The sequence below is a fragment of the Triturus cristatus genome, chromosome 10 (genome assembly GCF_964204655.1).
Source record: "Triturus cristatus chromosome 10, aTriCri1.1, whole genome shotgun sequence".
In the NCBI taxonomy this organism is placed as follows: domain Eukaryota; kingdom Metazoa; phylum Chordata; class Amphibia; order Caudata; family Salamandridae; genus Triturus; species Triturus cristatus.
In genome coordinates this window covers 1043919491-1044063669 of record NC_140593.1, presented here as the reverse complement: position 1 = coordinate 1044063669, position 144179 = coordinate 1043919491, and positions in this window count along the sequence as shown.

Here is a 144179-nt window from a genome sequence, read left to right as displayed (position 1 = left end):
GACCATTCAGGATTTTAGGGTTATGGAACGGTCAGATAGCGACCATAATGCGCTCGAGCTCGACCTGGTCACCCCTGGCCCTCAAGCTCCTGTGACCAATGTAGAAGGGAACAAACCTGCGCTTCTCCTGGAAAATAGTAGGAGAAGAATCAGGTGGGAGCACTTGGTTACAAGTAAGAACAAACTCCCCATGCTCTATGACGGGATAACTCCCATCTTGGAAACTGTGGGGAGTTTGGACAACGAGGCAAGCAATAATGATTCCCGGGCTAAATTGTACAAGGCTCATGAGGACCTTATAAAGGCTGCGGCCCCTCATCTCTCTAGTAGCTCACGAAAACCTAGACAGGGGCGACAAGGCAAAACAACATGGTATAGTCCGGCATGCAGAAGGGCAAAAGCAGAACTCCTCAGACATATTAAGGAGGGACTAGGGGGGATAGCCTAAGACAAAGCAGGCGGGCTTACAAGAAATTAGTTACCCACGCTAAGGCCGAGTGGGAGGAAAATCAGTGGGAAGAACTTAGCAAGGCCCTAGCGACCCAAAACCAACGTCTGTTCTGGAGGATAGTGAATGGGGGGTCAGGGCATCTTCAATCGGCAATAGAGCCCAATATTGCCCCAGGGGTGTGGCAGGCTCACTTTCAGTCTCTTTACAGTTCTGAGCCGGGAGAATCTCCTACTGTCACCGAGGTTGGTTGGCCAGGCTATGAAGGAGAGCTGATAACGCTGGGTGAGGTCACCGCTGCCATCTCAGGTCTTGCTTCTGGAAAGGCGCCAGGACTGGATGGCTTACCTGGGATATGTTCAAACAGGAGCCCATTGTATGGGCCCCCTACCTTACTGCCCTTTTCAATGGAGTTCTAAGCGGCATGGAAATCCCTGGTACTTGGCTGGGGGCAGAGGTGGTCCCTATCTTTAAAAAGGGCTCGCCTCTCCTCCCGGCCAACTACAGACCCATCAGCTTAATCGACGTAGCACAGAAGCTGTTTGGCAGGGTTTTGCTGAATCGCCTCCAGGATTGGATGGAAGAGGTGGGTGCCCTTAGTCCCTATCAGGCGGGATTTAGGAAGGGGGTATCCACAGTGGACCAGGCTTTTAGGTTGAATCTCATCTATTGGAGGGCAGCAATATTCGAGGGCGGCAGTCTGTACACAATTTTTGTGGACTTACGGGCCGCCTTCGATCTGGTGCCCAGGGGAAAACTCTGGAGCGTCTTGGCAGAGATGGGCGTCCCCCCGGACATCCTAGTAATCTTACAGAGGCTTCACCATAATAATTATGCCCGAGTGAGGTGTGGGAGGTCGGGGGAATTGACCGATAGATTCCCCGTTGACCGAGGGGTAAGGCAGGGTTGTGTGTTGGCACCGACCCTGTTTTGCCTCTTCATCAACGGGGTAATCGCCCACCTAAATGCCACCGATTATACTGACGCCCCCAAACTTAATGGCAGCAGGGTGCCCGCAATCATGTTTGCGGACGACACCCTGCTGCTATCTAAAACCCCCATGGGGATACAGAGGATCCTTGATTCATTTGTAGCCTTCTGTACGGACAGAGGGCTAGAAATCAATGCGGCCAAAACTAAATTCATGGTTTTAAATCCGAGAGAAAAATTGCGGCCGAATCCGCAATTGGGAGTAGCACGGCTCGAGAGGGTTGTCACCTTTGAATATCTAGGTGTGACTCTCAATGAAACCATGACTTGGGGATCCCACCAGATTAGGGCGAACCTCAAACTTACACAAATTACTGGGGGTATCGCCCGGATGATGACCGGCTCCTCATACCGCCCGCTGGGGGCCCTAATTCAGATATACAAGGCCCAGGCCAGGGGAGCGATCATGTATGGGGCGGTACTGTGGGGACACACACCATGCCATAGCCTGTCATTAATAGAAAACAAGTTTATAAGACAGATAACCGCGCTTCCCCCCAGTACCCCGCTCCTCCCCTTGAGGCTTGACCTTGGTCTACGACCATTATCTGATGAAATAAGCCTGAGACCAATAGCCTTCTGGCGTAGGTTGTGGAGCAGTAATGATCTTGCAGCATACAGGGCGGAACTGGCAGAATTATTGAACCACCCAAAAGCGCTCCGTATCCCTTGGGTCAAAAACATCCAATCCACCTGCATGGAACTAGGGCTCCCCGACTTATGGACTGACCCTGCGAATGCCGCACTGAATATCTCTAAAAGGTCCCTGACTAACGTATACCACGAACGCAAATTAGCTAGGGCCCGAGTTACCCAGGCAGAAGGGTCTCTATCCTCTGTGTTTTTGCAAAGCAAGGACCTTTATAGGTTTGAGAGGGTATTGGATCCTATCTTTCCGGTACTTGCTAGGAAGCTGTTTCTCCAATGGAGATATGGCTCATTGCCCTTTCGGTCCTTTACAAGTACTTGGTCATCGCCCCCCACTACGACGCAGTGCCCGGCTTGTGATGCCTTGGAGGAACCCGATTTACACGTGGCCTTCTTCTGCCCAGCCTACAGGGCAGCGCGGAAATACTGGCTTCTTCCCTTGATTAGGAATATGGGCGGCAGGGAATATGCTCCAATGTATAGGATTTTAAAATCTGATCTCTCTGGTCCAACTGCCCTCGCATTATCTAAATTTCTTACTAATGTTTGGCATACTCGCAACCGCATTTTAAAGGTGTTGGGTCCCCCTTAAAATTTTAGATGCACAGTTTTTATTGTATTTTTAACATATGTACTTCCAATGTTTTAATGTATGGATTTATTGTGATTGTATATGTGTATTGTTTTTCTTTTATGGCCAAACGGCCGAAATAAAGATTGGAAAGTTAAATATAAAGTATTGTGGAAACATCAAAATGATCTATCACAAAACAACCTGGTTTTGCAAGGGGGGACCACCTACCTTTTTGGTCCTGGACTCGGCAGTCATCTAGGGAAACCTACTAAACTCAGATGTAAACAAGACACCTGGGGATCCAGGGAGGTGTGGCTTGCATGGATCCCCCAACACTTTCTTACCCAGTATTCACTGCAAACCTCAAAATTAGCTAGAAAGTCACATTATCCTCACATTTCTGTGTGAGAAAGTTGTGGGATCACCGAACTGGCACAAATTTCTTACCACCCAGCGTTCCCCTCAGTCTCTCAATAAAAATTATACCTCACATGCTGTTTACGTGAAGACTGTTGATCTCCTTGCAGCGACAGTACAGAGCTGTTTTTGCATCAGCAAGAGGAGTCTGTCTTCTCATCATTTTTAAGTTATCCTGCAACACAGGGCACCATTGGGGGGGGGGGGGGGGGGGGCAAAGGAAGAAGGTCTATCAAAAACTTCACCCACCCCACCCCTGGACAAGTGCAGTTTATTAAAATCTCTTCAAAAATAAAATGTGCATTAAAATAGTTGTATTAGTTGCTAAAACTATGACACTTTCATAAAAACTATAGTTCAACAATATTTGTCAATCTCTCCTAGTGTTCATAAAAACAGGGAGAGATGTAAAAAAAAAATGTATTTTGTAACCCAACAATGTGCTGTCCAAGTCCCACCGATTGTTTTATGTCCCATCATAGCTTAAAGGCGGTGATGTATTTTGTTGCCCTCTTGTAGCCAAAGGGCATGGGAATTTAGTCCTCTCATCCTTGCTAAAGGCAGAGAGGTAGTTGGTAACATGCATCTCGCCATGCTTAAAGGCGGTGATGTATCCAAAGGGCATGGGAACTTAGTCCTCTCATCCTTGCTAAAGGCAGAGAGATATTTGGTAACATGCATCTCGCCGCGCTTAAAGGCGGTGATGTAGCCAAAGGGCATGGGAATTTAGTCCTCTCATCCTTGCTAAAGGTGGAGAGGTATTTGGTAACAGGCATCTCGCCACGCTTAAGAGTGGAGGCATTTTTTTGCCCTTTCAGATTTTCCAAGGAATTCAGGATACAGTAGCATCTCCACCTTACCAAAGGACTTGGGGATTCTAAAAGAAAAAGAATGTGGGTAGATGGTTTCCAAAGCACCCAACCACACCCTAAGGAAAATGCACCATTGTTTTATCTCACTAACACTAGGGAGAGATTTAAAGAATGCTTTTATTTTATAGACTGACATGTCCTTGCCCATGAGACAAGGGGGTTTGTTTTAATGTCTGCTTCTCGACCAAACATAAGGTGTATTGTAAGGCAAGTGAGTAAAGCAGTAAACATTCCCACCCTTGCTCAAGTAAGGGGGGAAGAAGCAACTATCCTCCTCCTCTTCGGAAAGGTAGAGGTTGAGACAATACATTATACCTGCCCTGGGGCGAATAAGGGGCTCCAGGAAATATCCCCCCACACTTTGTCCAGGAGTGAGTGTGTGTGGCTTAAACCCTCCCCCATGTGCTTTTGGGCAAGTTCAGTGGTGAGAAAATTCCCCAGTAATTACCTTAGCTTGGGAAATTCCATTATTTGTTAGCTTTTGTGTTTGTTAGGGTTATAAAGAGGTATCACCATTTTCATCGATATACCTGTATAGGTATAAGAAAAGAATATAAAGACTGTAGAGACCCATAGCGCAACTTAAGGAGTGCCGGCAATGTTAGCATCCTTCTGATTCCATCAGGGTACATGTTTTGGTCAGAAAGTACAAAGACTTCCCCTCTAAGATGGCGGAGATGCACTGACAGGCCAGGTTGGGGTGGAGACAGCATTTAACCCAACTGAAAACACCTTGCCTTCCAACTGTGCATTTTGTTGAGTTTATTTACTCTTGTACCAGTTTGCATGCTACCTTCCATATGTATGCACCTTTCTTGTTTTGGCCACTCCCTTCAGTTTCCTTCTCATGATATCCTGCTTACTCTGAACTTCATCTTTCTAGTTTACCACCACTCTGAGCCACTTTCTGGGGTGACACTGCTGCCATCTCCACCTCTACTCAAAGTCCACTTTTGGAGTGTTTACTCACACTGTGGGTGGTGCCTGGCCCTTATCCCACAGGGGTGAGTACTATAAGTTAACTTGGCAGAATCCAAGAGTATTGCTTTTCCATTTGATATCCACATAATAATATCCTGTGTCTTGCCATAGGCGGTGGGCAACTACACAGGGAGCAGCAGTCCTAAGAAGTGTGTGGGGCCCTTCTAATGTTTCTCTCTTGATCATCCTTCTTCCCTTTTTCCCTCAGAGTTTAATAGCTAGTGCTTGTTTTGTTGAGGACTAGTAGTCAGAGGAAAGGATTTGCATCTGCATCCATACCATACAATTCTGATAGTGTTGAAACCACTTTTAACAGATAAATGCCCACCTATTTTGTTTGTAGTGGATATTTTTCTTTTTATAGTGGGAAGTTAAAAAAGGTATCTTACTGTGCATGTGTTTGCCCTGTAGAATCAGCTGAACTGAGGCGTACTTACCCGTCGCAACACAGTGAGCATCGTATGAATAAGACGAGAGCCACGCTGAATCCAGAGCAGATGCTCTTCCAGACAATTGTCATGGAGCCAAAAACACCCAAGGCAATGTGAAATGATGAGGACTCCAGATGATAGAATAGGCAGTTTAAGCAGATTTTGGGACCAAAAGTACCACAGTGCATAGGGTCCAACTGGCAACAAATAGAAACCTCAATGGAAAAAACATTCTAATAGAATTTCCACTGGATGCTTTCTCCACTCAGCTTGTCTAGCAACTATACGAAAGAAAAACAATACCATATTATAATACAACCTCTGTCACAAACCCAAAAACCCATACACCAACCAGGGTCCAGTGGTCACAGAACGTACACTTTTTTCTAATACCTACTTAGGTTAGTTCAGAAAGAATTATGATATTCTTTCCATTTCATTTGTAATAACTCACAGGCCCTTTTATGTCTAAAGCCCACTTAACCCACGGTCAGTCATGGTACCTTGTCTGTGGATAAAGGCAATTTTCTGACTGCCCTATCTTTATGACTTGCTGCATAACTGAAACCACAACCCTTTAATAAAAAGAGAACTGGTTGCAGAGCGTTCTCAGGGATTGCTCCAAAGATCAGGAACTCCTTACCTCCAGGGGTACGTCGAATCTCGTCATTTACCGCCTTCAAAAAAGAAGTAAAAATACTCCTAATGAACAAATTCACATCCTAAGACTTGATTCTAGGCAGACATCGAGCCACCTATACGAACCGCTTATCACTGCCTACCTCTTGTGGTTGGAAGGAGAATATTATATGTATGTTTATCACCACAACCACCTAATGTTCAATAACTGTATATAGTGGAATGTTCTGTTGCCCTCTGGGATCATCATGTGTCGTCTACAGGTCACCCATGTTACCCATTTATTATATACCTGTTTTTGTACGTAATGTCGAAATACCAAATGCCTTATACTACCTCATATCTTTATGTTTTACAACTGTATACTGTAAAGCACTCTGATACCCTCGTGGGTCACGTTCGCGCTATATAAAGACCTTATAAATAAAAATAACTAAACCAGATCTTTTTTATATAAAACACTTTATTGGCATTTTGAGAAGAGTAAACAACAATAGTATCTTTCATTAAGATAGTATAGTCTTAAATAATAAAACAAAGCATAGTAAGTATCTGAACTTTACACATAGATAAGATATTTTCACATGTCTTGCTTTCAGTACGCTCACATGGTATTTGAAAAGGGGCCTCAGTCAATAATATTATGGTGTTCCATCCATTGGCCCCAGATACAATCATGTTTTTTCAGGCAGCCACATGCCTCAACAGTCGGCTTTTCCAGGATTCTACAGCGGTCAAGCCCCAACCTTAAAGATATATGGAGCTTTAGCCGCTTTCCAATTTTGTGTGGTATCCAGACACAGTCTTACAAATGTTTTGGCTTATCTATTCAAATCCAGCTCCCCTATCACATTCATTCTTGTCTGAGTGGGGGAGTGTAAAGAAACTAATATGGTTCTTAATGTTCTATTCTACTTGTAAGTCAAAGCACAGACACCAGTTTGACTCCCTTACCCTACTTTATTTTTACTTGGTTGTACAGGTTACATCCACTATACATTAGGCACCCAGCCAAGCCCCACCTGTTCCTTACTTCCCAAACCATACTTGACTCCAAAGAGTTATCAACTTCCTTGGGCCACCTAAACACTCCTCGGTCCTTCAGAAAGCATGATGCTTGATCTTACACTCCACAATCCTCCAGATCTTCCTGACTCAATCCTACAGACTCTATCATCAAAACTGCTTCCTTAAATTCCTTGCCTCTAGCATCAATTAAGGGGATTCTCAAAGAAGTGTTTCTCACCTCTTGCAGGTAAATGCACAAACACTAAGCCTGGGTGGAGTTCCACTACGTGGAACTCCGTGAAGTGACAAAAAAACTCCACGGAGCTATGCGGAGGGACGCAAGCAGCAGAGAACGTCAGGGTCATGCCGTTTGGGTGATTTTCAGCGCCAGGTGTTTGTCCAGCGCTGGAAAATCATCGCAAACTGCACCATGCGCAGTGCAAGAGGGTGCCGCTTTCTTTCTGCTGCTAGGGTAGATTTTCTACCCGAGGGGCAGCTTTCTCGACATGAACAGAAGGTTTCTCAATGCGAGCGGTCGCAAGCATACACGATCACTCGCAATGAGAAATCCCACTGCCCGCATTGAGAAATCTTGCCGGGAGGTTGATTTTCGTCGCTCGCCAACTAGACATTGACGAGCGCGAGCAAGGAAAAATCTAATGGGAGGTGTATTTTCCTCACACGCACTCGCCAACTTGCCATTGACAAGCGCAAGAGAGGAAAAAACTCAGCTCTCCTTCCCGGAGCGGAGTTTTTCAGAACTCCACGACCTACACAGAACACGGAGTGCAGAAAATTCCACAAACTCCGTGAGCAGAAAGGAGTTCACGGCTCAGGCTTAACAAAGACTACAAAAGGCTGCTCCCTTTAGGAAATATGTGGTTATCGATTTACAATATGAAAACTATTGACATTTCATCTACTAAAAAGATGATGGTGATAGCAGGGGCGGCTCCTTCGATAAGGCGGAGGAGCGTCGCCCCACTATTTTAAAGGAGTGCAAATGAAAAATAAAATGATAAAAACATTGTCATCATTTTATTTTTAGTATTTCAGTTGCACTTCAGCCAACCAGGTTGTTGGGGCGGGGCGGGGCCGGGCTCCTCTGACGTCGAGGAAGGATGAGTTGTGGCTGCACCTTAAGTGCGCATAACAGTTTGGCTGGCCGTCTCAGGCCGGTTAAACCGGCATGCCCACTGTGCATGTTCTCCCCAGGCTGTATTATACAGCCGGGTGGAGAACATGCCCAGCCTCCAAGCCCCTACCTGGGCGCTCATCCACGGCGCTCAGACCAATCAGAACGCTGCTGTAAGGCAGTGTTGTGATTGGTCAGGGGATTCTTGGAAGGTGTGTTCTTGCTGGTTCCTGAGTTGAAGGAGAGACAGCGGCTGGTGACGGGGATCTCAGGAAAGTTTCTTTTCTTTTCTAACACCAGCCCCTTCACCATTTCCTACGAACCTCCACTGAGTGATAGCATGACTTGAAACGTAAAACATTGGCTTTAAAATCAGAAGCTTAGGCCATAATTGCCACCGTGTTGTCTGGAGTGAAAACATATCGATGATATGTGATTTGAAAATAGAATTATATGATGCTTTATAAGTGACTGCAAGATAAAAATGACAACATTAAGGGGCAGATGTATGACTGTTTTTTGTGGTCGCATAGGGAAATTCTGCCCGTTTGCGACTGCAAAAAAAGTCCTGCCCAATGTACTGACCCTATTTTGCAAGTCGCTAACCTATTAGCGACTCGCAAAATATAGTTAGCGACTCGCTATTAGGAAGGTGAGTGCCAAGGGCGTCCCTTCCTAATAACGAGTCCATAACCTATGTATGAATGTTTTGCGGTCATTTGTGGCCGCAAAACACTTGCAGTCTACCACCCTTCTCAAAAGGGTGGTAAGCCACTCGCAATCAGGAAGGGGTGCACAAATAATGTTTTAAGAGCAGGCAGTGGTCCCAGTGACCACTGCCTGTCCTTAAACAATGAAACTGAAAAGTTTCATTTTTCTTTTTTAAATGCATCCTGTTTTCCTTTAAGAAAAACGAGCTGCATTAAAAAAAAAACTGCTTTATTTAAAAAGCATTCACAGATATGGTCGTCTGCTGACCCCAGCAGGCCACCATCCCTGTGAGTGCGAGCCATTCCCAATGGGCTCACAAATTGCGACAGCTTCATGAATATTAATGAGGCATGCAATCTGCGACCCTATTAGGAATTGCAAACAGTGTTTGAGACACTGTTGTACATTCATTTTTGCTATCCGCAATTTGCGACTCGCAAAGATGAATGGTTGTACATCTGGCCCTTAGAGAATAGGAGCTGAACAGGTGAGTGAGTGGTGTAAAGAGAGAGAGAGAGATTTTATTATTTAAGGCATAATATATTTTAAGTTAATATTTCCTAAACGAATGAATTACCAAAATATTTGCTTATCAATAAAAATATATATATTTATATATTCCTAGTCTTCTCCCCTTAACAAAAAGTGAAGACATATTGTGGCATAATGAAAACTATTATCATTACACCTATTTGAGAGATCATGGAAATACCGTCTGAATGGACATACCTTCAAGAAGACATAGAATCCTGGTTACAACATGTCTTCGGCTGTAAATCTACATACAATCAAAAAGCGGAATTGAATGAGATTCCATAGGCGACTATAAGGTCACTATTCTCCCTGTTAATAAAAAATCTGGGTATATTTTTGTATTATGTAAGCTACTGACATGTCACTCAATAAAGAGATGCTAGATCCAAACTATCATTGATTTGAACTGAAAATGGAGCTTGAGCCCTTAAACTGAGAACCTTGGACCTTAAGCACTGCACCACAAGTGACATAGAGCTGGGATGCCTTAAAATCCGTGGTTAATTTGTAAAAAACAAATAAGTGCCGGGCTCTTGTCAGGAGTCAGCTTCCACCAGCCCATTTCTCCTGTTGGCGCCGCCTAAAACAGAACCAACTACTAACCATGAAAGTAGGGAGAGGATGTGGCATAATGGCCAGAGCCGCCGACTTCGGAGCTGGGGAACCAGGTTTGAGTCTCAGCATCGGCTCAACATCCTGTGATTTTGGACAAATCACTTAATCTCCCCATAAATGAATGTGTCCTTAACTTGTGCTCATTAAAAGACTGGGTGTTGATGATGAAGTGCCGGTGCTGAGCCCTGGAAACCACCGGCTCAAACATTGCTTAAATTATAATTTGACAAAGGATCCAAAAATGGATTTCAATGAGGCATGATAGATGAATGCAAGCTAACTCTTTTCACTTTGACAAAAATGTAACCCTTGCACTTGTTTGGGAGATCCTTCAAACAACATATGATTGACCAGGTCTTCAAACTGGCCCATACCCGTGTGGAATTAACAATTGTGCCTGAGCGTTAAGTTAAGTTAAAAACTTACTACCTTTTTCACGTATAACTCCACTTTAAACCTTGGTTTTTTCAGTGAATTTGTTTTCTTACATAAAGTAATCTCTCATTACAAAAGGTTTGTGCCAAACACACCCATTGGTGGCCAAACCCCCACAGCGCACGGCCTTTGATGGTGAATAGCGCAGAGTTTGCTGCAGGGCCTGGTGTGCCGCCATAACCCCACCACCCTCTGAAAGTTGCCACAAGGCCTGAGACACCCACCTCTCCCTTTATATGCATAAATGTGTGTATATATATATATATGTATATATATATATATATATATATATTATCTACTGGCGGTCGCCAGTAGATAGTTATAGTTAGGACCGTGTTTCCATAGGAAATCTCAAAATTCTATTTTGAATAACTTTGGCGCCGGGTGACGAATCATCGCGAAATTTTCAAAACTAATGGGGCGCTCTGCTCAGCTCCTACCCTGAAAGTGTCGGGGTGATTCGTCAAGCGGGGGCCGAGAAAAAAGGGGGGTCCCAAAACACGTTTTCCCCATCCATTTTTCCATAGGACCTTTAGTCGAAGGTACAGCCCGAACGGCTGAACAGAATTACGTGAAATGTGGCAGAGAGGTAGTCCTCAGGTCAAGGAAGTGCCTTTTGCAGGTCTGGTGTCAATCTGTTCAGTATTTCCTGAGAAAATAGCATTTAAAAGCATATAAATATCTATACGCACGGTGCGCGCACGGTGAAAAACCTTACAAAAAAAAAAAAAGATATATTAATAAATACATAACTTAGCATTTAAAAAACCGTACAAATTCACTTAAAAAACCATAGGTTTCACACACGTTATAGTTAGGAATTAGCATTTAAAAAACCTTGCAAATTCACTTAAAAAACCATAGGTTTCACACAGGTTATAGTTAGGTGGACATTTCACTCGTAAAAAACCAATGAAATTCCCCCGTTATAGTTAGTTCAGATAACTATAACTCGCGCAACCGCCAGTAGATAATATATATATATATGAATTTTTTAGTGGAAGAACGGAGAGCCACCTTGCGCCCCAGGACTCAAGAGAATGCCAGAGGAAGAGGCGGAACCACAAACGCAGACAGAGGAGAAAGGCCAACAGAGCGACCAACAAACAGCAAGCAAATGAGAGGGAGAGGGAGAGGGAGAGGCTGGTGGAAACGCAACTAGATGATAACTCAGTCAAAACCATCATAAACCTCACAGATATCTCCCTTTCCAGAGCAGAAGAGCAAATCCTATCATTGGGTCTCTCCTTCTGTCCTGAATCTAATTTTAATTATGCCAATACCAGAATGGATGTATACAAATTCATAAGAAAATTAAAATTAAAAAAATACCATGAATTAAAAGCTAAAGCATCAAATGAAGACGAAGAACGTCAAAACAAACAAAAAAATCAAACAAACAAAGAAAATACACAAAAGAAAACGAAAGCGGCAGAAGCATCCATAGTAGAAATTTCTCAAACATCTGAGGATCTTCTTCTTGAAACTTTATTAGATTTACAGAATGACAATCAAGCGATGAGGACAGCAACAAATACTAGCCAAGTTTCAAATTCGGATGAATCAAATGAAATTATGGGTTCCCCGGAAATTGTGGTATTATCAGGGGACAGAAAAGAAACAACTTTCAAACGAAAATCTACGTTTAATCCCATAATGCCAAGAGACAGCATTGACATTTTTAATGACCAAGTTGTTAATGAAATTAAAAAACTTAATTACAAGGTGATGCAAAGAAAATCCAAATGGCACCCTAAAGACAGACAGCTCAAAACATTATTGTCAAAAATACAAAGTAACAAAAATGTGATCGTCAGAAGTGCAGACAAAGGAGGCAACATTGTTTTATGGGACAGAACACAATATATGAAAGAGGCATCATCCCATTTAAATGACAGAACCTGCTACAAAATCAGCAATTGGGTCACAGTCAAGGCAATCCAAAATGATTTTTATGGCAAACTATTGGCTTGGAAGTGTGCAGGAACTTTAACTATGGATGAATACAAATTCATCCACAAAGATAATCCTATGCTGCCCAATATCTACTTTATCCCTAAAGTACACAAAGATGTCAAGAATCCCCCGGGTCGACCTATCATCTCGGCCCAAAATAGCTTATTAGAAAATGCCAGCCAATATATTGACTTTTTTCTACAGGAACTAGTACAAGCATTACCTACGTACATAAGGGATACCAGTGATTTCCTGCAGAAAATTAACAACTTTGAATGGCAGAACAGCTATCTACTAATGACTTTGGACATAGTGTCCCTATACACAAGTATAAGACACAGAGACGGCATAAGAGCTTTGGAACATTTTCTTGGGAAAGGGAAACCGAGACTTTCTGCACATAATATGATGATAAGTGATCTGACCCAATTCTGTCTGCACAATAATATCTTTTTATTTGATAAAACTGTTTACCAGCAGACGCGCGGCGTGGCGATGGGGGCCAGCTTCTCCCCCAGCTATGCATGTCTCCACATGGGCTGGTGGGAGGAGCTGGTCCTTGGTACTGAGCACCGTACTGTAGTAGAAAACCATGTCAAACTATTATACAGATATATAGATGATATTTTTCTGGTTTGGGATGGACCGATACAAGAGGCTCACAATTTTGTTAATAGCCTAAACACGAATGAAATTAATCTAAGTTTTACGGCTACAATTGACAATCACAACATTAATTTTCTAGATGTGGAGGTTTATGTGAACAATGGCAAACTGGAAACTAAGCTCTTCAGAAAACTAACGGCAGGAAATTCATTATTACATTCGTCTAGTTTCCATCCACGACACCTGATTAATAGTATCCCCTATGGGGAAATGTTAAGAATAAAACGCATCTGTAGTTGTATGTCCGATCTACAAAAAGCACAAGATGAATGCAAAAAAAGATTTTTAGACCGAGGTTATAACATAAAAACCCTAAATCTGGCCATTGCTAAAACGAGAAAATTAGAAAGGGAGGAACTGTTGGTCCCCAAACCTAAAAAGGATTCCAATAATGAATTACGACTGATCACTACTTACAACTTACAACATAAAACCATCAGAAACATTATGCAGCGTAACTGGCCAATAGTGCTAGATGATCCAATAATAGGATCACTGGTACCAAAAAGTTTAGGTTTAACATTCAGAAAAGCACCTTCGGTGAGTAATAGCTTAGTTACAAACTGCCCTGAGGTAACAGAACCTACTAATTGGCTCGCTCAGAGAAAGGGTTTTATGCCATGCAAAAATTGCAAAGCTTGTACTTATGGCACCAGCAGAAAAACTTTCAAAACTCCCTTCAGTGACAGAGAAATAGAAATAAAACAACCCCTGCATTGTAAATCGGACTACGCCGTTTATGTTTTAGAGTGCACCTGCAATTTGAAATATGTAGGCAGCACAAAGCTTCCGGCTAACAAAAGAATACTACAGCATATAAGAGCGATTAACAATAAAGACCCCTCTTACCCTGTCGCTAGACATTTTCAAGACAAACATAATAGTGACCCCAAATACCTGTCATATTATCTGATTGACGCAGTACCTAAGAATAGAAGAGGAGGAGACAGGGAGAATACATTGCGGAAACTAGAGACCCGGTACATTCTAAATCTCGATAGCAAGATACCGGGAGGGCTCAATGCCACTGAGGACCTTTACACCTGTATTTAGTTTGGTCAAAGAAACATATAATATGTATATGAATATTTTTAATTATTTAATTATTTATATATTTATGTATATTTATATAGTTTTAAATTTTGCATATATTTTTATACATATATATCTAGTTTCTAGTTTCCAATTGAATTCTAATTGAATTGTGTCTGTAATATAACCCAGAAAATTACTGCCATTTGATGTCTCTTGATGGCCCGCCTATGTTCTGATCAATTTTTAATTTATTGAATATTTTTTACTATCTTTACACGTTTAATATGCACGAAAAGTCACTTCAGGTTTTATTAACAGCAACGGAGGATTAAGCGACAGTTTAGTAACTTTTCGATTTTATGTGTCATTTTTACCTATTAGGAAGTTACGGTGCATTTATGCTGTTACGTTTTTAAAAAATGACAAGTCTTAACATCTTATGGAAATTCGTAGATGAATATGGTTATATGTTTGTTTTTAGGAAATTTTAGAGCTATATTGAGAATTTTAGGAATTAACTCCGTTTACACTACGATGCGATTAGTCATCAATATGGGTTTCACAGTCCTTCTTAAATGCTAGAATTACGAGCATTTAAGCATCTAATAGCAATTTCTAAACTGGTACCAGATTGATTTGATTTTTGTCTATGTCCAGTGTATAACATTACATAATAGCTATATTCCCACGTATCCCGTATTCCAAATGTGAATGAATCGAAAGTATTTTGTCGCTTTCCATGCTGTACTTTGCACTTTGCACTTTGCACTCTTTGTAACTACAAAATGGCGGTTGAAGCCTAGTAGCGTTGTCATGTGATCAAGGTCCAGGAGGGACCGAAACGCGTCATGGCCGACTGAGCAATAAACTAATTTGCACTAAATCGTGGTCCGTGCCTGCTTTGGTATCCCGAGGACTTGGGAGGAGAGTAAGCAGCAGAATCGCATACATATATATATATATATATATATTCAGCTCTTATAGTTGGACTCATTTCAAGTAACTGTAACCCGTGCCCTAAGGTAACCATAACTCGCACCCCCGCGATGCACAGTTTTCGCATCAATAATTTCACTGTAAATGTTGTAGTGATAATATCAATGAGGCTATAGAATATGTCATCAATGGTGTAATATGTAGGGTAATTAGCAGTGCATGGCGGGGGTGTTAAATATAGTTACCTTAGGGCACACGTTATAGTTACTTGAAATAACTCTAAGTATAATAGCTGAATTTCTATGGTTTTGTATGTGCAAATTCAGAACCTAACTATAACGGCCCTGTAATCTTTGTTTTTTTCAGTGAATTCCTATGCTTTTGTTTAATGCAGCAGGTTACCTGTGGCCAGGCTCTGCAGCCAACCTCCCACATGCTGCCAATGCCATCCTACACACAGCCTCCGGCCATGCTCAGCTGGGGGTTAGCCACAGGGCTCAGGGCTTAGCTTGCAGCTAGGCCCTTCAGCCAAACCCAGCATGCATCCAGCCCCACACCGCACATGGCCTTTGTGTCTGAGTGGGTCTGTGTGTGGGTGCCTGAGTGGGTGAGTGAGTGGGTGCATGAGTCCCTGAGTGGGTCTGTGAGTGGGTGGGTGAGTGTTTGAGTGGGTCTGTGAGTGGGTGTGTGAGTAAGTGTGTGAAAGCTGTGTGGGTCTGTGAGTGGGTGTGTGAGTTGGTGTGTGAAAGCTGTGGGGGTCTGTGAGTGGGTGTGTGCATGGTTTTGAGTGTCTATGAATGGGTTTTAAGGACATCCTCGGGGGCCAACTGCCCCTCTTGTCACCCCCAGCAAGTTTCAAACAGTAGGATTGCGGAGAGGTTGTCAGAAGCCACGCTCCCTTTCTCCACCACCGTGGATTGCCGCGCTTCGTTTAATTAAGCTCCTGGGTGAGCCAGGTCCTGGGGGCAATACATGATAATGATGGTGGGGCCCTGGGTTGGCCCCCTGCAGCCACCACTTTCCTGGGGCTGAATCACTGAAATGTGGGAGGTCTCTAGCCACCCATGCAGCCCCGGGGACCGCCACCTCCCAGGGCTAATATCTTGGAGTGTGGTGGGGCCACACAACCCCCCACATTCCCAGGGACCGCTACCTCCCCGGGGCTATATTTCAATAAGATACGTGGGGGACACCAGCCCCCCATGCAGCTCCGGGGACCACCACCTCCACGGGGCTACAATACTTAAATGCGGGGGGACAACTTGCCCCCCTGTGGCCAGGGGACCATCACCTCCCCAGGGCTATTGTTAAGATGATGGATGGAGCCATAAATGGCCATGGAGACCGCCAACCCCCAGGGCCAGCTCCAGCAATGTCCCGGGGGGCCCATCCCCGGGACATTGCAGTTTGCTATGAGATCCCGCCATCACATAGCAGAAAAGTGTGCTCCGCTTTGAACAATCAAGAGCATTTTGCTCTTGCTTTTTCAAATAGGAGCACACTTTGCTTTTTACACCCAGGGAGCTGCATGTCAGCAGATCCCTGAGTGTAAAAAGTAATGCCGGCTCCCACAGGAGGCTGGAGCTGGCCAGAACCGCGGGGGCCTTTAGCTGTTATAGTTAGCTGAGTTAACTATAACTTGCGCCCCCGCAATGCACTCCTTATGACCTCACATATTACATACCTCATGAAATGGTCAGTGACATCACTCATGACATCACTGATGATATCTCAATTGACATCACTGATGTCTTTGAGGTAGGCATGTCCCCCAGTGAGTCTGGTCACCAAGAGACATCTCAAATGAAGTGGGCCCCACAGAATAGAAAGATCTCAGTTTCGTCTGCTTTTAGTTTCAGACAATGACTGGTCATCCATCCTGCCACTTCGGAAAAGCACTCCTGTATATTTCCTCGGATTTCATCTTGGTTCTCAGTCAGAGCAATAATCAACTGTGTATCATCAGCGTAAGAGCAGATCTCAAAGCCCCATTTCCTCACAACTTTAGCTAGTGGAGCCACATAAACATTAAAAACAGTAGGGCTCAAAGATGAGCACTGTAGAGCTCCACATTCGGATTTGTGAGAACAGGATCTAAGAGTGCCCAGCTGAAATGTGAATGGTCTATTCTTTAAAAAGAACCAAACCATTGAAGGGCTTTAGAATGTATTCCAATATCAAAAACACAGTATCAAATGCTGCTGAAAAGACTTGCCCTGATCAACCACTAATCTAATGTCATCCAGCTAACAGTGTAAACTCTGTACTATTTCTATATTGGAAAGTGGTCTGTGAAGGATCCACTATGTTGTTATATAAAAAAAATGTTAATTGCCTATTTACCAATTTTTTCCAGAACTTTTTGCATATATGGAAGATGCGATATCGGCCTGTAATTGGAAAAGATGGGGGAATCAATTCCAGGTTTTTTGGCTAGCGGTAAGAGTGTTGCTTCTTTTCAAACCTCTTCATAAGTTGCCTCTGCAAGGGATTGGTTAACCATTTTCATAAAACGGGGGCATAGTTTAGAGGCTATGTGAGTGTAAATAAAATGCGGACATGGATCCAGAGGGGAGCCGAATTTGACCTCAATCATCATCTTTAAGACTTGTTCTTCCATGACTTGTTCAAAGACTCTCAGATAGGTGATGGCATCTGGGTCGGGACTCATAGAAAACCAAGGAGATTCCTCAAGAGATGGTTGGGCCTCGAAATATAAATATATCTTTTCAATTTTATCAGTGAAATAATTTCCGATTGCTTCACAGTGAGCTTCAGTAGGGAGAATCAATTGAGATAAACAAGTCGGATGAGCACGTTTTTTTCCAATTAAAAAAAATTATTTGCATGATATGATATTGATCCAGATCTACCTTATATTTGAGATGATCTGCTTTATTTCTCGAAAACCTCCACTTCTGTTCAAGGCTTTTACATTTCCATTTAGTTAATCTGAGTTCCGTAGAGTATCATTTTTCAGAAGGCTGGCTTCTTAAGCATTTATTAACTTTCAAAGGAGTGCATTTATCTAATGAACTGAAAATCACCACAATTAAAGATTCAATCTGTTTGCGGAGAGGTTTCTCCTTCTCATTCAGGGGAATAATGAAATTATTGGAGAACGTTTCCTCAGTTATGCGTCTCCAGAGTCTCTCCAGGATTGAAGAGTGGTCTACCGAATGATTCTTATCATTAGAAAGTGTGACTGAGAATGTAATTAGAAAATGGTCCGTCCAAGTTAATGGAATGGTAGCCCAAACTTTTTTTAATATTGGAGAATAGGAGCTCTAATGCATGACCTGCTCTGTGCATAGGGCCAATAATCCCTTGCTTGAGTTTGAGTATACTCATGTCATTCTCCAATTGCTTACATACCTCATCATCGTCTTTCTTTTTGAAGTGTAAGTTAAAATCTTTAATAAATAAATAATGAACATGCTTTACACTGAATGAGGGTAATTGTGCGAGAAGGTTGTTGGTCAGACGGAGGTCATAACCGTGAGGTCTGTAAAGAACAGTGCCTCCAAACAACTGTCGTTCTTTGTGGGCAAGCTGGAAGGCTCAGATTTCCCAGCCCTTAGACATGGAGTTAAGTTCTACTGAGTTTGTAAGGGATTCTTTAAAGAAAATGGGCATATCCCCTCCTGGGCTGTCATTCCTATCAGAGCTCAAAATCTTATATCCTACAGGTATGACCGCTGACATTTCCGGTTCTGTGGAAACCTTAAGCCAGATTTCAGTAATAAATATCAGATCTGATTTAGAGTCTGAGATCAAGTCCCAGATCTCAATGCAATGTTTCGGCAAGGATCTGGCATTAAAATACAAGCAACTTAAAGTAGTCTTTGTATCAGGCTTTGGTCCATACACAAGAGGCTCCTTAACTGGCCAACCATCCCATTTGCATTTGAGACATGAAAATAGCCTTCTCTCATTCCCGGGGATCCTTTCCAACACAGAGACATATTATGGATAAGGGGTTTATTACATTCCAAAAGTGTCTCTCGTGAGTAGGTGATTACCTGTATATCTGTACTGGAACCGGCAGGGTTCCTGGCCCCTGGTTCCATTCAGGCGTGGACGGGCACAGACGAACTTGCCTTAGGTGCACATTTGGCATGCCAGCAGCAGCCGCTGTGTGCATCTGCTTCATGGCCGCACAGCATACTCGTTTTTATAGCCCATCCTTATGAGGACGGTGACCAAACTCTTACTTATCTGTCGAATGAGGACCATTAATTGACAGCCAACTCACAGATTATAAATCAAATTAAGGTACACCACTCTTAAGACCATGCTGTAGAAAGCAAGGATAGCAACTGGGAGACCCAACCTACTGAAGAAGTTAAGTTGAGTTAGGAGTATGCAGACCAAGAGCTCTGCAATAGCAACACAGAATTAAAGAAGCAAAACCTGATGTTCTGATACGCTCGCATTTAAATCATCAGTACAGTAGCACTGTTTAATTGGGAGAGCCAACAGTACTCAATAATAGACTCAGACAGATTTAGATTAATTTTATTATTGTATTAAATAATCAAAATTCATTAAGATTAGCAATTTCTAAAGGTGTTCTGTCAACAATATCACTGCTTGCATGAAAGCACCCAACATTTAGGCAAATCTTTATCGAGTGGCTATAAAATCTCATTGCGGAGTTACAGAGTCCCACTGCCATTTAAGGCAGAAGGACGATTCAAATTTCTAACAGCTCAGGTCCTACAAAAAGGGGGAAAGTTCAGGCTTAAAGTCTATTAGGGGCGAGTCAATTAGCTTAGATCTAAAGATATGGTGGAAAATTGAAAAATAGAAATGGTTCAGTAAGGAAGGTCTCAGTCCATCAGCTACTGACTGTAGCATCGACGAACAGTCTAAACGCAAAGATCAATCACCATAGCATCCTCTTTCACAGGGGGAGAAAAAAGTATGATGTTACCCCTTGTTTGGGGTTTCTTTGTTTATAGAGTTTTTAGCAATATCCAGTGGCATGGCATCACACCACCATCGAAAGATCATCACATGTCCATGTTCATATCATGTTACCTACGATGGTTGAAACATCAAGCTGGTTTCCCATGCTCATAATGAGAAATGAGAAATTGTGAGTTCACACAAGCCTATTATTAAATAAAAAGACACGAAGTAGTCTGTCCATAGGCATAGCTGAAATGTTATTCCCACAGAAATATTTCACTGTGAATGTTGAAGAAACATTGAGGAATGTCAGGGAAAAACATATATACGGACAAAATAAGTAATAGTTCACTTGTAAAGAAAGATCTGTTGTATTAATTCAGGGGAAATGTCAGCACTAGAGAAAAAAAGTATTTTGAAAAGGACTTTAAGTCAGCATCGCACGTTTGAAATTAAATGAGCTCTAAACTAACATCAAATATAATGACATTAAATCAATTCAAATAAAGAGTATGAATATTTTCAAAAATTATTATCACATCGAAATGGCTAACGTTAGAAATGCCGTACTACTACCATTTTTCACGATATTCATATAAATTCATGTTTTCCTAATTTCATCCTACAAAATTCGTTTTTAATATTGCATAAACTATAAAGTCTCTAATATCATATTACAAAATAGCAAGCTTGTACTTCATTGCTACACATTCGTGCACCGACTTTTCTAACTGGTACATTCTCAGCAAAGAGCATTAAAAAACACTAGGCAACTTCAAGTAGCATCACAATTTACATCAATATACGTTAATGAGCAATAAATGCATTAAAAAGCAATTTTCGCAACTCGTTTATATGTATTAGCGTTGTCTTAGAAATTTGTTTTCTTCATCTCACGTTTCAAAGCATGCTTCTACTATGCTTGTCTCTTTCTCATGTCTCACTGTGTCTTCTGTGTATAAATATATCCTGATAATTTTTAAAGTCATGCCACATCCCTGCTAAGGGTACATTGAGAAAGCTCTAATAATTATATAATTATATACTCTGAAGGGAGGTGGCTAAAACTGTGTATGAATTGTGAGATATGTGGGTATCTGTGATGGGAAGAATAAGACATGAGCGCGCAGTAGAAATGTGCTCGTAAAATAGAGGAGTATAGTTTATTACCCTGCCTAACATTGGGATTTTTAGGGAGAGGCAGCTTTGTAATATATCAGAGTAAATTGTCAATAGTACACAGTCATTTAAGGGTGAGATAGAGATGCAATCTGGAACTGCTTTCAGGAAGAAGTGAGTAGATATTTCTACCTGGACTTGGTGAATGCCATCTGGGTGGTGGTCTCTGCTCAGGTATAGTTGGAAATCTACGTGAGTGGAGATCTCCTCATGTTAATTTCCCTTTGTGGATCTGGCTCATAGTTATAACATAGCATCTAACAGTGAAATTCTATGAGGCTCTATTTGAGTCTGTAAGATAACTGTTCACCCATTAACAAAAAATGTGGTGACATTTTTATAATATATTTTACATTATAAAATAATTATAATATAATTGACTTTTACATAATTAGAGATATTCTTGTAACACTCAAGATAGAATGTATCATCAAAAATACACAGAACAATGGCAACAGAAGGAATTAAATCATTAACCTTTGAATTGCGGCATAGACCCCACTCTACTGGATCTAGACAGATGCTCTTTTGATATGGGTGAAAACATAGATATAGAATACAATACAAAGAATAGAATTCTATGAAATGCCATAGGTGACTGTAAGTGAACTCTTCCCCTCTCTCACAAAAATCTTGTAAAATTTTTGTGACTTGAAAACTATATACTTTTCACTTATGGGAAACTTTTCAAGTAGCCTTTAAGAAAGGCACTAGGCTGTGGGATTTAAACACTTGACCCTCACAAAGCAAGTCTGTGAACCATAGCCTATAGGTCACAGGTTACTCTACGTTGGCATGGGGAAAACATCACTTTGGCATACAATTCAAAAATAGTATGGTATGAGGGTCCATGGCTGAATGCAACAACATTCTTCTCCCATCTACATACAAAGTTTGCAATATCAAGATTCTGTGATTCAATCTGCTTTCCAGCACAAGGACATGGCAATATTATGATTTTAACCCATAATCATCAGAATGACAGTCAGAGGTGTCAGAGCGAAAATACTGATTTTTCTGATTGAGAGAAAACTTCTGAAACCGACAACAAAATTTAAATGTGCACCTTAGACATGTGTAAAAAACACAACACTCGGAATGAGGTAAGTTGAACGATCCAGCAAGGTAAAAGTGGGCTTGGTTAGTTAGAGAATGCTAGAGTCAATAAACATAGTGATTTTGAGATTAATTTTTATAACTAATTACTTATATTTCAATCAATGATGGCGTGAAGATGAAACATGCAAACTTAGCATTTCTTGCAGAATGATTTGACAACATATATCGGTGCAAAACTTTTATGTTACATGTTGGAACTTTGAAATTTTTAGTATAGATGCCTAATATTATGTGGATTTTAGGTTTATGAAAATGATTTTGGTCAAATGCTTTTAAAAAGTATTTTAAATGTTACTACTTGCACTAGTGGGCCATAATCACATCTGCATATCTGTGTATTAATCACTGACAAACATTACAGAATGCTTATATGTGATATATTTGAGTGATTGTATAATGCTTGTCAACATAAACTAAAGGTTTAACACTAAATGAAATATGAGTTTAAAAGATGTTTGAATTAACTTTTCTCTTTAGGCAGTGTCTTTTCCATGGCCTGATGCAATTAACTTTGACACATTTCTAAATGTTGCTTATTTGTTCTGATCATGCAACATTTCTTAAAGGCAAAACCGGGCACTTTTTCTTAATTCTCTTTTGTGTGGATTCCATGAGAATCTAAACTTTTGACCGTGTCCATGGACAAAGCAATAAAGTTAAAGCTTTTTGTGAACAAACCTGTGAGTATGCAATGTAATATTCTTCTCACGATTCATATGAAAAAGTATCTTGGAGTATTAATTTGTTCCTGCTAAACAGAAGAGTGATCACATGGGATCACTCCATAGTGGACTGACAGCCACGTCATGATGACAAATATGCACTATAAAGACTATTGGATTTAGGAGGAGTGAGTTCCCTGCTACTACTTTGGTTTTGGCTGCCCGAGGACTCTTTGGCGATGCTCTTGAGAACTGTGGCCATTTCCATCGCTCCATCACTTCCTTGACTCTATTCTGCCTGCAGAACTATCTTGTTTCCCTCTTGCCTTATGCTAATGAAGTTATCGGCTGGACTATTTGGTGCTGTCTGGTGAGAATCCAGACCTGAACCTTTCATTAATGCTCCATTCCCTTTTGCCTATACTTATGGACTTTCCCCTAGCGGGCTTTGACTTGAATCCTGTGTCCCTTGGAGAGATTTCTTATTAAACTATCCGTTATCGTGGAAACCATCCTTTGTATTCTTTGATTTGATTGACTCAATGTTTAGATTTTTGCCGCTTGCATTAGTATGCATGACAGAATTGCTAAAGATGTTACTTATTTGTACTAATTTTGAAGCTCTAATACAATAATTCATTTATTTTTAAGATCTGCTGTAAATCATTTATTTGAGATTTCATGTTCTTTCTTTAAAACTTTGGTTGGTAGTTGGCTACCAATTAATGGTCCTCATCGGGTAGACCACCAGTGGGTTATCCTAGATTCAATCCCTTACTATGACGAAAAAAGGTCCATCGGAGGACCAATGCCTCTGTGGTAAAGCATAGAAAGAAGATTGTGAAACTTCAACACTCCTATGGGCCCAGTGCTAGACAACCAATTTTCTTTAAAAAGTGTTTCTGCTGCCACGGAGGCATTAACCGCTTGGCCAGGAGTCACCCTGTATTGACGCTGGTGAAAACAGTTATGACATATGGTACACAAATGAAATTTTATTAGGCTCCATAGGTGGCTGCATCATATCTGGTAGAATAGATAAGCAGTTTAAAGAGAGGAGGAGATAGAGAGTGACAGAAGGATTATGTTGTTATTTGCACATAGTATATTAAAAATTAATATTTCCTGAGAGATTCCCATCAATTTAAAAAACAGTCTATATATTTTTTCATAAATATTGTCTGTTGTCTACCTTTATCAAATAATTTGGAAATACTGTGAAAATATGAAACTTGTTAAGTGTTCACATGTTTGCAAATAGATAATGGAGTATTTCAACAACAGCACTTGAAGCTTTACCATTCAGAAGGAGGGTCATGTAATTTAGCACTAGACTAGAAGTGAGGCTGTACTGAGGTTGATTGAAAACGTTTGAGTCACATATGATCCAAAATGGAATTTAATGATGCAATATGGTCACACACATGAAAGCTGATGACTTTGCATGTAGAAGGTGGATGATAGAGCCACAGTTTGATTGAAAGACCTTTAAGAGGAAACAAGACAATGCTAGCAGAGTAACTTAAATCATGAATCTTCACAGTGGGAGTCAGATACCTTAACTACTAGGCCAGTGGTTTCTAACCTGGACTCCAAGGACCCCTGAGGGTCCATGATGCCTACTCAGGGGTCCACAGGTGTGTTTCAAAATTAAATAATACAATGACTACATTAAAATAATAAAGTATATCCAAATAAAGAAGTCAAATTGAAAATGTGAATACTTTTTCTATATTTGATTGTGAATTAATTTAATATTTAAATATTTGAGCATGTGTTTGCTGTATACTTGTTCTTGCATTTTGGGGTATTGCTTTGATGGTTAAATCGTGGAAATTGCCTAAGCCCGGGATCCCCACCTTTCAATAATGACTCAGTGAGTGTCCCCGAATTCTAGTAATGATTCAGTGGGGGTCCACAGAATTCAAAAGGTTAAGAACGGCTGCATTAGGCCACAAGCTGCACTGAGCTGGTTAACAACATATTTATGATGCATATTCAAGAAATAAAACTGTAGGAGGCTCCATAGGTCACTGTCAGGTCTCCTTTCTCCCATTTAGGAAACAATTTGTTTGTAAAATAAAAACTGATGAACTCTCAGCTGTTAGAGGGATCATGAAAACACCTTTTTTTGGCTAGATAGCCTGCAAATCAGAAACTTTAAGCACTAAGACACAACTGAAGCTCTAACTGCTGTAGTCAACACGTGGTGACGGCACGGGGTCCTAAAATGCAATTCACTGAATCTGCATAGGTGGATGCAAACAAATTCATCTTCCATTATTGAAATAAATGGATATACTTTTAAAATATGAAAATATTAACATTTCCCTAATTTGGGTGATGCCTGAAATAAATTGTGACAGAACAAGGGGTGGGAGAAAGAGAGAGGAGGGGAATGGGGAGAGGGAGCGGGGGAGGAAGAGGTAGTGGTGGAGGAGGAGGAAGGAAAAAATGGGTAATATGGAGAGTGATAACTTATCACCTATTTAAGATATTCTTGAAATAGCATGTAATCGAGCATGCCCTCAAGCAGATACTGGACTATATCAAGTTTGGAACTTCAACCTTTCGGAAAGTAACATACCTAAACCACTAGGCCATCAGGAAGGCTGTGTGAACTTCATCAAGACATATATATGACATATCAACCAAAAATGGAATTTGACAAGGCTCCATCGGTGACTATAAGCTATCTACAGTCTTCTTCCATTAATTCCAAAATTGGTTCCATGGGCGTGCAAGAGAAAAACTTGTGACATTGCACTTTTTAGAGAAATCATTGTACTACGTTTGTAGCTGAGGACACAAGGGCACAAGTAATGCTTTAATAAGCAGGATCAACACATAGTTATAACATAAGATCCAAAATGGAATTAAATCATACTCAATAGGTGACTGAAAGCTAACTCCCTATGCAATAAGAACGCTATCAACTTTTCACGTATGTGAGAGATTATTTTCACTTACTTGAGAGATTCTTAAAAAATCTTAACATTAAACATACCGTCAACCAGGCTCTAGTCCATTGCAGCAGCAACACATGATCCCTCAACTTTCAGAATGAGAGAGCGAGAGAGACTTTATCCACTAGGCCACACGTGACCATCTACCGGGCTTGATAAAGATACAGTTAAGACATTAGAAAATGAAATTCAGTGAGGTTCAGTAGATTACTTTACTTTAAGCTGTCACTCCTCCCATTAACAACGAATAATAAATTGAGATTGACCAGGCATTTTACATAAGACCAGAGACTTGAACCCATAACCTTCAGAGTGTGTGGCCGGGTCCCTAACCTCAGATGAAAAGCCACCCTAGGTTGGATTGTCTTAAACCATAACTATGACAGAAAATCCAAATAATGGAATTCAATGAGGCTCCAAGGTGACTGCAAGTTAATGTCTTGCAATAATAATAGATATTTGACATATAGTTGTAATATGAAAACCATCACCCTTCATTGGGAGATCCCTGAAACACCTTCTGATTTAGTATGCCTTAAAGTAGACATAGGACTATGGAAACAGGAAGTCATAAGCCCTCCTCTTGCAGAATGAGAGTCAGCATCCTTAACCACTTGACCGCAAGTGATGCTCTGTAAAGCTGGGTGAATCTATAGTCACAAAATACAATCTAAAAATGGAATTCAGAGGATCTATAAAAGTCTGCAAATTGACAACTATATCATTTAGAAATCAGGAGCTCACCAGGGGGGAGAGAACGAGATTTGGGATATATATTCCATGGCAGAGAACATAAATGTGACCCAATAGCATTTGGTATGAGAGTACCTGAACTAATAAACACAAATGCATTCATTTCTAAAGTGCAAAGAACAACTTTGAATTTATTACCAAAGTATAGCAAAATTGACATTAGAAAAACACCGATCACTGCTCCACAGACTCACAGACAGCATGAAACAATGGACACAGGAAAACAACCATCCCAATAATCATGGGGCCTCTGTAATGTGATTTCACCTGGCTGCCCAAATGTAACTTATTGAATAAATGTTCTGGCTTAATACCTTTTGTTGAAAAAATATACATGAAAACATGCTGTGATATAAACCGTATACAGAGCTGCTTAGAGTATAATATGCTATTTATTCCCATTGTTGGAAGAGAGGAGGAACATTATGACTCAATGGAGGCTTATCTTCAGAAAATGATATTTAGTGAGGCTTCCAGGCGGCTACATGCTAACTCTCCTCACTCACATACAAATGTAGACTTGTTGTTACACTACAGAGACTAATAACTTTTCACTCTATTGCGGGATCCTTGAAATACCTTATTGTGATTGAGCAGACCCTTAAAATAAACACAAGACTATGTCAAGAGTACTTAACTTTCAGACAGAGAGTCAGAGATCCAAACCACTGAGCCAAGAGTGATGCTCCTTTGATGTTTGATTATCTGAAATATCTATAGATAGATAGATAGATAGATAGATAGATAGATAGATAGATAGATAGATAGATAGATATAATTGTTATTGTTTCAAGTTATTAAAAACCATCACAATTTAATTTAATGTGAAACATGCTATCCTTCACACGATGAAATGCATGAATGCTTGTATCTAACCCGCACCGACGTTGCATGTCATGATAACAGGACATTTCCCGTGTGCACTCACAAAACCATAACTTGACATTCTATATTTTTTCACCAGTGTCACAAATTTAGCAGATGCAGAATAAGTTTCATGTCAGACAAAATAGTTTCCTTGAGAAGCATAGGGGGCTCTTCCGAGTTATGCTGGGCTATCTCGCTTAAAAAAATACAACACAATAATATTTGCTTGTCAGTGGTGAATACATCTTTTCAAATGGTTCTGTGTGCAGAGATTTTTAATGGATTTAATTAAAACCACGAGACATTTTGCGAGTTATGTATTTGAATTCTCTTTTCAAAGCCTGAAGCAATTTTCCATGATTAATTGCTTCCTTTTAAGCCTCTAGCATTTTTATATTTAATTTACACAATGCCATTCGAAATGGAAAAGAAAATGAATGTGAAAAATCAGTCAATTAGGAACCAGGAAATGAAGTGCTTTTGCTGGATACTAGGCGCACTGTTACCTTGATGGTGTTAAATTGCTTGAAAGAAGATGGAATGGGGGTTGTTAATATTCTCAGAATATATGGTTTGTTAGCTATTACAACACGCACAGATAAATAATGATGGGAAGTGCTCTTAAATTCCACCAGGCTGAAGATTGATGCCTTGCATTACCATGTATGTGCAAGTATCATTTAGTAGTAAACATCTGCTCATCACTGTGGTCCACAGATGTGAAAAATCAAGATATGTTAACTATGACAGAACAGTCATCCAAGACTCTATCATGGGGCACTTCCGGAAGAGGAAGAAGTTGACCAGCTTCATGATTTTGTTGGTGATGAATTTGTAAAAGGTGTAATTCATGGCTCCAGGCAACATTGCATAGGTTGTGTCTGTTAAGTGTAATTGTGTACACTAATATTTTGTTGTATACTAGGATAATATACTATTATTTTGGAAGATTTGCCACTGCTCCTAAAGCATCAGCGCTGTCAATCAGTGGCTGGTTGAATGTGGCGCCAACACTCCAAGGAGCAAGAAAGGATTCCTGTGCTGTCCATTTGGCCAGTCCACCATGGCCGGGAGGATTGGCCCACCTAGTAGTAAGACGCGTCCACACTGTCTGCACTCTGACTTAATCAGTGCTGCCTGAAATTCCAAGGCGGCTGCCATGCTGCTTCGACTTCTGGAACAGAATACTGGGTGCAAAATAAAACCATGCAACCTGTCGCAAAGGGACTGCGCTGCAGCCTCCAGACTTGTGCTATATTCGCTTCCTTCCTCCCACTCCCGCCCCAAACGTAGTCTTAAATAATTAATATGGGCCTAACTTAGGCCTCCTAGAATTTTACAACAAGCTTTTTAACTATTGTTGGATTAGCCCTGGCATGATATTCAGGGGTGGGTTCCCCACAAAATCCAGACAGACCTAGTTTCAAATTGGCTGCTGTGTTAAGGGAGGTGATGCATTGTTATGCTCTGGTTGATGTGTGGTAAACAAAATGTGGTGGATGAACATCCACTCTCCTTCCAAGCATCAATGCAAGCTTCATCCTCAAGAGTTGGATAGACTGTCTTGGGGAAGGTGTAATGCATCCTCAAAATCTCTACGATCATAGTCTTGTTTAAGCTGGCTTTAAAACACCTTGCTCATTTAATCCCTTTAACGTGAGATTTAAGGTGACGTTCTCCCAGATCTTGAGTTCTAGACGTATTAACCGATTAAAGCTCTAAGTTCATTATGCAAACAGGACTTCTGAAATGCCACCCGTCGCAATTTGGGTACATTTAAAGTTTACACAAGACGTATTTGTTGTTGGAAGGTGAGATTCTGAAGTCCATTCAAAGTGACTTGGAGAAGGTTGAAAATTGCAGTTTGAGGATTCCAAAGGTTAAGAAACTTTAGGACACACATTGGAATGGGAGAACAAATGTGATGAGATTAAGTCTCTGAAGTGTATACACCAAGAATATCTGTCTCTTCAATAGTCCAAAATGAGTGTGCTCAATGGATGATTGAGCTTACCTAAGTGGGGGCAGGAGTAGAAATCAGTGAGAATTGGAGATTATGGCACCAATGCCGGCAATTCTTTCACGAGTTATAAAGTCAAGATCTAGGTATCTATTATGACCACCTCGAGACATATTAGAACTCGACAGAATTGGTTAAAGTGAATGAATGGCGAATGCTAGCACTCATCAGTGGCTCAGTTTGTGGATCCATAAGAGACATAAACATGGAGGAAGGTCATGGGTCTGGAATGGCTTCTCCACAAATATTTTACACCATTTAAACCCTTGCTCTGAAGGTACAAGTGGCATTTGAGAAGGTTCTCAAATCCGAACACTTGCTTCTGTCGATGAGGCAGACAATAGCGCAACCAAAACCCAAAAAAGACATCAAAGAGTATGGGTCTTTTCAACATTTTTAACTAAGAAACAAGGATGCCAAGGTATTAGCAAATGTGGTCCACTAACTGTAAGATACAATGGTTATATAATGTTTTTAATGGACGGCACCGAGAGGTGAGGCCATGGTTGTGAAACTGGATGCTGAGAAGGCATATGAAGCAGTGACACAGGGTTGCTTATTCTAGTGCTGGCACATTTTGGGGTCTGGCAATATTTGGCCGGTTTAAGAGTTTTACTCTAGCCTGAACCAAAGGCTGTGGTACTGGTGAATAGTGCCTCATCTCTGGCAATGGATTGGCAGAGAGGTATGAGGGAAGGTTGCCCTAAATTCCCCCCTGTTTTTTGCTTTGGCTATTGAGAAGGTAACCAATGCATGCAGGAAGGAACTGCCCAATAGAGACATCTGGGTGGAAAGTTGAGACTTATTCACTTTTATGGAGATTTCTTTCTCTACTTTATGTTATGGAGCTGAGAGTTAATCTGTCCCTTTGCACTCAACACTGTGGAACAGTTTGGGTTTGTTCCTGGGTTCTAGATCAACTAGTGTAAAACTGCAGAGTTTCTTTTAAGTACTCTGAATGCTGAGATGATGGCGGGGTTATCCTACCAATGCACCCGTCTGCATGTGTAAATATATTGTATTAACCTCTTTAGTGCAGAGGATGTGACCTCAGTGTTCTACGTACTACCGCTAGAGTGTGACGGATGTGGAGGTGAAGTCCTTGCACAACTCCTTAGTGGACTTACTGCTGCTCCCAGTGGCCGTTTAGTCCCTCTGTGGAGAGCTGATCAGGCGATTGACCCCGGTATGAATACCCAGGGGTGCTGGGAGTCCACTAGACGACTGGGTCATTCTTTTGATTTGAAAAATAGTCATATGGAGTGTGGGGCTGCAATCCTTCAGCCCTCATACCAGCAGCCCTTAGGTCAGATTGGAGGGTTGTACTCCAATTTGCCATCTAGTCAACTTAAATGCCCACCGACACCAATGAATTGTATTTGTAAATGATCAAATAAAGGTATGGTGTTGGGGTCCAGCTTCTCCTGGTGTGTGGCCAAAGCCCTCATCTCCTCAGGCTAGCAGCCCTTTCACTTGCCTGGGGGTGGGGGGTAGATTTGGGAGTTTTTCTGACTCTGCGTCTTCGGGGACTGAAAGCTCCTCTATACAGCAGTACATTTTATTTTTGAATGTACAAAAAATGTAAGGCGTGAGGGCTGGCCTCTACTGGCATAGAACTGCACCACAATCTCTCAGCCCAGCACTCCTTTGACCCCCTGTGGTGGCTGAAGTGGGAGTTTTATCACAGTCTGCCATTCACTGGAACTGAAAGGCCCACTAGGCACTAGGTAATTGTATTGCTGAATGCCAAGATTAATGCATGGAGTGGGGGCTAGTCCCTCCACCACGGACAGCACCCTCTAGCGCCTCAGGCCAGACATTCATTCAGCCACCCGTGGACAGGCTGAGACGTTTCATGCCAATCAGCCCTTTAAGGGGGACCACAATGTCCTCTAAACACTGGGAAATTTGATTTTAGAGTAACCAGAATAATGTATTAAATAGGGATCTGGCCAATACTTGCAGACTGTTCCTCAATCAGCAGCACTTTCAGCCTAGCTGGAGGCGACTGGGGTGTTTTCCCCATTCTGCCACCCCAGGGAGGGTGAAAGGCCCACTAAGCACTAGGGACTTTTATTTTTGACTAGCCAACAAAAATGTATGGAGTGGGGCAGACATGGAGCTGCATGCGGCTGCACCTTCATTTTCTCAGGCTAGCAACCCTTTCTGCCCCGACTGAGATTGTGAGTGGGGGTGTTATTAGGGATTCTGACCATTTCTTCTCTCATGGTCTGGTGTGGAGTCTGAAGAAGGCAGCAGCAGCTGTTTCTACTGCACTTCAACAACACAAACCTGTGATTCTGAAAGTGATGAGAGGCGGGAGGCAGCACTTATCAGAGTAGACCACATGTTTAGGCCACTAACTTCCTTCTTGTGCTGGTATTGGTGATAGGAGAGCAAGAGAAGGGGAGGTTACAGTTTGTTTATCGGCATTCGCATTTTGTGTGCGCGCTCCTGGTTGCTCTCCCTTGGCGTCTGGTGGTCTCCATCCCTATCAATCACTTGCCGCCCTCCCATCAGTCTGCTCTGGCATATGGTGTTCCTTCTTTGCTTAGTGGGAGTATTCTGTGATTAGGTACTTTGGTACCAAAAAAATGTCAGAGGCTATGCCTCTCATGAGTCACGGGCCCCCCTGACACCCAAAAATGGTAATAAAATACACTCTGCACAGCTGCAAATTATGTGTAAGTTTGTGTGTGTCTTAAATTCTGTCACCAACCTTAACAAGGAAACGTATTTGAGATCAATATCGCCTTAGCCACCAGGCACACTAGGCAAGTGAGAGGAAAGCAGAATTATGGTGAGGATGTGTTTGACTCAGTATAATGATGATTACCAGGAAGTAAGGGGGCGTTGCCACTTTATCCTGCTCCCTCACCACCGTCTTGATCTATATGGGCATAACAAACAGTCAACTGGGCTTTGAACCACATGACTCAGCAAAATAACTGATGGTTACTACAACAAAACATTAATGTGCATGGACATACTTGATCTCCAGCAGCTATTTAACTTTGAAATGTTATTTCAAACATGGCTCCTGACTTCCAACAAAGTGGTAATAAGTGACCGACTTGTTGGGCGACACTGAGGTCGCTCATGCTCACCAGAGATATTTGCATCGCCTGGTCCAGGGCCGTGGCCACGGCAGAATGAGATACCATGGTGACATGAAGGGGCACCTGATCCTTTTAATTGTTTAGTCTGGTGGCTATGCAAATCCATCTATTTTGGCTGTTGATGGATAGCTTCCTAACATGTTGACCAAGCACAAAGAAATTTAGATAAAGGAGATGACATTCATGAAAGGAGGAAATGTGATATAAGTAGAGCCTCAATTTTTGACCAACCTCCAATATTGATCTGTGGTCCCTTGCGCATTTGAATCGTGAGATTTGATTTCTAGATAAACTCAAACCCTTAACCGAGAGACAGATAGGTCATCTGATCAAAATATCTATGACATAAACAATTATAACTGGGATACAATTGTATTGAGCTTTTCAACATGTTGCATCAACTGTGTTGTTTCCGTTGTATTTTGATTATGATCATGATTGGTTAGTGGCCCCAAAACAAGACAGTGGGGCACAGCACTTTTAGTGTCTTGAGGGGATCCGCTTCTGTGGGATAATACTCTTCTGCTGTTTCCTGTGAGTTGTTATGCTGATTGTTGCTGTAAACGGTGTTTTATTATCCGTGAAGTGATCACAGATACACTGGGAGTCACAATTATTGGCTGGAGGGTCAGTTTGCAGGTGCCCTTCCAAATGATAACATTGGCATTTTTTGTTCATCAGATTATGGAGGTGACAATGACTCCAAGCACTGTAATGATCATAACCTGTAACCTGTGAGCATAAGGGCCTTGTTCGGAATCCCTGATGATGTGGCTGGTAATTCTTGTGCCAAGTTACTGATACCACAGTTACCTGTAACTCAATGAGGGATTATTGGCTGGTTTCAAATGGAGCCCTACAGGTTCTCCGAGAAATACTGAATCTAAAGATAGTTGATCCTTCCCTCTCGGTATTACACCGGCAGACGCAATTTACTTCTAGCAGGTGGAATCTCCAGGTGAAACACACAAACCCATTGTGTTCACGTGGGACCCATTATTCCTATGGGCTGTTAGCTCCTGTTAATGCCCCCATCAGAATGATTGAAGACCTTGTAATGATGCTTTGGCTAGGGCTTCCATGATACTTTGTGTTTTATGTACTATTTATTTCTTACAGTTCAGTTTGGTTATGACTGATATTATTATATGGTTTTTTGAAAGTGATGTTTCTCTAGCTAAGTAACAAGTCTGGATGGGCATTTATTCTTTATTTAGATTGGAATGGCTGTGGTATAGTTTATATAGTTTAAGCCTTCACAGTACCTCTCAGGATCAAGGGTCCCATACAGCCAAGAAGTCTTTGGAAGCCCTCTTCTCCATCACAGAACAAGCACTTCGCATCTTGCTGGTCGGTAGGAAACACAAGTATTCACTCTTATGATAATGCAAATTTGTTTTCTCAACTTCAAGGAAATGGGAAATATACTGTCAATACAGATCATGCAGATAAAAGTGGCTATCAGTTAATTGGATTATTTCAACCTGTCCTCCTTGGAAACCTAGTTGAGAAGGTCATCCAATCTGCTTGCAGTATAAGCCAATGTACCTGTCAAATATATATATTTCCAAAAAGGTTGTGTTTGGCTGGCCTGCAGCCAGACAGTCAGGAGTGCCAGTAAGATGCCCATGCCTGTTTCAAATATCTCAACTTTTGCTGTGTATGCTTCAACGAAACGGCACCTCGGGCACTGTCTCAAGGAGAACATTCAGCAAGGCACAGATATATATATATATATATATATCCACCAAGAATCCTTCCAGCACGGGAAGGAAGAAGCAGGCCGCACACTCACGTCTGGAATGTTTTCCAAATTGCAGATTTTATTTTCAATTATAAATGCATAATCTAGGCAGAAGATCTACGCGTTTCAGTCTTAGCATAAGACCTTGGTCACGATCAAGATGGTACTTAGACACTAACAGTATTAGTACTTTTTTAAATTTTACTGATGTCACTTCCTGTCTGGTTTTTTTGGGTGTCAACCTACAAGCATTATGGGATATGTAGTCCTCATAATTTCATTTTTTTGTATATGTCTGTTCACAGTGTGAGAAACAAAATATTTTTTTCATTGTGAATAATGTGTAAAAATACATACATATGAAACCTTGGAATAGTTAACCCCTTAATTTGCAAAACATTATTAACAACTCAAAGTAGTTCTTCTTTACGAAGTCTGCAAACCACCAATTACTGAATCAATTCATCTTTGTTCTTATTTACAATTTATCAATAAAGTTTATTTATTTTCCATTTATTTTATTTTTAATCTTTATTTCCATATATTCCCTCCAGTGGGTGTTTGTTGGCGGATTATTGCCGTTCTTTCGGTTTCATAAGTTAAAAAAAAAAAAAAAAAAGGTGATATCTTTTCTCTAAGTCTCAAAAAATGTTTTTATACAAGGAGTATTCTTTAGAACTAATGGGTCAGGTTTTATTTATAAAGTTACAGATGGATGTACATCTCTTCACTTTGGTTCATTCCATACGGTACGAGAGTTCTCAAATTCAAAATATGGCGAGATTCTTTCTGGCGTTATATTTTTTCTCTATTTCCACCACGAATGGTTTGTGGCACTGTCTCAATTCCGTAGAATTTCAAGGTTTTCCGGTCACTTGAATGGTGTGGCTCCATATGTTTTGCCACTACATTCATTTTATCTTCATTGATTGTGGCCCTTACATATTCCAGAATTCTTTTTTTAAGTTCGCATATGGTACTCCCCACGTATTTTAAGGGACCCAGGCATTCGATTACATATACCGTGAATGTGCTTTTACAAGTTATTAGATTTTTGATTTTCCAAATTTTATTGTTGGCCAATTTGATTTGGGTAGTTGGTTTTCCAATTTGGCAAGCCTTACAGTTATGGCACTTTACAAACCCCTGAGTTTTTAACTATTGATTTTTTTGGGGTATTTCCTTTATAATGGCTGTGAACCAATCGATCTTTTAAATTGCTTGCTCTCCGGTATGTGATCTTCGGATGTTTTCCCACCAATTAACTCACAGTGTTGTCCATTTGTAGTCCTTTCCAATTTTTTCCTAGGATGGACATTATGTCTTTTGATTCCTTTGAGAAATCCATTATTAACCTTATTGGCTCCAGGTCTTCTGATGTTTTACGTTGTTTCGGGATTAGGCATTCTTCTCTTGATTGTTCATTAGATTTTTTTAAACATTTTTTTTATAATGCTTTTGCTGTACTGTCGTTCCTCAAATCTCTTTGCTGTTATTGTGCTGTGTTTTAGCAATTCCTCTGGTTCTGTACAGATTCTTCAAATCCTCAAGAATTCACCATAAGGTATGTTAGCAATTACTGTTGGTTGGTGGAAGCTGTTTGCTTGTAGTGTGGCATTGGTTGCGGTCAATTTTCGGTGTAAAGTAGTGTGGATTTGATTGTTTTTTATATAGATCTCAATATCCAGGAAAGTTATCTTCTCACCACTGATGTTGTATGTGAATTTTAAGTTTCCAACACTGTTGTTCAAGATCTCAAAATAATCATGGAAGTCAGCCTCTGTCCCGTCCCAGATAATTAGAAGATCATCTATGAAACGATTCCACAGTATTATTTTTCCCACAAATCTGTCATTCTTTGTATGCCAGGCTACCTCTCTTTCCCACCAACCCATCACTAAGCAGGCGTAGCTAGGGCTAAAAGAAAAACCCATCGCAGTTCCTTTGTTTTGGCGATAAATTTCTTCACCAAAAACAAAAATATTCTGCGTAAGGCACAGTGAGATAATTTCTAGCAACATGTTGTTATGATTGCTATAGTGGATGTTTCTTTCTTGAAGGAAGAACTTGCATGCCCCGATTCCGATTTCATTTTCTATGTTTGTGTATAAAGATACAACGTCCAACGAAATTAATTTGTATGTCTCTTGCCAAGATGTATTTTGCAAAAACAAAAAAATATATAAAGACAAAGGAAAAACAAAGGCAGTCAGAATGGATAAAAGGGAAGCAAAGTGGAATGAACTAATGGAGACAGTTTTTGAAATAGGGAATACTTTGGAAACAGAGACGGAAAACAGAAATACATTGGTTAAAACAGATGCAAGGAGCAAATTAAGAATGTGGGAGAAGGAGGAGCCAAGATGGCGACCGGGACGGCAGCGTAGACTCCCGGCTCCGTGAACCTCCGCATCCCGCACGGATATCCTGCACGAGATCCTTAACCTGTGCTACGCGGTCGTGTTTCTGAAGGAGAGAGGCACCCGACTGTGTGACTCCGAGGTTTCTGGCTGCGGTATCGCTGGAGAAATGTGCATTTGAACTTTGCGGCCTGTGCGGCCCTGGAGCCGGGACCTCGAGTGGACGCCGTGGCCGGGTGGCAGTTCAACAACAGCGGCCTGTTGTGACTGGGTGGAGTCGGTCCACCGGAGCGGTGCCAAACTCGGCCTACATTTCGTCGTGGTCGTCTCTACTGTCAAGCGTAGCGGACCGAGTGCATGCCCGGGGGTGCAATTTTCAGACCCTCCGGTGGCTGCCCCTGCCTTTGATGGTGAGCTGCCCGGCCGCCGCCCGTATCCTGCCCTGATCATTGCGGGCCGCCCCGAATTTTTACGGGAGCTGGTCCGTAGTGGGGACGACTGTTGCCCGTGACCACGCAACGGATAACTTTTCGCCTGCCCCCGGAACCCGGTCACCAGCGACGTGGACATCGAGACGCTTGTCCCGGGGTCCCGGCCCCGGTGAGGGTCGGGCATACTTGGCGGCCATCTTGTTGCGATGAAGCCTACTATCCTGTCCGCTGGGCCGCAGCGGGATTGTGAGAGTGCGACTTTCGGGAGTGTGGCGGCGCGATCGCAGAGAGCTGTGCTGGGGTACGGCGACCTCCTCGAGGCCCTTGGTGCTCTTCACTCCTCCTTGATTCATGGTGTCGGGGTCTTGGGGAGTAAGCTTGACGGTGTGGCGTCGGCGTTGGGGCAGTGGCGGCCCGCCTGTCCGCACGTACACAGGGACTACCCACACTGCGCACAGGAGGACACTTTGGCGGCCACCCCTGAGGTTAGTGCACGGCTGGACACTCCGGCCAGTATGCTACAGTGTGTTCGTCCAGCTGAGGACCTGATCTGCCCCGGAGGCATTAGACCTGAGTGGGATGTGGTAGCCTCGTCCCGTACGTGCCCTCCTGCGACCCAGAGACAACTCCAGCAACTATTGTCTGCTTTGGCTGCTTCTGCCTTCCTGGACCTGGAGTGCAGTGCATATCCTTGTGCAGCACTGGGAAGCCTGTTTCTCCACGCTGCGGACTGTGTTGATGCTCAGAGACTTCCACCCCACCTGTGTGCATCGCTTCTCGGACGTTTTTGGACAATCCTCTACCTTGGAACATCGGATATGGTGCTGGGTCGAGGGGTAGGCATGGGCAGACTCCCAAAGAGTGGTCAGGGATGAGGCTGATCCTTCAGGGGTGGTCATCTAGTGGACGGGCGGGCTCAGGGGTTGCGTGCTCTCCTGGCATAGCTAACAGCATAATAGGTGCATAATGCTCCCCATTTTTCTTTGAGAAGATAGATTTTGTGCCGTTTATTGTTCACTTTGGGGGAAACTTACCGTGCGGGAGGGAGAAGCCGGGGGTATGTTTTGAAGGCCCTCCTCCAGTTTATTAATACTTTCTCTACCCCCCCCCGTCTGGTGGGGTTCTTTTCCTACTTTTTTTTCCCTATTCTCCTATATTTCGGGTCTGGTTCCAGGGCGACAGGCACACTGCTGGGGGGGGGGCCGTACTCATCTGCAGAGGTGCAGGGTGGGGGGTTGGGGGAGGGGATTCTTTAGTCTTTTATCTCTTTTTCCATGGCCTCCTTTTTCTTCTCTGATTCTTTTTGTTTTTCTTTTCTGGGATCAGCGTGATACACCTCCTTTGCTATGACTCGTTGCCGCTCCGTGTGTACCACAATTTCCGGGGTGCTCTCCGGGAGTTCTGGCGTGGGACTGGCGCAACTGCTTATGACATTTTTCCCCATCCTGATGTTCTTGTGTTTGCGCCATTGACCTAATTGATTGCTTTAAATCGCTTACGTTTATTACTCTGCATACCTGTAATTGCTGTTTGAAAATTGTCTGGCACCTGATCCTTCTGCCTTGTTTCATTATAAAATGAAAACCTTTTTCTCCTGGTGCCCTACCTACTTTGTTCACAGTATTAGCATTACGATTCTGCTCCCAGAAGTGCTGCCTGTGTTTACACTTGCCTGTTTTTGCTCTGATTGCTTAGCGGCCGGCCCCGGGGGGTTGTAGGCCCATACTTGTTCTTGATTGAACTGTCAATAAAGGTTTTCAAAAAAAAAAAAAAAAAAAAGAAAGAATGTGGGAGAAATTAAGTAAAAAAGAAATCAACAAATCTTGGGAACTAATCACACTTAGGAAATATATTGAAGTACAACGTGTACCACGGGGTTTACAGATAATGTTGATGCCGAGCCAACAGGACACCACAAATGAACTTCTACAAGAGTGGGGTGAATATATACTACATTCTTCTCCGGGTCTGATGAAAATTTTGATCAAACACATTGAAATAAGTTTGAATAAAGTGAAAGAACAACTTCAGGAAATAGAAAAAGATTTGACTACATTAAAATTAACTCCTGAAATGACCAAATTTAAAGAAGAATTAGAAGGTCAAGTGGATAAACATGAGGACACGGTGAGACAAAGAAAGCAAACCAAGTTTATACGTGACCAAACGGATTATGCAGAAGGACGTATTTTCACATTTGCGAGGAAATTTGATTCTCTTAGACGAGAAGACAATTACCAGACCAGTGCCTCTAGTGCTTTTCATCCCTGGCATCCACGGATGTGAGTGAGGGGGAGAATGAAACCACAATGGAAGCTTCAAAACCTACTTTTTTAGGGGATATGCGCCTGGTATTGCAGCAGCGACAGTGGGAGCAAAGTCGAGTGTATCAACAACAACCAAGAGGCAGAGGACGTCAATGGACCACAAGAAACGCACAAGAAGAGGAAAAAGGGGCAAGTGGAGCGACGGAGAAAGTCGGAACCACAACGAGGAGCATGCGACAAAAGAAAACTTATCAGAAATAAATGATGAACTTCAAGTGATAAATCTTTCTAAAAGAAATATGTCAGAAGCAGAAATAGCATTACTCAAAAAAGGTATCAACTTTTGTCCCACTAAACCCATGGACCTGGCCAAACAAGAATTGATATATATAAGTACATCAGAAAAATTAAACTTGCAAAGGTTTTTGCAGAAAATCAAGAAATGCGCACTTTCAAAGACAACACAACCAGTATCAAATCTACCAGCAAAAGATTCAGAAACTTTCCTCATGTTGGTAAATCTTGATGTAGAAAACACTCAAGAAAATATCAATTTACAATCAGCAGTGTCACAAATGGGTGGAGGCTTAAGTGGCATGAAATCAAAATCAAAATTTTATCCTCAACTAATACCGGGTAACAAAATTGATTTATTTCAAGAGGCAGTGATACAAGACATATATAAGATGAAGAAAAACAAATACATGGACAATTTAACTAAATCAGAGAGAGAAGCCCTGGATATTCTAACACAGGACAAAGACATAGAAATAAAAATCGCAGACAAAGGGGGGTAATGTGGTGATTTGGGACCGCACTGCTTACGTAATGAAAGCCCATTGTCAATTGAGAGATTGTGAATATTATGAGAGATTGAAAACAAATCTGACTATGGATATCAAGAGAGCATTGGACAAGAAGCTTCAGGGATGGTTATCTGATAATCTCATAGACGAAGATGAAAGAAAATATCTAACTGTGGATCACCCAAAGACAGCGACTATTTACTTTCTACCGAAACTACACAAGGATTAGAAAAAAACTCCCGGCCGCCCAATATTGTCAGCAAAAGAATCCCTTTTTGAACCAATGGCGAACTATCTTGACTATTTCCTAATGCCCTTCGTTGCCAGATTAGACTCGTATATCAACTGATGTGCTAAGAAAATTGCAAAATACACCTTGGCAAGAGACATACAAGTTAATTTCGTTGGACGTTGTATCTTTATACACGAACATAGAAAATGAAATCCGAATCGGGGCATGCAAGTTCTTCCTTCAAGAAAGAAACATCCACTATAGCAATCATAACAACATGTTGCTAGAAATGATCTCACTGTGCCTTACGCAGAATATTTTTGTTTTGGGGAAGAAATTTATCGCCAAAACAAAGGAACTGCGATGGCTTTTAGCCCTAGCTATGCCTGCTTAGTGATGGGTTGGTGGGAAAGAGAGGTAGCGTGGCATACAAAGAATGACAGATTTGTGGAAAAAAATAATTATGTGGAATCATTTCATAGATGATCTTCTAATTATCTGGGACGGGACAGAGGCTGACTTCCATGATTATTTTGAGATCTTGAACAATAGTGTTGGAAACTTAAAGTTCACATACAACATCAGTGGTCAGAAGATAACTTTCCTGGATCTTGAGATCTATATAAAAAACAATCAAATCCACACTACTTTACACCGAAAATTGACCGCAACCAATGCCACACTACAAGCAAACAGCTTCCACCAACCATCAGTAATTGCTAACATACCTTATGGCGAATTCTTGAGGATTCAAAGAATCTGTACAGAACCAGAGGAATGGCTAAAACACAGCACAATAACAGCAAAGAGATTTGAGGAACGACAGTACAGCAAAAGCATTATAAAAAAATGTTTAACAAAATCTAATGAAAAATCAAGAGAAGAATGCCTAATCCCGAAACAACGAATAACATCAGAAGACCTGGAGCCCATAAGGTTAATAATGGATTTCTCAAAGGAATCAAAAGACATAACGTCCATCCTACGAAAACATTGGAAAATACTACAAATGGACAACACTGTGAGTAAATTGGTGGGAAAACATCCGAATATCACATACCGGAGAGCAAGCAATTTAAAAGATCGATTGGTTCACAGCCATTATAAAGGAAATACCCCAAAAAATCAATGGTTAAAAACTCAGGAGTTTGTAAAGTGCCATAACTGTAAGGCTTGCCAAATTGGAAAACCAACTACCCAAATCAAATTGGCCAACAATAACATTTGGAAAATCAAAAATCTAATAACTTGTAAAAGCACATTCACGGTATATGTAATCGAATGCCCGTGTCCCTTAAAATACGTGGGGAGTACCATATGCAAACTTAAAAAAAGAATTCTGGAACATGTAAGGGCCACAATCAATAAAGATAAAATGGATGCAGTGGCAAAACATATGGAGCAACACCATTCAAGTGACTGGAAAACCTTGAAATTCTACGGAATTGAGACAGTGCCACAAACCATTCGTGGTGGAAATAGAGAAAAAATATTACGCCAGAAAGAATCTCGCCATATTTTGAATTTGAGGACTCTCGTACCGTATGGAATGAACCAAAGTGAAGAGATGTACATCCATCTGTAACTTTGTAAATAAAACCTGACCCATTAGTTCTAAAGAATACTCCTTGTATAAAAACATTTTTTGAGACTTAGAGAAAAGATATCACCTTTAAAAAAAAAAAAAAAAATTATGAAACCGAAAGAACGGCAATAATCTGCCAACAAACACCCACTGGAGGGAATATATGGAAATAAAGATTAAAAAGAAAATACATGGAAAATAAATACACTTTATTGATGAATTGTAAATAAGAACAATGATGAATTGATTCAGTAATTGGCGGTTTGCAGACTTTGTAAAGAAGAACTACTTTAAGTTGTTAATAATGTTTTGCAAATTAAGGGGTTAACTATTCCAAGGTTTCATATGTATGTATTTTTACACATTATTCACAATGAAAAAAATATTTTGTTTCTCACACTGTGCACAGACATATACAAAAAAATGAAATTATGAGGACTACATATTCCATAATGCTAGTAGGTTGACACCCAAAAAAACCAGACAGGAAGTGACATCAGCAAAATTTAAAAAGTACTAATACTGTTGGTGTCTAAGTACCATCTTGATCGTGACCAAGGTCTTATGCTAAGACCGAAACGCGTAGATCTTCTGCCTAGATTATGCATTTATAATTGAAAATAAAATCTGCAATTTGGAAAACATTCCAGACGTGAGTGCGACCTGCTTCTTCCTTCTCGTGCTGGAAGGATTCATGGTGAATTTATAACGGCTTGGCTGTGCCATTGGGCACCGCACCGTGAGAAGAGCGCTGGCTTACCCCGACGAGAGGAGCTTATTTTTTGGATATATATATATATATATATATATATATATATATATGTGTCTCGCTGACTTTTTTACTTTGGTCAGTGTTGGATTGTAGTTATGAAAGCCACTGCCCAATGACTAGCACTATTTCGTTACAATGAGTAGTAACTGTTTGGTTTAATTTGCAGTTGTATTGAATGCACATCTTTGTGCATACGGCGCTATAAAAGCTGAGTGCTATCGCATGATACATGGTCAGCTGAGGCAGGTAACCCTTCAGATGCCAGAGGAATGTGTATTGCATGAGTAGGAGGGGCATTCTCTCAGGGAAGAGCTGGCCAGAGGTAGTTGCTCTGAGCGGGGCTGGCATGGAAAACTTCAAGGGAGATGGCTCTTTGAGCAGACACTGAGGGCCTTGTGTTGTAAAGAGCTGTAATGTCCTGCCCAAAATATAATTTTTAGCAGTTTGCGGTGGTTCGGAGAAGCACAGGGAAAGCAGCCAGGATCAAGCAATAGCGGGAGTAGGGTGATTGGGGACGGGAGAAGAACCAAGATAAGCACGATATACAGACTTCGGCTGAGAGTGTTGGGAACGCCCAAAAAATAACAATCCTGAAACATGAGCCGAGGCAAAAGAAAAAAGCAGTTTGACAAACATATGATATAATCGCAACTAGTGGAGTGATAGTGCACTTGGTCACTGCTCTCGGGAAGGGATAAACACTAAAGGATGATTGACAAATGCATGCCGTAAACAAATAGAAAGGAAGAATAGCGGAGTGTCAATGGAGACAGCAAATAGCAAGCCTATGGGAGGGTGGTAGGCCCACAGAGTGAATACAGCATGTCTCGAAGAGACACCACATGAGCTGCCTAGGCTCAACCTAAAAATGAAAAACAAACACATCTAGGTGTGGGCTCTCTGTGAAAGTCTGCCTGGAGTTTAGTTCTACACTTCAGTTGTACCATGTGAAGCCTGTAACTCTGTTGGGCTCTCCCAGACCTTTGTTTAGTTAACATCATTGATTGCCATCACTGAAGTTGTTCACCTTTTCTGGAAAATTCATATCGCCTCTTTGTTGTATCAGGAAAGCAGGTGTTGTCAACATTAAAATACAGTACCCTGCTTTCTCTTGACTCTAATTTGTATTTTTTTTCTAGAAAGACTTCTTGTTTCAACTGTGAGTTAATATGTTATAGGTGTAGTCTTTTAAGATGGGCTAGTGACTTAGCTCCTCAAAGATTTAGAAACAAAACATTACCTTTGATGTAAAAGGGGAGCAAGAAATAGACAGCCTTCTAGGAGTTCAATTGCACAACATTAAACCAGGAAACCTGAGATCAATCACTGCTTTGACGCTTCTCTAAATTATCAATCACAGCTTTCACAGCTTGCACGCTTGGCTAAAGTGTGTAATACTAGGCAATTTTCTTATTTCACTGTGCAAAGTTACATCTTAAGGATTTGTGGGGCCCTGATCAATACTTATTTTGGGGTCTCCTGTTTGGAGCAATTTTTAATGTATTACTCCTTTTCAGCTAATTTAAGGCTTGTGATGCCACACAATAGTGAATTATATGTTAAACCTTCATCAAGAGGGGCATGGAAAAGCAGTCAAAAGCTCAATCAACCTGCTGTCCATCAGCCCAATAGTACCAATACAAAGTTTGAACAAAGCCATTTTTTAAAAAAGTTTGGATCTAGTTATTTTTTACTTGTAACCTTTTATCTCAAACTGAGTGTCTAACCAGCTTTTTACGCCTATTGTGGGAAACCTATACTAAGGGTGACTTGTTAGACATTTAGCAGACTAGTGCTTAATACTAAAGTAAGACATATACACATCATGCTTGAAATTGCAGATTTAGGGGGTCATTACAATGGCGGTGAACCCGCCACCAACAGGCCATTTTCCGCCCACCATATTATGATGACGGGCGGTACCGTGGCAGTCAAAAACATCGACCGCCACATATCCGACGGGCTCCTTGAGCCTGCTGGTGCTGCAGATGCCCTCAGCATGTAATGCATGCCGGCGGTACCTAGCAGGCACTGCCGGTCATAATACGATGCTGGCTCCCCACCAACCTTTCCATGGCAGTTCACCCGCCATCAAAAGGCTGGTGGGAATGGCCTGTGGGGATCCGCTACGGGCACCCCTTGTTCAAGGGCAGTTGGTTATTGACTTGAGGGGACAACAAGGGCGCCCCCCTAGATTCCACTGCACCATGTGGCAGGCACCACGAAGGGGTAGAGATACACATCATGTAGAAAGATATGTGAGGTAAGGAGAAGTGGGCAAATAAAAGATAAGGAGAGGTATAAAGATGAGGCGGAAGAGAAAGAGAGACAGAGAAATTGGTACAGTGTTAGAGTGAGGGAGAGAGATGGAGATAGGGAGGAGAAGATGTAGAGTGGGGCTTAAGAGTACACATCTCCAAGGGGTGAGGTAAAGAGAGCATTAATGTGGAAAAACAGGTGATTTCAAGAGACAGCAAGAGGTGATATTTACATATAGGTAGAGAGTTGTGGGATAGAAAAAGAGAAGAGGTGGTGAGGTAGTGAGAATTATAAAGAAAGAGGTTGAGAGAGATAGTTGGAGTGGAGTTGAATATAGAAAGAGGATGAGATATGTGTGTGTGTGCGTAAGTGAGAGCGAGAGAGCAGAGAGAGAGAGTGGCAGATGAATTGATGATAGGCATGCAAATAACATGGACAAAATATTGAGTCTAAAATATCAAAAGGTAAGTAAGTATAGAGTTTCTATACCTAAATCCATATATATTTTTATATATACCAGGAAGTATTGGCAGCCATCTTGGGACTGGGCTTGAAGCCAAGTCCCACATAAACAGTAAAAAATAATAAAAAGGGGGCAGGGTAGGAATACCCTGACCCCGCAGACATGGTGGGGGAAGTCCCACAGGGATCCCGCAGGAGCTAAAAAGCATTATTTTTTTTTATTTTGCCGCACATTTGTGGGTGGACCTGCATATCCATGGCAATTTTTTTTTAAAAAGACGCCATGTCTGCCACGCATCTTTTGAAAGAAGCTCCTGGGTGGGCCAAATCCCGAGGGCATGCGGCTTATTGTAATAAAGAGGGGGGCTCATGGGGCCCTCCTACTAGGCTTTTGCGAAGCCCTGGGGGTCGCCACCTCCCTGGGGCACTAAACAATTGAAATACAGGAGGGGGCCACTCGGCCCCTCTGCAGCCCCAGGGACTGCCACCTCCCCTGGACATTATAGTATAAAAATGTGGGGGTGGTGCTCTGCCCCCCGCAGCTCCAAGGACTGCCACCTCTTTGGGGGCAGTAAATGTAAATTTCCCGTGGGGAGCCGCTCCGCTTCCATGCCATCTCCCAAGGGCATTATGGTATAGAATTGCAGGGGGCACGATCTACCCCCTCGCTACCCCAGGGACCGCCACCTCCCCTACCTCCTCGGGGCACAAACTGACCCACGGCCCAGGGGACCACTACCTTCCCGGGGCGCAATACTTTAAAATTGGGGGTCCACGTGGCCCCCCTCCAGGAGCCCTACAACGACCTATTTACAAAATGTGGAATTGAATAACATACCAACAGTTATTCTACAAATGAGTATCATCCATTACTAAGAGTTGCGGCCTGTTTCGCTATCTCCTCTTATTCATGCAGACCCCTAACCGTCGTGTCAAAGATATGGATCTATTTACACTCGCGAAAATTCAGAATATTGGAATAATTTCCTATACATTGGCCAGACCACACAAAAGGCTCATGCTTGCATCCTACAGCACTGTAACTGTAGTCGAATACGCTGTTCCGCACAGGGGGGCCCCCCTAGTGGAACATTTCACCACTTTTGGTCACTTGGCTGAGAGCCTTAAGTGGTGGATTATTGAGAAAGTTCACTCCAATGTAAGGGTCGCAACTCTGAGTAATGGATGATACCCATATGTAGAATAACTGTTGGTCTGTTATTCAATTCCACATTTTGTAAATATGTTGTGCATTCTGTATAATGTACTATCAATCACTGTATATAATTGCCACACACGTAATTGTCATTGGGGTATTAGGTCTCACGTATAATTTTTACCTAACTGTACTCACAACTGTCATGTTGATACATATAAACCACAACTCATTATTGTGGTTACCGTCTTCATAGGCTCCTTGCACCCGGGTCTCATATTAGTGATGTAAATACACTGGCCATTCTCAACCGTGTCTCATAATAGTGGTCTACTCAAATAAATTGTTTTATGTATATAGAATTGTAATCGTAGTCTATTATACATTATTTTTCCTCACTACCAACATGCTGAACCCATTACATTTATTGTTCAGGTTGACATACACCACAACACATTATTTTGGTCACCACCATTCCAGGCCCCTGGCTATTCAAGGTTCTTATAGTGTTGTCTATACCCCATTATGTAAATACACTTGTATCTATTTTGTAATTAATTAGGCTGTTTTATGTACATATGAGTGTGACCTTTATTACTGTATATAAATCATTCACCTGTTCTGCACATTAAGTCCTTCCCCATCACCACTAGTAACGGGTTTGGATTTTTTACAATTATTGTTTAGGTGACGTGTCATTGCGGTTACCCCGTTCAAATCGCAGCCACGGGCAGGCATCAATCGTTACAGAGCTATCGCTCTTAGTGACGGCTCGTTCAGGGCTCATGCGTTTCCCTAGGTGACGCTCGCGGAGACGCACATCATGGGATACCATATGTGCGACGTGCATGCCGGACCAACTGAGGCTGACTATTTAAACTGTAGCACGTTCGCCTGTCAGTCCCTTTGGAATCTGACGGAACAGGTCCTGTGAGGCAATGAGCTCTCGCAATCTTCAAGGTTAGTTTTCAAGCCCAGGCTATGCTCAAATTCCAACACTGCCTTTTTTGAGCCTGATATTACGTGTCCCTTCACCTTATTTTGTAGGATTGGATCCTTTTACCCTAATTATTTTGGATTAAGTTTACATATGAGGACTTCATCATTAGTTGTCCCAGTAGCGTGGTCACACCGCTCATTGTGGGCAAGTTGTTTCGCCGCAATCTGCACACCCTAAATCTGTCTTAATTAAGAGCTGTATTCTTAATTAGTTATTGCTCTTTTTCCAGACCTTCTTCTTATGGGATTAGGTACCGGCATGCCCTTATTTTTGGACTAACAATACTGATGCCATCCTGGGCATCTACATTAGGTCAGTATATAGATCTTCTTCCCCTACTCATCCCTTGTTTGGAGGCTGCACCCACCTAACTTATCATATTAATATCCTAGGTTGCCCTTCCCCCTTGTCCTGAAGAAGACCCGCACGCAGAGGCTTCAAGTCGCCCTCTTCGCCCAAGAAGGGTCGAAACGTCGACTCATCTCCCCAGCAAGGGCCTGCTTCATAATTTATCCCCCACAAAATCTGATGTTGCATCTATGCACTCATGAGTAATGTAAGTAGATTTATGAAAAAGATCGTGGACAGGCGTATGAATACTGGTTCTTGTATAGACCAGTGCCCCTTTGTAATAAGGAAGAGTGTGTATCTTTAAACCTCCTGATTTTTCACTCTCTTTTCACAAGCACTTCCTTTTCCCTTTCCCTTTTATAACCTTTTCTCAAACTCTCTATTGTAATAAAATTACCTAATGTTTGATGTTTGTATTTGATGACAAAGAATATATAAAATAATTAACTTTCCTAAGTGAAACACTTGTTGGTGTAGTTTGTATATGTATCTCTGAGGATTTAATTGTTTTTCTAGGGTGTGTATCCACAAGTGCATTGTATTCATTAGCTAAGGTTGACCCACCTGGCAACCCTTATATCATTATTCTCTTTATTTAAATACTTCCTCCAAATCAGTCAAGGACCTAGTCCCACCCAGGGCACCCACATTTAAAAATGTTAAATCGCTGAGGGAACCTGAATGCCCCCGCGGTCCCTGCCGACTCCCCCCTCCTGCGGGAGCCGGCATTGCTTTGACACCCAGGGAGGTACAAACATGCAGCTCTCTGGATCCCAAAGCAATGTGTCTATTTCCCTGCTCACTTCACAGTGGGCAGGCTTTAGGGCCTCCCTCACATTTTGTTTATATAAAAAACATGTGCCCCGGGGGAGGTGGCAGTCCCCGGGTCTGTGTGGGGGACCAGAGCCCCCCATGCATTGTTATTTAACTTAGCCCCAAGGAGGTGGCAGTCCCGGAGCTGTGGGGACCGTTTCTCTGGTGTCTAGCCCAAGTGGGTTACAAGCTCGTCATAATGTCTTTTACCATACCCTCTGCATTCTGTTGTAGTCGGTTCAGATGAAAGGACACACAGATCCACCCACTCTTGGCAGCGGTGCTGGCTTCACGGCATGGACCGCTGTTTCAATGCATAAAAAGTAACCCACTTGGGCAATGGATTTGTTTTATTGATTTGAAAGTGTGACAACCACATGGGTTAAAGAGTAATTTCCAAACCACATGTTCCAGAATGCTTTGCAACCACTCACCTAAGGCCCATAAAGGGAGTGTGAGATTTAAAATTGTGGTTTTGAGTTGCTTGTTGCACATATAAAAGGCAGCCTGTGATCAAGGAGGTAAATCATCTGAAATGTGTTAGGCGATGAGCCAGTTCCTGGAATTGCAGCTCGCTATTGTCCCAAGTCTTGACGTGAGTGCAGGCTTTGTTCTTTGAACAAACCTTTTATGCATATATATATATATTCTCTGAGAAAAACAAAGGTTACAGGGACTTTACAGTTAGGCTGACATTTCACTCGTACAAAACCAAAGAAATTCAGCAGTTATAGTTAGCTGAGCTAACTATAACTCGTACCCCTGCAATGCACACCCCCTCACATTTTACACCACTCATGACATGGTCAGTGACATCACTGGTGACATTTCAAATGACATCTCAAATGACACCACTGATGAATTCATCCAGTGACTGTGAGTGTTTTTAAAATGTTTATCAGTGTTAAATATATAAACCAAAGTGTATTGATGAATCAGAGCATTAATGAGTGCCTGTATCAATGATTCAGTAGGTGCGTGACTGACTGTATAAGTGAGTGATTAGGTGTTTCAGTGAATGTATGGGTTGTTTGAATGTCTGTATCAGTCTGTCAGATGGTGTCTAAGTGGGTGTATGGGTTGTTGAGTGGGTATATGAGTGGTTGTAGGGGTGATTGGTTGTCTGAGTACCTCTATGGGTGTATACATGTCTGTGTGGGTGGGTGAGAGGGTGTGTGAGTGCCTGCATGGATGAGTGAGTGGGTGAGTCAGTGGGTGTATGGGTTAGTGAGTGTGTAACAGAAGGGCTGTATAAGTGACTGAGTGCGTGTGTGGCTGATGGCGAGTGTATGGAGGTGTCATTTGTATATGGGTAAGTAAGTGGATATGTGATAGTGGCTGTATGGGTTAGTGAGTGCGTGTATGAGGGACAATATGGGTGAGTGAGTATGTGTTAGTATCTGTGTGAATGAGTGAGTGGGTGTGTGTATAACTGTATAGGTGAGTATATGGCTGTTTGATTGACTCTATAGATGAGTAGATGTGTGAGTAGCTCTAAGAGTGACTGTCAGTGTGTGAGTGGCTGCATGGCTGTATGAGTGGATATATCAGTGTCTGTATTAGCGAGTGAGTTGGTCTATTAGTGGATGTATGCGTAACAAAGTGGATGTGTGTGTGGACCTATGAATCAGTGAGTGGGTGTGTAAGTACTGATATCGATGTGTCAATGGTTTTGAGAATGGTAGCATGGAAGTTGGAGTGGGTGTATGAAAGGTTATATTGGGGTGTGAGTAGGTGCATCAGAGATTCTGTGGATTATGTCATAAGTGATGTCATCAGAGATGTCATTTGACATGTCATCAGTGATGTCATGAGTGATGTCACTGACCATGTCATGAGTGGTGTAATATGTGAGGTGATAAGCAGTGCCTTGTGGGTGCACAAGTTTTAGTTAGCTCAGCTAACTATAATTGCTGAATTTCTCTGTACGAGTGAAATGTCAGCCTAACTATAAAGTCCCTGTAACTTTTGTTTTTTTCAGTGAATTTCTAGGTTTTTTGTTAAATTCTATTTCCTGACTATAACGTCCCTGTAATCTTTGATTGTCTCAGGGAATTTTTAAGATTTCTTAATGCTAATTCCTAACTATAACGTCCCTGTAACCTTTGTTTTTTTCAGTGGATTTCTAAGATTTTTTTAAATTCTATATCTTAATTGTAAAGTCCTTTTTTTAAAAGTGAGCCTGTAAAATGGTCTTATTTTCTTTCTATAATTAGATATTGTATATTATATTTATATTATATACCACTCATTTTTTGATTTGGTGTGTTTATCGAAAAGTACATTAATAACTGGTTTTATGTTTAACAATGTTTTAGTCAGCACAACATCGGCGCATTTACTGTGGAGACTCTGTGTTCAGCAAATGTATTTAACATACTGAAAAATAAACTTGACATTTTTCAAATAAAGTTTAAGTCTAAATATTTAGTAAGATATTGTTTTAACTTTTGTTTCTATGATCAATTTAGGAGAAAACCACCTTTAAAAAAAACCATTTGATTCTCGATACCGACGTTGCCATGGTAACGTCGGTAGTCAAGAAGGGTATATTGCTTATACAAAGTGTAAAACATATATATAGACACATTCTACAGTATATTTAACAGTAGAGCTTTATTAGTGTACTTACGAAAATCAGATTTTTGTAGTGAATTTCCAGAAAACTCATCTTTAAAGACTAGTTTCTTTTTTCTCTGTGACGCTGGGTGTCGTAATTATACCAGTTGCCGCGATCGCCACGAATACGACACGTAATAACAAAACAAATGCAGACATTCAAGAGCTACCACCACATTCAAAATGTATAACTGCAAAATGGATTATAACCAACACACTCAACACATTATTATTTAAACGACTGTATATTAGCATTTACAACTCCCTTAATATCTCTATAACACAGTGCATAATTATTTTGAGTGCAATCTATGACTGCATGCATCACTGTATCACTAAGTCTCTCATTCACTGTATAAGTTTTTGAAGGAATCTGTGAGACGGTGCATCAGTCTTTCAATACTTCTTTAAAGAAATGAGTGACTACCTCAGTAAATCTATGAGTGGATGCATCAGGGTCACAATGGCTCTGTGATTCGTTAAGTAAGTCTCTCACTCAATCTTTAGTAGGTGCACGAGTGCCTTTGTGCATTTGTAAGTAAGTATGTCACTGTCTGACTGGATCTGTGAGTGGATACATGAGTGTCTAAGTGGGTGTCTGAGTGGGTGAGTAAATGGGTGCATGAGTATCTGAGTGGGTCTGTGAGTGAGTGCATGAGTCTATCAGTGGGTCTATGACTGGCAGCTTGAGTGTCTGAGTGGTTCTGTTAGTGGGTGCCTGGGTCTCTGAGTGCGCCTGTGAGTGGGTACATGAGCCTCTGAGTGTATAACTGACTGGGTGCATAAGTCTCTGAGTAGGTCTATGACTGGCTATGTGAGTGACTGCATGGGTGTGTGAGTGACTGAGTGGGTCCATGAGTGGATGCATGAGAGTCTGAGTGGATCTGTGAGTGGGTGTATGAGTGCCTCAGTGGGTTTGTGAGTGAGAGTATAACTATCTGAGTAGATGAGTGAATGGGTCCATGCATGAGTGTCTAAGTGGGTCTGTGACTGCGTGGGCAAGTGTCTGGTTGGCTCTGTGAGTGGGTGCATAAGCCTTGACTGGGTGAGTGAGTGGGTGGTTATATATCTGAGTGAGTTTGTGAGTGGGTGTGTGAGTTTCTGAGAGTATGAGTGTGTGAGTTACTGAGTCCATAAGTCTCTGAGAGGGTCTGTGACTGAGTATGTGAGTGACTGCATGGGTGTGTGAATAGGATAGGATAGGATAGTATTTATAGAGCTCACTAAACCAAAAGGTGTCAAGGCGATAGACAAGCAGAAGAAAGACTAGCACCAGCCAGCTAAGAGGCAAAGAGCCAGGTCTTCAGAAGTTTCCTGAAGACCGGAAGCGAGTCAGCCGTGGTAATAGAAGGGGGAAGAGAGTTCCAAAGTTTAGCGTCCGCCACCGAAAATGAGCGGCCACCCCATTTGGGCCTCCGAAATCTGGGAGCTACAAGTTTCTTTTGAGTGGAGGATCTCAAGGTTCGCCCCTGAGTGTACCACTGAAACATAGTCTTAAGGTGTGGTGAGCCTTTGCAATGCATAGCTTTGTACACCAAGTTAAGAGCCTTGAAGGAAATGTGCTTATTGATAGGAAGCCAGTGCAAGGCACGGATTCCTTCCCTGGCGGACTGGTGTTTCGGGATGTTAAGAACCAGCCTTGCGGCCGCGTTTCGCACCACCTGGAGCTTATTCAGGGAGCCAGTACTGATATAAGGATACAGAGCATTGCAGTAGTCTAAGCGGGAGGTGACCAGATCAATGATGGTGGGCCGATGTAGCTCCTAGGGGATGTACGGGAAGACTTTCTTAAGAATTTGAAGAATGTAAAAACAGGTACTGACTGTGCGGTTCACCTGGGCATCAAAAGACAGGCCCTCTTCAAAGAGGACCCCCAATTTTTAGGCCATTTTGACCGGAACAGGAAGGGGACCGCAAACTGCGGGCCACCAGGCTGCAGACCAAATGGGGGCCTGAGGGCCGAAAACCAGGACCTCGGTTTTGTCCGTATTGATTTTAAGTGAGTTGTCTCTTGTCCAGCATATAATGTTGGACATACATTGATTGAACGTTTGGGCAACCAGTTGCAAATCATTGGAGAATGAAATTATGATTTGTGTATCATCCACATAAAAGAGCACCTGAAAACCGAAAGATCTTACCAATATAGCCGGGGGCGGGGGGGGGTCACATAAAGATTGAAAAGAGTGGGGCTGAGTGAAGAGTCCTGGGGAACCCCACACGGAAGGGCGAAAGCGTTGGCTTTAAAACCACCACAACTGACGACGTTCGTTCTGCCATTCATAAATGAGTGAAGAAGCTACACAGCCTTCCCTGTAACTCCTGCTTCCCGCAGCCGCTGAAGCATGCGAACTGGGGAGATGGTATAGAACACCGCCGAAAGGTCGGGCAGGATCAGTACCGCAGATCCACTTCAGTCAACCTGCATGCGGATGCAGTCAGAGGCTGCTACCAAAGCGGACTCGGTACTATGACCTGCCCGAAAGCCGTTCTGAGAGCTGTTGAGGACATCTTGAGATTCAATGTGATTCATAAGCTCCACATTAATAAATCTATCCAGAATCTTGGCAGGGGTAGGTAGAAGAGAGATAGGCCGAACATTCTTCAGCTCTAAGGGATCAGCGTTGGGTTTCTGAAGGAGCGTTGAAACAATGGCTTCTTTCCAAATGATAGGATATTGTCCGGACAAAAGTATGTTCTTAAAGACCTTTCACAGGAAGTTAGCAATAGGGTCGGGAACCAATCTGAGTGTGGACAGCATGCAGGGATCGGTGGGATCTCGGACCTAAGGTCAAGTAAGAGTTCCATACAGTGAGGAACTGTGATAGAGGGAAAGGGCGACAAAGCAAGCATCCCAGGTGTCGGGCTGGGCTTTCCCGTAGAAAAGGTTGCGTTTTCCCTTTCGACTGCCTCAGCAACAGGGTCAGCTTCCTCGGTGGAATTGAACTCAAAAAAGATTTTAAGGACCTTCTTCTGGTAATAGAGTGCTATTTTGTCGCAAAACTCTTGGGAGGAGTTCAGGAGCTGTGACCCTGGGGGCTCAGCAATCTCCTTGATGACTTTAAAGAGCATGCTGGAGGAATTCTCAGATGACACTGTCTTGTCAGTTAAGTACTGGGATTTGTCCTGGAAGATGTTTATAGTTCAGCAGAAGAGATTTCTGCTTGGTTTTTCCTGAAGGCAAGGATTTGCACGCCATTTCCGTTCTTGCCTGCGGCATAAGCGTCTAAGAGCCATAAGTTCTTCAGAGAACCATGGAGCTGAGGGTTTAGCTCTTTTAATGGCACAGCTTTTGACTGGGGCTACAATGTCAAGAGCATTGGTAATCCAGTTACGGAAGCCCTCTGCCGTATGGGGTGAGTGGTGTGGTTACCGACCAAAGCTGAGACCAAGGCAGCCTTCCAATTCGTGGCTGTGACCTTGTTCAGTCTTCTGCATTGTATGGTTTTTTTTTTTGGGGGGGGGGGGGGGGGGGGGGAGTCCTGTGATAGCTTTCGTAGGGGACTGAGTCATGAAATTGAACTCGACCAGCCAGTGGTCAACCCAGCTAAGAGGCTGAACAGCCTCAATCTTGAGACTACTATGGTTGGCAAAAATGCCATCCAATGTATGGCCAGCCCTGTGTGTGGGAGAGTGAACCAATTGTTCAAAACCCATGGAGGTCATAAGGTCAAGAAGGTGAACAGTGTCATGGTCCTGATTGCACTCAAGATGGAAATTAAAATCCCCAAGGATAGTGTAGTGTGCCATAGTGACGAAGAGTTCAAGAGTCTGGCCCCATGTCTCAAGAAATGTGGCCCTAGGCCCAGGAGGGCGATATACCAACAGGCCAGAGAGCTTACAGTTTTGGCTAGTTTGATGCAAAACATGGCTGCTTCCTGATGAGGGCCTGAGGCACTTTCCAGAGGGGTGAGGGTGCAGCTGAGGGAATCCCTAGCCACCAGGGCTATGCCGCCGCCTCTTCAACCAGGGCAGTCGCATCTAAGGATAGTACAGCCTGGGGGAACTGCATCTGACAGGTCAGGACCTGAGTGCTCCTTCGCCCTGGTTTCAGTAATGAAGAGACAGTCTACATTGGGAGTCGCGATGGTAAGTGCGATTTTGGTCTTGTACTTAATCATGGAGCGATCGTTGATCAATGCTCCCTTAAAAGGGGTGGGTCCTCTGGCCCCAGGGACTGGTGTTCATGCAAATTTTCTTCTCCTGGCCCCTGGGGCCCTGCCATAGGTGTATGGGTGTCTGAGTGTTTTTGTGAGGACAGACGTAAGTGTGTGAGTGGGTCTGTAAGTGGGTGTGTGAGTCTCCGAGTGGGTCTATACATGGGTGTTTGACTCTCTAGGTGAGTCTGTAAGTGGGTGCATGAGTATCTGAGTGGGTCTGTGAGTGGGTGTATGACTGCCCAGGTGGGTCTGTGAGTTCATGTAAGAGTCTAAGTGGGAATGAGACTGTATGTATGAGTCTATGAGTAGGTCTATAAGTAGGTGCATGAGTCTCTGAGTGGGTCTTTACATTGGTGCATCACTCTCCAAGTGAGTCGGTAATTGGTTCCCAGAATCCCGTGAATGGGTATGTGAGTGGGTGCATGAGCATCTTAGTGGATATGTGACTGAATGTACAAGTGTGTGAGTGGCTATGTGAATGGGTGTATAAGTGTATGAGTGAGTTTGTGAGTGCATACATGAGTGTGTGACAGTAGCAGGCGCATGTGTACAAATATAAATATATTTTTAATATATTTTCACCAATATTCGCAAAGACATCGCGGTAGTTGCTATGTCACCGCAACGATACACGTGCGGCCGCGCTAGCGATTGCGGCATCATTGCGAATAACGCACGCAATAGAAAAAATCTATGTTGGACACATAACTTGTGTCACTCGAGCATTGTGGAAAATGTAGTGTTTTAAACTATTTCAACAAACTTTATACATACTATTTACAAAAAAAAGGACATGCGCTTTTGTCAGGTCTCTCTCATGTTTACAGATTCTCGTACTCCATATTGTATTGCTTATTTCACATTATGCAATTTTGAGCTGCTTCTCATAGCCTTCATTATATCTCTCAATTCCACTGGTATAGTACCTCTTCATTCTACCTACATTGTTATTTTCAAATAACTGTTTGCATTATGATATTGGGGCATTAGTGCCATTTATAAAGCTTGAAGTATTTTGTAGTGGCTGCCATTCCCAAACTCCGGAGAGGAGGTGATAGCGAAAGGTTGTTAAGACAGATGGAGTCAAGAATGATACTTGAGTTGGATAGCAAATTTCCCAATGGACTCAACAATACGGAAGATTTGCATTATTTCCTATAAACAATACCCACAGTGTAAACACTTACAATAACTATTTTAGTCACTCTCCCTTTGATTAATATCTCTCCTCGTTTTCCCATGTAGAATGCTATTGTTGGATGAGTCGAATACTGATATACAGTTCACATCGTGCCCCTTTTTCCACCTGGGCTTGCATTATTATAAACTTTTTTAAATAATATTTCCACGAGTGTATTTTATGAATTTTGTAAGCACATGCAGTTTAGTAGGTCAGGCTGACAGAAGGTACCACCTTTAGCACACAGCACTTTCACTTAATTGCATAGTTTGCACAATTCCCAGAACCCTTGTAAGAAAACTAGTGTTTAGATTGCTGTATGAGGCTTCGACTCATATATATATGAATGTAAGCAGGAAGAAGGACAATTGTGGTTCGCTACCATTTTGCAGTATTTTGCACATTTTGATGTTTACATCGTTCTATGTGATTTTGCACATTTCTGCGCGTAATTTCAGAATTAGGCCATTATGGGGCCTCTCAGGTAATATATAGGAATCCCTATGCCTGAAGATGCAATTTGATGCAATATTTTACCTATTAATATGATTATTTCATGTTTCATGGTTGTATCAATTTTTAACAAACAAGCTTTTTACCATTAACTTATAAAGCGAAATGCGCCGATTTTGAATGTTATAAGGACACATTTATTGTGCATAGTGTTTACAACTCCAGATATTGCTAGAACTCATCATCATGTAATTTATAAATTATGGTGTACTTTGCCACAATCTCGGCATTTATGTATTGTCTTAATAGTTTAGAGGTATGCAACAAAAGGAAAACAGACTTACCACTATGCAAAACGCTGTGCTAGTGTGTTTTTTTATGTCTATACATCACATGGTTTAGTAACACAGCATATTTAAAAAAGATGGAGAATTACGTTTGTTGGTATGTGATCAAGGACCAGTGGTGTTCGGATATATATATATATATATATATATATATATATATATATATATATATATATATATATATATTCACTAAAAAACACCATAGGTTTCACACATCAGCAGTGGATTGCGGTCGCGCAAGTTATGGTTAGCTGAACTAACTGTAACGGGGAATTTCAATGGTTTTTTATGAGTGAAATGTCCAGCTAACTATAACATGTGTGAAACCTATGGTTTTTTTTGTGAATTTGCAAGGTTTTTTAAATGCTAATTCCTAACTATAACGTGTGTGAAACCTATGTTTTTTTTAGTGAATTTGTAAGGTTTTTTAAATGCTAATTTATGTATGTATTATTATATTTTTTATATATTTATTTTACAATAAACTACCTATGTATATAGTTATAGATTGACTGTATCCTTTAATATGGAATGGCTCAGCTCTTTTATTTTGAATTTGGATAAAGTTGAACAGCATAGTTAATATCTTCTATAAACTTATAAACAGTTTAAAATGTTTTTTTTTTTGTAAGGGTTTTTCACCGTGCGCGCACGGTGCGCGCACCCCGCGATTTTTTCAAAAAAAAGAAAATGTTTTTTTTACCCTTTGGGGTCCTTCAGGGACCCCCTGACAAAGGCTAGGGGGTCAGGAACTCTCCACCCTGCCCCCTTTTCACGTTCTCCACCTTTCTTTTTCACTGCCACACACAAAATGGCGTCCAACACTTCCTGATTTTGACCGATTCGAATGTTGACTGACATCTAACCACCAATCAGAATTACGCTCGCGCACGGCACCGTGCGCGCACGGTTCGCGCCTATAGATATTTATGTACTTTTAACTGCAATTTTCTCAGGAACTACTGAACAGATTGACACCATATATGCAAAAGGCACATGCATGACCTGAGGACTACCTCTTTGCAAAATTTCAAGTAATTCTGTTCAGCCGTTCGGGCTGTACCTTCGACTAAAGGTCCTATGGGAAAATGCAGTGGGAAAACGCGTTTTGGGACCCCCCTTTTTTCTCAGCCCCCGCTTGACGAATCACCCCGAGACTTTCAGGGTAGGAGCTGAGCGGAGCGCCCCATTAGTTTTGAAAATTTTGCGAGGATTCGTCAACCGGCGCCAAAGTTATTCAAAATAGAATTTTCAGATTTCCTATGTGAACTCGGTCCTAACTATAACTATCTACTGGCGACTGCCAGTAGATAGTGTATATATATATATATATATAAAATTCTAAGAAAAACCAAAGGTTACAGAGACGTTATTGTTAGGCTCAGATTTCACTCGTACAAAACCAATGAAATTCAGCAGTTATGGTTACCTGAGCTAACTATAACTTATGCCCCCATGCACTGCATATAAACTCGCATATTACATCACTCATGATATTGGTCAGTGACATCAATGATGACATCACTGATAACATCTCAAATGATGTGATGTAGTATGTGAAGTCATAAGAAGTGCATTGCAGGGGTGCAGGTTATAGATAGCTCAGGTATGAATTTCAAAGTTTAAAAAAAAAAATGTTTCCTAACTGTAGCGACCCTGTAACCTTTGGTTTTTAAGTGAATTTCTAAGGTTTTTCAAATTTAATTTCCTAACTATAATGTCCTTGTATCTTTCTTTTTTTAAGTGACTATATATATATGTATATATAGCTTGGTGATGTATTTAGCTTCAAGGTACATAGATGTGGTGTTAGGAATAGTAAATCAATACCTCCCTGTAGGCACGTAACGTTCAATATTTTGTCCCTCGATATTTTGCTAACAACATTCTTATGAGTCAATTTTCTTGAGCTTAATATTCAGTAGTACAAACAGACAGAAACGAGTTAGATATTTAGGGTGGTGAAAGAAAAGGAACAGATGTATAATGAGAGATAGAGGTGAGGTAATCAGTGCTTAATTTCAGTTAGTGGTTTCTGGTGCTCGCCACCGGCACTTAATTGTCAACACCAGCACTTATGACAGTCTGCCACATGCAGGTGCTTTCTATCTAATTTATAGATGAGCACAACAAAAGTTGTTTATTAATTTAATAGACATTAAAAATGACTAATACCTACCGCTCAAGCCGATCTTATAGCTTTAGAGGCCTGCAACAGCTAAACTGTCATACTTTTTTTTTTTTGCATCTTTTATATATGGCAAACTCGACTCGAAGGTATTGGAGCGCTGTACGTGAGCACCGTATTTACATTACATATTCAGGCACGGGAAGATTAAGTGATTTTCCCAGAATCACAGGATGTGGACGCGACCTCGAGGCTCGAACCCTAGTTTTCTGCACCAAAGTCGGCAGCGCAGCCGACGGAGCACATCTCCTCCTTCTAGCAGTGTGATGGTTAGTAGTTATGTTATACTGTCATTGGAAGCACTGGCAGGGGCAATTGGTGGCATAAGCTGCAGTGGCCTCCTGATGAGGGGTCTTGCACTTATTGTTTTACAAATGAAATGCTGGTGAGGTAAATTGAAAGGTAAGGTAGTGAGAGGGAGAGTGATGGGGTACAGAGAGGAGAGACAGTGAGAGAAATGTGCCTTAGAAAGAAAAATAAAATATGAGGGGGGTGATGTAGAGAAAGGGCAGGGAGAGGCAAAGAGAGGTAAGTCATTGAATCTAGAGAGATGAGGTAAAGATGGAGATAAGATTGTGTGAGAAGTGAAATAGATGGAGAAGAGGTACAGAGGTCAGATAGAAAAAGTGCAGATATGTACAGAGAGAGCGGTGAGGTAGAGAGAGGGAATCGAGAGTGATAGAACTAGGCATGGAGAGTGACAAAGAGAGGTGCAATGTCATGAGAGAGAGATAAAGAGAGGTGGCATAGGCTCAGGTATATTGGGTATATTGAGAAAGAAGTGAGGTAGACAAAGGTGAGGTACAGAAAGAAGCTGAGATAGAGAGGAAGGATTAAGGTATAGAGAAGTAGTGATAGCGAGAGAGGTTCAGGGGGAGAGTTAAGAAGTTGGAAGATGTGAGGTGAAGAAAGATCTTTTTTTTTTTTTTATTACCACCAACTGCCTTGAAGTACGAGGTTTAAGGCAGGGCAGGAATGCAGCTAGAGGGGCAGGTTTATTTCTTAGCACATCACTGTTCAGCAGTCAAAGCTGCTGTACTGAGCTGCTCAAGGGGAAGAAAGCCAGACCGCAACATATGTATTTAAAAAATGCCCTGCTGCTGCTCAGTATCCCTGCCCTGCCGAACAAACAGGCTGCCTATCACCACGCACACCTATGCACCATGGTGGAGAGATGTGCGCAGGCTCGCTGGCATAGGATTTGTACTGGAAGCATACCATTCCACCTCAAAATCCTATGCCTAGACAAATGTGTAGCCATTCCTTACATTGTATAGGTGCTGTGCCGTGCAGGACACATGCAATGTGTGGAATGTTTACATAAATGAAAACAGTTCTGAGTCTTTGCGCCTGTTTCACTGAGGTGATATTTTTGACGCAAAGCACAGTCTGGCTATGTGAGTAGATCTGTCTCTGAATCAAAATCTATGAGTGCTTGCGCTAAACCGCTCAAGTTTCACTCCAGCGCATGACGCAAATCGCAAAGAGAAAAGGGGTGCTTCCATTGAGCTGGATTGTAAATACCTCTACAAGTGTTTGCGCTAATTTTCATCACTTTGTCCTGGGTCAAAACCTTAGTAAATATAGCCCTAATTTTCTGTTCACATGCTCGGCTGCCCCATAAGAAAAAGATGCTTTTATGAGCAACATTATTATGGCAGAAATGTGGACTGACCCACTCACTTCAGCAAGGGCCTCTGGGAAAGCGGGGGTCCTGAGCAGCTGCCCACTTTTCTCATGCCTTAGAGCATCCCTGACTGTGCATTCTTTTCCTTTATCATCACATTTGAGAGCACCTTGAAATCAGGGTTGGATTGGGATCGAAAATAGGCCCGGGCATCCATAAACAAGCATTGGCATAGCCAATAGGTCTCACTTTTGGGACCTTAGAAGTATTTCGTTATGCAGCACAATATCCTTGGTGCAACAACATCAACTGTTGCATGGCTAAACACTTATAAGGTCCCAAAGGCGAGACCTTTTGGCTATGCTTGTTTGAAGGGGGCCTCGAAACGGGTCTCTATTGGGCTCTGTTTTGTTCCCTGCCACATTTTCTGGACTGCAGCAGTCCGTAAAAAACAGATCCCCTGTGTCAGGGCACAGAACAGACCCCAATAGAAACCCGTTTCGAGACAGCAGGCATATAGATGTGCACGTGCTCACACTGCTCACTTCTCACTAGTGGAGAAGTTACGGTATGATGTCATGCCAGGTGAGCGTTTGTAGGGGAAGGAAAATCCTTTAAAGAGAGTCATTTTCTCTCTGGATTTCCCTTCTCTTTTTGAAACTGAGGAGCAGAAAACTTTGTTGGGGTGTCACCAGGGCTTTAAATGGAAGCATTTTCATTATATACAAGCCGTAGTTGCTGCTTATTTATCTTATGCACTGGCAACCATTGACAAAGCCAGTAGTCCTGACTTGTAGGTATGATGTTACTTGTTGTATCATATATCTGGATGGAATAACAGAAACAGCTAAATACAAGTCAGGCGGCACACTATGCTAACCACGGATGTTTAGCTTACGTATTTTTAAGCCACGCCCTTAATTACATTGGCCACGCCCCTTTGAGAGACCCCCCAGTTTTTTCATCCCACTTAAAGCCCTGGACACCATCATAGCCTGGGAAATGCCTTGTGCACACAAGGGGTTTAACCCACAAGGAATGGTAGCCCTTCCAGACATAGGAAAAAGGAATTTGTAAGAAAATTAGAGATTTATTGACAGGCCTTGTGCACCGACGGGCATTAAAGCAGCTTCGGTATCAGACCGTTCCGTGCTTGAAACTCCTCCCCCTGGAACATGCTTCCTTCCTTTCTCCGCATCGGAGACAACTTCCTCTAGTTCAGGAAAGCACCGAACTCTTACAAACACTGGACCGGTGTTTCCGGGTTCTTCACAGACTGACTTGTCTTACAGCTGATCTACCCTCTTCACCATTTTCGTTTCACCCTAGCTTGAAGCGCATTGAAACAACCTACAGGCTTCCCCATCGCTATACAAATACAATAAGTAAAATACACATCTAAGGAAACGGTGATGTCCCTAGACAGGCCCTGCGCAGAGACAGACAATCCAGGTCCAAGTTCCTGTGAACGGGATTACTGTAGCAGCAAAACTTCCCATTAGGGTAGGGTCCAGTAGCTTCCCCCAGGAGTTGCCTCATCCAGTCTTATGTTTTGGCAAATGTAGTATTTGTATTTTCCCAAAATAGAATGCCAGAAGGATAGCTCAGTGAGTTAAACACTTGCCCGCTGTGCTTGAGATGCACAGTTGTCTAGAATCCTGGCACGGTCGACACAGTCCGCAGTTTTTCCGAGGTCAGTGTTATTAAATTGGACAATAGCAAACCTTATTGTTCACAGTGCTTAGAAACGCCAGGTGTGAGGTAAACAGCGCTATATAAACAAGCATCGCGGCACCGACGCTTTACTTTTAATGTTAAAAGTAAAGCGCGGGTGCCACGATTATACCAAAAGTAAAGACATAGATGTTTTTTTCTATTTCTTTACTTTTGGTATAATTGCGGCACCCGCGCTTTACTTATGACATTAAAAGTAAAGTGCGGGTGCAGCGATTAAACCAAAAGTAAAGAAATAGAAAAAAAAATCTATTTCTTTACTTTTGGTATAATCGCGGCACCCACGCTTTACTTTTAATGTTAAAAGTAAAGCATGGGTGCCGCGATTATAGCAAAAGTAAAGAAATAGATGTTTTTTTCTATTTCTTTACTTTTGGTATAATCGCGGCACCCGCGCTTTACTTATATCATCAAAAGTAAAGCGCGGGTGCCGCGATTATACCAAAAGTAAAGAAAACAAGCGGCACTGAAAGCGATCGCGTCGCGATTACTATTGTCAACAACAAGTGGTCGCTCGCACCACAGAGGAGGGGGGGAGAGCGTGGCAGCGACAGCAAGGCGAACGCACGCTGCTGCACGTGCTAGCCACTGTCGGGAATGGGCGTAGCAAAGGCGGGACATGCGCCCGCCTTTGCCCAATCGCGTGCCTTTTTTTGTAAAAAAAACCACGCGAAAGCCAATGCCTGAGGGCGAAAGCTGATCACACGCACGAGCGTGTGGTCAGCTTTCAAAATCCCATACAAAAGGGCTCTCGCTGCGCGAGCAGTGCTACGCACTGCAACACAGGCGCAAGCCCTAAAAAAAAAGGGGCACACATTCGCGAATTGCACCTTTTCGCAAAACACTGCTTCAGTGTTTTAAGTATTCTAGAAAGAAGGAGGAGGGTTTCTCTAAAAGAGTCATCTTTTCTCAGCTTTACTGAGACAAAAAAAGTGCAAATGTTGCCAGGACTCTGTGCATGGATTAGCTCACAATGGCGAACCGGGACTGAATATTAGTGAGGCCACTACTGCTCAGTTCCCATGCTCAATCTGCATACACTAATCGGCCGGCCCAGCGAGAGACCTGGAATGACACCTCCACCCTAGGGTGACCAACCGTCTGTAAATTTCACAGACTGTCCGTAATTTGGACCTCACGTCCGTTGTCCATGAGGATCCCTATTACGGGCGCCTTATGTCCGTAATTATGGCCATTACAGAGAGCAGCACTGCTCCCCTGCGAGAAGCCTTCACCCCTTAATGGGGCCACCTCGCACTTCTCCTGGAGCACAAGAGCAGCCCCACCTCACCCATTGTCATTCTGTATGTGGCTAATTGCCACATAGAGAATGACAATGGGGCAGTCTCGGCTGTTAAAGCATGTGGTGGCCTCCTCCTGCCTCAGTGTACAGCAGGGCATTCTATTAGATGGATAAAAGGTAAAATGCCCATGCTGCAATGTGAGAAAACAGTTTTTATAAAGAAGCTTGTGAAACAAGTTAAAAAGAACGGGTTAAAGTTCTTTCACTGTGTCATCATTTTAGAACTGACACATTTTCAATATTATATTCAACAAAGCCATGGTTGCTGCTTTTTTATTTTAAGCAACTAACAACCATTGTCAAAGACAATAGTCCTGGCTTGTTGTTGGTGTAATGATACTTGCTTTATTATATATCTGGATGCAATGACAGAAACAACATAATACCAGTCGGGCAATACACTATGCTGAGCACAGATTTTTAGCCTAGATGTTTTAAGCCACACCCTTAATTACATCGAACACCCCCTTTGAAGAGACCCCCCAGTTTTTTACCCCACTTAAAGCCCTGGAAACAACACCATGTCACCTCATGTCCTGGTACTGTGCATCATGCATGACTCATGAATTCTAAGTTTTCAGATTACCTATGTGCAGGGGCATAGTGAACCCTCCCCCACCCCTTGCTTTTGAAACTGCAGCGGGGTGAAGTTCTTGATGTGTCTCTTCTGTCTCCAACTCTGTAGACAAAGGCTCAGCTCTTAATGTGAAAAGGTGGGTGAGTAAATAAGTGTAGGAATGTGTGAATGGCTGGACGGATTAGTGAAAGGATGAATGGATGAATGAAAGGGTGAATGGATAGATAATGAAAGAAAGGATGGATGGATGAGTGAGTTAGTGGAAGGATGGATGAGAGAAAAGGTAAATAGATGGATGTATGGGTGGAAAGGTAGATGGATGGGTAAAAGGGTGGATGGGTGAGTGAAAGGATGGATGGATGAGTGAAAGGGTAGATGATAGGCAAGTGAATGGGTGGATGGATGAGTGAAAGGATGGATGAATTGATAAGTGAAAGGGTGAATGGATGGATGAATGAGTGAAAGGTGAATGTAAGGATTGATTGAGCGAAAGGGGGTAGATGGACAAAAGGATGGATAGATGAGTGAAGAAGTGAAAGGGTGGATGGATGAGAGAACGGATAGATGGATGAGGGAAAGGATTGATAAGTAATAGGGTCAATGGATGGATTCATGAATGGATGAGTAGATGGGTGGGTGGGAGGAAGGATGGATGGATAAGTGAAAGGGGGATGGCGAGAGAAAGGGAGGATGAATGACTGAAAGGATGAATGGGTGGAACAATAAGTGACTGGGTGAATGGATGAGTAAGTGAAAGGATGGCGGGATGAGTGAGAGGGTAAATAGCTGGATGGATGAGTGAATAGATGGATGGGTGAAAGAGTGGATGGATGAGTGTACGGATGGATGGTGAAAGGGTAGATGTATGAATAATGGATGGATGAATGAAAGGGGTGATGGAGGGATGTGTGAGTGAAATGATGGATGGAAGGATACATGGTGGATAGGTCTGCAAATGGTTGAATATGTTTGGATATATATGGGCACCCAGATAGATGGACAGAATGAATGGTGAAAGACTGAATGATAGATAAAAGAATGATTACACCTTGTAGCACCCATTATCTTAAGTAACATTTCCTATACATTGACTTTCACGTTTATATGAGTCATTGTTTCTATATAATGTGTGTGTGATGTAACGCACTATGACACCCTGCCCTACATACTTGGGATGAGTTACACTATAAAAGAAATTAAATACACATGAGAGACGGTCTATGTGAAGACAATGGACACCATTGGAGGGTGGTAGCAAGGCCGGACCGGTCATCAGGTGTTTCCCTGGGAGGCTGGAAGGGGGGGGGCAGTTTTGTTACTGGGGTCTGGCACTGCAAAGTTCCTTGTATATCAAGTAGTTTTCAATCAACAATAAAAGCGGCCTCACTTACATTCAGGTGTGGTTCACCATTGTCTAGTGACTAATGCACCTACTGGAGTGAGATGCGAGTTTTGAATCGTCTAAGGTAGCAAGCTGCGTGCATACTGAAAAACTGTGAAGTGCACGATTGTCTCAACCTAATAAATCCTTATTTTGACTTGTACTTAAGTGGTTGTCTATTTACTTACTTACATACTATTGTGCGACCCCCTCTGATGTGTCTGTAAAACTTACCTTTTGTCCCGAAAATTTGTCCAGAATTTTGACCCCCAGTCCTGAATTTTGACCCTTTGTCCTGAATTTTTACACCCACCGTCCTGAATTTGCACCCATGCCAGTTGGTCATCCTACTCCACCCCAGTTGGTAAAATGGAGGTAATAGAGGCCCATCTGCCTCTGGAAAGGCTGTCCAGGCCCCCACTGAGGGCAAATGAACAACACAGGCACAGCCTACATCGGCTCACAGCTGCAACTTAGCCAGCTCATCGCCCTTGCTGGAGTGCCCGCCTTACCAATGCGCCCCTGCTTGAAATGCATCAGTCCGGTAGGTGCCCTGCAGAAAAACCTCTCTTGTACATGTTTTAATAGATACAATAACAACTATGAACGTTTCAAAGTTCGTGTTTTGAACTGCTCACTTGTAATAAATGCCTCTATATTGTTTTTCTATAAGGATTGTTGCACGATTTACATGCCAAGTATGTTGACGGCTTGGATCGCTTTATGGTTCTTAAAACCAGGCTCTTGTCTCATCTCTGCTCAGCTGTCTCCATTAATGGGCTGTCTTCCACCTCTAAAACATCTACGCAGCCACTATCGACCCGCGTGGCATTTCCTCCTCAAGTTCCCTTTAGATAAACAAAGGGGCAGATTTACAAGCCCCTTGCAACACATTTACGCCGCCGTTGCGTCACTTCTGTGACGCAGCGGCGGCGTAAATCATGCGCCATGTTGCCCCGTATTTACAACGTGACGCATCTAGGGAGATGCGTCACGTTGTAAACCCCTGCGCCACATGAAACCTGCGTCAGGTTTCATGTGGGCGTTCCAGCACAGGGGGGGCGTTCCCTCACACGTACGCCTAGTAAAAGTGACGCAGTGAAATCTACAAGATTTCACTGAGTCACTTTTATGGCCATGCTGCGTCAAAACCCTGCGCCTGCTTGAAGCAGGCGTAAGGATTGATGCAGCATGTTAGGCATAGGGCACCCCCGAGCCTTGCTGGAGCCGCGTCGCGCTTGCGACGCGACTCCAGCAATGCGCCGCATTTCCGCCGGGGGATGCGACACGCATCTGCCCATCCATGCGCCACGGCGCGCCACATTGTAAATGCGGCGCATCAGTGGTGGTGCACGGGCGGTTTTGCGGGTCGCAAATGTTCTGGCGCATCCCTGCTGATTTGCAGAGATGCGCCAGACCTTGTAAATCTGCCCCGTAGTCTTTACTCCAGTTACGTCACTCGCCAGCTCTTTTCAACGCCGGCCATTTCCAAAGAATACAATTACAGTTTGTTTCGCTTCAGCTCTGTTGTCCTTGGGAATTAAATACATCCCAAATTCACCATTTCGCAGTGCCAGTCTGCAACCGACTGGCAGATTTGTCTTCAGGCCTTCGCGGTGAGACAATATTTTATTTAACTCCTTTTCCGGGAACTGTCTCCGTTGTCCTCCAAGCGCGTGCATTTCTTAGATGATGAGTTATTGCTCGAGAGGCAGTCCAAATCCCGAGAAAAAAAGATTTTAAATATGAGAAAAAAGTAAATTCTGAGGGGAAAGCTAAGAAATCTATCAACTTCACTCTGGCAATCCATTGGCAAAAAAATGATTCGACAGCATAAAAACTGTTAAAATCTCTTGCATTCACTCCCACAGCAAATGCACACACACACAGACACTCCCACCCACAGACACACACACACACACACAGCCGTACACACACACACACAAACCACACACACACGCACACATTTTACACCATCACATATCTAAGTGCTTGACGCCTTCAGTCATAGCGGGTAGAAGAGAGTAATTTCTGGTTGATCGACTCCGCACGCAGCCGCCCCCTGATGAGCTGCGCCCGTAATCACCTAAAATGCCCTACAAGTATATCAGAACCTCACTAAATACAAGGAGGGTTCCTGGTCTATGGTGATAGCTGCTGCTATGGCCCACACGTTGTAGGCGGTGGTCATTCCTCCTGCCATTCTGCTGCTGTTGCAAGCTTTCACTCCACTTAGTTTTAGGGCCAAATTCACACATGTAAACTTAGACCTGAAGTCTTAGTTTAGACCTGAAATCCATGTTTCGTGGCTTTTCATGGCCTTGTAAATATGGCCCCCTTTCACGCATTACTTTGTGTGAAAGGGGCATTCCATGGGTGTTGCTGTGGGTGTTCCCATGCAAAACGAATGGATTCTGATACAGCCCCAGATTTACAAGGTTTCGTAAACCTGGGAATCCGTCCTATTCTAACACCTCCCCAGGGGAGGCGGTAAAGTGGTGCAACAAGGAGAAAAACTTCTATTTCTCCTCGTGTTTTGCTCTTTCTAAGTGTGCTGCATTCTGTAGCACACAAAGAAGGACGAAAACTGCATCAATTATTGTTTTAGAGCAGGAAGGTGTCTCTTCCTGGACAACAACAATCATCCCTGCAACGCAGGCACCCTTGCATCATGTTACAAGGGTGCCTGCATTGGCGCTAGGCAGCCAATTGTGTACCAGCGCAGAGGAAATCACAGGGATGAGTAGTATTGCTGTAATTACGACATATCCCTGCACTTTCCTAAAGACGCAACTCAGCTCAGCAAGATGGCTTCCAGTGATGCGTTGTGTCATTTTCTAGAAAATATTCCCCTAAGTTTACATCTGAAGTTTAAGCTTAGACCTGAAGTCCAACCGTAAACTTCAGGTCTAAACTTAGACTTTAGGTGTAAAGTTATACTTTACTTTACTTTAGGTCTCAAGTAGGACTTTAGGTCTAAACTTAGACTTCAGATCTAAGTTTACCTTTGTGAACTAGGCATCCCTTAGAGATGTATGCACATTTAAAAATATGTTCAAATTGTCCAAATTTTTTTACATTTTCAAAATCTGCTGGGACCAAGGACGTGTTTGACACAGATCTAGAGTGTTTGCAGTTTAATTAGTCTGCAAACACTGATCTTCGAGGATCCTAATGCGAGGAAAACATTCAACGTAAGGTCTGATTTACTGACCAATAATTTCATCCTCGTGTCGTATTACCATGGGGCGAAATTAACATTTCCTCACTATTCCCACTAAATGAGGTTGAATGAGGAACAACCTATTGGTTTAGAGTTTGGCTACCTAATTATGAGAGATTTGCCCTTTTTCCAACATTTTTTCTTTTAAGAGTGGGCAGATTTAATGTCAAAATAAGCGCAAAAACGCTTTTACACCGATTTGATATTATCAACCAACACATAATGAGCAGCTCAGTGGCAGTGGAGTGATGTGTTTTAAGATGTGTGATTTCCATGTCCCACGGTCTCAAACAATGGAAAGTAATCACTATTTAGTCTACACGTTAAAGATTTTCATGCCGCCACCTTGTCCATGTGAGGCAGCCAGAAATTGGCTCTCTAAGCCATGATAAAGAAAAAGATCCCTGAAAGAAGAGTTAGGAAATCGATGAAGATTAAGTTAGATGATGCTTATCAAAGAAACAGGGAGTCAATTGTTTTTAATGAGCTACTGAGCACTGGATAGAAAGATGGAGCTTGAAAAGGGTTTCGGATATAAAATTGATTGACCAGGTTGTTGAGTCTGGTATTTGTTTTTCATTCCAAGAAGAAAGGAATCAATAAAGAGATTTGTTTTCCTTATTAGAAAGCATACACACAGCGCTTGTGTGATCTACGCGCATAGAGCTGGGGTCATGACATGCTCTATGTAGGCTTATTTTCCGTGTCCCATATGCCAGTCTGTTATTAATTTCTCTGTCTTCTTTTCTGCTGTTTGGAATGATTGGTTTTCTTATTCCATTTTATATCAATGTATGCAAATGACAGAGGTGGGGAGTACACTGCTTGGCATACCAGCACACAATTTGCCCGGATGCATTGTGGTAAATGCAGTGCATGATAACCCTCACTTTCGTTGAGGTGCTGGGCATATGTTTCAGGATATTTGTCCTTCTTCATTGGAGAGTAACACCTTAAATTTAGGGGTGCTGGCAATGCTAATCACAATTTTCTCAGGTTTCTGTACTGCTCCCAGAGCGCAGGTGCAGCCCAACAATGAATTTGTCGTTGTGGCCGACATTTCCGCGTGCTATGCAGACGCAAACCAAAGGCAGCTATGGATGGGTCTTAGAGATGAATACACAGGCATCTGGATTGAATCACATTCATCATTATTGGAAATAGTGATTACCTAATTGTGATTCCCTGCAAAATCGCAATTAGTTAATCGCTATTCCTAAGGTATGAAACTTTAGCGATTCCTAGTGGGTCACAAATTGACCTACCTCATGAATATTAATGAGGGAGATCGCAATTTGCGACCCATTGGGAATCGCTAAAATCACGGGGATGGTGGCCTACTGGGGTCAGCAGACCACCTTGTCGGGATTGCATTTAAACAAAGCAATACTTTTTTTGAAAATGCAGCCCTAGTAATGAACAATTAAAAGTTTTCTTTTCATTTTTTAAGAGCAGGCAGTAGTCTCTGGGACAACAGCCTGCTCTGAATAAACATTTAGCTACAATTCCCAAAGGGGGAGGGGTCCCTTGGGAAACCCCTTCCCATTGGTTACCACCTACTTGAAGTAGGTGGTAAAATGCGATTGTTTTGCAACTGCATTTCAGTCACAAAACATTCTTACATATCGCTGCGATTCGGTATTGGGAAGGAACGCCCTAAGTACGCCCCTTCCTAATACCGAATTGGAATGTATTTGCAATTCCAAATTGTGATTCGGTCATGTTACCGAATCGTAAATTGAAATTCATACATACCAAAATGCATTTTACCAGTTGCAAATGGCCGATTCCGCGAATCGGTCCGTTTGCGATCAGTAAAATGCATGATACATATGGCACTCAGTCTCTTGCGTAGGTGGACTGTTGTCCGTTATCAAGAGCACAATTGAGTAAAGCGCAGTATGAGCATTAGGAGCATCCCATCAAACGTCCCTACATTTGGATTCCAGCCTATACCTTTCATTTACTTATTTATTTTCTTTATGTATAAATATAAATATATGACATTTGGTCTGACCCTGGCAACAGCCATTTTGCAAAACGAATACTTGTTGTTTCGAAGGGAATGGACAGGATTGTTGACTTACAGCATGGCTTACTGATTCATGGGAACAATCGGGAGAAGTGGATGGGAGGCTCGGAAACAGGTGGGACCCATAGAGCCTAGCACAATGGAATGCAAGCTGTAAAAAGGACAAGAGGGCAGAGGTAGCAACTGCATGCGCTGAGACCCCTTTAGCGAAAATGCAAAGTCATTAGCGAATTGCAACATCACTTTGTGATTAGCTATTGACATGCATAAACAAAAAAAACTTAGTGACAAGTGATTCTAACTTTGCACTAAGTAAACTCAGGTTCAAAAAGTGCAAACTATAAAAGGAGGTAATTTTGTAGTGTACACATGTATACAGAGGCGGGTTACTGTACATAATTTTACACTGCAGAGCGAGGGATGCTGTAATGTCTTACACCACAAAGGGATTGTGAAGAAGATCACATCCCACCCATCTCATTAATACTAATCTTGCCGGAATCGGCTTGCGGCTCATTGCGAATAGCGACTCTGCAGTGCAAGGGCATTGTGAATCCATCGCACTACACTGAGAGATGGTGGTCACAGCACAATGCACAAATGCTCTGCCAGCTGCCCAGTGCTTAATTTGTGACAGTGGTTTCCAGTGCTTGGCACTGCACTTAGGGGCTGATTTCAATATCGGGCAGAACCGACTTAGTCCTGGGACCGACCGAAACTGGGTTGGCGGTCCCGCCCGCCTAATTAGGTTGCGAACGAACATTGTTTGGTCGCATTCGTACATTTCATTATGGGAGCATGCATTACAACCATAAACCGGTCATAATGCATGCTCCTGTAGGAAAATGGTAGGTGTGGTTCATCCCTGCTGCCTGTGGCAGGCACCTAAACAGGTGCAGGGATCAACAGGGGGTAACATAGGTGCCCCCCTCTGCCCCCAACTGGAGGCTGTACAGCCAAGGGGGCCCTGCGTGGGCCCACAAACACACATTCTGACATGGTTTCCACATCGGACAGGCCGGCATGGAAACCATGCTGGAAACCGGTGCATCGTAATCTCAAGGGCGGAAAGGTCTGCCCTTGCGATTACTGTCCGGTTTTCGACTGGCCGACGGGCTTCTGGAGCCCGACAGAAGCCAGCTGGAATGACCGGCCGGTTTACTTTCCGATTGCCTAGATCATAATTAGGCGGTCGGAATGTAAACCGAGCAACCCATTACGATGCGGCTCTGAAGGCTACGACCATCAGTCGGAGTCTTTATGGTCAGCATCATATTTGGTCCCTTACTTGTCAACACCAATGCTGGCTAATTTAAAGAAGACCACAAAAACAGTTAATTATTAATTCAATATACATTAAAAATTACTATTACCTGCCATCCAAGCCATTCTTACAGCTTTGGGGGCCTGGAATATTCCGAATTGTCACACTTGTAGGACTGTGACGGTTAGTAGTTGTGTTGTTTAATACTGGCTGCATGTCAGGAGCAATTTGTGGTGCAAGCTGCAGGGGCCTCCTGATGAGAGCCCTGGCACTTCTTTTTTTTTTTACAAATTAAGCACTAGAGATGCCTATTTTCTGCTTGAGGTCTCAGGCTGGTTGTCCGTCCCACATCCAGCGGGGAAGACCTCAAAGTGTAAATGCTCTTGTTTCATGCCCCCGCCGCACGCCAGAGCCTACCCAACCCGTTTCAGTGTCCTCCTCATTTTCAAGTTGTCGTAGACATGTCTTTAACAAGAAATAATGATCCATGTTTTGTGAGCAGCTCTCTGTGAGAGTTACCAACCAGGTTTTTTAGCTGGAGAAATACCAAAGACGGACTTACCTGGAGTTTAGATTTAATCTCTTTAGTTTCCTCAGAATTGTGGGTGTGTGCAAAATTACGCCCACACCCTTAATGTTAAGGGACTGGCAGTAATACTGTCTAGATTGATGATCAGGGACCTTTTTTGAGGCAGGCCTGTGCCCTGATAATGACAAACAACTATTCAAAATGGAACTTGCACTGAGTTATGTAGGTGCACACTTTTTGAAAATATCATATGAAACATCAGAGGATAAATCCATTAAGTGGTGCACACAAGCGCAGCCGGTACAGGTAAGAGCAATGGGGCGAGGCAAGGGGGGGGGGGGGGGGGGGGGGGTTTACAGATGACGGGATAGATTAAATTAAATAAAAAAATGAATAAAACCACTTACCTTGCGCTCGCCGCATCGCAGAGACACCCAAGTTCTTCACTGCCTGTCCCGTAGAACTAGGGAGGGGGTATTCTGGTAGCCATAGCGCTTCCCTAAACTGTGGGGGAAAGGATCCGTACAAGAGGATTTCGGACTTGTCCTCGTTGCACTTTAACTGAGCAGCTGCCAGCCACTTAAATACGGCTATTAGACAGTTTTTTGCTCTCGTTGGAGAGGTATCTGAGTCCTTCCATGTGAAGAGGAGCTGGGTATCATCAGCATAAGCGATGATCTTGGCTCCCAGCTCCTCAGCCAAATATACCAAAGGGGTGACATATAAGTTGAAAAGGAGGGGACTCAGGGTAGAATCCTGAGGTAGTCCGGTGGTCACCATTTGAGTGGTCGATAAAAAAGGAGGTAACCGCACTTGTTGTGATCGGTTTTCCAAAAATGATTTGATCCAGTCCCATGCTAGGCCGACGACACCAATGTTCGCCAGGTGCGCTAATAGCAGAGAATGTGGCAACGTATCGAAGGCGACGGAGAGTTCCAATAAAATCAGAGCCGCTCTCCCGCCCCAGTCTCAGCACTCTCTGGTGGCTTCAGATATTTCCACAAGCGCCGTCTCAGTGCTATAGGTAGCTCTAAACCCTTACTGAGCAGGACGTAGAGCTCCAGAAGTTTCTACAAAATTGGCCAACTGCTTGAAGACCGCCTTTTCACATAACTTAGCTACAGCTGGAAGGAGGGAAATGGGGCGGTAGTTGGCAGGATTGGCTGGATCAAGGGAAGGCTTTTTTAGCAAGGGGAGAAGTTTAGCTTGCTTCCATTTGGGCGGAACTGTGGCAGATTGGATGGACAGATTGATAAGGGCTTTCACTTCTGGATTAACAACATCTGCCACAGCTGCCAGTAACTGGGCCTGACAAGGGTCAGTTGGAGAGCCTGATTTCAATGATTTCAAATAGTCAGTGTATCTTGGTAAGCAACAGCAGAGAATTCAGACAGGGAAAAGGAGGAACTAGCAACAACGTGACTAAGGCTGATCACATTCTGCACGATAGGCAGTTCATGGTCAGAGTTCAAAACATAAAAACTGGCTTGTATCAACTGAATTTTAGCGATAAAAAAACTTGAGTTTCCTCACACCAAATGGCCGTCAGAGGAAATGAAATATCCTCTGCCCTTGGGGTCACAAAACTTTGAACAATGGAGAAAATCTCCTTAGCGTTGTTTCAGGACTGGGCTATGCGCTCTGCATAATGCTGACTTTTAGCTAGGTTTATGGCAGCGTAATAACCTTTCTGGGCCTTTCTAAGTGCTACTATTAGGCCATTAGGAGCGGTTTGGGACGGGAGAGTGAGAGTGTACCGTGCCTAGCGCTCGTTTTCCTAAAAGCAAACCTGTTTTTTAACGTCTTTTAACATTGTGTGTGGTACATTGTTTGAGCGCATTTTAATCTTGTGAAACGAAGCTTGTTACTTTTTCTTTTTAAAATTGATCACTTCATCTTTTTAAAATTGATTACTGATCCTGTACTCGACAAAAAATATAAAACGAATTCCGACCTGATATAGCAGACATTCCATTCTTTTCTCTGTGCACATGTCACTTTAGTGCAGCAGTCTTCTGCTACTCTTCCGGGTGGGCTTGGGGCTGACAATAGAGGCACCATCTTAGGTAGGCAGTGCTCTATTTGTCACCAGGGAATGCACATTAATAGGCGGACGGAAAGTAAACCGAGAAGCCCATTACAATGCGGCCCTGAAGGCTCCAACAATCGGTCGGGAAGTAAAGACTCCGACCGGGCAGATCACGGAAGTTTCGACATCTCTGCGTTCTCCGCGGAACACGGAAATGCCAAAACTTCGCAACTTCCGCGAGCGGAACGGAAATTTTCGCCCAGGCCTATTTCTGATTGGTTAAGGGAAGTTGCATAATTGAAGTAGGCTGTGCAGCAGTGTTGGACTTCAGTGCAAAACCCCAACACTTATTTACCTTGTTTTGCCCAAAAATCAATAGTACAAACCTATCCCTGTTTAAAAGAAAAAAAAGAATCTCACCTGCTTCCAGCCTCTTCTTCAGACACATGAAGGAAACTGGACAACCTGCGTTCCCTGATCAAATTGTTTGCTGTGGTCAAGGCATTTGGTCACTCTTCGGGTGATAGACAGGTTAGTTTGTCTTCATTCCTATTCCATGCATAGTGTGTTTGCTGTGCCTGACAGGCTGTGTTTCACTGTTATAATTATAACTATGGCCCTACAACTCCCAGCATGAATAGTGGTGTTGCCTAGAAAGCCAGAAGGTTGAAGGTGGCACGGGTGCCATGTGGCCTCTTGACAAATGCAAAAAGAACAATTGATGGACAGAATGCTTAACAATGTCAAACATTCACCCCAGCTCAGAGATCTAGACCTAAATCCATTGTTTTTTTGCTCACCATGCCATTCCAGTTTGGACCCAGCCGTATGCCAATCAGTCTTGACCCTGCGCTCAATTGGAACAGTCCAGCCCGAACTGCCAGGCCAGGTCCTCTCTGCACTGGAAACAAGCATCCTAGGACCGGTTTCGGACTTTCAGCCCTCATCAGCCAGGAAAGCTTGACTCCAGTGGCATGGAGAGCACGGGACCCACGCCTGGGTATACCCGTCCCACTCGGGGTGACAAATGCAAAAAGAACAATTGATGGACAGAATGCAGAACACTGTCATACGTTCACCCCAGTACAGAGATCTGGGCCTAAATACATTGTTTTTTTGCTCCCCATGCCATTCAAGTTTAGACCCGGCCATATGCAAATCAGTCCTGACCCTGCTCCCCATGGGAACAGTCCAGCTGAACTGCCAAGCCAGGTCACTCCTGGACTGGAAACAAGCCTTCTGGGACCGGTTACGGGGTTTCACCCCTCATCAGCCAGGATAGCTTGACTCCAGTGGCATGGAGAGCACAGGACCGACGTCTGGGCATACTCGTCCCACTCGGGGTGACAAATGCAAAAAAAAACTATTGAACGATGGATGGAATGCTGACCAATGTCAAACCCTCACTCCCAGTCAGAGATCTGGACCTAAATGCATTGTTTTGTTGCTCACCATGCGACCCCAGTTTTTACCCAGCCATATGCAAATCAGTCTTGACCCTGCTCCCCATGGGAACATTTCAGTCCGAACCACCAGGCTAAGCCCTCTCTGGACCGGAAACAAGCATACTGGGACCGGTTTCGGGGTTTCACCCCTGATCAGCCAGGCAAGCTTGACTCCAGTGGCATGGAGAGCACAGGATCCACGTCTGGGCATACCCGTCCCATTCGGGGTGACAGATGCAAACATATTGGCTGGAAAGAAAAAGGTTCCATAGAGAGGCCTAAGTGAAAGCCCACATAATAAAGCATACTTCATGGTCTACCACAGTATCTTAGAACATTTTTCCTCCACAACTGTAAACATGTTTATGTGCCCATGCACTGATGTCTGCAGTGGTTGTCTAAAGTCACAGAGATATCTTTAAGTTGCAATAAAATTCCCGTATTTAAATGTGACAGTGAATGCAGGTATCTTGGTGATATATCTGTGTTAACAACTTTATGAATTTTGACAACCAACTTGTTATTCCTGAAACTAAACGAACAAGAGCTGAGTATCTGAAATATATGTTCACCAACACTTCTCTAGGAGTAGCATATCTTCTTCAAGCTTAGTCATTATACACTCTCTGTGAAAGATGAATTATACGGCCAGATTTAGAATTTGGCGGACAAGGTTACTCCATCACAAACGTGATGGATATCCCGTCCACCTTATTACTAGTGCATTATATCCTACAGCACTTGTAATAAGAAGGAAGGAATTTACATCACATTGTGATAGAGCAACTTCTCTGCCAGACTCTAAATCAGACCCATAGTTTCTACTTTACTCTTGTGTTACTACAAGGTAACTGCCAAACGTTAATATTCTGTAACTCTTATTTTAGCAGCTCCAAAAGCTTACGCATAATTGTACATGCATAGCATGAGTAACATAACCTAAGAATCTTTCCTATCTGTCACAGAATAAACCTCAAATGTAATGTGACGATTGAGCAGTCTTTGGAAAAGTTACATTAATTTGATTCTGATGCGGGTTGGAAAGCTTCCCGACCGAATTGGTTTGGAAATGGTTTCCGACCCACTCGGATCGGGAGAGTCCGACCAACGGAGTACGATGCATCCGGATGCTTCCTGATATGATTTGGTTGGACTCCCATTGACTTCAATGGGAGCATATGTTCCTAACCGCATCATAATTGGGCCCTCAGTCGGGAAGACACGTTCCCGATCCTATTTGGAAGGAGCAAATGCCGTTAGGAGGCCTTCCTAACTGCATCAGAATCAGGCCCTAGGTGGGAATGCTTTCCTAACCGCATCAGAATCAGGCCCTTAGTGGTTAAAATTATTCAAAATGTATTTTCACCACACATATCGACTTTCAGAATACTTCTCTGTATTCCCAATGTCCTTCAAACAACTCTAAAGTAAACTACTGTTTTTACAAAGAAAATTCTAGATAGCCGTAGCAAGGTCCTGGCTTCAGAAATACTGCCTAGCTAAGATGCCATGGCAAGCAGTGAAGTTACAGCCAGATAACCAAGATGGCTTCCGCATCTCCAATTTGAGAGCTCATGGCCTGCTGGGAAATGTAGATTATAGATGCCCCCTAGCATTGTGCTCCTTACAAGTGAACATATCATATAATCCTGGAGGTGTTTTTTTCTTTTTTAAGGAAAGTAAGGGACAACCTGTACAGTATTTTGATCTCTCTGAGTTGAAAAACCTCCCACAGCATGACAAGAAGCATCTGTCTGAACAATTAAGGGAAACAAAAGGCCAAATCTGCCTATTTTGACCTAACAAAAGCTGCTTCTTTCATTGTCAAGGAATATATTTTTTCTGCTCACCACAGCCTCTCCATTGATAATGTGTCAATGCTTAACTTTTAAAGGTCCTAGGTTTACCTCTACAGTTTTATACAATTCAAGAATACACTATGTACACGTTATTATGTCATTTTAAAAAAGGAGGATTTGAAAATTATGAAATGGGTAAGGCTACAGGTTTATATGTGGGTAAGGGTACAGGTAGTAAATGTTTTTTTGGGTTCATGTATTGGTAACAATGGGCCTCATTACGATGGCAGTTAGACGAGTGTCCGACCGCCATTGTTGAGGGATGGTAACCGCCCGATTAGTAGTCGACAATTTCACCCGACATATTACGATGCAACCGCCATGTAGGTGGTTGTAAACATGCCCTTTTCTATTGCGGTTTGTGCTGCGGTCTGGAAAAGGGACGCAGCACAAGCTTCAATAGAAAAGGGCATGTTTGCAAACATCCATTCACCGTGTGCCAGGCACCATAAGGTGGCTGGCTCACAATGCAGGGATGTTTGGGGGCACCACATGTGCCCCCCTGACACCATAGCGGAGGCTCACCATGGGACCACCATGAACAGGCAGTCGGAAAGGGACATCCCAATCCCTATGGCAGTGCCTGCGCAGGCACCACCTCCATTGTAGGGACAAAGAACCCGACCGCTGTTCCAACGGGCTCCTTGAGCCTGTTGGAGGTAGCAGTCTTTCCTCCCATTGGATTGATGGCATGCATGTTGGTGGGACCTCCATCGACGGCCTGTCAGTGGCGGTCCCACTGACATCGTAATGGTGCTCAAAATGAGATAGTTGGGATTTTAAGTGGGTGTTTAGGGTTTAGGGATTGGTAAGGGTATGGGATAGTAGGAGATTTTTAGGGTTCAGTTGTGGGTAAGGGCATGGGGTAGTAAGGGTTTGATAGGGGTTTATAGGTTTCTGGGTTGGGTGAGGGTATGGGGTTAAAGGGTAAAAGATAAATGGAAAATGGTAGCGGTGAGAGAAAAACAGTATATATATATTTAAAATGTCATTTCCTTTAATAAAAGTGGGGCTTGAGAAATTCACATAAAAAAGATACAATATAATTTGATATATTATAATGTAATATAATAAAATATGTAACATAATATGTAACACACATTATATATATATATATATATATATATATATATATATATTACAGAAGGTGTGGATTTGCAGGGCTTTAGTGGACCCCCACATATATATATGTTACACAGTTGCAGCCACCATTATGCAGTTGTACTTGGTACAGTTTCCTTAGGAAGAGCTTTTTTTTTTGCTAATAACTTTGGCATTGTTTGACGAATCTGCACGGCCTTTCTTCTTAATAAAAAGGTTAACCCACTGCGGCTACTGCATGGAAATCTTTTCTCTGATACGTCAAGAGGGGACAAGAAAAAGTGGAGGAGGAGTCCCAAAGAGATTACCCATGTTAATTCCCAAAGAAACATTTCTCTTCCGTACAGAAAAGGCTGAATGGAATTACACCAAATTTGACAAAAAGTTATAATTTTACTCAGAAAGGGTGTCATTTTGTGATTTGCTATTATTCTGTTCAGCTATTTTTGAGAAATTATTATTGAAAAAGGGGTCAGGTGGGGCATGAAGCAGTTAAAATGTTATATACATCTGAACTGTTGGGGTCCTGATACGTGCTGATTAGCCACTTTAAAGTGAAGTACTCAACCCTGATTGGGTTACCATGACATGAACAATATGTTGTGGCAGCCATTACAGGACTCACAGACATGGTCCCTGCATCCTGAAAATTAATTTAAAAAAATATAACGCGGCAGGTTGAACACAACCTGACCCAGATGGGCATATGAGGGTTTTCCACGGGAACACTTCACACCTTGATTGGCAGGCCACAACAAGGACAACATGTTGAGGCATCTATTACAGGCCTCAGAGAAATGGTCCCCCTTCAAATCAATTACACTGAAAGCCTGTTTTAGAGGGTTACAAAAAGTAAAATTTACGAAGTAGCTTGTGAAAAATGCTGACCCTTGGTCTGGATTTAAGGAACCATGTTTGAGAGCAAACTATATTGTTGGAAAGGCGTCTGCCGGAAGGGGGTTCGATACACGTCTTGCCCACCCCTTTGACCCACCTCTCCCAAGTAAGCCGAACCAGGCGCGCACACCCTGATCTGCACTGTAAACAGAGGGACACCACACGTATTCTTTGTAGGACGATAAGTTCTTTTATCGATGATTTCAGGGATCTTTATGACCCAAAGGCAAATAGTACAGCAGTGGCACAACGTACCACAAATCAGTCGTGGGGAATGGGGGTAGCGGGACAGTCTTTCAAGATAGTGTCTCTGCGAAATACCCTGCGGAAGCTCACAATCCTCGAGCTGGAGGGTGTCGTGTCTCTGGGCGATTTCTTATCGAGTCGTCCTCAAGGGGAGCGCCGCGAGTCTCTCAGCAGGCACAGGTGGTCGGAGTTCAGGAGCCGCGATTCCGTCCGCAGGGCTCAGATGGTTCAATAGCTGGGGGGCCGCGAGTCACTCAGCAGGCCTAGGTGGATCAGTGTTCGGGAGCCGCGACCTCGTCCGCAGGGCTCAGATGGTTCAATAGCAAGAGGCCGCGAGTCACTCAGCAGGCCCAGGTGACTTCAGCGCTCAGGAGCCGCGACAGCGTCAGCCGGCTCAGATGGTTCCAGGTCTTCTCTGTCCTTGTTCCTCTGGCACCCCTTGTTATACTCCGCTGGTTCTTTGAAGTCCGGAGTGCTCGCAGAGGGGGGACTGGGGTGACGGAGGGGGTTCGGCGGGATTTCCTGCCGCTCACTTCTTTGGTCTTTTCAGGTGGGTCTGGGAGGGACCCCAGACGCTCGGTAGGGGAGGCGCCTGCTCCCCAGGGGCCGGGTGGCCGATTGAGTCCTCCCGGGGAAGGCGACCCGAGGTGTGACTGGGCTGGCGCCTCTGGGTCTGGCTCGAGGGTTCCCGCTCCCTCGGTTGGGCATGCGTGGTAGGGTGTTGAGTCTGTCAGGTCTCTGGCCGGCCCGTGGATCGGGGGTGGCTGGGGCGGCCGGAGTCGGGGATGTCGTGTCTTGAGGGTGGTTGCCGGTTGGCGGGACGATGGAGAGGGCAACGCCGTGAGGCCGGTCTCACACGCGTCCCCCCCAGCTGAAAGGCGTGGAGAACTACCCATCCACTGGGGGGTTCTCTTCGCCGAAGCGGAAGAACCGGGACAGGCCGTCGGCGTTGGCATGATCCGTCCCGGGGCGATGTTCGACAGTGAAATCTATCCCTTGGAGAGAGATGGACCATCGTAGTAGCTTGGGGTTCTCCCCCCTCATCCGCATTAGCCACTGCAAGGGCTGGTGGTCCGTCTGTACTCGAAAATGGGTTCCGAACAAGTAGGGTCGCAGTTTCTTGAGGGCCCAGACTACGGCAAAGGCCTCTCGCTCTATAGTGCTCCAACGCTGCTCTCTCGGCAGCAGCCTTCGGCTGATGAAGGCTATGGGCTGATCAATGCCCTTGTCGTCAAACTGCGAGAGCACGGCCCCGATGCCATGTTCGGATGCGTCGGTCTGGACCACGAACTCTCGGGAGTAGTCGGGGGCCTTGAGTACGGGAGCGGTGCACATGGCGGTTTTCAAGGCGTCGAACGCCTGCTGGCACTGGGGGGTCCACTGCACCTTCTGCGGAAGCTTTTTGGAGGTCAACTCTGTGAGGGGCCCTGCGATACTACCATAATTTTTAAGGAACCTCCGGTAGTACCCCGTAAGGCCCAGGAAGGCCCGAACCTCTGTCTGCGTGGTGGGGGGCTCCCAGGACTTGATGGCATCGATCTTCGGCTGGAGAGGGGCGACCTGGCCGCTGCCCACCTGATGCCCCAGGTAGACCACGGAGCCTTGTCCGAGCTGGCATTTGCTGGCTTTCACTGTCAGGCCCGCTTGGCGCAGGGCCATTAGTACTTGTCGGAGGTGCTGGAGATGCTCGTGCCATTGAGAGCTGAATACGGCGATGTCGTCAAGGTACGCTGCGCTGAACTCCTCGAGTCCGGCCAGGACCTTGTTCACCAACCGCTGGAACGTGGCTGGGGCGTTTTTCATCCCGAACGGCATGACCCTGAAGCGGTAGTGGCCATCTGGCGTGGAGAAGGCAGAGCGCTCTTTCGCCCCTTCCGTGAGAGCGATCTGCCAGTACCCGCAGGTCAGGTCGAAAGTGCTGAGGAACTGGGCGGCCCCCAGGCGGTCGATGAGCTCGTCGGCTCGGGGAATAGGGTGAGCGTCTGCGCGGGTGACCGCATTGAGCCCCCGATAGTCTACACAGAATCTTAGTTTGGGGGCGACCCCTGGGGAGGCAGCCTTCGGGACCAGAACCACCGGGCTGGCCCAGGGGCTGTCGGAGGGCTCGATGACCCCTAGGTTGAGCATTTTCTGTACCTCGGTCTTGATGCAGGTGCGGACCCGGTCAGGCACCCGGTAGGCTCGGTGTCTCACAGGTGGGCAGTCGCCGGTGTCCACGTCGTGGACACACCAGTCGGTCACCCTTGGAATGAGGGAGAAAAGGTCTGCGAATTGTCCGAGCAGCTGGCGGCAGTCGTCGGCCTGCTGGGGAGTGAGGGTGTCCGACAGTTTCACACCCTCCACGGAACCGTCCAGTTCTTTTGTGCACAGGAGATCGGGCAGGGGTTCAGTGTCCTCTTCTGCCCCCTCATCGGTGGCCAGTAGCAAACTCAGTTCTGTCCTTACGAAGTGGGGCTTGAGACGGTTTACGTGGAGGACCCGGAGGGGGTTCCGTGGGGATTGTACGTCGACCAGATACGTGACCTGGCTCTTCCGTTCGACCACCTTGAATGGACCAGTCCATTTGTCTTGTAGGGCGCAGGGTCTCACCGGAGCCATGACCCAAACCTGCTGGCCCGGCTGGAACTCGACCAAGGTTGCGTTCTGGTCATACCAGCGCTTCATTTCTTCTTGGCTGGCCTCGAGGTTAGCCTCTGCAAGTTCCCTAAACTTCCTCGTCTGGTTGCGGAGCGCCAGGATGTAGCGGAACACATCTGGGGGTGTCCCCCGGGGGCTTGTCTCCCAGCCCTCTTTGACCAGGCTTAGGGGCCCTCGAACGGGATGTCCGTACAGCAGTTCGAAGGGGCTGAACCCCAGAGACTTTTGGGGAACCTCCCGGTACGCGAACAGGAGGCAAGGGAGGAGGACGTCCCACTTCCGGCGCAGGGGCTCTTCGAGGCCCAGGATCATTCCCTTCAGAGTTCGGTTGAAGCGCTCCACCAGGCCGTTGCCCTGGGGGTGGTAGGGGGTCGTGAATTTATACGTAACTCCGCACTGCTGCCACAGGGACTTCATGTAGCGGGATATAAAGTTCGTGCCGCGATCACTCACAACCTCGCGGGGAAATCCGACCCGGGAGAAGATCCCCATGAGAGCCCGGCCCACCACGGGAGCCGTCACGGTGCGGAGGGGGATGGCCTCGGGGTAGCGGGTGGCATGGTCCACCAGGACGAGGATGAATCTGTGGCCCTGGGCGGTCTTCGGATCCAGGGGTCCCACGATGTCGATGCCGACCCGCTCGAACGGGGTACTCACAACGGGGAACGGTTGTAAGGGAGCTTTGCGTTTTCCGCCACTCTTCCCACTGCCCTGGCACGTGAGGCAGGACTTGCAGTGTGTTTCTACATTCGCTCGCATCTTGGGCCAATAGAAGTGGGTCACCAATCACTGGTATGTCTTGTCTTGGCCTAAGTGTCCTGCCAAGGGTACATCGTGGGCCAGGCCCAGGAGGAGGCTCCGGAACCGCAGGGGTACCACCAGTACTCGTGCTGCGCCTAGCTCGGCTGACTTTTGCTCGCTGTAGAGGAGGCCATTGTCCCAATAAACCCAATGGGTCTGATCACCAGCGACCTGGGCTTCGGCTTGTTGTCTAAGTCCCTCGAGGGAGGGGCAAGTGGTCTGTTCCTGGCAGAACTCTTCGCGGGAGGGCCCCCCTTCGCAGTGCCACTGCGCCAACTCGGGCAGTTCTTCGGGTTCCATCGGGGCCTCTGGGGTGGAAAGTTCCGGTCCTTCCCCTCGGTTAGTGTCTCCTTCTTCCTCGGAAGGAGGGTTGTCTGCTTCTGGTAGGGGGTCCCTGTTCTCGGGGAAAGCGTTCGGTAAGAGGGCTTCACCGCCCTTGGAGGGGGCCACTCGTGCGGTCATGGAGCGCGTGGTGGCGCAGACCCATTCCGGTAGGCCCATCATCTCTAGGTGGGCCCTTTGTTCTACCTGCCCCCACGGGGAATTTTCCAGGTCGTTGCCCAGGAGGCAGTCTACGGGCTGCGAGTTCCGGACCGCTACCTTCAGTTCTCCGGAGACCCCTCCCCACTCGAAGGGCACCAGGGCCATCTGGCAGAGGCTCTCAGAATTGTCGGAGGATACGACCGGACAGAGGGCCCCGGCTAGGATCTGGTCTTCGGAAATTAGGCTGCGGTGGACCGCGGTGACACTCGCCCCGGTGTCGCGAAGGCCCTCGACTCGGTGGCCGTTGATAGTCACCTGCTGTCGGTATTTCTCTGTGTTGGCGGGCAAGGGTGTCCCGGGGACCATCTCTCGACCCCCAAGGGAGACCAGGGCCATGGCCGCCGGTTCCCATTCCTCGGAGTCTTCCATTTCTTCCCCCAGAGCCACGGAGGCCATCTGCCGGGTCGTGGGGTTGGTCGTTGTGGGTCGCTGATACTGGGGACACTGGGGGTCATTGGCGTAGTGTCCGGGCTGCTGGCAGCGGAAGCAGGTGATCCTAGCTCGTGGACCTGGCCGTCCTGGGGCTCCGGTGCTGGCTGGAGACTGGGCCGAACCCGCCGCTGATGGGCTGCTGGGGGGGCTGGTGGAGGACCCCCCGGCAAAGTCTCTTGGTCGGCCGTGGTTCCCTCCGCCCCTCTGGCGGGGGGGACCCTGACTGTGGCGGCCGTAGTCCCCCACGGGGCCCCGGGTGGCCCGGGTGTTCACCCAACGATCAGCCTCAGCAGCCAGCTTCCTAGGGTCGGTGAGTTTACTGTCTAGGAGATGCTGGCGCAGTTCTATAAAGCAATTGGCCGCTAAATGTTCCCAGGCGATCAGATCGAACAGTTCTTCGAAGGTGGAGACCTTGCTGCCCTTGATCCAACCGTCCAGAGCTCAGCTGTAAAAGTTCACGTATTCGACCCACGTGGTGCCCGGTATCTTTTTGCAATCTCGGAACCGTTGTCGGTACATTTCGGGGGTGAGTCCGTACCGGCCCACGAGGGCTTCCTTCATGTGGCTGTCGGAGTTCATGACCGCGGAGGGCAGATCGAGCAGAGTGTCCCTTCCTTCGCTTAAGAACCGGCCCCATAGGCCAGCCCCCCAATCCTTCTGCGGGACTCGGTGAGAGGTCATGGCGACTTCGTAGGCTTTAAACCACTGCTGGATATCATCGTTCTTATAATACTCCTTGACCACATCCTTGGGGATGTGAACTTTGGTTTCCCCGGCGGGAGCGGGCTGGGGATTCCCGGGCGGCTGTGACTTTTCGTGTCTAGCCCGCCACTCAATTTCCTTCAGGCCACGTTCATGTTCTAGCTGGAGTTTCTTTTCGTCGTGCTCCCTTTGGAGTCTCTTCTCTTCGAGTTCCCCTTGTAGCCGTAACTGCTCGACGGCTAACTTCTTCTCTGCCAGTTTTATCTCTCCCTCGATTTTTAGTTTTGCCAGTTCCAGTTCGTGGTTGCGGCTTCTCTCTCGGTCCGCTAGTTCCTCGGAGGACAGGTTCCCCTCTGGCCCGTTGTTTCTCGCCGGGGTGCTTGTTTGTTCATGGGTAGAGTCTCTTTCCGTTTGGGTCGGGGGCGCCCCCGTCTCGACCGAGGCTTTCAGTACCTTCTGGTAGTCTTCCTTTGTGCTCAGTCCGGTGGTAGCGATGCCAAGGTCTTTGCAAAACTGTTTTAGTTCTCTATGCGTGTAATAGTCCAATTGATCTTCTCGGAACGGTGAGCTTATTTCGGTACCTGTGGCACCCAGGGAGGTTTCTCCTTCCATTTCTGTTTGGTAGTGCGTCAGTCGTTTACTGCACGCTCTCCTTCGGTGTCGGCTCGGATCCCGTCGTCTGCCACCAAATGTTGGAAAGGCGTCTGCCGGAAGGGGGTTCGATACACGTCTTGCCCACCCCTTTGACCCACCTCTCCCAAGTATGCCGAACCAGGCGTGCACGTGGTGCCCGGTATCTTTTTGCAATCTCGGAACCGTTGTCGGTACATTTCGGGGGTGAGTCCGTACCGGCCCACGAGGGCTTCCTTCATGTGGCTGTCGGAGTTCATGACCGCGGAGGGCAGATCGAGCAGAGTGTCCCTTCCTTCGCTTAAGAACCGGCCCCATAGGCCAGCCCCCCAATCCTTCTGCGGGACTCGGTGAGAGGTCATGGCGACTTCGTAGGCTTTAAACCACTGCTGGATATCATCGTTCTTATAATACTCCTTGACCACATCCTTGGGGATGTGAACTTTGGTTTCCCCGGCGGGAGCGGGCTGGGGATTCCCGGGCGGCTGTGACTTTTCGTGTCTAGCCCGCCACTCAATTTCCTTCAGGCCACGTTCATGTTCTAGCTGGAGTTTCTTTTCGTCGTGCTCCCTTTGGAGTCTCTTCTCTTCGAGTTCCCCTTGTAGCCGTAACTGCTCGACGGCTAACTTCTTCTCTGCCAGTTTTATCTCTCCCTCGATTTTTAGTTTTGCCAGTTCCAGTTCGTGGTTGCGGCTTCTCTCTCGGTCCGCTAGTTCCTCGGAGGACAGGTTCCCCTCTGGCCCGTTGTTTCTCGCCGGGGTGCTTGTTTGTTCATGGGTAGAGTCTCTTTCCGTTTGGGTCGGGGGCGCCCCCGTCTCGACCCAGGCTTTCAGTACCTTCTGGTAGTCTTCCTTTGTGCTCAGTCCGGTGGTAGCGATGCCAAGTTCTTTGCAAAACTGTTTTAGTTCTCTATGCGTGTAATAGTCCAATTGATCTTCTCGGAACGGTGAGCTTATTTCGGTACCTGTGGCACCCAGGGAGGTTTCTCCTTCCATTTCTGTTTGGTAGTGCGTCAGTCGTTTACTGCACGCTCTCCTTCGGTGTCGGCTCGGATCCCGTCGTCTGCCACCAAATGTTGGAAAGGCGTCTGCCGGAAGGGGGTTCGATACACGTCTTGCCCACCCCTTTGACCCACCTCTCCCAAGTATGCCGAACCAGGCGCGCACACCCTGATCTGCACTGTAAACAGAGGGACACCACACGTATTCTTTGGAGGACGATAAGTTCTTTTATCGATGATTTCAGGGATCTTTATGACCCAAAGGCAAATAGTACAGCAGTGGCACAACGTACCACAAATCAGTCGTGGGGAATGGGGGTAGCGGGACAGTCTTTCAAGATAGTGTCTCTGCGAAATACCCTGCGGAAGCTCACAATCCTCGAGCTGGAGGGTGTCGTGTCTCTGGGCGATCTCTTATCGAGTCGTCCTCAAGGGGAGCGCCGCGAGTCTCTCAGCAGGCACCGGTGGTCGGAGTTCAGGAGCCGCGATTCCGTCCGCAGGGCTCAGATGGTTCAATAGCTGGGGGGCCGCGAGTCACTCAGCAGGCCTAGGTGGATCAGTGTTCGGGAGCCGCGACCTCGTCCGCAGGGCTCAGATGGTTCAATAGCAAGAGGCCGCGAGTCACTCAGCAGGCCCAGGTGACTTCAGCGCTCAGGAGCCGCGACAGCGTCAGCCGGCTCAGATGGTTCCAGGTCTTCTCTGTCCTTGTTCCTCCGGCACCCCTTGTTATACTCCGCTGGTTCTTTGAAGTCCGGAGTGCTCGCAGAGGGGGGACTGGGGTGACGGAGGGGGTTCGGCGGGATTTCCTGCCGCTCACTTCTTTGGTCTTTTCAGGTGGGTCTGGGAGGGACCCCAGACGCTCGGTAGGGGAGGCGCCTGCTCCCCAGGGGCCGGGTGGCCGATTGAGTCCTCCCGGGGAAGGCGACCCGAGGTGTGACTGGGCTGGCGCCTCTGGGTCTGGCTCGAGGGTTCCCGCTCCCTCGGTTGGGCATGCGTGGTAGGGTGTTGAGTCTGTCAGGTCTCTGGCCGGCCCGTGGATCGGGGGTGGCTGGGGCGGCCGGAGTCGGGGATGTCGTGTCTTGAGGGTGGTTGCCGGTTGGCGGGACGATGGAGAGGGCAACGCCGTGAGGCCGGTCTCACATATATAAACTATATTCCTTCATGATTTTCTCCGAGAACTTGTGGAAGGTGATCCAGAAGCCGAAATGAAAACACATTTTCTATAAGTGCACACTATCTTCCTCAGCCATGTGGGATCCAAAGGTGATATTCTGAGTCAAACATTTAGTTCCAACAGCAAAAGAAGCCTGTCAGTTTTTTGCTGAGTTTTATATACTGCGAACTTGACCCGAATCCAATCAGGTATCAGAGCGCTTTACATAGCACCAGTTACGTTACATTAGGACACACATTAATTCTTTGTCAGGCACGGGGAGATTAAGTGATTTGCCCGGAATCACAGGATGTTCAGTGTCATTACCGAGACTCAAACCAAGTTCCCCCGGTCCGAGGTTGAGCACCCTAGCCGTTAGGCCACTCCTCTCCCCCGGTTCCCTGATGTTCTACTGTAGCTTCCCATAGTGTTCTAATAAACAACTAGCACCCTAACATTCTGTATTTATAACAAATGTGTGACACACCAGAACACAATCTTGATGAGGTCATAGCTGTAAACCTTAAAGCATTGCCCTTTAGAATTGAATGAAATGTTCGGGTTGATTTTGGCAGAGAAATTATGGTTAGTGCTCTAGAAAGCTAAAATGAGTAAGTATTATCTATGAGTTCTCAAATATCTTCTTCATATATGTCAGTAAAACATATGTAGAAAGAAGCATGTGCTTCCTACATCAGCAGCAGTGTGTTCTTTTACTCCTTAATGATCAACCGCAGCTTCACCAGAGAGTTCGAATGAACAACCAGAGCACTAATATTTCGATTCTTTGACAAAAGTGTGGCACACCCGCAGGGCCGGAGTGGGAACCAAAACCGGCCCTGGCAAAGTGCTTGGCCGCCCCACCCCACCCCCCCCCAGGGGTTGGGGGTGCCGCCGAGCTCTTTGCCAGAGCCGGTTTTCAGCCGATGTTGTTACAGGGCTGATTTTGCAGCGATGCTGCAAAAATGGCCCTGTAACAAAAATGGCCCCCAGGGGCCCAAAGCCGGCCCCCACCCGTGCGGCCCACTGGGGGATTGCCCAGTGTCCGCTATGGCCAGTCCAGCCCTGCACACCCGAATGCCATCTTGATGGGATCAAAGCTGTAAGACTGAAAGAAATTTGCTACAGAGGTTACTGCAGTAAATGAGTAATATGAGGTCTTTCTTTTTGTTGCAGATTTGATGGTTAGTTCTCTAGAAAGCTAAGAAGAGAACACATATCCGAGTTCTCAAATATCTTCCTCATCCATTCAGCAAAACATTCTGCCCTGCCTATGACTTCACATGTTACATCACTCATACCATGTTAAATCACAAGGGATAAGAGAGAAAATAGAGACACAGAACTCACCAATCTGACTTGTCACTTCAGAGGCTGGCAAGGTATAATGAGCTGTATAAAGGACATAAAAGATATCTTTATTAACTGATCCCACCCGTTTGGCACTATATTGTAAAAGGAATAGATCTTCCTTAGTGATATCTCTGTTTAACCAACTCTTTGCACTTTGATGCAGAACATGTTATTCCTAAAACGAAACCTACAAGAGATGAGTATCTGGATAACTGCCTCAAGTTTCATTACTATGCACTCTCTTATGGAAGACGAATTATAGTTTCTACTTGACCTGTGTCCCTCTGTAAAGTAATTCACAAACATTATTACCCTGCAATTCCTAACTTGCCACCTCACGTAAACATTATTGGAACTCTGAGTACCTGATGCATAATCATGAATCAATCAATCAATCAATCACAGCATTTGTAAAGCGCACTACTTACCCGTAAGGGTCTCAAGGCGCTAAGGGATGGGGAAGCTGCTACTGTTCGAAAAGCCAGGTCTTGAGGAGTTTTCTGAAGGTCAGTAGGTCTTGGCTCTGCTGTAGGCGGATGGGGAGGGTGTTCCATGTCTTGGCAGCGAGGTGGGAGAATGATCTGCCACCGCTGCTAAACGTTTGCAACACAGGTCTGACTCAAGAAGCCTTCTTGTTCATCACAGGTTATTCTGAAGTGATAGCAATAATCCTACAAATTTAGAAAAGTTCATGTATTTCCAATCTCCATGAAACAACACTCTCAGCAGTGGCAGCTGGAGACAATTAAAAGTGATGGGACGAGCAAAACTTACTGGCAGACTGGCACTCAGAGAAACCAGCACTGCCTTTAGGCTCCGTGCCAAAGCTTTTAAAACTGTTTCATTATAAACAGTGTTTATAACGAGCCATGACTGAGAGCTCTGGAGCTGAGGGTGAAGGCAGTGCGAGTTTCTCACAATGCCTATTAGTGGGTGCCAACGGCCTAGTCAAGGAAAATTAAGCAAAACGCAGGCATGCAGTTAACAGTAACTAATTTGCTGTCATGCATCGCAATAATGTTTTGAAGTTAAAATGTTTAACATATTTAAATATAAATATAAAAGTTAAATATTTAAAAGAAAAACTAAATCTTCACTTACCCACTGGTTGCCCGTTCTCCTGTCCTGGTGTTCTTCTCCTGTCATCCGAGACCGGGGCCCCATTCAACTTCCCTAACTTATCCACATGCTGCTTTCATGCTATTAACCAGCATGAGAGAAGCAGCAGGATTGGTTGGAGTGGGCTGGCTCTGCGCTCATTTAGGCACTGGGGTCCTGTGCCTCCTCTCTACCCAGCTGTCTAAGAGAGCTCGGGTAAGAGAGGTTTAAAGTGTGCATGTGAGGCTGGCTGTCGCAAGACAGCTGGTCAAGGTGACATGCACACTTTAAACTGCTGTAGCCAGCCCCACCACTCCTCACTGCGGCCATGGCCCTGACAACCCAGCCCGCCCTCACTCTCAGCTCCGGCTGGCAGAGGAAAAAATAAAACGGTAGTAAAGTCATTTTATTTTTCACGTTTTTTGCGCCGGCGGCCGCCGGCAGTCGCCGGCAGCCGGGGGACGATGCTCCTCTGCCCTAATGGAGAAACCACGCTGACCATCAGAAAGCAACACTTGCGTATAATGTAATATGCTATATCCCCACAGCTAGGTCCTGGCTGCAGCAACACAGTCCCATGATTGCCAGCAAAGATTCCTTGAAAATATATTTTATGTAGTGTGTTATCCAAACATGCAACCCATATCCAGACAGCGCAGACACTCTGCAAGTATCACCAATCATGCTCATAGTTTCACACACAAACAATATCAAAATATATTTGCTGTGATGCGAGGGAATGAGGAGTTTTATATGGAGCTTCAGCTTTTTGTTTTGGTAAATTGGAGAGGATAGAACAGAAAAACACAGCTGTTATTACAATATTCAAATGGACTCATTTTATCAACAAAAGAGGGTAACAATCTGAGGAAATTCAGCAGGGATTAAATACTGTGATCTGCAGAGTACACACAGATTGCTGAAGCAAGGTGTGCTGCTGAGAAATCTTACAGGGCTTGGAAGTTGGAGATATCTTGGTTATTAAGCAGATGTACTATTTTGCAAGATGTGAACCTGCCACCGCTGTATTAGACAACAGATGCACACACTCACATATCTCTGTAGTAGGAGCATTCGCAAGACAATTATCCTAGTGAAACAGGAACAACTGGAACTTTTGACCTGAAGTTTCACACGGATCACCACAGCAGGGCTTAACCTACTAAGCTGTACTAGTTTGAACGGAATCTCTTATGGGATGTTTCCACAAATTATGTCACTAGCACTCAATTAAGAATATTTGAAGATTTTAAATTGCTCACAGAGACGTACATATTTGTATAGGTTTGAAGAGCTTCATTTCACCCCATTAGATGCAGTTGCTTATATAATTGCTTCAGGTGTTGTGGGAGTCCGAACCCCAATAATTTACTGAACCCCAATATTTCGATCACACCAAAAGTTTCCTCTGGTAATTTGGCTCTAGAACCCTTGATATAGCGATAAGAGGTTCCACCCTCCACGACATCAGGCTAACAAATTAGCGGAATAAAACAAAAGTCCACGACATCAGGCCCAACAAATTAGCAGAATAAAACTAAATAGTGACTGGGACCACTCAAGAACTGAGTTCTACATCAACAAAAAGTTAAAAAGTTTTATTACAGAAATGTAACAATAGATATCACAGAACAATCCAGTACATGACATGAAGGCTCAGATACAGAGGGCAAAGTCAGAAATCATTCAATGGGTCTCTAAATGTCAGGTCCACAAAAAACTCTAACAGCATTTCTCGCATGGAATGAAAATCTGTCAATAATTGGACAGAGGTTCGTGAGGAAATATAAAAGTCCCCTTGCTCAACATAAACCAGGGGTTTCTCGATACATTTTATGCACACACACATGGCCGGCTTTAGAGATTGTGGCGCCCTGTGCGACAATCTTTGTTAGCGCCCCCCTCACCCCCCAAGCAAACATTATTTTTTGTGTTGAGTTGCATGGTTTCTCAACCGCATATTAAATATATACAGAATACATTTTATAGTATATAAAATGTATGCTCAAATACCATGTAAATTAAATAGGGTTTAGATGGGGAACAGATATTACGACAGGCTCTCAGGCTCCATGGCTGGATTTACAGGTCTTCTTGGGTTCCCAGCAGTAAGGTATGGCTGGCCTGCCCAGGCACTTCAAGGGTTGTCCGTCTGAGGAATTCATAGGTTTGCGTAAGGACAGACCAGGACAGTGAGGAGGGGACAATGAAGAGGAGAGACTGTATGGTCTCTTGTGTGCATACAGTGCGGGTTGCTGGGTCAGGTGTGCCTTCTCCTCTACCGCTGCTCGCTTGACCCAAGGGCAGGGCCACAGGAATTATGCGACAGGGGAAAGTCACATTAAGCGTCAGGGTTGACTAAATTATGCGGAAAGAAAAGGCAAATTGTGCAGCGTAACGCAGTGTATATTTTGTGATCATATAACTTCATTACTTTCTAGTTTTACACTTAACACTGTCTTGGCATAGGTTGCAGCTCATTAGTACTAGTTTATTGTATGTGGAAAGAAGGGTTCCCCTAGTTTCTTTTTGGTTCAAGAGGAGGGGAGAGAGCACATGTGAAAAAGAACAACCTCTTGTCTAACCTATTTTAATTGTCAATGAAAGTTATTCATACATTTGGTAATCCCCAGAGCCACAATACATTTCCAGGACAACTGACTCTTGAATCTATTTATTAGTTTTTATTTTTATGACAAAACATTCATATAATTTCATTTGACACATAGTTTATATACAAAAATAGATATTTCCATACAAATATTTTTCCAATTATATTGGGTGACAACAATTTATAAGAATAAGAAAAACACATAAAGACAAAATTTTTTTTTTAGTTCAGATAATTGAATTTGGAAAAACAATTAGAAAGAACTTTAAGAGAGAAACCCCATGTAAAGCATACCATCACACTGTCATTCTCACCTGTCACTCTACCCTTACATACTATCAAACATACCACAAAAAGGTTTCTTTTTGTAAAATAAAAGACCACATCTGGTATGAGATCCTATTTGAGTTATAATCCAAGGAATGGTAAGATTCTTGTGAACAACACAAAAGGATTTTGGTCAAAGCATTAACACATAGTTCTACTCTGGGTCTCCCAGATATGTGGTCGCTGGTCGATCTACGCACGTTTCGGAGACTATATGCTAATTTCACATCTCCTTCTTCAGGACCAATATATTTTTAAGAATTTCTTTGTAGTCTGTGCGGCGATAAGGAGGGGGTCTCTCTATATGTATTATACAGTGTAGAGTACTTTCTGGTTCAAAAGGAGCTGATCCGTTTTTCAACTTGCAGCATGATACCAAATGCTCATTAGTTTAGGCTCCTATCATAGACTTGTTTGTACAAATACTGATATCTTTTAATCTGTTAGATGTTTGGTTCTTCTTCTTTTGTTATTTTTCTTTATATATTATGCAGGTAGATAAAAGCCACGCTTTCTAGGGGGCTATCTAGATACCACCTAGATGGTTAAAGTACATAGTTCCACAGAGAGAAACAGAGATATAATTCTTCTTATCTTCTATAAGCTTTCTCAGTTAAGGCACTTCCGATGCTCGAAAATACATTCTCGTAATTTTCAAAATGCTGGTGCCATTGTCGTTCTTCACAGACCGGAAAAGGCCTTTTTCACATTAGTACTAGTTTAACCTCCAAATATAGCAACAACCAACAGAAAGGTGAACTGCTAACCTTTGTCAAGGCCCTTTCACTGCGCAGTAACAGGTGTCACTGTGTTTTTAGTAACTTTTGAACTGTTTGAGAAAGAAACACATTTTTTGTTGTTGAAATCCGCAGATGATGCAGCAGATGAAGGATTATGTGGCAAATGCAGCAAACCCATAATTATGCGGAAAATGCCTCGGTCCCACAATTGCATAATTCCAGTGGCCCTCCCCAAAGGTATGCTGGGATGTGACATGGCCGATCTGGGCTAAGCCATGTTGAGAAGTCAGAACCCATTCTGTTGTATACCCCAAAATGTTCGAGGTTACACCCACGAGGTTTCCTGAACCCTAAAAATGAATTGTGACCTTTTCAGAAGAGAGAGATACAGATAGGTGTCCCTCACCCCTCCTACCGTGTTATGCACATGTGAAGGAAGTAGATTAGGAGTTAAAGGTACATGTAACTGAGATTGCAGAGCCCCACCCTGAACCCTCGAATCGGTAATCACACAAATAGTGGTATTTTAGAATACATATGAGTGTATTATATGCATTGTGTGTATAAATCATATAAACAAGAATTATCATCAGAATTATACACATATCAGCACTCAAAAATAAAACATAGGTAAAAACTCGGTACACCCCAAACTTTGTTCATGTCATGATTCATCCCTAGTTTATTAGTGTATTTCCGTATTTTGTATTTAGCAGGGGTACAGCATATTGTACTATGTACTGCATAATGCTTACTGAATCATGTAATATGTAATCATCCCAAATTCCTTCATGCCAGCAGGCTCGAATTGCTATCCCGATTGTCAGCATCTCCCTAAGCAGCCAGTTACTCTGCTAGCCCCACCTCACTTGCTAGCGCCTTTAACATCCTTTTTCTGTGTTAAGGCTCATAGAGCAAGAACGGCGTCCTTGCCACTTAGATATTTTATTTGTTGCACAGGACAGAAGCCAAAGTCTCTTACTTTTTAGGAAGCAAACAAAAGTCGCTGTATTGTAGAAGTTACTCCCTCCAGCCTTGAACTCGCACAGCCCCTGCTCAAAGATAATTACCCTCTGTAAAATGATGCAGAGAACGGAAACATCATTATTAAACTTGGCAATGTAAAGCAGCAGTGAGGAAGTGAACAACCAGTGTTGACTGCTGTGCATCAGACATGATTTCATGAAATACGGACACTTTCATGGTGTCGATTAATATCAATCGTTACAGCTGAGAAATGACAGTAACTGGACGATTGCAACTCACAAATGTGTTTATTCCTACCTTTATTCGACCACACCGTGCTGACCTACCTTTATGCTGCAAAGAGCGGAGCTGGGCCTGGGCTCTCTGTGACAAAAATCCCGTGGAGAGCGCGCGCCAGTAATGTTAGCCGCCGGAAGTACATCTGTTGACTTTTCCAGGGCCCGCCCTGCGATGTAGTACAGGTCAACTAATCATAACACTTACAGCAACGCATGGGTGGGCAAAAGCGTGCCTTCTGATTTGTTAAACACGGTTTTCTCTCTTCCATTTCTACGAAGATTAACATCGTAGAAAAGAAAGAGGGACAACTGTTTAACAGTGCAGGCTTTTGGACGATGTGACTGCCACTGCTGACGCCGATTTAAGACACAGGTATAGCGCACCCTTGACCTTGGCACCCGGTGCGGTGGCACCGCTCGCACCGCCCAAAAGCCGGCCCTGCACACACAATTAGCAAAACTGCAGATTCAAAATAGCATGACTAGTGGTAGAACATACTGGATAAATCAGAAACAAGATTGTCATTTCAAAGCTTTATGGCACTAAGCCATTTCTAAGAATGATCAAGAATCTTCCACAGCAACTGCAATCTAGAGATGCAAAACACAACATGAAACATTCTCAAACTAAGACTGCATTGAAACTTCCAGTGGAAGTGTCTTCAAGAGGTTCAATAAGTTACATCAGGAACATGATGGAAAGTTTCATTCACAATATATCCTCTCTAAAGGAAATCATCAGTTATGTCACATTGTACTGTCCTCCGGGGTAACTGGGGAGAGAATATTCTCAGGGTGACATTGATTGGGAGGTGGAGAGAGTAGGAGCAGGGTGAACAAAAGACTAGAAACTGCATCCATTTGAATAAAATGGGGTCTTCACGAAAATGTGGTGTAACTAACCTACATTATTAATCATACTTCTAAAGATTAACATTACTAAGTGTGACATCATTAATTCATGAGTTACCTCTATATTCATCATAAAAATCATCAATACCCACATATTATTTACTATTCAAGATTGCACATGTGAAAAAAAAACTTGGAGCAACAGTTTCAGGATAATGTGGGAGCTCTGTGGATGCCAAAGCAGTGGGAACAGATGTGAGTGGTATAGGTCACAATTGACGAGCACCCTAGGACCCCTGTGAATTTTCCAGTATGGAGATATCCGTACATAATGCTAGGATGTATGGGGTACATTGTAAGTGTATTGTACATATCTCAGTACAGTGGCTTCTGTGCTTGTCTTTGGTCAGTATTGAAGTGAACTGCATGAGCCCTGGGATATCAGCACACGGCAAGGGTATTTTTGAACTCTCACATCCCATCCCCGAATGACTTGGGAAAGGCCCATTAAAGGGTGCACTTTTGATCAAACCCAATATATTTTGATTCTACAGGGATCAGAATTTTTTGGGTGTGATGAAGAGAGCCTAAATAGAATTGATGTCCTCAAAAATGGGTATGACATGCTGACTTTGGTGGGTATCACGCCAAAATCTGCATGTTTCATTGTTACTGGGCATTTTCCCCTGTAAAGTTTGGTAGATTTGATCTACAAAAGTTTATCTTGAGGAAAAATGTGGGGGTTCTGTGCTTTTCGCACAACACGTCATTTGGATATGTGTGGAATAAGGTGGAATACAATGTTACTGCACATACACCAATTTATCTGAGAATCGTAATCAAGGATTGAAGTAGTCTGCCTAGTATTGTGGATCCTTATCAGAGCTATGTGAAAATCGCATTTCTATGACATTATAAAGTTTGTCAAAATTGCATACTGAATTTATTTAAAGAAATAGCTGCATAGATGATTGTAGATCTATTGTAGCATTTCAAATTCACATTATACTTCAGTTAAAATCAAATCAAAAATAATGGTGCTAGCATAGGCGATACTGCACTTCCCAAAAGATAATAGGAACTATAACATAGTCCTACATTTATTTTTTTGGTGGGTTATGTTTCTAGATATTAATGCCACCCAAAATGTTGCCTTCTTTTCAGACTCACCCATTTTCACCGCCACCCTTGCGCTTCTACAGCCCCCTGGCAGAATTCATCAAGCTGTAACAGTCGATTCTCTATTCGAGAAAATCACATTGAGAAGAGATATAAGAGAACAAGCACTGACAAAGCCAATAGGTCTCGTCTTTGGAAAAGCATAGCCAAAAGAAAAGAAAGGCACAATGATGCGGCTGCATCATTTTGTCCAGCACTACAAATGGCCAACCACTGGGACTGCAACACTCTCCAACAGAAAATAATGGAAGCAGGGACTAAAAGTAAAACTTCTTAGGAAATAATGTTAAAATAAATAAATACATGTTTTTTGACTTCTTAAGTACATATATATTTACAACAGCAGCAGCACGAGTTTTATTTTATTCAGTTGTACCATATTGCGTGGTCTTATTATGTGAAGGGCAACATTTTTAAGAGAAATTGTCATCGCCTCTTAGTAATGAGGTCAAAGATCTTCCCCCTTTAGGTTTGTGACAAAACTAATCTGCGCTCATGTTCGGATACGTAATATGGCCCATTGGTGTGACGAACACATACTGTTGATGCACTATGCAATAATTAGTTTTAACATGTATTTGCAATCAGCGTTTAAATACTCACAGTGCTATTACGTGTCATCACTGGCTTTAGACCTTTTCCGACGTTTGGTTTTGACTTCCATGAACATGTTTATTTAAAACAAACCGCTACAGTATTTTTGCAATGTCTATTAAGGCGTTATAGGGGGTTGGGCTACATATACTCCCAGAGGTATGGCGACAATTTGATTGACAAAGGCTTCTGTGAAGCCGAAACGCGTCTCTTTTTTACCGCGAGGTTGAGTGGGACCCAGAGAATAAAGAAAGCAATATGCAAAACTTCCTCAAGTACGTGCCTTCTTCCTTGCAGGAGCGGGATGGTGTTTATATATATATATATATATATATATATATATATATATATATATATATATATTACCTACTGGCGGTCGCCAGTAGGTAGTTATAGTTAGGACCACGTTTCCATAGGAAATCCGCAACATTCTATTTTGAATAACTTTGGTGCCGGTCGACGAATCCTCGCGAATTTTTCAAAATGGGTGGGGCGCTACGCTCCGCTCCTACCCTGAAAGTCTCGGGGGGATTCGTCAAGCGGGGGCTGAGATAAAAGGGGGGTCCCAAAACGCGTTTTTCCCATGCATTTTTCCATAGGACCTTTAGACAGGGCTACAGCCCGAACGGCTGAACAGAATTTAATGAAATTTGGCAGAGAGGTAGTCCCCAGGTCAAGGAAGTGCCTTTTGTAGGTTTGGTGTAAATCTGTTCAGTAGATTCTGAGAAAATAGCCTTTAAATCAATATATATATCTGTGGCAGCTTACGGTGCGCTTACCGTGCGCTTACCGTACGCGTACGGTGGCGTATGCGAGCGCGATTCTGATTGGCTCTAAGTTCTTAGTAAACATTCGAATCGGTCGAAACCAGGAAGCGGCGGCCGCCATTTTCTCTCTCGCTTCCTGAGTTGGGCAGCAAAAACGAACCCCAAAAATGTGTAAAGAGGCAGTTTAATGAGATCCTAACCACCCAGCATTGATACAGGGGTCCCCAAACCACCCCCAAGCCCAAAAAAAAAAAAAATTTTTTTTTCGGAAAATCGCCGATTACGCTTACCGTACGCGCACGGTAAAAAATACTAAAAAAAAAAACAATTATCCACATTCTCCCCACCCCGTGTGCAAATGGTGCCCGAAGGGCACCATTTGTGCATGGCTTATTAGCGGTAGGAAGTTAACAAAGAATACATTTCACAAAGATGCGTAAAATATGTCCCCCATGTGCGCACGGTGCGCGAAGCGCATCGTGCGTACATGGCCCATCCCGCTTAACGTGGGCACGCGGTGCGCGCAGCGCACCGCGTGACCACTGTGCGTGCACGGCACTAACTGCGGAAAGTGGGCGCGCGGTGCGCGAAGCGCACCGCGTGCTCACTGTGCGCGCACGGTGCGCGAAGCGCGACCACTGTGCGTGCACGGCACTAACTGCGTAAAGTGGGCGCGCGGTGCGCGAAGCGCACCGTGCGCGCACGGAACGAACTGCGTTAACTGGGCGCGCACGCCACGAATGGCGTAAAGTAACTTAGCATTTAAAAAACCTTGCAAATTCACTGAAAAAACCACGCACGGAACGAACTGCGTTAACTGGGCGCGCACGCCACGAATGGCGTAAAGTAACTTAGCATTTAAAAAACCTTGCAAATTCACTGAAAAAACCATAGGTTTCACACATGTTATAGTTAGCTGGACATTTTACTGATAAAAAACCAATGAAATTCCCCCGTTATAGTTACTGTTATAGTTACTGAAGGCAACTCACGCGACCGCAATCTTCTGCTGATGACATATGTGTCTTTATGAAAAAAAAATATTTGTAATATATGTAAAGCTAAAATTTAATGGAAGAAGACATGGGCAAATAAGTGTCTAAATACAGTATTAGCATCAGCAGAGGATTGCGGTCGCGTGAGTTATAGTTGCCTTCAGTAACTATAACGGGGGAATTTCATTGGTTTTTTATCAGTAAAATGTCCAGCTAACTATAACATGTGTGAAACCTATGGTTTTTTCAGTGAATATATATATATATATATATATATATACATGTAATTAAATTCTGAAAACAAATATCTATTTAAATTAAAACTTACTATTTGTTTGTAAAATATTTTAACAACCAGTTAATTTTGTTTGTTAAATAATGTAAATTAATTCTATACATAACTTTCAGTAATTTTTGCTAATTAATAGATATAAACATTTTACTTTTATTTAGATGTAATTTTTTTAAATAAGTAAAATATTTAATTCAAAATTAAGTTAATAGTGTTGTAAATAGTTTTTTTTTGCTCTAAAGTTCAAATAAACATGTACAATTAATTTATAATAATATTTAACATAAAACATTTTTAGTTATTTTTTAACTTTAATAAACATTTTTACAATTTCCCTACAGTTTACCATAGGTTGAGCTCCACTCTGGTTGCGGAAATCTCTGCCCACATGTAAAATGTTACAACTTTACATTTGCATCCTATGCTCCACCCTAAAATCAGGGGTTGGAGACATTTAGGTCTCTACTTAGGCAGAGAACACCCAATGCACCTGCAGGAAACCACAGGGGCTAGTGCAGTGGGCCCCTCTCACACTGAACCCTGGCACCAATGCAGCTGCTGTACCATTGATAGCTACCTCACTGCCTGCCATCTACTTGGAAGAAATTAAGGATTTATGCAGTGGTGTTGCAGCGGAAGTACATCTGGGTCCAATAGCCAGAAGATCATTCTACCTCTCTCAGCAATCCCACGAACAATCATAGATACATTGTGGTTTCTTAACTATATATATCAAGGTGAGGGTGGCATGAGTCTTAGAGGTGAATTCTGCAAACACTTAATGGGCTTCTCTGGACACTGTATGCCCACGGCATTTCAGGGTGTTTTGTGATCATATGACTGCTACTTGCCTCAGTAATTATAGTTTGGTTTTGTCTGATTAAGTCTGATGAAGGGTGTTACCCAAAAACCGGTCCCAGGATGCTTGTTTCCGGTCAAGGAAGACCTGGCTTGGCAGTTCCGGCTGGACTGTTCCCATGGGGCACATGGTCAAGACTGATTTGCACATAGCTGGGTCTGAACTGAGGTGGCGAAGTGAGCTTAAGAACGAGGATGGATTCAACCCAGATCTGTGACTAGGGGTGAATGTCTGAATAGTTTCAGCGCTCCGTCCATGATCTCCTTGTGTTTGCTTTGTTCGCCCTAAGTTGGCAGGGTATGCCCAGACGTGGGTCCCTTGCTCACTTTGCCACTGGATTCAAGCTAGCCTGGCTGATGAAGGGTGCTACCAAGAAACCTGTCCCAGAATGCTTGTTTCCGGTTCAAGGAACACCAGGCTTGGCAGTTCGGGCTGGACTGTTCCCATGGGGCACAGGGTCAAGACTGATTTGCATATAGCTGGGTCTGAACCGAGGTGGCAAAGTGAGCTAAAGAACAATGAGAGATTCAAGCCAGATCTGTGACTGGGGGGTGAGTGTCTGAAAGGTTTCAGCGTTCCGTCCATCGTCTCCTTGTGTTTGCTTTGATTAGGTCTGATGTCATCACAATTAGGAGTTGTGTTGAGGGCCATGTTGTGCAGCATGGGGCGACCTTCAAGTGGCCATCTACCTTTAGTGTGAGCAGTTAGCTTCTGTCGACTCTTTGATGAAAAGACAGTAAAGGCACATTTAAGGTCTACAATCTTTCTATTATTAACCCCTTCGGTGCTCATGACGGAACGGTTCCGTCATGAGCGTCGGTTGAGCTGTGCTCATGACGGAACCGTTCCGTCATGACCACGCCCGCGCAAGAAACCGTCAGCACAGCGGCGGAATTCGCGCAGCATGGAAGGGGTTAATGTGCTGTATTCCCTGTGGGGCAGGCATGATGGTAGTGTGTTTGAGCCATGTGACTCCTTGTACAGTACTGTCTGAATGTCCTGCATCTTCAGATAGAAGGATGCAATATCTTCATGTCTTTCATCGTAAATACCTGGCTGTAGGACTGTTATCAAGGATGACTTAATCATGACATTACCCAGGATGGCACGTCAAAAAGGAAGAAATATGTACAAAGGCACAGAAAGTGTTCTTACCCTCCAAACTTTGGACCCCTAGGGGCCGTGACACTAATTCAGGGAGTGTGGAACTGAAGGAGAAAGTCAAAGAAATATATATAAAGGCATGGGGAAATGTAATAACTGCATTCACTGCAGCAATGTCATAATGGGCAAGCACATATCACATCGGTCCACAGGCAAACAGATTATGTTGAAGCACTCAGCCAATTGTAACACACAACGGGTGATATATGCCATCAGATGTCCATGTGGATTATGCTACATGGGCAAACCAGAGATGAAGGTAAAGATCGGAATGATGTAAGACAAGAGTTTGATAAGACTCAAGTACCCCAATTCATCTTTGTTTGTACATTGGAACACCAGGAAGCATACCATAGTACAGCTGTGCTTTACAATTCTAGAAAGAGTCACTGACAAACCAGGAACCAACACAACAAAACTATTATCTCAATGTGAGACACTCTGGATTAAATATCTGGACACCCTAGTACCGAAGGGTTTAAATGATAACCCGGGAATTATTCTGCTTTCTCTGGAGAACTCTGCAAAATTCACTTTACTGTAATTAGTTAACACGCTGATCATCAGTCCACAGTAAGAAACACATCTAGATAGTAATAACTCACAGACACAGTTACAACTAGTCCTTTTGATCAATTTATATGATTCATTCAACTACAGTCATCACCATAAAACATGATCAGGAGATCCATTATCTCTTTCAGGCTCATGACCAAATTCTTTTATCACCAAAAAGGATGAGAAAATATCTTCTAGAAAATCCATTTTTTGACATCTGATCATGCTTCAGTCTCAGCCCGTGCAGGCCATCTAGATATCAGAATAAATTGTCACACAGTTCAACGTAACTCATAGAGACTCATACATTATGATACAGTATGGACAGGCTTCGTGGACAGGCTGTAATCATTATGTGAACCTGTTCTGTATTATCATCATGTCCACCATTGTTTTTCCTTGCTTTGCTTTCTCTTGTGATCATATAATACTGTATTTTTCAAAAAATGTTTATAGACTTGTGATGATCAAAAATGTATACAGACAGGGCACCACTTGTACAGGCTTAAGAAGTGTCATGCTAATGTGAATTTCTGAGATGTAACAATCGTGTACACCTAAATATATGCTTTATATGCACACACAATCTATTTGGCATATTCAGAAGTTATGGATGGTTCATTTGTGTAAGATATTTAAATATGGACAATAATTAGGGAGAACACCACCTTGGGAATAACTACACGAGTAGTTCACAACCAATTGAAATTCTCAATTAGAGTTTTAACTGCACTCAGTCTTAATGATTTTCACTCAATGGGGGATATTGTCAAGAACGGGCGATAATTATCGTCAACCTAGGTTAACGCAATTTTACATAACGCCATCTATCGTGGGAAATTCACGCTGTGTTAACAGCGTATGCCCAACACACCGGCAACAGGCAATAGTTTCCCGATAATGCATCAAATGTCTGCATTAGAATTACCGGGACTCAGATAAAAAAGGAAACCTGAACGTGAAAAAAGTGGCGATGGGCCCAACAGCGATAAAAATATCAGCGCTAAGCAGCACTAGGCTTGCTATTCCCACATCAGGCGGGAAAAATCACCATAAAAGCTGCAAAAAAAACAACAACAAAGAAACAAAACCCAAACAACTGAGAAGCACCATGGAAGTTGGAGCAACTACAGAGGCCAACCAGGTGGGCATGTTGGTTGGCATATTGTATGTGATTTTGTTAAGTGTGCATTTCCACAGTTGTGAGTTGTATGGTTGTGGAGTTGAGGTGTGTGGTGTGTTGTGTGTTCCATTGGTACTTACCAATGAGCAGTGCATTTCCATAGGTGCCATCCTGAAAGTGCTGATTGATGATGGACTGTCGGAAGCTGTAGGAATCATGCACACTGCCTGGGAAGTTGGCAACGACATTGGTGAACAGTCCCTGGTGGTCCACTATTGCCTGCAAAATGATGGAATGTGTGTGCTTTCTGTTGTGGTAATTGTGTGCAGGTTCGGCAGGGGGCACAAGTAGGACATGTGTGCAGTCAATTGCCCCAACACGTGCGGGATGTCAGCTATGGCATAGAAGCCTTGCTTGGTCTCCATCTGTTCCTGCGCAGTGTAGGGGAAGCTAAAGTGCCGGGGTATCAAGCTGATGATGGCATCCAAGACAGGTGTGAGGAACTTTGATAGGGCTGGCTGTGAGACTCCTCAGACTCTGGCAGTTGTTGGTTGGAACGTGTCATAGGCCAACAAGTGCAGCACAGCCAGCAGCTTTGACTGCGGAGGGATGTTGGTTGTCCACTGTGTTGGTACCGTCAGCCTGTGGGCAATGTGGGTCAGGATGCGGAGGATGGTTGTCCTTTTGAGCCTGTAGTGGGCAATGACATCCTCTGGTGTTAAGTCTCTGAGGCTGGTGCGTTTTTGGAAGGTCCGCGGCCTCAGTGGTAGTCCGGGAGAGGTGGTCCTGGGGGTGGTGGCGGTGGGTGTTGTGGCCTCTTGGGTCTCCATGCTGCATGATTAGTAGCTCCATGGCATCTGTTGGTGTTCACATCAAGCTCTGGGCTGGGCTCCCTTTATATTGCATGTTTTTGTCCTACTTAAGACCAGAAAAAAGCAGATCTTAAGTCCCTGCTGCTAACGTGCCTTATCGCCTGTTTTTGGACCGCATCGCCGATCTGATTGGTCGTTGAGAATATTGAGAAGTAGTGTTATCCTGAGTTTTTCCATGGGCACGCCTACTCTGCATATGATTAGCGTTAGTTGTCGCTGTCAGCCTTGGCGATGTTTTTAGCAGCAGCTATCGCAGGTAAACTGACAATGTCGGCTGTTAGTACAGGCTTGTGAATAGGGCAATAAATCTATTGCCACTTTCTTGGCGGAAAAGTGCCGCTAAATCGGCGATGAGTCCTTGAGAATATGCCCTAATTAGCGGTTTTACATCCACCCCCCAAGTCTGTCAAGTTTCTAGTTTTGTTTCCCATAAGTCCCCTTTCACTTTCCACTGCTCGGGGCATGCACTCAAGCATGTTGCGCTACAAGGCACTGACGAATAAGTACAAGCCCATTCGGCGTCACATGGACTTTCTTTACGAATGCCCGACAAGATTTGTTCCGGTTTGGTGGCGATATTACATTAACGTGTGCATGCTAACAGGTGAGCTAAAATAAGACCGGAGTAAGCGTTACATTTTTAATCATTCTCTTGTATATCTTTAGTTAATTTTCGCTTTTTGTTGTAATTAGTTTGCTCTTAACACAGTTTGCGCCATCGTAATTCTTAAGATGGCGACTCTACACATGCCTCTGAATTACTGACGCCAACTTTTGGGCTTCCTGGTCGAATTTTGGGCTCTAGCACCCCTTCTAGATCTTAAATACTGACGGAGTAGAAGCAAGCACGAAGCCCTGTAAACTGACATTTTTTCATCTCGCTTATTTTAACACACTTCACTGACACCACCTTCATTGGGGAATGGTTCTTTTACCGGTGGTACACGTTGCATGCTGGGGCAGGTAGTCCATTAATATCACCTTCTCATGTACTGATTCCTCTACCAGAAACCTACCAAGCATGATGGGTTAGGCAATGTTTATGGAGCCTTTGTATCTATTTTCTCATTGATGAATAACTGCACACATAGCACATTCTTTTTCAAAGGATCCAGTTCCTACAGTGGCCTAGACCGACACTCTAATGTTTTACCATTTCACTCAGTTTGATACATGGGTGACTAGTACAATGCGCTAAATGATATACTTTCAACGAGTAAACATGTACCACTTTTTGATTGTAGTGACCCCTGACGAAGGGTGTGATACCCAAAATACATTGAGCCTGTTTGAACTGACACTGAGAAGCAAGAATTGTAACCCTCTCGCCGGTCTACACGACTGTGAAGTTAACATTTGGGAAAAGAATTTGATATCCATAAGAAACTGGATTAAAGAACTGATTGAGTGTAAGTTGAATTATTACATGTGGGCTGTTATGAAATTTTGATTCATTGAATTACCAGTAGTGCATGCAGTATCTAGAACAACAGATCTAGGTTTTTTTACTTTTAATTGGCATTGGGCTTAGATGGAGCCCTTTCCATGGCATGCTCATGAATATTGTTTACCTTTTTTTTTATGGTTACTTACAACTGAGTTACATATTATTTGATCTGAACGCAGATAAAATGGAGTGCATTACAACCACGTCTACAGGTAGTGTGTTTGACCCATGTGACTCCTTGTACAGTACCATCTGAATGTCCTGCCACTTCGATAGATGGATGCAATATCTTCATGCGTTTCATTGCAAATACCCGGATGCAGGACTGTTATCAAGAATGACTTAAGCATTAAATTTCCCAGGACGGCACGTCAAAAATGAAGTAATATGTACAACGGCAAAGAAAAGTGTTCTTAACCTGAGAACCTTGGACCCCTGGAGATCTATGACACTAATTCAGGGAGTGTGCTACTGTTTTGAAAATTAAATAATATTAGCAGATTAATAAAGCTTATATGTTAGATGTGTCAGCCTTAGGATGGATTTCCTTCAAGCTTTTTGCCTTTGTTCTCCATTTTTTTCCAGATCTTTTGTTGTTGGCTTTAGGACTTTGTGTACTTTACCAATGCTAACCAGTGCTAAAGTGTGTGTGATATCTCCTTTAAGCCTCACTCCCAATTAGGACATTTAATTCACTTGTAAGTCTCTAGTAAAGTGGACCTACATGTACATAGGACCTGGAAATTAAATGCTACTAGTGGGCCTACACACCACTCCTTGTGCCACCCTGTTAAGTAGCCTTTTAAAAGTGTCTCAGATCTGCCATTGCAGCCTGTATGTGCAGCTTTAACTACCATTTTGACCTGGCAAAATAAACCTTTTGCCAGGCCCAAAACTTCCTTTTTAATACAGGTAAGTCACCCCTAGGGTAGGCATTAAACATTCCTTAGGGCAGTGTGAAGTGTATTTAAAAAGTTGGACATGTACTTTTAACTTTTACATGTCCTGGTAGTGAAAAACTCTTACATTTATTTTTCACTACTGTAAGGCCTAACTCTCTAAGAGTATAACATTGAGTTAACATATTTCATTTATTAAGTGATACATTTTAATTGGGAGCAGGTGGGCGTCTCAAGTTTGGTGTCCACAGAATTGTAATTTTAAACCTGTTTAATGGTAAAGTCAAATTTTAAGTCACAACTGTGAAAATGACACTTTTTGAAAGGTGACATTTTTCTTGCCCCAACCATTTGGTGCCTGCAGACTTATACTGGGTGACAAGGCTAAGTGTAGCTGGCAGTTGGTCTTTGTGCATTCCTCTCAGACAGTGAGATGAAGGTAGAGTACATGTTGGCAGGATGGAATATCTCTGACTTGATAGGGGGGAGGAGTTGATACTTACCACACTTGTACATCACAACGAGTTTCACACTAGTCTTTTTTGCCCCAGACAAGTTGGGGCTAGGGCAGGGATGATGAAAATTCCAAACACTTCTGATGGTGGAACACACTTGAAACCTCTCCTACTATTTTTCAAAGCTGGCACCAAGTATAAATATTGGACCCTCATACCTAACTCTTGAGTACACCTCTGGAGCTGTGGAAGACTTAGTAGGACTTGCTTTGATCAAGGACTGTTATTCCACTGCCATGCTGCTTGAATGAGAAGGGCAGACCTGCATCTTGAACCCACGATCAATATGGTGACTCCAAGGGCTAGGTAGTTGGCCTCCTGATCAGAGCCTCATGGACAGAAAGGGCTCCAACCACCTTCAACCCTGCACCTGGACTCTGCCTCCTGTGAGTCCTTCCCCCCAGGCGGTGCCATCCCAGTCCTGGACCCTTTGAAGTGGGCCTCAAGGTGCTCTGCAGGCCAGCTGTGGTTTCTATTGGACTGACACGAAGCGATGCAAAGTCCCACAGGGCCTCGCCCCACAGCTGCAGGCCTCATCACAATTGACACCAAGCAATGCAAACCCTCGTCGCACAGCTGCCAGCTTCATCAGAACCGACGCAGTGTGATGCAAAGCCCCGCCAAGCTTCAGTGTACAGCTCACCGGAGCAGGGGCAAAGCAACACAAAGCCCCAGAAAGCCTCCCCGCATAGCTTTACTGGAACCGACTCCTGACACGGCAAATTCTCACAAATTATCGGGCACAGACCGCACAGCAAAGACATAAGGTACCTTGTTCAGCTGGCTTAACTTGGTCCCTGTTTCTGGCCCGTGCTCCATAGTGGTCGGCCTGAATGTGGGACTTCGTCCCAGTCCTGTGGGATCAGATAACCACAGTTTGCGCTTTTTAAGCACTGCTTTTACTTAAATCTTTAAAAGTGCATATCTCTGGTTTTACTAGTTGGATTTTTATTGATTAGATCTCAAATAATTTATTACATTTTACTCTGTTTTTCTAAATTGGTGTGGGATTTTTGTTGTGTTGTTTCACTTTATTATTTCATGAAGTACTGCATAAATACTTTACACATTGCCTCTAAGTTAAGTCTGATTGTTTTTGCGCCAAACTACCAGATGGTTAAGCACAGGTAAATTTGTGGTTTGCTTTTAGGTCACCCGTACAAGAATTGCGGTTGCTACTTGAGTAGGGTGCCACCCTCTCAACCAGTAACCCAATTTCTCACAATATATATATGTATAAAATTAAGCAATGGTTTGCGCCGACAATAAGAGAGCATGCACTAAGAGCAAAAAGGACTCAGTGATATGCTAAAAACTAGCATATTGTTTCCTCTTTAATAAATAAAACAACATTTTGATCATTCCTTTATTAAAATTGAAATTTCGATTTTTGCATTTTTTTGTTTTTGAATTAAATAAAATATTTTAGCATTTGTGTACTTGTTTAATGTATAACTTTTTCGGTATGTTTCTGTGATGTTTTGCGGTTCTAGTCGTAGAAACTGCTTAGGCGGCTTTTCTCGGCTTTCAGCAGTGATTCAGTGTAGGTCCACCAAAGTCAGAAGGTTAAGAAGCACTGTCATAGAGTATTCTCAGCCTTATGTATCTTTAGTTATTACTTTAAACATTAGATTGGACAGTTTTCTGAATGCCAAGTTATGTATTGTAAATCACCACAAAGGTGAGTGGGTAGACCCTAATGCCAAAAACCCTCTCTTGACAGCTTTGATTTTCTATGGGGAACAGTGATAAAGCTAGGTTCAAGTGCAATATTGACTTGCCATTCTGACTTGCAGACTGAAGGACACGAACTACCTCTAATCTCGCGTGAGTAAAGCAGTGACTTAGTATTGGATTTGTCACAATAGCTACAGGTAAAGAAACATATCACAATCATATAATTCTTGAATGTTTATAGCAGATCCTGGTGATGTATTTGCTCGCGTACAATCCAAGTAGACACATCGAGCTGTTAATCATGCGGTATTAGCCTGTTGCAAAAATCAGTTGCCTGTGTGCTGCCTCATTTAATGAAGTAGCTGCAACTGCCTGCATGTATCCTCCTGCATTTGTGTATGCATACCCTGGTCTCCATTTCCAGGAATTGGGTTTTCAAGGGCGTCAACTGCCTTGGTGGCTGGGTGTGGTGACATATCTAATTGTTAAACTGTGCTTCTTGCACGTACAATGTCCTACAGGTGTTTCATGTGGTTGGGGTACTTTATTTTAAGGCTGAGTTTCTTTGCTAGCTTCAAGGCTTTTGCGGTGTCATGTATAGCCTCATTTGTTATTTGGTTTTTGATTTTCTGTGTCTCAAGCTTAGTAGAATTTTTGTAGGATTGTGTTTTGTTTTGAATCCATAACATTAAATATGTATGTGTTTGTTGTATTTGCTGCATGTGCTCTTGTTAATCGCATGTGGGTTGTTACTGTTGTGATGGGTTGGTAGTTGATTTACATGTTGTGTTTTCCCCTAGTGAATTAACTTTATGCTACTTCTGCTGTACCTGGGAGGTCTGGGAAGGGGCCAAAAGGTCAGAAGCGACCGCCATCTCCAGCACGGTCATCGGGCAGCAGTACGGACAAGCAGCAGTGAGGACATTGACGAGGGCCAGAGGACGGTGCCTGTAGCCAGGACAGCAGTGGGGAATGGGTCTGAATCTGGCAAGGAGAAAGGAAACAATGCAGACAATGGTGATACGTAAGGGAAAAGTGGCGCGGCAGCATGGGCTCAATGGGGTGATGTGGCACTGCCAGGGGGTGGGACATCCATAAGGGGAATAGTGAACTTTGGCATGCAAGTATGGGTGATAAACTCCGCATCACAGGGGCAGCTATGCCACACGGGCACCGTGGGGCGGGATACAGTATGGCGTGCCATGCCACACGGGGCAGGGTTTTGGCCAGGAGGTTCAAGGGCATGGGGTTAGACCATGCCTCCTTTTCCAGCAGTACCATGGTGGCAGTGGCCCAGGATATGGGGCACCATGATCCAGGCTACCTCCCATTCGGCTGTCAGGGCATGGGCCCCTGGCAGGGGCAGACCTAGACTGGGGAACCCTCGAAGCAGGCTCAAAGAAAGGATAGCAAAGGTAAAGAGGGGGATACCCCGGCGGGCGAGAGAGAGGTAATCAGCAACGCGGGGTACAAACAGCTGGGAAGGCCAACAATGAGGAGACCTCTACAAGGATCAGAGAGCCAGCTCTGCCCAGGGATACTGACCCAGAATAGGTCTGGATTGGAGAGGGCCATTGGGGTGCAGAAGGATAACCCGCCAGTGAATACATCTGACCTTCCCTGGGGGACCCTCCCATTCTGGCATGGGAAACAGGCCTGGCCAGGCTCATCCTGCTGGCGGTGAAAAAAGGAATTTGGTGCAAAGGATTTATAGACCTATTCTTTTTATTGGAAGTGCATGAGAGGGGGTTGGATCTGACAGTGCAGGACAGAAAGAACGAGGACAGGAGGGATAGGTGCAAGCCAAGAGTAGAGGAGACTATTGAGAACTGGTTTTGGGCCTTCAGGACCCTGGCATGTATCTTTGTGGAAGAATTCCCTAAAAGTGCAGTAGTGCTCTTCTTGCATGAGCAGAAGGTACATAAGGCCCAACAGAAGTATCATGGGGATGCTTGGCTCTGGTATGACAAGGGATTTAGGGAAAAAATGCAGACCTGGCCTGTGATAGACTGGGACTGCCAGGACGTGGAAGGATTTACGAGTCACATTGTCGTGGCCAGGGAATGAGTGGGCACATGAGAGTTAACATTCCATTCATTAGGGCAAAAAGAGAGACAGGAGGGGATTCGTCAAGGCAGCAAATTGAAGCCATTCTTCTGGGGGAAGCCAGGAAGAGGGTGCAACATGTTCTGCTGGAAGGATGATAAGGACAAATGCAAGTGGGGACAGGCCTGAAAAGTCAAACATGCGGCAGACCACACCGCGCAATTGATTGCAGGAAGGTCAAAGAGACAGCGGATAGCAAAGGCACCACAAGCAGGAAGTAGTGGCAGGACGCCGATAGCAAACAGAGTCCGATCACCCCTCTTCCCACACCCATAAAGTTGCAGGATTGATACGGCTATCAAGCAATTGCCCAAAGCACACAGAGAGGCAGCCGCTTGCACATGGTTTCACTAGGAACTTCACCATTCCATATCAGGGCCCTAGCGTACAGCACCTTAGTCAGAACCTGAGGTCTGTCCAAATGAACCTGGTGGTCACTAGGTAGAAGACAGACCAGGAAGTCAGTTTAGGCAGGGTCACAGGACTCTTCCCCAAACCACTGCTCGATAACTTCATAGTCTCCCCACTTGGCTTGGTGCCACAGAAGGAGGAAGGACAGTATAGGCTGATTCGCCACTTGTCACCCCCTCCCCCACTCCCGGATGAATCTGTAAAGGATTGGCCAGACCAAGAGAGCTGCTCGGTGTCATATGCGACCCTGGATGAAGCCATTGATATGATAAAAGCCAGAGGTAAAGGGGCGCTTTTAATGAAGTCAGACATCAAGTCAGCCTTCCACCTTCTACCAGTGCATTCAGACAGCTACCACCTGCTGGGAATTTACCTCGAGGGCACTTATTATTATGACAAGTTCCTCCCCATGGGTTTTGTGATCTTGTGTGCTTACTTTGAAATTTTCCACAGTTTCTTCCAATGTCAGTTGGGGGTTTGTCAGCCGGCAGGGGCGTGGGTACAGTACCTGGATGATTTCCCCTTCATTGGCACCCCAGGCACCACCTAGTGCAAAGACCTCCTGGGACACTTCGTGGCACTAGCCAGGGAATTGGGGGTTCCACTGGCACATGAAAAAACAGAGGGCCTTGTCACTCAGCTATCCTTTCTGAGGATCGAGTTAGACACAGAGGAAGGCATAAGTAGGTTGCCTAAAGCCAAGGTAGAAGAACTCAAGAGGCTGATCCATCGACTGCTCTCGCGGCACAAGGCCACGCCAGGTGAAATACAACAACTGCTAGGCACACTGAATTTCGCAAGCTGTGTGATCCAATGTTGTTCATACATTGGGCCCTCTCAAGGGGAATGTTTAAGGCATGGGCACAAACACACATTAATTTGGTGTCCTATTACGTGTAGCTCGCAACAGGGAATCGTCCGGCAGGTACTTTCTACTGCACAGCAGCCTTGAAAGGGAGGATGGGGGGGGCTGCAATCAAAACGTAAGAACAGGAGTCGCCCCATTGATTTTGACATACTGCAAGGGCTGCTCAAAGGATTGCATCGTGTATGCAGGCGGGAACAGGAAGTCACACTCTTTAAGACAGCATTTATGCTTGAGTTCTTCAGAACCTACAGCGTTAGCGAGTTAGTTGCCCCCTTGAAGTACAATCCATGAGCAGCGTGCTTAAGAGTGTAGGATGTATGTATGGGCAAGGGACACATGACAATATGCCTGTGCCATTCCAAGATGGATCAGGAAGCCAAGGGCAAGTACACATGCTTAGATTGCCTGGAGGACAGCAAGTGCTGCCCGGTATGCCTCATGAGGGGATACCTGAAGGGAGAAGAGCCAGATAGGTGACCAATCTTTAGGCAGACTTTCTTAGCTGCTTTCAGTTTAACGTGATCCTCAGGCTGGCACTGAGCAGGTCAGGCCTCCACCATAAGGAATTAGGGTCACACTCTTTCCCCATAGGTGCAGCAAGGACAGGATTAGCAGGGAACACATAATAGGGGCAGGACTTGGGCCTCGGGCACTTTCAGGGGATACATTCTGCCCACAACAAGCTAAGCCGTATTTTTCTTACAACAGGCCCTCTGGGACATGGGCGTAGAGTGTGGATTCTGGGACATTCTTGCATTGTGAGGACCCAGCGGTGGGCATCAGCACAGAAGAGCTACAAGGGGCTCTGTGTTAAATGTGAGTCTAGCCACTCACCTGAAAACCAGGTCCGTCTGCGGGAACAATGCTTGTTCCACAACCCTCCCTGAACACCTCTCAGTGCTGCTGACCAAAACAGAAGCCCTGGCAGGTGCCCAAAGAGGCAAGGGGGTTTGGGAGGAGATACAAAGAAGAAAAGAGACTGCTACGTTTTTGCGCTTCTCCAAGAAGTGGGTGTACCGTCTGGACCAGCCAGGTTCTGTAAAGTTGACACGGCAAACCACCTATGTGTATCCTAAAACATACAAAGAATATATATACATGAGCATAGAAAACCCTCACTACCCAGAGTTAAAAGCAACACTACACCATAATATTTTTACATTCAAATTACCTTTTCTTGGTGTTAGGTTACTTTGCATAAGTTGTCTCTCATAAACATTAAAGGCATGGAACTTTAGTTTTTCTATAAACATAAACACGGATTGTATTAGACCTTGTATTCTGTTTTATGCAAATTCACTTAGAATATTTGTTATCTCAAAACATTATTATCTCACCTTATTGTGCATTACAATGTCTCTTCAAAAACAACCACATGACACCTTGCTCAACTGTGCTTAAGGTCCCCAAACTCTGGGAAAATCAAAATTCAAATAAAGTCTGATGTGCTTTTAAATGCTCTCAATAGGGCCCAATAGCACCCAACATGAGATGCGTCAAAATATAAAACAATTCTCATTACACAATATTGCGTTGGCCACACGCTGCCAAATACGCGTGCACACAACTTGTTGGTGTTTTAAAAGTTCCAGGAATACTGATTACTTTTTAACAGCTCAAAGCGCGAACAACAAGTACCTGCTAAAAAATTCAGCATCATAATAATTTTTGCAATTTCGAACAAACAAATCAACTAGGGACAAATTACCCAAAGATCTATGAGTTAAAACACATAAGCTTTTCAAGTTCTTTCCGACATGACAAATAAAGCAAATGAATTTGCGTGACAAGATCACTTAGCTCTTTCACGCGATGTCAGATTTGCCCTGCACACGTGATCTGGTTTTCTGGAAGGTCCTACACTCCGTCTGAGCCGGCTCGAAGACGGAGAGCTTTTCCTGAAGACGTGGTCACGTGATGTTGACACGGCGAGGCTCTAATCCTTGATGATGCTCTCCTTGATGATGCGCAGAGAGGAATCCTTCTTTGATGGGAAAACAGAAAGCCAAGCAATGAGTGACAGAAACCCTGGCCTATTTATAGTCAGGATCTTGGGCGTCGCCGGGTGTGTCCTCTGTTCTCAACTGCCAAGAGCAGCCCTCATTTTAATACAGGTGTCCGTGTGTGTGCTCATGTTCACAACTGCCAAGAGAAGCCCTCATTTTAATACAGGTGTCACTGCTTAATAAACACAACAAGCATTGATACATACACTTCAACAAACATTGGCAAAGGATTCCTATAGACAATAAGCATTGGCCAAAACAAATAGAAAACTAAAACATAACAAAAGACACAGGTTTCAATTAAGGCAATTTTTGTTGGAGTATTGCAATATGATTAAGTTTTCCACCATACGGGTGTTTGCAAATAACGCAGGATAAACAATGATTTGTGTGACGGGAATTCCTGACAGTCCTCCCTCTCAAAAGTCCTGATAGAGGTCGTGGTTTAGAGGGATTTTGTTGATGGAATTGTCGTACTAACCGAGGAGCATGGACAGAAGAGGAGGGTTCCCATGAATTGTCCTCCGCACTGTAACCCTTCCATGCTAGTAGATAATGCAACACTCCCCTGATTATTTTAGCATCCAAAACCCTAGCCACCTCAAACTCCCATTCTCCATGAACTTTTACTGGTGGCGGTGGTGGCCCTGTTCTAGTTGTAGGAGAGTATGGTTGAAGTAGAGAAACATGAAACACCGGATAAATCTGGTAATCTGATGGGAGATCTAATCTTACAGTCACAGGATTGATCGTTTTGGTGATGGTAAATGGTCCTAGAAACCTTGGGTTTAATTTACGGGAACCGTCGATGTTCAGATTTTTGGTTGACAACCATACTTGATCCCCAACTGAGTATTGCGGAGATGGTAGTCTATGTTTATCTGCTTGTGTTTTAACTTGTTTTTGGTATGACTCTAAGTGTTTCTTAACCTGAGTTTGGATTTGTGCTAAGTGACGATGATGTTCATGTACTGCCGGGACTTGAGCAGCGCTAGATGACTGCAAAGTGGGGAGCATTCTAGGATGGTAACCAAAAACACAGTAAAAGGGCGAAACCCCGGTGGCAGAATGGGCTGAATTATTGTATACAAATTCCGCCAAGGGTAAAGCCTTATCCCATTCAGTGGTCATGGTAGCAAGAACACATCGCAATGTTTGTTCAAGGGTCTGATTAAGGCGTTCAGTTTGACCATCCTTCTGAGGATGCTAGGCAGAGGATAGACAAACTTCAATTTTCATTGAGGAGCAAAAATTTGGTCAAAACCTAGACACAAACTGTGGGTCTCTATCGGACACAATGGGTGTTGGTAAACCATGTAATTTTACCACATGTTGTATAAACAGGTCTGTTAACTCCTTTGCTGACGGCATGTGTGTTAAGGGAACAAAGTGTGCCATTTTGGTTAAATAATCTATTATCACCCATATGATGGAGAAACCATTGGATGTAGGCAAACCGGTAATGAAATCCATACTTATCGTATGCCAGGCTGCAGGTGGGATAGGCATAGGTTGTAATAGCCCAGCAGGAGCAACATGAAGGGATTTGGATTGTAGACAGGTTGGACAGGTTTTGACGTAATTTTCCACATCAGATGACAATGTGGGCCACCAGAAATCTCTTTGACACAATTCCACTGTTTTCTTAACTCCTGGATGACCAGCCAGTGTGGTGTCATGATACCAATGCAAAACAGTATCACGCAACTCTTGTGTGGGAACATATAACCGATTATCATGATACCAAAATTCGCCTTCTTTTACTGCATTGGGGGGTATGGACTCTTTTCTCTGTGCTACCAGGACCTTTTCTAAGAAATCTTTGGGAGCACATAAGGCGACGATTCTATGCTCTGGGATAATAGAAGTAGGTGTGTCACTGCCCTTGTCTGGTGCTGGGAAATGCAACCGAGACAGTGTGTCAGCTTTCTGCTGTTCTTTCCCAGGTCTCTATGTGATTACGAAATCGAATTCGTTAAAAAACAAAAGCCAACGCAGTTGTCGTGGGGTTAGTGCCTTGACATTCTGGTAAAATTGCAAATTACGGTGGTCAGAGTAAATGGTAATTGTGTGACGGGCGCCTAACAAATGGTGTCGCCACTCCTGAAAGGCGAGTTTAATGGCTAGGAGTTCTCGCTCAGCCACCGTATAATTTTGCTCAGCAGGTAGAAGCTTCTTTGAAAAATAAGCTACTGGATGTAACTGCCCAGATGTAGGATCTCTCTGGGACAAAATACCACCCACAGCAACCTGAGAAGCATCGGCTTCTAAGTAAAAGGCTTGTGAAGAATCTGGGTGGTGTAATAGTGGGGCTTCGGTAAAGGCTCGCTTGAGTTTCTGGAAAGCTTCTTCTGCTGCTGGGGTCCAATGAAATGTGACTCCCTTATTGAGAAGCTGAGTAATGGGTGCGACAACAGAAGAGAACTGAGGAATAAATCACCGATAAAAATTGGCGAAATCCAGAAACCTCTGAATATCTTTTACGAATCCTGACGTTTCCCATTTCAAGATAGCCTGAACCTTGGAATCATCCATAGCTATTCCTTTAGGAGAAATTACGTAACCCAAAAACTCAATGCGGGTAGCATGAAAAACGCATTTCTCCAACTTAACAAAAAGCTGATGCTCTCTAAGCCATTGTAAAACAGCGCGAACATGCCCTACATGCTCTTCGGTTGTGGAAGAAAAAAATCAGGATATCGTCTATATAGACTATTACAAAGACGTCCAGGAACTCCTGCAGCACATCATTGATGAAATATTGAAATGCTGCAAGAGCATTACACAAACCGAAGGGCATCACTGTATATTCAAACAGACCGAATTTTGTCCTAAATGCGGTCTTCCACTCGTCCCCATCTTTTACTCTAATCAGGTGGTAAGCACCTCTCAGGTCTAACTTGGTAAAGATGGTGGAGTGTCGTACCTGATCTAATAATACCGGTATCAATGGGAGTGGATAGCGGTTCTTTACCGTCACCTTATTTAAGGCGCGGTAGTCTATGCAGGCGCGAAGTTCTTTATTTTTTTTTTGGAATGAAAAATAGTGGCGAACTAACAGGGAATGTAGAATGTCTAATAAAACCTTTCAACAATAGGTCATCCAAGTATTCGCGCAAATACTGAGTCTCAGGTTCAGACAAGGCGTACTGCACGGGAGAGTGGCTCCAGGGAGCAAGTCAATACGGCAGTCATACAACCGGTGGGGTGGTAACTGGGTTGCTTGTTGCTCGGAGAACACATCATGAAAGTCAGTGTATTGTTTTGGCAGAATGGTGGCGGACTCTTCTCCGTGTACCAATTCTGATTTCTCAAGCACAGAAGCGCAGTGCAAAGGCGTTACAGGATGTTGATTATTTGAATAGCATTTCTGCCAACAATGCGCAGAATCCAACGTTACAGTGTGTTTGCACCAGTCTATTTTAGGATTGTGTAATTGGAGCCATGGTATGCCCAAAATGGCCCCAAACATCGGGGTGTCAATAAGATCAAAGTGAATCTGTTCTGTGTGTCCATCAGCACAAATCATGGTTACAGGAGAGGTCTGGGAGTCTATTAACCCTGAAGATAGCTCCGAGCCATCTACAGCGCGCACAGGTTCAGGGACCTCTTTCTCAATGGTTGGAACATTCAAAGTTTTAGCTAAGCCTATGTCCATAAAATTTCCGGTGGCTCCCGAATCCATCGTTCAGGCAGACAATATTTTTTGTGGCTTGGCTTTATGTTAAATGTGAGTCCAGCCACTCACCTGAAAACCAGGTCCGTCTGCAGGAACGATGCTTGTTCCACAACCCTCCCTGAACACCTCTCAGTGCTGCTGACCAAAACAGAAGCCCTGGCAGGTGCCCAAAGAGGGAAGAGGGTTTGGGAGGAGAGACAAAGAAGAAAAGAGACTGCTACGTTTTTGCGCTTCACCAAGAAGTGGGTGTACCATCTAAACCAGCCAGGTTCTGTAAAGTTGACACGGCAAACCACCTATGTGTATCCTAAAACATACAAAGAATATATATACATAAGCATAGAAAACCCTCACTACCCAGAGTTAAAAGCAATACTACACCATAATATTTTTACATTCAAATGACCTTTTCTTGGTGTTAGGTTACTTTGCATAAGTTGTCTCTCATAAACATTAAAGGCATGGAACTTTAGTTTTTCTATAAACATAAACAGGGATTGTATTAGACCTTGTATTCTGTTTTATGCAAATTCACTTAGAATATTTGTTATCTCAAAACATTATTATCTCACCTTATTGTGCGTTACAATGTCTCTTCAAAAACAACCACATAACACCTTGCTCAACTGTGCATAAGGTCCCCAAACTCTGGGAAAATCAAAATTCAAATAAAGTCTGATGTGCTTTTAAATGCTCTCAATAGGGCCCAATAGCACCCAACATGATATGCGTCAAAATATAAAACAATTCTCATTACACAAGATCGCGTTGGCCACACGCTGCCAAATACGTGTGCACACACCTTGTTGGTGTTTTAAAAGTTCCAGGAATACTGATTACTTTTTAACAGCTCAAAGCGCGAACAACAAGTACCTGCTAAAAAAATCAGCATCATAATAATTTTTGCTATTTCGAACAAACAAATCAACTAGTGACAAATTACCCGAAGATCTATGAGTTAAAACACATAAGCTTTTCAAGTTCTTTCAGACATGACAAATAAACCAAATGAATTTGCGTGACAAGAACACTTAGCTCTTTCACGCGATGTCCGATTTGCCCTGCACACGTGATCTGGTTTTCTGGAAGGTCCTACACTCCGTCTGAGCCGGCTCGAAGACGGAGAGCTTTTCCTGAAGACGTGGTCACGTGATGTTGACACGGCGAGGCTCTAATCCTTGATGATGCTCTCCTTGATGATGCGCAGAGAGGAATCCTTCTTTGATGGGAAAACAGAAAGCCAAGCAATGAGTGACAGAAACCCTGGGCTATTTATAGTCAGGATCTTGGGCGTCGCCGGGTGTGTCCTCTGTTCTCAACTGCCTAGAGCAGCAGATCATTTTAATACAGGTGTCCGTGTGTGTGCTCATGTTCACAACTGCCAAGAGCAGCCCTCATTTTAATACAGGTGTCACTGCTTAATAAACACAACAAGCATTGATACACACACTTCAACAAACATTGGCAAAGGATTCCTATAGACAATAAGCATTGGCCAAAACAAATAGAAAACTAAAACATAACAAAAGACACAGGTTTCAATTAAGGCAATTTTTGTTGGAGTATTGCAATATGATTAAGTTTTCCACCATACAGGTGTTTGCAAATAACGCAGGATAAACAATGATTTATGTGACGGGAATTCCTGACACTCTGGTTGCTAAACACAGCCGTGACTTAGTTGGGCAGGTCAGGTATGAAATGAGAGCAGTTGTGACCAGCCATCCAAAACGCGCTGCACTGGTTCGGTAAACCAGATGCAGTAGTAATCCACCTTGGGGGGAATTACTTGACAAACTTGGGAAAGAGGTACGTGCTAGGGGCCAAGATATCCAGCCTCATGGCAACTGCCAGGCTAATTCACCCGGCTGATCTGATCTGGTCAGAAATCATAGCTCACTGGGAATGGAGGGTAGCTTTGAATCTGGCGGCAGTGGAAAGGTCCAGGTGAAAGCTGAAAATCTCTATGACAAAGGCATTCAAAAAAGGGTGAGGTTATGGCTCATTAATCCAAAAACCCAGGGGTACTATGAGGTTGACGGGTCTGCCTGACCGGGGTGGGGATGGATCTGTTTCTACTCAGCATATAGGGGGCGCTGGAACAGCTGGGTTTTAGCTAAAAAATAAAAGCAAGAAGGAAAGGGAGAGATGCCTGAGGCAAAGATAGTCCAGAAGAACAGCAAGCACTAGCGCAAAAGTCCAAAAAGAGGAGCCCCTCAAGTAGGTGTCCTTGGGATGCCTTATGGCAGGATCACAGGGGGAGCAGGCGAATGGTCAGTAAAAGGGGTCAGCACATGGCGGTCACGGCACTTGCAGCCTGGGCCAGGCTGAGAGCCACCAACATAGATCTCTGCAGCAAAGTGAAACCTAGGGGCAGCTTAGGGGCTAGTTACCCACGAGAAAGAGAGGCTGTCACTCAAGGCACTATCAGAGGGTGCTGTCAAGTCAACGGATTAAACAAACTCAGTTGTAACAATATCAGGCGTAAAAAAAGTGTGATTTGTTTGATGTGTTCTGTTGATACTTGACTTGTGAATAAACTGTCAGCATTTTGCACCAACAAGAGACTACTGTGTGTAATTTAAGGAGGGTAAGGTGCACGGGGCAATGGCCTGGAAGCCCACAGAGGGACACTCGCCCATCTGGGAGGGGTTTAGCCTGTTGCAAAAATCCAGTTGCCTGTGCGCTGCCTCATTTAATGAAGTAGCTGCAACAGCCTGCATGTGTCCCTCCTTCTTTCGTGTATGCATACCCTGGTCTCATTTTGCAGGAATTAGGTTTTTGAGGGTATCCACTGTCTTGGTGGGTGGGTGTGGTAACATCTTTAATTTTTAAACTGCGCCTCTTGCACGGAGGATGTCCTACAGGTGTATCATCTGGTTGGGGGACTTTTTTCAGGGCTGAATTTTTTAGCTAGCTTCAAGGGTTTTGCTTTGTCACTTACACTATTCTTTGTTATTGGATTTTCTTAAGCTTTGTTGAATTTTTGTAAGATTGTTGTTTCTTTTGAAGCCATAAAACATTGAGGGCCTTATTTATGAAGCCCTGTGTCACATTTACGTCGCAGTTGCATCACTTTCTGTGACACTGCGGCGGCGTAAATAATGCGCCCCGTTGCTAGATATTTACAAAGTGACACATCTAGGCAGATGCTTCAATTCCTAAACCCCTGCGCTGCATTATACCTGGCCCAGGTAAAATGAATGCAGGGTAGGAGTTCCCCCGCATCAAAGCCTGATAGAAGTGGCACATTGAAATCTATAAGATTTCAGTGCACCACTTCTAGGACGCCATTGCCTCATGGCAGGCGTAAGGGTGACATAGGCCCTTTCACATGGGGCTTGCCCCATGTGAAAGGACCCACTGCTAATGTTGCATCTGTTTTCAGACATACCCCAGCAATGTGTCACTTTTGCGCCTACAGATACGCTAGTAATACTGATATATCTGTAACTCCTTGCGACATGATGCACCATACTGTAAATACGGCACATCCATGGTGTCGCGCAAGGAGTGCGCACTGAGAAGTGTTGCATCGCTGCTTTCTCGTAGCGATGCAACATTTCTCATAAATAAGGCCCTAAATATGTATGTGTCTTTTGTATTTGCTCTGTGTGTTCTTGTTAATCGCATGAGGGTTGCTGCTGTTGTGATGGGTTGGTAGTTGAATTACATGTTGTGTTTTCCCCTAGTAAATTAATTTTATATTACTTGTGCGTGGGTTTTTCTTCTTGTGCTCAAGTGCAATAGTAATCAGCATTGAAAACTGCATTCATGTAAATGTAAATGAACAACAATCATCACCTAGGTCCCACATCCTTTTGTGTTGGTTATTACTTTGTAATTGTCTGCTCCCTGTGGGCTTGTTTGACTTGCTAATGCCCTTATTTAGGTGATTGTACTGGCTATTTGTTATAAATTCCACTTGGGGGTGGAGGGGTTAAAATCAACATTTTACCATCTAGTGTTTCCCACAATGTATATATCTGCATCTAAATGAAAAGAAATTCACATTTTAATATTCTGAAATGCTTTGTACAGAAATCTACTGCGCATTACAGTCTTTTTAGATAACTGTGCTGGAATTATCTTGTATTTGGGAAGGGAGTCAAAGTGAAGCCGAGGCCTTTGTAAGCTCACTAAATGAAAACACATTTAACGTGGCTTTTACGAGTCACTTTGGTAAAGAAACCATTGAATTTTTAGATGTGCAGTTACAAGTCAAGAATGAGAACTTGGAAACTATGCTGTATAGAAAGAAAACAGCAGGTAATAGTTTATTACACGCTCAAAGATGTCATCCGTCCAATCTCATTAAGAGCATTCCACTTGGAGAATTATTAAGAGCTAAAAAAAACTGCAGTACTATTGACAGCTACAATAAGGAGAAGGATGTCATGATTAAACGCTTCATTGAAAGAGGATACAGCCATGAATGTATTGCTACAGCATGTAGAAAAGTAGAGGCAAGAAATAGGGCCGATCTACTAAAAAATCAAAGAATGTAATGTCGACACTGATGAGTCTGAGAAAATAAGATTCATCACTACATACAATAATCAGTCTAAGGAGGTACAGAAATGTCTTGGCAAATTCTGGAATATCCTTAAAAGGGATCCAGATTTGGAAAACTGCATAGGAGATTATCCCCAGGTTACATATAGGAAAGCTCAGTCTTTCAATGATATGGTGTGCCCTGCCGTATTACCCTGATTGACTACAATACAAAGGAGTGCTGTACAAGGGTTCTATGTATGTGACAGATGCAAGGCCTGTCGGTACAGCACCAATTGTAAGGAAGTCAGTTTATCTGCTGACTCCAAAATATTTAAGATCCTTAAACATGTGTCATGCAATACGGAGTATGCTGTCTATGCCCTCAGATGCCCGTGTAATACATTTTACATTGGGAGTACCATCCATAAAGCTAAAAAACGTGTTCTAGAGCATCTGAGGGCGATAACACATAATGATAGACAGTATCCCATTTGCGCGTCATTTTTATTCTACCCACAACCAAAACACCAGTTTGTTGTCCTTTATTGTCCTGGATTGTGTCCCGAAAAGAGAAAGGGGGAGACAGAACTAAAGAACTTAGACGTCTTGAATCCAGGATGATTATTAAATGCCATACTATACAACCCGTGGCCATAACAGTGATGAAGCATTGGCAGTGCACTTGGGCTGAAATATTTACAGCGTTAGGTTTCTCTTTTAATATGCTGAACTTGAATTTTAATGGTTGTTTTTATTCTCACTATCTCTGAGTCAATGTTATTGTTGTGTGTATATGTAATGACACAATTTAATACGTATATTAGAGCATTCACTATTTTTCTCTCTTATTTCAGATTGTCCAAATGTCTCTGAAGCAAGTGGAAGGCGAAAGAAACATAAATATCTGCATGATTGTACTTGGTCATTCTTGTTTGCATTGAGTGATACTCAACTGTTTTGTTTAAGATGGTGACTCAGTAGTACGACTACCAGTGGTACGATTGGCTACCAGTGGTCAGATATGAATACCCACATGGGTTTTATTTTGAGGAGGATAAGTCATTGTTGCCCTCTTGGGCTCGATTGTTTTTGTTAATTATGATTTCTAATGTCAGCCCGGTGTATGCTGCCCACTTGGACTTGATAAATCTCTTTTACATTGCCATCTATTGGCCCACTGGGGCTGTATGGTTTTATGTTTGATGTTATTCGTAATTGACTAACATTGTGTCGTGCTGGGGAAACAACACCGACTGTTTAAGCCTTTGATTCAGTTCGGGGTGATGTTGTTCCAGCCCGTACAACTTGATATTACGCAAGAAACCCGTGCGCGGCATTGTGGGTTTGAAGTCCTCCGCTATGAGTTGCGATATTTGTTTAAGATACAAACACACTTGCCAGTTTCATTATTTTTTAACAATTGTTTATTCAGCAAATAACTAAGATGTTTAAACAGAGCAGATTGAAGCGAAAAGCCTAATTTACATATGTATTTTGAGACATTGGGTGCGCAATCTGTCTTCACTTTCTATGAATTTGAATGTCACATGGTTTTGTATATAACTTTAGTGTGTTTCATTTGCCCACTACTCGTGAACAAGAAGCGGACGCTTCGAAACGCGTTGGGTGACTTTCTCCATAAATAAATTTCACGTTTGAAGCAAGTATGGGCTTAGGCTTGTTGTCTTGAGATCTATAAGACGACTTTGACTGTGTGGATTTACTGGGGTTGGCGACCCTGCCACGGCCCGCCGTTGTAAGCGACACGGATCCTTTGCCATCTCTCGTGTTGGATATATATATATATATATGTATATACGTACATATATGTGTGTGTGTGTGTATATATATATATATATATATTCACTGAAAAAACCATAGGTTTCAGAGACGTTATAGTTAGTTGGACATTTGACTCATATAAAACCATAGAAATTCGCCTGTTATAGTTAGTTGAGCTAACTATAACTCGCGCGCTCGCAATGCACTGCTGATGATGTCACATATTACATCACTCATGACATGGTCAGTGACATCACTGATGACATCACTCATGACATCTCAAATGACATCACTGATGACATGACTGATTACATCATCCATGTGATAAATTGATGCATCTTCTCACACCCTAATATAACCTTTGATACACCCACTCAAAATTACAGACGGCCATTCTCAAAACCATTGACACTCCAACACCATTAACTACATACCCACTCACTGATTCTTGGGTCTACACACACACATCCACTCACTCATCCGTACAGTCACTCATACTTATGGTCACTTAGTACAGGACTATCATATGCACTCATACACCTATATAGACACTCACACATCGCCACTCATCCATAGAGGTACTCACACATCTAGTCAGTCATGCAAATAAATAATCACACACCCATTTACTTACCTATACAGTTATACACACACCAGCTCACTTACACATACAAATACTAGCACATTCTTACGCTCTTATACAATCACTGCTACAAGCACACACTCATCCATACAGCCACACTCACAATCACACACTCTCACTTATAGCCATTTAAATACTCTAACACACATATATACTGCCTTTTACATATGTCGTTACTCGCACATGTACCACTGAGATATACATTCACTCACTAACACACCCATACACACACTCACCCACCCATGCAGTCCATCACAGATGCACTCTTGAAACCATGCACCCAGAGAGTCACACGCACCCCACCCACACAAACACTCAGGCACCCATACAGATACTCAGACAACCAATCAATAACTCATATAGACACTAATGTAGCTAATCACAATCCCATGCAGCCGCTTACACACCAACAGACAGATGGATACAGACATTTACACAGTTTACTCACCAACCCATGCATTCAGTAAGATACGTTTAATCACTCATTTATGGACTCAGTCATGCACCTACTAAATCATCCATTCAGACACTTATACACCCACTCATTCTTCAATACGCATTTCCCTATATATATTAAACATATTTAAACTTTAAAGAAACACACAGTCACTGGATGATGTCATCAGTGATGTAATTTGAGATGTCATCAGTGATGTCATGAGTGATGTCACTGATCATGTCATGAGTGATGTAATATGCAACGTCAGCATCAGTGCATTGCCAGGGGCATGAGTTATAGTTAGCTGAACTAACTATAACGGGGGAATTTCTATGGTTTTGTACGAGTGAAATGTCCAACTAACTATAACTTTCCCTAAAACCTATGGTTTTTTCAGGGAATTTCTAAGGTTTTTTAAATGCTAATTTCTAACTATAGTGTGCCTGAAACCTATGGTTTTTTAAGGGAATTTCTAAGGTTTTTTAAATGCTAGTTTCTAACTATGCCTACAGAGGTTGGACATCTGAAGAAAGAAGAAAAAACACACAGAAAGAAGCAAAAGAAATGCAGAAAGAGGCAACAGAAGTCCACAAACACGAAGAAAAGTGCAGGAGAAGCTAAACATGACCGGAAAGAACCAACAGAGGAGCAGAAAGAGGCCTTGTTGCAAAATCATCCTGTACCCACAACTTTTTCAGACGGGTACTGGTGGTAACTGACTCTGATTAAGGAGGCCTAGAGCCAGTGCTATGCTAAAAGACACTTAGAATACAGTGAAAACACCTACATACACTAGGGAACACTATGCGTTGGGGTACCCCTGTGATTAGCATGACCTCCTCTGTAAGTCCCTAGTACATAATAGGGCAGGGGCATTAAAACTACCTCTTAAAACATGCCACGGGGCGCTTTTGCACAGTGGTGAAGGGAGGGGGGTCCTGAGATAACATGTGTGCAAACACGCCCGGTGGCCGTTTTAAGTGGGAAATTAAGTCCCCTTGCATCCTGCGGGTCTCTGGGGTCCAACTAGCCCACTAGGTACCTCCAGTAAGCGCCACAGAGCTGCGTTGCACAGAGGTGAAAAAAGGGGCATGGCCTGGACCACCTCACTGCAACGCAGGCCTGTGGTGCTTACTGAAGGTACCTGGTGGTCTAGTTGCTCCCAAGGGGCCCACAGGATTGAAGGGGACTTAATTCCCCAACTTAAAACGCGCCACAGGGCGTGTTTGCACGCGTCACCTCTGGCCCCGCCCCCTCCCTTTACCACTGTGCAGAGGCGCCCTATGGCACATTTTACGTTGGGGGATTAAGTCCCCTTGAATCCTGAGTCCCTGGGTCCAACTAGCCCACCATATACCTTCAGTAAGCACCACAGAGCTGCGTTGCAGAGAGGTAGTCCAAGCCCATGCCCCATTTTACACCTCTCTGCAATGCAACTCTGTGGCACTTACTGGACGTACCTGGTGGGTTAGTTGGCCCCAGGGACCCTCAGGATTCAAGGGTACTTAATTCCCCAACTTAAAACGCGCCACAGGGCACGTTTGCACACTTGTGACATCAGGCCATGCCCCCTCCCTGCACCACTGTGCAAACGCACCCCCTGGTGCGTTGCAAATTGGGGGATTAAGTCCCCTTGGGTCCTGAGAGTCCCTGGGGGCCAACTAGCCCACCACTTATCTCCAGTAAGCATCACAGAGCTGCGTTGAAGAGTGGTGTAAAAAGGGGCATGGCCTGGGACACCTCTCTGCAACGCAGCGCTGTGGCACTTACTGGAGCTAAGTGGTGGGCTAGTTGGCCCCCAGGAACCCTCAGAATTGAAGAGGAATTAATTCCCCAACTTAAAACGCGCCACAGGGCGTGTTTGCACACATGTCACCTCAGGCCCCGCCCTCTCCCTTCACCACTGTGCAAACGCACCCCGTGGTGCGATTTAAGTGGGGGATAAAGTCCCCTTGAATCCTGAGGGTCCCTGGGGTCCAACTAGCTCACCAGGTACCTCCAGTAAGCGCCACAGAGCTGCAGTGCAGAGAGGTGTAAAAAGGAGCGTGGCCACTGAACACCTCTCTGCAATGCGTCTCCCTGGCGCGTACTGGAGGTACCTGGTGGGCTAGATGGCCCCCAGGGACCCTCAGTATTCAAGGGGAATTAATTCCCCAACTTACAACTCACCAGGGGGTGCGTTTGCACAGTGGTGAAGGAAGGGGGCGGGGCCTGAGGTGACATGTGTGCAAACACGCCTTGTGGCGCGTTTTAAGTTGTGGAATTAATTCCTCTTCAATCCTGAGGGTCCCTGGGTGCCAACTAGCCCACCAGGTACCTCCAGTATGCACCAGGGAGCTGCTTTGCAGAGAGGTGTTCAGAGGCCATGCCCCTTTTTACACCTCCCTGCAACGCAGCTCTGTGGCGCTTACTGGAGGTACCTGGTGGGTTAGTTGGCCCCCAGGGATCCTCAGGATTGAAGAGGAATTAATTCCCCAACTTGAAATGCGCCACAGGGCGTGTTTGCACACATGTCACCTCAGGCCCCGCCCCCTACCTTCACCACTGTGCAAACGCGCCCGTGGCGTGTTTTAAATCGGGGACTTAAGTCCCCTTGAATCCGGAGGGTCGCTGGGGTCCAACTAGCCCACGAGGTACCTCCAGTAAGCGCCATAGGGCTGCGTTGCAGAGAGGTGTAAAAAGGGGCATGGCCTGGACAACCTCTCTGCAACGCAGCCCTGTGGCGCTTACTGGAGGTACCTGGTGGGCTAGTTGGCCCCCAGGCACCCCCAGTATTGAAGGGGAATTAATTCCCCATTTTAAAACGCACAACATGGCGCGTTTTCAGAGTGTTTTTGTGAGGGGGTGGGGCCTAGGCACGATCGCGTGTCTTTTTTAAAAAAAAAGAATTTGGAAGGGGGGCTGTGTGGCCCCCCTTCCTTTTACTTTTTGGGGCTCTGGGGACCCCATTCCCCAGGGCATGACCCCCAAATTAAAAAAATTATAATTTATTAACGGGAAGAGGGCCGTGTGGGCCCCCCTCCTGTGGCCATTTCCGGGCCCCAGGGACCCCATCCCCGGGGCATGGCCAATTTTTTAAATATTATGATGGAGGGGGGTTGCATGGCTCCCCTCCTCAGGCCATTTATGGCCCCAGGGACCCCATCCCCCGGGGCAGGGCTTTACGCGTTTTTATTTATTAATTATTATTGCGGCCCCCCTCCTTGGCCACTTCTGGCCCCGGGGACCCCATCCCCTGGGGACTGGCCACCTCGTTGGGGCCAATGGGGGGCCCCAATGTCTCCATGGTCCCTGCTAACATGCAGCTCCCCGTGTGGAAAAGCAATCTGCTTTGCTTCATTGAAGCGAGAGTAGGTTTCCCTGCTCTCACTTCAATTAAGCAAAGCAGTTTGCTATGACAGGGCAGGAGCCGCGAGGCTCCCGCCCTGTCATTGCAAACAGCAGTGTCCCGTGGTGGGCACCCCGGGACACTGCAGGAGCCGGCCCAGGGGGGGGTGGCGGTCCCCAGGGTAATCACTGGCTCCAGGAGGGGGGTTGTGCGGTCCCCCTCCCACTTAATGCAAAGCCCCGGGGGGTGGTGGTCCCCGGGGCTCGGGGGTCTGTAACGGACCCCCTAATTTGACTAATTAGTGCCCCAGGGAGGCGGTGGTCCCCAGGGCTTGTGGGGGGGGCTCGAGCCTCCCCATACAGGTTTTTTAAAAAGCCCTGGGGGTGGCGATCCCCGGGGTTGTGGGAGGCCGTATGCCCCCCGCAATCAATTAATGAAAGCCCCCGATGACGAATCTTCCCGAGCCGGGCTTTGCGTGTTTTTTCCCCCCCAAAATTATTATTGGGGTGGGGGGGCCGCACGGCCCCCCTCCCTGGCCACTTCTAGCCCCAGGGACACCATCCCCCGGGGCCTGGCCACCTCGTTAGGGACCGAGGGGGAAGCCCAAATGTCCCCATGGTCCCTGCTAACATGCAGCTCCCCGTGTGGAAAAGCAATCTGCTTTGCTTCATTGAAGCGAGAGCAGGTTTCCCTGCTCTCACTTCAATGAAGCAAAGCAGTTTGCAATGACAGGGCAGGAGCCGTGAGGCTCCCTCCCTGTCATTGCAAACAGCAGTGTCCCGGGAATGGGCACCCCGGGACACTGCAGGAGCCGGCCCTGGAGGGTGGCGGTCCCCAGGGCCATCACTGGCTCCAGGAGGGGGGCCATGCGGTCCCCCTCCCACTTAATGCAAAGCCCAGGGAGGTGTTGGTCCCCGTGGCTTGGGGGTCTGTAACGGACCCCCTAATTTGACTAATTAGTGCCCCAGGGAGGCGGTGGTCCCCAGGGCTTGTGGGGGGGCTCGAGCCTCCCCACACAGGTGTTTTATTTTTTTTAAAAAGCCCTGGGGGTGGCGATCCCCGGGGTTGTGGGAGGCCGTGTGCCCCCCGCAATCAATTAATGAAAGCCCCCGATGACGAATCTTCCCGAGCCGGGCTTTGCGCGTTTTTTCCCCCCCAAAATTATTATTGGGGAGGGGGGGCCGCACGGCCCCCCTCCCTGGCAACTTCTAGCCCCAGGGACCCCATCCCCCGGGGCCTGGCCACCTCGTTAGGGACCGAGGGGGGAGCCCAAATGTCCCCATGGTCCCTGCTAACATGCAGCTTCCCGTGTGGAAAAGCAATCTGCTTTGCTTCATTGAAGCGAGAGCAGGTTTCCCTGCTCTCACTTCAGTTAAGCAAAGCAGTTTGCAATGACAGGGCAGGAGCCGTGAGGCTCCCTCCCTGTCATTGTAAACAGCAGTGTCCCGGGAATGGGCACCCCGGGACACTGCAGGAGCCGGCCCTGGAGGGTGGTGGTCCCCAGGGCCATCACTGGCTCCAGGAGGGGGGCCATGCGGTCCCCCTCCCACTTAATGCAAAGCCCAGGGAGGTGGTGGTCCCCGGGGCTTGGGGGTCTGTAACAGACCCCCTAATTTGAATAATTAGTGCCCCGGGGAGGTGGCGGTCCCTGGGGTTGTTGGGGGCCGTGTGCCCCCCATAAGCAATTAATGAAAGCCCTGGGGGTGGCGGTCCCCGGGGCTTGGTGGGCCTTAGAGGCCCCCCACACATTTAAAAACTTGCTGCGGGGGTGGCGGTCTCTGGGGCTGCGGGGAGGGCTGCGTGCCCCCCGCAAATCATTATCCAAGCCCCGGAGAGGTGGTGTGGGGGAATTGGGCCCCACCACACTTTTTTTTGCTGCCCTCGGGACCTGGCCCACCCGGGGGCTAAATATTAACAAAGCGCGGGAGCCCGCGCTTCATTTTTGTTAAAATGGCTGCCAACACTTCCTGGTTTGGAGTGTTGACAGCCATTTAGCATGAAGCTCGTGATCGGGAGGGTGCGCGGGTCCTCCGCGGCCATAGATATCACTATCTTTATTTCTTAATTTCTCAAAAACTACTGAACAGATTTACACAAACTTTTAATAGGTCGCCTTCTGAGCCAAGCAGTACCTTTTTGCCAAATTTGCTGTAATTTCGTTCAGCTGTTTTTGCTATAACCGTGTCATAAGTTTCCTATGGGAAATTGATTTTTTGACCTCTATTTTTTTAATTTCTCAGGAACTACTGAACGGATTTACACCATTTTAAAAAAAGGTCTCTTTCTGACCCAAGGGCTACCTTTTTGCTAAATTTGGTGTAATTCCGTTCAGCAGTTCGGGCTGTAGCCTGTTCCAAAATTTCCTATGGGAAATAACATGGAGAAAATGCGTTTTGGGACCCCCCTTTTTTCTCGGCCCCTGCTTGACATATCACCCCGAAACTTTCAGGATAAGAGCTGACCGGAGCTCCCCACCAGTTTTGAAAATTTCACGAAGAATCATCATCCGGCGCCAAAGTTTTTGGGGAAAGAATGTTACGATTCTCCTATGGTAACTAGGTCCTAACTATAACTACCTACTGGCGACCACCAGTAGGTAATATATGTATATGTTTCGAATCACAAGGATTCGAAACGCGTAAGGCAAGGGACGATACGCAGGAATGAGAAGCTGCAGGTCTCTTGAACAAAAAAAAGTGGAAACTTATCTGTCGTGGAGCGCGACCCCAAATCTTGCGAAGTTTTTTGTGGATATATATATATATATATATTATCTACTGGCGGTCGCCAGTAGATAGTTATAGTTAGAACCGTGTTTCCATAGGAAATCTCAAAATTCTATTTTGAATAACTTTGGCGCCGGTTGACGAATCCTCGCGAAATTTTCGAAACTAATGGGGCGCTCCGCTCAGCTCCTACCCTGAAAGTCTTGGGGGGATTCGTCAAGCGGGGGCCAAGAAAAAAGGGGGTTCCCAAAACGCGTTTTCCCCATGCATTTTCCCATAGGACCTTTAGTCGAAGGTACAGCCCGAACGGCTGAACAGAATGACTTGAAATTTGGCAAAGAGGTAGTCCTCAGGTCAGGGATGTGCCTTTTGCATATATGGAGTCAATCTGTTCAGTAGTTCCTGAGAAAATTGCAGTTAAAGTACATAAATATCTATAGCCGCGCATCGTGCGCGCACCGTAACGTTCGCAAGCGTAATTCTGATTGGTGGTTACATGTCAGTCAACGTTCGAATCGGTTGAAATCAGGAAGTGTCGCCCGCCATTTTGTTTGTTTTGAGTGCGAGAGTGAAAAAGGAAGGTGGCGAACGTGAAAAGGGGGCAGGGTAGAGAGTTGCTGACCCCTAGCCTTTGTCAGGGGGTCACTGAAGGACCCCGAAGGCAGAAAAAAACATTGTAATTTTTTTTTAAAAAAATCGCGGGGTGCGTGCACGGTGCGCGCACGGTGAAAAACTATAGAAAAAAAATATTTAATACGTAGTTTATTGTAAAATAAATATATAAAAAATATAGTAATAAATACATAACTTAGCATTTAAAAAACCTTGCAAATTCACTTAAAAAAACCATAGGTTTCACACATGTTATAGTTAGGTGGACATTTCACTCGTAAAAAACCAATGAAATTCCCCCGTTATAGTTAGTTGAGATAACTATAACTCGCGCGACCGCCACTCTATCACAAGGATGATGTCATCAGTGATGTCATGAGTGATGCCACTGACCATGTCATGAGTGATGTAATATGTGACGTCATGAGCAGAGGATTGCGGGCGCGTGAGTTATAGTTATCTCAACTAACTATAACGGGGGAATTTCATTGTTTTTTTACGAGTGAAATGTCCACCTAACTATAACATGTGTGAAACCTATGGTTTTTTAAGTGAATATATATATAGTTTATGCCTGAGTTGCTGGTTTCCAAAACAGGTATGTCTTTAGAATAATAAATAAATGTCCAAGAAATAGGGGTTACTTCTTAATGCCAGTTTATATAATTTGTTGAGATTCAATTCTGCCCGATACAGCAGTCGTTGGGTCAGAGTCGTGGGATATTATTACATTGCCCTGCTAACAGATTATTTCTGACTGTTTCTGTTTTGAGGCAATTAGGAGGGAGGCAATGACTCGTGTTTTCTAGACGAAGCTGGTTGGTACCCCTGAGTTAAACAGGACCGATTACGAACTATCACATCCGAGTGAAGTCTTTCCTTAGAAGTTAGCACATACTCAATGAAGAAACCTGATTGTCTTGTAGCACCTCGACTGACAGCGAAGAAGGACTACCAATAAAGGAAAGTGATACAGCTGACATTTCTGAGTGACCTGCAATAAAAGCCACGTCCCTCGTCGGTCAGTGCTGCTGGACAGGTAATAAAGCAAGAGGCCGCCCTGGGACATGAGCAGGACAAGCTTCACTATTACTGTCTGCACTATAGACGCTTCAAGGGTGGAGGCAAGCTTCCCCCAATTAAATCTACATGTCTTGCCTCTTATTGACCATCCCTGCATGAGTGAAAAGAACTGCTGGCCCTTACCAAATCAATACTTTAACAACTAGCTGATTAGATAGTCGGATACTGAGCTGTCATCTAGGTTTCCTTGCAGCAAATACAATTGCATAAAGTGTAGACAATCTGCCACACTTCTTTCATCTCCTCTGTGTGTACCTCATCAAATCCCAAAGCGAACTATAGCTGGGGGAAGAAGGCGAGGGCTTCAGTTTTATAGACAATAAAGGACCCTTCCAGAAGAGGCAGACTCGTGTTCAGTCGTGTCTTATTCAGTGCTTCACATTGTCAGGTGATATAAGGTATGGATTAGCTGCACCTCTTTAATTAGACTGGGAAGTAATCAGTGCTTAATTTGTCAAATTTTAAGAGCCAGGGCCCAAGGTATGACTCACTGGTTCACTGCAGCTTGCATGCCCAACTCATTTTTTTAACTGCAGGTTTAAATTCACGTTTTATCGTTGTTTTATAGCTATATTACATAGTTTAATGCTGCACTAATGGATGCTGCTTAAAAATACACAGACACAGTGCCATCAAGACGTGGTTTCTCATAAATATGTAATGGTGTTTACAAATAAGTGTCGGTGCCGAGTACTGGAAAACACCGGCACAAATAAAGCACTGGAAGTAATCAGCACTTCTAGGCAGGGATGCAACACTTTTTATGGAAAAGTGCCAGCGCTTCCATAAAGCACACTGGTACTCATATTAGTGAGCATCAGCACTTTTATATTTCAATTTTAAGCATCTGGTCTTGTTACGTCCACATTGAGAACCAGAAATTACATCGTAGTGTATGACCCCAACACCCAGTGAGCCCACATTTTCAAATGGTGGTATAATTACATTTAATTTCATTTTATTACATTTATATAGTGCTACATGTCGCTGAAGAGCTTCAGAGCACTTGTAACACGATGACATCAATGAGGCAGGAAAGGGAACACAATGGAAAGCAGTAGGTCAAGCTACAATAATCTTGGAAAGCCTCATGGGGATCTGAAGGGCTCATTTAATTTCTTTCCCTTTCTCTCTGGCAACATACCTATTTTCTTACTTGTTGCCTTTCTGACGGGTCCTCAATTCTTTCATAAGTGATATTGATCTTAAAACATTGTATGGTCTAAGTGGGCCTCGTGTACAACGGTGTTTCGCGGTCACAAACTCTGCGGTTCACATAAACAAAGGGTTTGCAAGGCAAACACCCTTCCTCGATGCATCAAAGCACATTTACAAGTCGGAAAAGTCCTTCCCACTCGTAAAAAGTCTTTTGCGATCCATATAAATCGGAGTGGGCATGAGGGAGATATCCCCCTCCTCCATGGCATTTGAAATGAAATGTTTGACTGGCACATGCATCAACAAAGACTTTTGCTATTCCTTAATTGCGATTTTTAAGGAATCGTAATTAAGGAATTGCAAAAGCCTATGCATGTAGGAATCGCTATAAAAATAGCGATTCCTACAAATTCCTTAATTGCGACTCGCAAATTGCGAGTCGCAATTAAGGAATGCCGTCCCAATCATTCCTATGGGCCTCCAGGCCCATAGGAATGATTTGGAGATTGCATGAGCAAATTGCGCGTACCAGTAGGTACTCGCAAATTGCTCATGCAATTTCAAGGGTGCAAGGGTATCAAAATGACACCCTATTGCACCCCTGAATTTGATCTGTGCACATATGTTGCACACACACATGCTCTAAGGGCATGTGTGTGCGCAACATGAAACTTTGAAAAATGCACAAAAGTGCATTTTTCAAAGTTTTTGCAAATTACCATGAAGTTCAACTTCATGGTAATGTGCTCCCCCTATTAGCGAAATCGCTAATATTTTAACTTTAATGCATTGCATTTAAGGAATCTCAATTTGGGTTTCACGCTATTTAGAGATTCCTTAAATTGCGATTTTTGCATTTGGGATGATGCATCCCAAATGCAAAAATACCGGTCGCAAAGGGGCAGATTCTGCTAATCTGCCCGTTTGCGACCAGTTTTCTCGTTGATGCATGTGGCCCTTAATGGTTTATGACTGCAATCACAGTTGCAAGCAGGCAACATCCAGGGGACCACTGCATGACAGGGTGCTGTAACCAGGGCATCTCCAGACCAGGAGGTTGTTCTGAAAGATAATGGAAAATAACATGTCCTTTTCAATCGGTTTTCTTATCACTGCAGCATTAGCTGTTTGTTCAGATGTAGTGAGTGGTCAATGATAATACAAATGGCCAACTGAGAGCAAAATATTTAATTTACACAAGAGGGTAGTAGTGTTCCCTAACAGGGAAAAACCTGCACATCAACATAAACAATTAACATCCAAACAGAGTCAGTGGCGTGAAAAAATGAAATGAAAATATGCTGTAAGTACAGCGGGGTGCTTGGCTAGCTAAAAGCCCCCACCACCCAAGAGTGCTTATTCAGCAAGTTGAGAACACAACCTGCCAATTTAAATAACAAAGAACATAAGCTAATACAGCACACCCTTAGTCTGTGTGAATAGGTCCTACACGAAAAACAGTACTGAGGACCGGTATTATTTCAAATTAATTAAGACAATCCCACAAATCATGGAGTCATATATGGCAGTCCAATATCAAACAAAACATGATGAACAGTCCACGTGGCTTCAGTAGAAAACATTCTTTTTATTTATTTTCAGACCAATTTCCAACGTAAAAAACAGCAAAAACACATGTTTTCTCTGTACTAGTCAGTACTCAGACTTTCTCAAGGCTATCAGATGATTCTATAAAATCCAGAATCAAATCAGAAGTAATGCAGGGTTGATAAGCACTAACTACGGAATCCACATAACGTAATGGACTGAAGTGAGGGTAGTCTCCTATATCGGTGAAATACAGAGTAGACTACGAGTTAAAATTGCCAAAAGAGCATCCCGACCATGATACGTCGAGTCCTCGTTGGCTCCCAAGTCGCCGTAGGAGTCCCCGCGAGTGATAACGCTCAAAAGTCAGCCAACAAAATATACAAATGGCTAACAGAGAGCAAAGTATACAAATGGCCAACTGACAACAAAATATACAAATGGCTAACAGAGAGCAAAGTATACAAATGGCCAACTGACAACAAAATATACAAATGGCTAACAGAGAGCAAAGTATACAAATGGCCAACTGGCAACAAAATATACAAACGGCTAACAAAGAGCAAAGTATGCAAATGGCCAACTGGCAACAAAATATACAAACGACTAACAGAGAGCAAAGTATACAAATGGCCAACTGACAACAACATATACAAATGGCTTACAGAGAGCAAAGTATACAAATGTCCAACTGACAACAAAGGGGCAGATTTACTAGCCCCTTGCGTCATCTTTACGACACCGTTGTGTCACTTCTGTGACACAGCGGCGTCGTAAACCATGCTCCGCTATGCAGCAGATTTACAATGTGAAGCATCTAGTGAGATGCGTCAAGTTGTAAAGCCCTGCGCTACATTATACCTGCATCAGGTATAATGTATGCAGGGTGGGCGTTCCGTCGTAAGGAAGCCCAATAAAAGTGACGAAGTGAAATCTACAAGATTTCACTGAGTCACTTTTACGTCCATGCTGCGTCAAAACCTTACGCCTGCTTATAGCAGGCATAAGGAGTGACACAGCATTGCAAGTATAGGATGCCCCTGAGCAGTGCTGGAGTTGTGTTGCGCTTGCAACACGACCCCAGCACTGTGTCACGTATACGCTGACAGATGCGACACACATCTGTCTCTCCTTGCGCCACGGTGCACCGCATTGTAAATGCGGCGCATTCATGGTGGCGCAAGGGGTTCCTAACGTCACGCAAAATAACTGGAGCATCCCTGCTGATCTGCAGGGATACGCCAGTTATTGTAAATCTGCCCCAAAGTATACAAATGTCCAACTGACAACAAAGTATACAAATGTCCAACTGAAAACAAAGTATATAAATGTCCAACTGAAAACAAAGTATACAAATGGCCAACTAAAAACAAAGTATACAAATGAGCAACAGTAAACAAAGTATACAAATGGGCAACAGAAAGCAAAGTATACAGATAGCCAGAGCTGTTTGTTCAAATGTAGTAAATGGCCAATGGTAATGCAAATGGCCAACTGACAACAAAGTATACAAACGTCCAACAGAAAGCAAAGTATACAAATGACCAAATGAAAACAAAGTATACAAATCGCCAACTGAAAACAAAGTATGCAAACGGGCAACAGAAAAATAAGTATATAAATGGCCAACTAAAAATAAATAAAGTATACAACTGGCCAACTGAAAACAAAATTTACAAATGGGCAACAGAAAGTGAAGTATACAAATGGCCAACTGAAAACAAAGTATACAAATGGCTAACAGAAAACAAAGTATACAAATGGCTAACTGAAAACAAAGTATACAAGTGGTCAGCAGAAAGCAAAGTATATACATGGCCAACTGAAAACAAAGTATGCAAAAGGCCAACTGAAAACAAATTATACAAATCTTTAATTCTAACACGTTGACATTAGGGAGATGAAATGAACAATTTGCATGATTTCAAGCGGTAGAACAAAATCTCAGTGGGTAGTTTAGATACTATTCTAGTAGGCAAAAGCAACACAAATTAAATTCAATATATCCAAAAAGCTGACTCTCTACTTTCAGAGAAGAGGTGGGTAACCCCTTTGAAACTAGACTAATAATTGGTTTAAACGCAGATGAGAGTCACCCAGATAAAGGCATTAATCTGAATCCTGCAACAAAAACAAAACCAAATATAAGTAATCCCTCATACTTCCCAACAGAATACGACACAGCACCTACAGCATTGAGATCATTGAGAGATTAAAATACACGTTGAAGACTTTAAAGTTCCAACAAAGTGAAATAATAGAGGCAATAGGATTGAGAAGTTCAGCTGGAATCCTGCTATCAATGTGCTCAGCAATCACATCGAGGAAGTATTGTCTCCTCTGATGCCCCAAATGGAATAGAATTCCACCATCTGGACACAGTGAGCTCAACTGACTAGAGCTTGGCCATAAAAGTCAACAGGAACCCACCTTGGTTGGGTTCAAAATCCATACTCCTGCCTTGGAAGGCAACCAGCATACCACAAAAAATGAGTGATATTAATTTAATGAATTATCTGAATGAACACAAAATGCTGGCTCTGCAAGATATGTGAACTGCAACCCCATTGTTGATCCCTGGTTACACAAACCATACCGAATGTGGTAGCATGAAGACCGACTCAAGAAATAATAGCTGGCTTCAGATAGGAAATAGAATACAAAAGTGCCTAAATACTAAAGCTTGGGAAAATATTCCAGAAAATATCTTGGCAAGCGACATCACCCTTTTGGACAATTCTCTTTAGAGGATGATAAATGTCTATCTTCAACAAAAGACGCTAGAAGGCTCTCTCACCCTCCTTAGTTTCATTGAAACAGATGTGAACAAATGCACAGAACTAAAACCATATGCAGAGATTTCAACTGTAAAATGGGTGAATGGGGCAAAGACTCGGAGAAAACTATTGAATTGAAAACTGTATTGGGTAGTTCCTCTGTGCAACATCAGTTCCTAAAAAAAGACCCATGGGGCTTGCAATTGCAACACTTCTGCTTCAAAGAAGGACTGATTTCAGGCTAAATTTAATATGAAAAGGAGATAGACTTAACACAAACTTTCAATTCCTGGGGAATCCAAATACTAATCAATTATATCTTTCTCGGACAAGGAACTGGTTCAGAACTGAAAAACTGGGGGTACATTGCAGACTGGAAAGCGACCACAATGCACTCCTATTGGATATCATAGGAAATATATCCAGTGAACAAAGTTTGGACTCCTCCCCCAGACCCCAGCAAACTAATCACTTGAAAGCAACAACAACTGTTGCTGGGTCTGGTGGAAGAGGCAAAGACCACTGCCACACCCCCACAAACTCTAAGCTTTCCAGACAGCCCCGCCCCCAGCCATTGGAATGAATGGAGGGTCTCCAACTTCTCCCTGGGCCAAGGGGATAACGCCCAAAATCGAAATGCTATTCTGCAAATGAGACACAGGCTGCACCCACCAGTATGTCGTCACTTCCCTGCTTTCTGGCTCCAGGTCGAAGAAATCTTCACCCAGCCAAAAGCATGTGCAGAGCAAAGGCCATCCCCCCCACCCCCTCTAAAGAAAACCCCAAATGTTCACGTTTGTTCACTGAGCACTAGCAGCCAGCACAGTTTATTGCTAGCTGCTCAGTGTTTTTCATCATGCATTTTTTTTGTCCCCCAGGGTGGGAGGGCGACGCCCATCTCGCCCCTATGCACCAGCCTCCCCTGAAAGAGGCATACAAGAAGTCAACAACTCTTGAGAATATGGTGGCCAAGTGAGGGTCAGGTAGAACCAAGAACTAGAAACCAAACTAAATGAGTGACTAATTGACACAGAGACTGTAAAACTTGCCACAAACCTAAAAGACAATCTCGATGAAGAATCAATTTGTCTGGTCCCTAAAGTAAAACATTTGGCATCCCTACTTCAGCGTGTGCGAAGATCTTCCTGCAAACGCAAAAATTCAAACTCAAGAACTACCAAAACATAGGTTGGTTTGACGAAGATTGCAAATCTGTCAAAGAAGGATTGATATTCTCAGTACGATCAGAGGCCGCTGCTGAAGAAATCAGTAAAGCAAGAATCAGTTATAAACCATTAATGAGAAATAAACAGGCATATGCCTTGCAATACAATGGCTCACATTAGATAAAGGGACTTTAGAGAAAGATCCTCAGTCTTTCTGTTGGATAATTGGCGAAGGGGGCGAATATTTCCGAAGAAGGTTGAATAAACCACTTCTCCACTGTAATTCACTCAGTAAACCAACTGCCCAAGCATGATTCTATGGCATTCTCCAAGCCACCGCTAGATACATTTGAGACAGAGGAGGAGTTAACCACTAGAAGAGGACTGCCGGAAGAATGTGTTATAGAAGATACGATGCTGACAACTATAAAGGAACGTGCAAAGGGGAAAGGTTTTAACATGATATCAGCATAGTTGTTAAACACTACTCAGAATGGTGGCAAAATGTTTTATCACCTATCTTTATAGAGATTACATTGACATTGCCCTCCCTCTTAGCAGAACTGTGTAATCACCACACTGCACAAAAATGGTGCTAAATGAGATTCAAGCTCATACAGACCCATCAACTTCATAGACATTCACTGCTAAATGTTCAGAGCTTTAGGAGAGTGGATCCAAAAAGAAAACCTCTTAAACCAAATCCAAGGAGGTTTCAGAGGAAGCCTCTCCACCATTGATCAGATATCCTACTCCCTGCACATAACTCATCGGTGCAGCACCACAACAATAAGGATGCTCTGTGTAGCCTTTCTGGATCTCATGGCTTCTTTTGACCTCCTACCACGGTGGAGACTCTGGAAAAATCTGCTAGAAGTAAGCCAGTATTATTATCCCCAATAAGCATGCTAAATCTGAATACTAGGTCAGGCTCATCCAGAAGTGTCTTCTCACTAAACAATTTAGCGCAGTCAGTGGAGTAAAACAAGACTGGATACTTGCTCCTCTACTATTCTCCCTATATACAATTAACCTTATAGGGAGGTCTTCAACTCAGGATTTACCAGCAACAGATAGCGTTCCAATATCTGCTCTCTTTTATGCAGATGACTCCATCTTGACTGCCCAGACCCCAACTAAAATTATGGTTTTCAGAACAAATCAGAAAGACAATAATGGTGATCTTCACAAAGAAGTGGCGGAGAGAGGCGTTAGCCTTTTTGGCTTAACGCCTCTCTCCGCCACTTCGGAAGAGCAAGGCTGCACCATATTCACAAGGACGTGGTGCAGCCTTGCTTTTCCCCCTGCGATGGCGCTAAGTTTCACAACTTAGCGCCAACGCAGGCACCCTTGCACCAGAGTGCAAGGGTGTCTGCAAGCAGGGATGTTTGTTTATGTACAGGAAGGTGTCCCTTCCTGTACATAAACAAACCATGGCATTTTGCCTTTTCTATGTGGGCTTCACAAGGCAGCACACATGGAAAATGCAAAAATGAGGAGAAATAAAGCATTTCTCCTTGTATCGCCAACTTAAGACCAGGGCTTTCCTGGTCTTAAATTTAGCATTAGCTCCTATTTACGCTGCCCTTGTGAATAGGGGCAGTGAAAAAATATCAATGGGTGTTGCGGTGGAAAGCCCGCCACAACACCCACTGCATGCCCCTTGCACGCTAAACACAGCTTGAAAGGGGGCCTATTCACAAGGCAGCGTTAAGCCACGTTAAGTGGCTTAACGTTGCCTTATGAATAAGGCGAGGCCCCTATCGCCACCACAACATCACTGAAAGTGACCTTGTGGTGGCGATAGGGGCTTGTGAATATGCCCCTAAGTCTTCTACATTACTGACACAAACTGGAAGAAGTAAACTTCATCTATTTGGTTTTAAATATCTCCAAGAACCCCGAATGGAATCTGCATTTTAACAAGGGGATAGCGAGACCAGAACCCTCCCTAAATGCAGTCCTAAGGATTGCTCACATCAATGCACCTAATATTTTTGTCTATGTTGATAAAGTAGTCCAGGTAAAGATAAGAAGTCAAATCACCTATGGAGTTGAATTATGGGTCCTGGACAAAAAATATTCAAATAGGATGCCATGAGAGAACATTTTTCGAAAAGCTTACTGACACTACTAATAGAATTACTTATTGATGCCCTAGAGGCAGACATTATCTATACTTCCATATTAAGCATCTTAATAACATCTTAAACTAGGCCAAAAACCTGCCTTTGTTTCTTGCTGGGAGAAAGAAGTAAACGGGCTTGGTCTAGTTTTACTCTGAAGCTAATGTCAGTGCAAATAATAACCCTGAATGTTCATCAACAGTGTATTACTCGGGAAATGGACACAAAATGCACACCTCTTTCACCCAACAGGGCAAGCAAGACTGTTTGATGTTTTGCTACAAGCTCAACCTTACTTGGCAAAACATATCATTCATATGGAGAAAACTCTTTGCACTAGGCGTTCTCTCTCTGAACTCTACGTTAAAAAATAAATCAATCTATCGCAGCAAAGTGCCTTTGTAGTGAAACTCAAGACATCCTGCCTTTTCTGTGAAGATGTGCCCTCTTTGATAATATCAGAGGAAGTACTATCAAATACATCTTAGAAAAAGAACCTCGTGAAAGCGACCATGAATGTATTTTCTTTTTCTTAAGCAATTTCTTTGAGGACGTACTAGACTGACCGGAAAACACTTAGTTAAAAGCTGGGACCGTTAGGTCTGCTGTTTTAATATTGTGTGTTGCATATATTTATTGTGCACTGCTAAAATAAACACAAACATAGACTCAATGGTAAGCAAGAAGAGCCCAGAGAACAACGTTTAACAAACCACTTCACTATGCTTGTCATGTATAATAAATTATGGCATTTGCTACAAAACTTTCATCATTATTCTGCACGGGTGCTATGGCGGATGAAAAAATGAGGCAGGTGAAAGGCACCAATGTAAAAATAAATATGGGGCCAGATGTAGAACCCTTTTTTACGGCCGCAAACGGGCGGTCGGCCCGTTTGCGACCGCAAAAAAGGTTCCAAGCATGTACAAATGCTATTTTGCAAGTCACGGACTCACAAAATAGCATTTGCAACTCTCGCTTTTAGGAAGGGGCTTCCCTTCCTTATAGCGAGTCACCATGCCATGTACTGTTGATTTGCCACCGCATTTGCGGCCGTAAAACACTTGCAGTTTACCA